The 131,198-nt window shown below is 41.8% G+C and overlaps 1 protein-coding gene across 1 annotated transcript; it reads left to right on the top strand.

Annotated features, from left to right (window-relative positions):
• The first annotated feature begins 50,032 nt into the window (after positions 1-50,032).
• On the top strand, positions 50,033-112,617 carry hs6st1 (heparan sulfate 6-O-sulfotransferase 1). The gene is given in 2 exon segments (NM_001017317.1): positions 50,033-50,762; positions 110,138-112,617. Coding segments are annotated over 2 exon segments (1,200 nt in total). The 5' UTR covers positions 50,033-50,271; the 3' UTR covers positions 110,847-112,617.
• The last annotated feature ends 18,581 nt before the right edge of the window (positions 112,618-131,198 follow it).

Below are 131,198 nucleotides of genomic sequence, written 5' to 3'. Positions count from 1 at the left end.
GAGCCCCCTCCAATAACGATCAACATGCTATATCTTTGGCGGGCACTTTGGAAAAAGTACACCTAGCTTCTTTCCCTTCTCTCCTGAGCCCACTGACAAATAACCAAGATTTTCTACCGGGACTTCCTAAATGGTCATTCTCTTGAAGGACGAGCAATGGGGTCACCACTCTGAATTCACTAACATGATACAGCAAACCATTAACCCCTCCACAACTGGTGGAAAAATTAAACGCCTTAAGAACTATCCAGAGCCACACAACTCCAACATTATGCAAGGAGAGAGGCAAAACACTGTGACCATAACACCCTCATACCGTCAAGCTTTGAATGAGCATGCCAACAAGCCCCACTGGCCCCTGGAACTCTAAGCTTAACCTATAAAATGCTCAGTAAAGAGCTTTCCAATAATACCAAGCACAATTACATGCTTAAGAGGCAAAGGAATCTCAAAACAACATATCAACCAGCGATGGTCACAGTGCAGCCTGATGGCTAATCAGGGGAGAAATATCAATCATACGTCTTCTGAACCTACTTGGTTCCAGCAAAACTACACAAAATGTACCCCACCTGTGACCCACACTGCTTTAGGGGCTGCACGGGATTATGTCACATATATGGTGGGAATGTAATGTTGTATCCACCCTCGGGTTGCCTCCCAGCCAGTATTTTACTGACCTAGCCAGTAAAATAACAGGCAAGGCCGGTGCCCGTATTACAAATTTACTGCCAATGTAATGTAACAGAAAACATTTTCTATTCAATTTATCACACATGCTTTTTATCTTAGCATGGGGCTCCATAAAATGCACTATATTTTGAGATTTTGATTGAGACAGACCATGTGCACAGGGATATGTAATATACAGCAGGAGGCACTAGGTGGCAGCAATGAGTTGTACTGTGAGATATAGCTGATACTGTAGATGAGGCTCTGTGGCAGGGAGATGAGTACAATATGTTACTGAAGTTATAATACTGATATAGAAGTAGAGTTGTAGCCCAAGCAAAATGAAACAGTGAGAACAGAATTTGTTCATAGTAGTGTTAGAACCTGGTAGGCTTGCCAACATTTCTGGAAAGAAATATGAGCCTTGGTATGCTTAATAGCCTCTTCTATCTGGGCTGCATTCAACAGACACACACTTCAGCACATCCTTGTAAGTGCAACCTTCAGCACAGCTGCTCCCTGCCTTGCCTTAAACAGTACCACCCCCTAGAAGCATGACAGACACGTCAACTTTACCTCTCCATAATTTCTGTTCCCCTCACCTGGTCCCCTGCAGTTACAGGTCCATCATCCATCAGAAATTTGCACCCTTACCTGCTCTACTGAAATACATAGAATTGCCACCTGAATTCATCTGATATTCTTCTAAAGCAGTGGAGCAGGGAGCATATCAGGGGGCAGGGATGGGGTGGAACAGGGCAGGTGGGGCCAATGTGCACCTGAACTGGACTGGCATACTTAGTAGCGATTAAAGGGGCACATTCTTAGCGCTGGGAGTGCACTAAGTGTTAAAGGTACCCTGGGTAGCTGGTTGGCTTATGGCAGAAACACACTGGCAATAAAGGATATTCAGTAACATATATGGCACATATGTATCCATTGCACCCTACCAAAAATGCCCCACCTAGAAGATTGTGCCCCTCATTTGCAGAATATGTGCATTCTATCCCCTCCTGTGGGGGCATTAAAACAAAAAGTTGCCCCGTGTGCCACTACTCTAACACTTTATTATTATTATTGTTATATACAGTATTGTTATTCTGATAGACACTGTGATCTGATAGACATTGTGCTAATTTCAGGGGAACAATAGTTGTAGCTGAGAGTTTGTGCATTGCTGGGATCATTCCCCTGTCATCGGGTGCCATTGTTTCCCCTGGCTGAGCGGCCTGTGTGCAGGTGAGGGCTCTGCTGCTTTCCTTCCTTTTCATGGGATTCCACATTGTTGGTTTTGTGATGTTTCTGACTGAATTCACTTTGTCTTTCAGCATCTCCGAGTCTTGTTTTTCTCTGGTCTTTGTGTCAGTTTAGACCTTCTGACTCTAAAGGGAGCAGTTACACAATTACCCCACAGCTCTTTGTGTGTGAGCAGCCCATGTAACAGGGAACAGCAATAATAAACATATAGCAGCCATTTCTTCCTATACGCCAGACCCTAAGCTAAGCCAACTTGCTTTACAGAGGATAAATCACATATGACTTCCAGTTGAACATGCTGTGATCCCCTCATGGAACTGGGACTTGATCTAATTTGAGCCCCTCAGAAGCCATGAAGGCTACTCTATTGCCTCCATATTTGATCATGTGATGGCATGCCCAGTTGGCAACCATACATACAAGCACCGTCTCTCTTAGCAGCTAAATGTATATGAGAATCCAAACAGGGAAGGGGAAGAATTCCAAGAATATTTAGTCAAAGGTCCCACCAGCCAGGGCATTTAACACTCCCAGATAAACGGCCCAACAGGTCAGCTCCACTCAATATGGGCTGCAGACCTAAGAAGGGTAGGAGAAATGAAAAATTGTCTGAAATTGGTATCTTGAGAAGAAACTACTGTTGTGTTGGGTATAGCAATATGCACTGATAAATTGGTATGATCTGAAGTGGAAGTAAAGATGAAAGGCTCCCAGTCTTGTATTTATTGTATTATCCATTATTACCTGCTGTACCTTTACCTTACCTTAGTAGCCATCAGGATAGATATAGTAAGCAAACTTGAGTACACTGCTAACTGTTAGAAGGTGTAGAGCAGATTTATTGCCATAGACCAGTGATCCCCAACCAGTGGCACAGGGGCAACATGTTGCTCTCCAACCCCTTGGATGTTATTTCCAGTGGCGTCAAAGCAGGTGCTTATTTTTGAATTGCTGGCTTGGGGCAAGTTTTGGTTGCATAAAAACTGCCAAACAGAACCTTCTGTAGCCTGCCAGTCCATATAGGGGCTACCAAATAGCTAATTACAGCCCTTATTAGAAAAACCCCAGGAACTATTTTAATGCTTGTGCTGCTCCCAAACACTTTTTCCATTTTGAATGTGGCTCACATGTATAAAAGGTTGGGGCCCCTGCCATAGAGGCTTAAGTGACCTAAGTCTATGACATATGGCCCAAGACTTTAATGGGGGGGAATGAAGGGACATGACATTCACTAATTGGCTGGCCCTAAATTCTATGTTTGCCCTTTAAATTAAAACCCCAGTCTTCCTGCAAGCCTTATACCATAGCAACATGACAGCCAATGGTGAAGAATAAAAAAACATTTCCAGCATATATACCTCGCAGAAATTTGTCAACCCTATTTTACATATAATGGACATATAACATAGCAGCAGGGCTACTCTAGCACCCACAGTGATATCTGAATGGTTCATTAGCCCTAAAGGGAGGCACCACTGTACTGACCCATTAGTAATGCTCAATTGCACCAGTTTATTGCCCAAGGGGAAATGACAACATGCCTTGGTTTTGCCAATTCTCAGTATACCATGTTGCATTTCCTACATTTCCTGTATTTGGGATTTATGTACTAAATGTGGGCAAAGTGCTTGATGATGCTGCTCTCCATGAGGGAAGGTTCTGATTGATTAATGACCCAGGGGGACAATATGCACCAAATTAATGTATTTGTCTTTGGAAATACATGTTAGTTACTTGTGTATGCTGCTACTAGAAGTAGCCCTGAACCTTCGAGCTGGTACAGCAAGTTCAGTATCAGCTCAATCCGATATCGCCCACTTCAACCCATGTGCGGCCATCCTAGATTTGCTCGCAGGTGGCTGTGAAGATGGGCCAAATGGAACTTTCCCAGATTCTGGAAGGAGCCAGCAGAACTACATCAGTCACTGTACTTGCTGGGATCTTTTATTCATTGTCTTTTTTAGGGATGAACTGAATCTGTCGTTTTTGGATACAGCTGAATTTAACTGAAGCCTCACTCATGTCTTGGGAGTCACATTTGAAATGTGGTGTTTTGATGTGTGATAATGTAGCTTCATCTGTATCCTGTATGTACAGAATAAGGAAAGTCCATTAGAACTCAGCTGTCCTTATAAAGACAGTAATGCTGCTGGCTGGGTGTGGGGGAGCAAACCATATGCACATGTAGATGAATGTACTGAATGTTTTAAAATAAAATAAAAATTCCATTCTTGTCATTTAATTGAATTAAATGCTAGATGTCAAGTAGTGATAGTTCCCTAAACTATAAACATGCTGGGAGAGGACTCAAATCTATAAATAGGCTTGAAAGTTCTTCTGGAATTTGAAATACTAAATAGCAGAATAAAAAGGAGTCAGCTGCACTGATGGCGTAATCTAGGGGTGAAACAAGTTAATGATGGGATCATACAACCCAAAGCAGAAATATTCAGCTCAGCACTGATTAAAGATGATGCCCGAGGTGGAAGCCAGTTTATTATGGTGCCTGTGGGATGAAGGGGTCGTAGAATGATGATGAAGGGGGTGAATGAAAATGCAGCTGTTAGATACATACAGTAGTGATGTCTCAGAGGGCACAGTAGCCAGAAGGTTAAAGGACAGAGACTGCACCATTCTGCTAAAGCCTAAAGTTGGCCATACACAGGCAGATTTAGGCTGCCAATTTGGCATTCACACAACACCAGAGTCAGCAGCTTATTGGCCCATGTATAGGTCCCTTTAATGGTCCTGTCCGACACATGTCTGGCTGAAAATCGGGCAGGTTTAAAAATCTGTCAGAATGAGGACAGCATGTGGTCCTTACCATGATGGTCTGCATAAGATTGCTTCCAGCCAATCAGATCAGCCCAATCCCAAGGTGAGTATATTGCGGAATAATCCACTCATTTGGCTACCTCTCTAAATCATCTTTACATTTCTGCCCAGCCTTACACTATTAATACTACAGACCCACCACACACCTTGCACAGCCTTTCAGGTGACATTTGTTTCACACAGACCAACCCTCCTGTACTCAAAAATCGTCCTTAAAGAGTGAAATATCACTCATAAACTCAGCGCTTGTTGGTAATAGTCAACTATAAATAAAGTCTCCAATGCGGTGAAAAAATGTGTACTTGTGCTGCTTCCTCTTGATAAAAAGCTCCCCTTCAGATGAGCCTCAAAATATGTGTGCAGAATGTTGATAGAAGCGCATGTAAAATAAAAAACAATATATAGTGCAAAAAAGTAAAACAAAAAATACCAATAAATCAGGTGAGAGTTTTAGTTGAACACCACCTTAAATGTGACCCAGGCTCTATATATGTACAAACTGCTCACCAGAATAACGTATCAGAATGCATATAAACAACACCCCACTGGGCTTTTGATTGAAGTGAGATCCAGTTCAGCGGTGTATATAGAATAGAAAATGAGGCAAATATAGTGTAAAACTATTTAATAAATATAAAAGGCCCTGCGCTCTGCAGGCTACTTACAGTACAGCAGTAGTATATAAGTAAAAACAATCGGAGTGTCCTCCAAAGCTCGACGCGTTTCACGTGCTCTACTGCACGCTTCCTCAGGAGCAATAAATCAAATGTGTTCAACTAAAACTCTCACCTGATTTATTGGTATTTTTTGTTTTACTTTTTTGCACTATATATTGTTTTTTATTTTACATGCGCTTCTATCAACATTCTGCAACCCTCCTGTACTGCTGCAGTTCCTTTGGGGTTTGGGCTAATCTGTGCATCACATATTGCCCGTCAAATTTTGTAGGGGTGCTCAGGATTGTAGTTTGCCAACCTCTGAAGGGCTGCAGGTTATGGTTGGCAGTTCAAGTGTTTGCCGTGCTCTCTCTCCTACCAATTACTATTAAGCTGGCCGTACATGTTAAACTGATGATCTTTCAACCGACCATTGGTCGCAAAAAAGATCGTTTGTACCCTCCACTAATGTTCAACGCTAAATCATCAGATATGGAGGTAGAAACAATAGAAATTCTACCCAATCTGACGATTCAGCCTAAACGCTTGCCTTTGCTCAAAATTTTCTGTCCCGCCCGACTGACGAGACGACCAAGATCTAAGGCTTTTGTGATACTGATCACCGTACTAATCCTCATTTCATACAATAAAATCACTGCGTGTATGGGCACCTTTATCTTGCTCATCCCAACTGGCCATAAGAAACTTTACTCCCCAAGGCACTTGTTCCTCCTTATCATCTCCATGTCCTGACAACTTGTACTAACTGGCTTTCCCCTCTGCAGATCTGATAGTGCTCTGATTCTCAGTGCTGTACTGGCCTCATTAGCCTTATCTGTCATTCCACATCTGCCGACTTGTCATGGCAGTCCCCACACTGGCTCCGCATAGCAGCCATAGACAGATTGACATTACAGCCAGCTGCTAAAAAGCCTGCTTCTCTGTATAACACTGCATAAGCAGAAGTCACTGGGACCCATAGCAATGTATATCCCCCATCGGAAGCAAAATATTGGGGATACATGGTATCAAATAATTCAGGACCCCACTGGGACCATTATAATCCGATGCTGGGAGGGTGACCTTGCAAATCTGACCTGCACCTTAAAGGAACAGTAACACCAAAAAATGAAAGTGTATAAAAATAATTAATATATTATATACTATTGCTCTGCACTGGTAAAAGTTGTGTGTTTTCTTCATAAACACTACTGCAGTTTATATAAATACCCTGCTGTGTAGCCATGGGGGCAGCCATTTAAATTGAAGATTGCAGATTCCCATTGTATTCTACACAGTTTATCTGGTATCTTCTTATGTAACCTGTGCCTTTTCTCCTTTTTTCAATTTAAATGGCTGCCCCCATGGCAACACAGCAGCTATTTCTATTAACTATAGTAGTCTTTCTCAAGCAAACATGCAACTTTTACCAGTGCAGGGCAACAGTACATTATATTTTAATTATTTTAAAACATTTTTATTTTTTAGTGTTACTGTTCCTTTAATCTAAAGGACTATACCAAATCGACACCACCCTGTTCTGTACTGCCTTTGTATGCTGTAATTACAGCACAGTGGTGTTGCACTAACCCCATAATAGATATTAATGTGGTACTGACACATTCCTATAAAGCTTAAAATAATAATAAAGTTAGCTATCCCCCCAACACAGTATGATAATCAGAATTCCAGGCCAGCATAGCATTGCTATCCCCCCCCAACACAATATGGCTAAGGGACATAGCTTTGGCCATTTATAGTCCAGGGGCCCAAAAGTATCATTGGGCCTAAATGGAAGTGAGGGTGTTTAAAAAAGAGAAAACTCTGCCCAGCTTATTCATTTTACTAATATGAGCACAAGTGCCAGTGTTACATTTCCACCAATGTGGTATAATCATTTGTTTAACCAGAAATTCCTCATCATTTATTGCCTTAAACTGACCACAGATAAGCAATTTGGCCAAGCTCAGACTTCAATACAGAGCTATCAGGCAACCACATCAATGCACCAAGGCAGACTTCACCTAACAGATATTCAAACCTGTGAGATATTGACTGGGTAGGCCATAAAACTCGCAATTCGGACTGAATGCAGCTAAGATTGGCCAGCGAATGGCCAGATTTAGCTTTACCTGGAGCACTGCCAGTTCACTGCAGATTGTATAATGGGAGGTGCTATGGTCCTGCAATCCTGAATTGACAATTTTGGATGGGTTAGGGCCCCATTTGGCACCCAACCCTTGGAACAAATTTGTGGGACAATTATTTCACACCAGCCAGGCAATCTTAGAATTCAATAGAAAAACATATCCAGTCCTCCTGGGACCCTTTAGGAGATCCCCTTGCACTCCCTAACCCTATATATATTCAATTAGTGTTCCCTAGGCTGATGGATCTCCTATGACATATTAACCCACCCCAGGACTGATTTATATGCATGCAAAGAAACAGCGACATGTGCCATTAGCTTTAGGGACGGCAGTTTGTGCACAATAATGCTCCTATGCCCTAAGCAAGGTCTGCACAGAATTAGCCTGCAGAGATGGAAGCATAAATGGCCTGCAAAAAGCCAGATTTTGGACAAGTAGGTGCCAGATACTTTTGGATTGTGGGTCTGACCTGAGACCCAAAGTAGGCCCTGACATTCAAACAGCCCCCCACTAGCCCAATAAATAGTGACTGTCTATGGCAGCCCCTCTGCCCACAGATGTAATGTAATGTAATGTAGTGTAATTTAATGTATTTGAGATATGCCTTTGTTTTATGGATAACTAGGAAGCAGTAAGGCTACATGTATGGAAATGTTGTACATTGTCTGACATATTCTAGCAAATACGGATTCTTTATGGATCTGCTGCACTCGTGACTGTCACAGCATTTTTATCACAGTGTATTTACATAATGTTATACTGGCTGGTTATAAAGCTTGAGAAAGCAAAACCATGGCTTCAAAATGCAGTGCTTCACTTTAAGGCTCACAAAGCATTGTAACATTGTCGTTACATTATGGCCTCTCGGGGTTCCATTTACATATGATAATTTGTTTTACCATGGCACAGCAAGCAGTATGGCAGGTTCCAGTCTTGGAACTGGGAAAGGGAATTAGATCCTTCTCCAGTTGTATAGTGGGATCTGCACTACAACATCCTTAAAGCAACAGTGGGTTTTACTTTCCGTCGCCTGATGGGAATGCCATGTATAGAGCAGCACCAAGCACTTTCCCTTGGTGTGTTTTGTGCCCACACTCCTTGCAGAGCAGGTTACACGCAGAATGAGGATGTGGGTGCCCAGCAGGCTGGTATGCATGATGGCTTTGTGCCAGCAGGCAAGACAGACCCATATTTTGTTCTCCCCGAGTCTTATGCCATGCCACAAACAATGAATAGTGGCACGTCTGCCAGTTTTCCAGAAGGCACATACTGTAAAGAGGCAATTAATTTTTATATTTTCAGATAAAAATTTATGGTGGTAAATTGTAAAAGCACAATTTGTTAGGGAGCCTTGAGGGATTACTAACCTGCTACCCTGGGCCGTGGCTCCTCTTCTTTAAACAATGCACGGGCCCAGAGTACTTTCTTCAGGGGACCACGTCACCACCTTCTTCACTTTTCCTAGGCATTTTCCACTCTGGGTGTAAAGAATGCCTTTGCTGATTTCTCTATTGCACTTTTGCCCAGTGTTAGTGTTTGGAATAACTGGTGGGGGGGTGACTAACAAATTGGCATCCTCCAGTGTTTTTATCTTTATTTAACCTTTAAATTATAGATGCACAAAGTCCAGGATTCAGCTGAACTGGGTCGGAACTCTTACAAGGTGTAGTCTCCACCAGAGTTTTTAATATGTATGAAGTGTATAATTAGATCAGTATTCTAGTTGAACACAAGAACCTGAAATAGTCATTGGCTCATCTGGAAAGCCCTAGGAGCCCAGCCTGAGCATCACTCAAGCTGGCCATACACACACTGATGATATCGTACGAAACCTCGTTTTGTAAATATTCGGTGCATGTATGGCGACTCAGCGAGGCGACTGATATTGCAAAAGGCTGCGGATAACGGTCGGTTGGGTTAAAAGATTTTGATTGGGCACCACTGAAGGAAATCCTATTGTTTCTACCTCCATATCTGACGATTCAGCCCTGAACATCTGTGGAGGGTGGGACCGATGGTCACACGAAAGATCAAAAATCGCCACGTGTGTGGCCACCTTTAGGCTGAGATTACATTACATTACATTAACATTTATTTATAAAGCACCAACATATTCCGCAGCGCTGTACAATAAGTGGGTTACATACATTGGACATACAGAGTAACATATAAAGCAATCAATAACCAATACAAGAGGTGAAGAGGGCCCTGCCCAAAAGAGCTTACAATCTACAAGGAGAAAGGGTATTGGTGGTGAAAGCTATTTACATAGTTACATAGGGTTGAAAAAAGACCAGAGTCCATCAAGTTCAACCCTTCCAAGTAAACCTAGCACGCTGCTTTATATGAAAGTTCCATTCCGCTAATATAAAGGGGGGGCCTCTGGTGTGCTGGTCATTTTTATGGGAAAAGAAAACACCCCCTATCTGCCTATAATCCCCTCTGTACTTGTACAGAGTAATCTGTTCCTCGCTAGCGACAGGGTCGGACTTGAGGGTGCAGGGCCCACTCCACTGCAACCCCCTTGGTACCCCCGCCGTGTCCTCTTCCTCCCTCCGCAGGGGCCCCCGCCACCCACCCAACATCCTCCCCTGAGCGCGCGTAACAGCAACGCATCAGAGGATTGACATCGTTGCCTCATAGTTTGGATCTTCCATCCCCTTTACCAGTCTCCAGTCCCTTAATATCCTTCTTAAGGACTGGAGCCCAAAACTGCACTGCATACTCAAGGTGAGGCCTTACCAGGGACCTATAAAGGGGCAAAATTGTGTTTTCATCCCTTGAGTCAATGCCCTTTTTTATACAAGACAGCACTTTATTTGCTTTAATAGCCACAGAATGACACTGCCTGGAATTAGACAACTTGTTACCTACAAAAAACCCCAAATCCTTCTCCATTAAGGATACCTTCAAAACACTACTATTTAGTATGTAATTGCATTTCTATTATTTCTACCAAAATGCATAACTTTGCACTTGTCAAAATTGAACCTCATTTTCCAGTTTGCTGCCCAGTTTTCCAGTGTTATCTAATCGCTCTGCAAAGCGGCAGCATCCTGCATGGAACTTATAGTTTTGCACAATTTAGTGTCATCAGCAAAAATAGAAACAGTACTCTCTATGCCCACCTCCAGGTCATTAATAAACAAGTTAAAAAAACAAAGGACCAAGGACTGACCCCCCCACTAACAACCCTGGCCCAATTAGAAAATGTTCCATTTACCCCCACTCTCTGTAATCTATCCTATCATCAATATTCTTGGAACTGTGCTATATTAGTCCTAAACCACAAAAGCCCTCAAACCTCTGTTGTAAATACATAATGGAAATCAGCATTAGCCCCAATGTTAGAGCAAACAGAAATAAAAATAGCATTGTTTCCATGCAGTGCGTTTGTGACTGCGAGGTGGCGGGCATTTTGTGTCATGTTTGTGTGTATTTGCATGCACAGGAGCTCATGTACTAACATTGTGTGTGACCTCCCCCTGCCCGCTCTATGATTTACACACACTTTGCTTGATTAAATTCTGCACCTGGTGAATATAGTGGGATTTAATAGGAAATGTACAGCTTGTGGGAGTGATTTACTGTGCCCCCTTCTCTTGTACTTAATACATTCATGACGGATGGGTATGCCCTTAGTCTTCTTATTGAAACAGGCTTGGGGGGTGCGACTATTAATAATGGAGCAGGCCCTATAGAGACTGGGGATATCTTCCAATTTTTCATATGTTTGCTCCTATATTTACCTCATTGGGATAAAATAGATGCTACCAGCAAAAAAACATAAACCCCTGTGTTCTGCCATTTTTAGCATTCAATGGAAGCAAAAACTATTTTGGGGCTTTTCAAAACATTTGCTTAACCTTTAAATAAATTAGGATGATCATGGCAGTTAATACACACTTGTCTCCCTCCATCCACTGTCCATTCATTTGAATAGGAAGCTCACTGCCTGGGACTCAGTAACACTTACGCTCCTTTCCAAATAACCCCGGAGCGGGTATTATTCCCTTGAAAAAGTGGTTGTGCACAGGCCATAAGAATATATAATGCAGGATTATACAGATCTTCAGAAGGATTATACAGATCTATGAAGCAGACTTATAATGAAAGCTTCCCTTGGCTGGCAAGGGATGATGGGAATGGTAGTTGAGTAGATACTCAAGTGGAGGGGTACATGATAGCCAGCCCTATATTCTTCTCATTTACAGACATCAGGTAATTGGCCAACAATCAGCATTGACATGGTGATGGGTAAACAGATTATCCATAGAGACAATGAACATATAGACTGTAGTCATCACAATTTGTATGTTTGTAATTAGCAGCTGAAAGTGTTACAATACATTTGTATAGGGGCAATGGCCCTCCCTGCTGTGTGCTGCTTACATGCCTATTTTAGTGCAAATGGACACCTTGACATAGCATGGCGGTGAGGCCTCCACTTTCCATGCCCCGGGGGAAGAGTTCTGATAGCAAAGAACAAAGCTCAGCTTGTTGGAGGAGAATACATTTTAAAGAGCTCAGGATAATGGGGAAGATCTGTAAATCAGTTGCATGTTGTGGGACTGGATGGCTTTCCGCAATGTGCTAAGCTGGCCATACACGCACCGATACTATTGTACGAAACCTCGTTTCGTACAATATTCGGTGCGTGTATGGCATGTCGGCGAGTCGACCGATATCGGCCGGGTTAGAAAATTTTGATCGGGCGCCATAGAAGGCTTTAATCAGTCCCTAGTTGGTCTTTTGGGGCAGTGGGTGGAGAGAGAGCTAGAGATATCCATCCTGACATGTGTATCTGTGCAAGGCCCAATGGCGGGTTATCTGCATTGGCCCAGATTCCTTTTGCTATTGCACAGGTGATTTGGGGCTATTTTAAATAGCTGCAATTTCAGGCTCTGGCACATAAGGAGATTTGTCGCCAGCGATTTTTAAAAGAGCGATTTGGCGACAAGATGGACGACAAGACGCCAATGCTAAACCAATGGAAATTGCCAGCGTCAAAACATAAGAGGCTACTTCAAGTCGCCTGCTGTTTCAAATCGCACACAGACCCTTTTCTGAACGACTTGAGTAAACATGTGGGAGGGGTAACTGTTGAGTGTACCATGGGTAGCAGATCGCCTGGAGCTCAACTCGCATGAAATCTCTTCGTGTGTATTGTCGTGCTGACTTGTCGCCAAAGCGCCTGGGGGAAAAAACGCAGGCGACAAATCTCCTCGTGTGCTAGAGCCCTTAAGGGTGTTTTTAGATGCAATAGTGAATTGTACAAACCTTGTCTGGTTGTCCCTTGTCCTGATCCAGGGAAATGCCCCCCTAATGTACATGGCCTAGCACATGCAGACAGTCCCTTCATTGCAAACAATCACATGGGCCATAAAAGAAACATACGCACTCCAGTTCGGCCGGTTTTATCCTCTGGTACGCATGACAATAAAGGCCATGGCCACCAAATAAGACTATCTCAGCCCTTCAGGCCATGTTATCATCAGTTCCCACTTACAGGTATGGGATCTTTTATCCAGAAACCCATTATCCAGAAAGTTCCAAATTACCCCCTTTTTATCAAATAATTCACATTTTTATTTTAGAAATGATTTCCATTTCTATGTAATAATAAAACAGTACCTTGTACATGATTCCAACTAAGATATAATTAATTGATACTGGAGGCAAAGAAATCATATTGGGTTTAATTACTGTTTAAATAATATTTTAGCAGACCCCTTATCCAGAAAACCCCAGGTCCTGAGCATTTTGGATAACAGGTCCCATGTCTGTACTTTCTCTTTAGAAGAACCTGAAGCAGAGTGCAGATACCAACATTGCTGAATGGGCAGATTAAAGTTACAAGATTTCCTTACTGAAATCCATGGACAAGAAGAGGCCCACATGCACAGTAACCGTGCAAAATGTTATATTTTAAACTTAAGATATTTTCCTAGAAAAATAATTTTATACATATTCTTTCCTTCAGCAACAGAAAAGGTGGCAGAGGAAGTTTTGAGGATGCGTAAAGAGGGAATGGGGTCAGCTGACAAAAGGTTGCTCCTTCCTCCTGTCTTGGAATAGCAATGATTGGCTGTAGTGTGGCTCTGTTGCCCTGGGGATCAGAGATGGTGATGCTTGCTGGGGTCAGTTTTCCACAGGGAAAGCGAATCTGAAACAGGGACTAATGGTAACCTTAGGGTAGATAGTACATCCCTCACCGTCAGCAGCTTAACCCAAGTATAGGACCCACTGATGACTCTGGCCATATATCAGTCGGGCAGGTTTGATTGTGCCGTCTGGTTAGAAACACATCATCTGGGTGACACAGTCCTCATCTGTTAGGTATGTAGACCCCTCTATATGAATCGATCATTGGCCCCTGGGCCCAGTATATGGATCCATATCTGCTCATTTGGTGATGTCTATGGGCAGCTACATGCAGGTTACAGTTGTTAAAGCAACAGTAACACCAAACAGTGTATCAAAGTAATAAATATATTATGTACTATTGGAAAAAGTTGTGAGTTTGCTATAGTAGTGTTTCTGAAGCAAACTCACAACTTTTACCAGTGCAGGGCAATAATACAAGATATATTTATTATCATATATGTTTTACTGGTGCAGGACAGTAGTAAATTGCAGTATAATTTAATTACTCCCTTTTCACTCTCTTTAGACTGGTTGGTGCTGTTCAATTGCAACTAGTGGGCCTACAAGGATTGGGCCCTATTATTTCTCTTTCCACAGGGCTGGATTGTGTTAAGATATTGATGAGATAATGCCATGTGTTTTTACCAATAAAGCAGCATTTTCACCCCAGAATGGCCCCATTTTCTGGCCAATGGGGCTAATGTAGATTTGCCACCAGTCCTGTTTTCACCTGGACAGCCCGGTTTTGGGAAGAGCTCTCTATGTGAAAACTAACTATCTGGATTTCCGAATAAAACAGGTGCAGCAAGCAGCCAATCGTTGATCTCCATGTCTTAACCCTGCCCCTGACATCATACTCACACCCTAGAAGCATCACCCATCCCACCCATGATGTAATCAGCTTCGCCCCTGAGGACACTCCCGAGTCACAAAAGGTGGCAACCCTAGGCCAGTGGGAGCCCAGACATGTCCCACTCAGTGTCTCTTTAAAGAACTCCACTCTAGCCTACCTCCCAAAAACACAATTTAATTGGTTCCCAAGTGTGGATTCATCTCTTGCCGATGCATGTCCAGGCTGTTATCTTACACATGCTGTAACCAAGTCTTTGCCCCAGCGTTAAGGTGAAGCAAGAAGCACCCTGACATTGAGCAAAGCCCTTGACTGGAGCCAGATTTTCTGAAGAGAAACAAAGCCTAAAGCTCCCATACATCCATGAACTACAATCATACGGCTGGAAGCGCAGAGCGGCCTCCTGACAAGACTTGAGTCAGAGAGGGATCTTCAGGCACAATGCTAAATTAGCAACAAGCAGCCAATGTGGGAGGAAACTAATGATCTCCGCTGGTACAAACATTTCGGATCAGATCTGCTGGTATGTCCTTCAGCCTGCGTATATCAAACAAACAGAGCAAGCCTCCCAGTGCCTCCGCACATCCCAGCGGAACGAGCCTTTTGTATTCCACAAGAACAAACCAGCTTTATATATTATTTACGTGGCTGCTGCTTGGAACATTGCTTGTTGTGGCGTTCACATGGAGCCACAAATATTCTGCCCTGGGAAACAACACTATCAAAGAACTTCAGTACAATACACTTAATTCTCCCGTTTTGACTTTTATTTGACTGTTCGGGGCAGATTTACTAACGATCAGAAAAAAACAATGACCTCTTTCTGCATTCCAGCCGGAGAAAATGTTTTTCTGCGTGCCATTCACTAATATTGCCAACAATTTGTTTCACGCACGAAAAGGAATAAAAATGTTCTTCTGCCTAGGGGGGCGCTTTTGCATGAATAGACATTATGAGAGACGTCCTTCTGATACTAAATCATTTCAAAACAATGTTGTCAGGGGATTTGGGCACATTTGCAACCAGTTTGCCCATAGGTTATACCTGTTTGTGCCCCCTTGGAGCAAGTTATAGTTTTTGTTGAGTAATCCAGAGTGAAATTTGCATTACAGACACAAAAATAAATAGTAGCATGTGTGGGGATACAGGGGTACTGAGGTAAGGGGTCCCATGGCGAAGGTGGTCTCAGAGATGGAAAATGGTAATTTGCAGGTTACATGGCAGGAGCTGATGGGAAGTGATGGGGTGTGGGTGCATTGTGGGCAGAATCTTGGAATACCAGGGCAAATCAGGAGCATGAATGCAAGAGACTTTTTTTCTATTGCAGCCCTATTTTACTCACCCATGGGGAACCATGTAACCAGTAGGCTACAAATTTGGGGTTGTATTTACTTGGTATAATTTTTCACCAATTTAATTTGATTTTGAGCATGGATTGCTGTTAATCTGCACCTTGTGTACATATATAGGAAAATAAGATCTTTGGCAGTTATTGCCATTATTCTTATTAAAACATATTTAGAAAGCGCAACATATTCTTTAGCATTGGCAGTTGTGTAGTAGCCACACATGGGCTGACAAAGCTGGGCCCCTCCAGACCAAGACTGACCCATGTGTGATGTCCTCAGGAGGGCCTGCCTTACCTATATCTGGAGAAACATTGGGCAAATATCTATTGGGCAGGATTGGAAATCCCATTACATCAGCTTGGTGATACAACCATTGCCCCCAGGCCACCCTAATTAAGCCCAGTGTGTGGGTGGCCAAATCAGGCAGAACTCTACTTGCCAAACAAGCGGATCTCAAAGTGTATGGTCAGGTTGCTAGTGACCCTGGCAACCATGTAGCAGAAACTTTGAAGTGAGCCTAGCAACAAGACTGGAAAGCTTTGAAATGACTTTTGGGTGATGTTGTGGTTTAACGGAATTTTCTAAGAGAATAGATTGCATGTTCTTGTTCTCCCTGTGTTTGTGCAATTCTTTTGGTGCTCTGGTTTTCTACCCAACACCCAAATTGTTACATGCAAGTTAACTACCTCCTGGTAAAACTGCCCCTAATGTGAATGTTTTCTGCCTATTTAATACTCCAGCTTTAAATGCTATTGCATTGCCTTAGTGTGTGCTGTATACAGCCCCAGGCAGATTTCCTTGGAGCTTCTGAGATGATCCTCCTGTTGCAGCATCCAGATGTGATTTCCTAGCACGGCATTACACATAGCCCAGTGAGGCTGATGTGCTGATTAATTACATTTCTACAAAACGATCTTATGGGAGAGGAGTAATTGGCATTTCACATGTGAATATCTGTGGCCCAGCTCTAAGCAGAGCAGCGCAAGCAGCACATTTATACTGAGCGGCTCTCCTGGGAAAGGTTCTGTTTAACACAGCCTCACATCAAAGTCGTGAATCAAATCCCTTTAATCAAGTGGCTCATAATTATCCCATTGCAAAAGATCACACATTTTCTCATTTTCTTCTTCATTATCCTCCAGCTAAGTACATGCCGGAGATAATATAGTGCTTAGGTTGTACAGGAAAGCATGTGTTAGGGGTCAGCAGTATGAATGGCAGGCAGGAGATTCCAAATTGCTTGTGAATATACCCTTGTGTCATTGGTGTTATTATCCGTGCCCTCGAGTCTCAGCAGTCAATAGGCATATTACAACTTACCTGGACAACAACCTTCCCTTAAAGGGACAATATACCTTTATTCTTAAATGATTTCCTTTTCTATTTTATAGGTGAAGATATTATTATTTTTCTTTGGGTAATTTATTTACCCCAGCTCCTTTGAAAAGTCCACTAGCTCCTCTTGCATAAGCAAGCATGATTATCTCTCAGGCTGGCCAGAAGCTGACTTATCACCGCCTATAGTCCTCCTGTTGTGTTTAATACCATAGACAGAAACCATAAGGGAGCAAAGTGTTGCAGCCAGGGTATAGTCTGATATAACTGTAGGAGTAACCAAAGTATAGGATAGTAGGATGGTGTGTTGAAACCAACCATGGCATACATACCAAAATAGTCAGGGTTGGAATGAAGTGTGCGGAGCCCACTGAAGTTGCCACCACAGGCCCCCACACACACCCCTAGGGGCCTCCACCCCTCCCCTAGTGTGCACATATCTTATACTTAACTAGGCGCATTCTCCTTACTGCCTGCATACCTCCTTCAGCATTTGCAGTGTAGTGGTGGCCTACTGGTCCCTGGTGCATTTGCACACCCTAACCCAACTGGAAATAGTCAAAACCTCCTGAGCAAACATGGGCCACTTCGAAAGTTTCCACAGCAGCCTGCATCAATTGCAGACAATGGTTTATTATTTACTACCTGGCTGTTTGGGGTTTCTAGACTGGAGAAAAAGTTGCAAATGTTATCACAATCCCACCTTTGCTCTATGATAGCCATAAACAATTGCTTAGAAGTTGCTAAGATCTTTTCGTTATCGTAGGACTAAGCTTAACTTGAAACAATGATTTAAAAGTAATATTTGCCTATCAACGAAAATGACCATTTCAAGCGACATTGTCTAGTTAAAAGCTAGGGAAACTGCTCGGTCCTGCAAACAATTGGACTATGGGCCAATTTCTTTGTTAATGAAGAAAATTTTCAAACCTGCTTAAACGATTTTCTGACTGATGTCGAATGACAAATCGCTAGGTGTACAATCGTTCAGTGACATTATAATAATTTCACAGATTTGTTGGATAGCACTGAAATTGGTCGCTAGGGAGAGAAAAATCTTAACATGTATGGCCAGCTCTACTAAAGGAGGTAAGTGGGGGAGTGTCGGCAGGGATTGGGTCTGTGTTTCCAGGTGTCCCGCTGACCCTATCCAACCCTGCAAATGAATGGCAGTATGATCAAAATAGTCATGTAATTAGTCCCTTAAATGCCCTGGTGCAAAATTTTGCCCTATTCTCCTTACTGCCTGCATACCTCCTTCAGCATTTGCAGTGCAATGGTGGCCTACTGATTCCTGGTGCATTCGCAGACCCTAACCCAACTGGAAATAGTCAAAACCTCCTGGCCAAACATGGGCCACTTCAAAAGTGGCAGTAGCTCCAGAGTTCCCACATCAGTCTGCAAAAATTGACACAATAAATTGCCCTGAAGAATCAGGGGCAGATGTCATAGTGACATCCGAACGATTTTCAGCACAAATCAACTATTACACTGAAATTCTGGGAGAAAATGCACATTGGGGGTTAAAAGACATGCCAGCTTGTGCCCCAAAATTGCACTTTGGACACTGTGGCCTAAAGGTATATTGTTTTCTGAAAAGCTCTGGCACCCCAGACTGGCAGTGGCTCTAGAAGCATCTGTTTGCCCATAAGATTGAGATGAGATAATCAGTTATATTCTCTTTATTTTATATAAGGTTTTCCTAATCTGAGGCCCCTGTGTGCTGAGGGTGAGGTATACTATAAGCAACACATGGAAGTCACATTTCCTATATTATCATGCAGTTGGTATTTAAATGTATCCTGTGCATTCTTACTGGGCTGGCAAGAACACCTAGTCCACATTAGGTTGGAAGTAGCTATAACATTTTCACTCCAAATAAAGGAGGGGGGCAATCCGGCAGTACAATAGAGGTTATTGTGCTAATTTGGGCACAGGCAGTAGGCCACCGCTGAAGAGGTTATTGTGCTGAATTCCTTATTTTAAAAAGTCCACAAAGGTTCTGTTTTTATTGAGCTAGGATCATACAGCTGAAGATTTTGGCGTGCAATTAGAAGTGTAGGAAATCAATTACAAATTTTAGAGGAAAACAATATTGACTTTGGTTCTTAGCTGGAATGCTTATTAGTGTTGTTTGCTTTATATCTTTTGTACTAAGCTGAAAATGTGTGGACAATATTTGTCCTGTTCAGAAGAATCTGTGATACATACCTCCCAACATTGGGATTTGAATAAGAGTGACAATTTAAAGCTTGCCCAACATGGTCATGACCATTAATGCCCCCAACTCCTGAAACCTTGTCTATGTTCTGGCGCAATAAATCTGTGGGGTCAAATGGGGTCCGTGATTCTGAACTTTTGGAAATTAAGTAGAAGATGCTGTTATGTGACCCACTGAATGCACCATAAATGGAATGACGCCCTACATAGGAGGTCATTGTTTATAGAGGGGGTTGCTTAAGGCCCATTTACAAAGGATATGCCCCAAGGCATAAAACCAAGGGAGGTCAGTCTTCTGTACTTGCAGAAATTACCACGTAAAGGTCCCCTTACACCTTCAGATCCGCTCGCTTGGCGATGTCGCCAAGCGAGCAGATCTTCTCCCGATATTCCCCGCCTACGGGTGGGCGATATTGGGAGAATCCAGGCTAATTCGATTGTTTGGCCCTGGGCAAAGGCATCAACGAGCCAATGCGGTCCCTGATCCGACAAGATTTTTTAACCTGCCCAATCAATATCTGGCCAATTTCAGGCCAGACATCGGTAGGGCAGGCCTGTCGGTAGTGCCCATACACAGGCCAATTAGCTGCCGAATCGGTCTAAGGGACCCGCTAGAATCAGCCCCTGTAAAAAAATACTAAAGCTCTGGGATCTGCGTCTTAAATAGCAGAATGTGGTCCCTGCAGTGCTCAGGTCCTTTTGCTCTGCCCAAGGAGGGACTGATGTAGATTTGCAAGTGATGTAGCCTACTCCCACATTCCTCTGCTTTGACCCCTATGGTTATACACCTAGCAATGGCTTCAGCCTTTCTTAATAACAATTTGGTAATATAGGCTTGCCCAGTGTTTTATGGTAAGTTGACCCAAGCCAATAGTTACTTCCAACTGGTAAGAAACTTTTAGCATGAACCACATCACAGGATCATCACTACTGTGCTGCCACATCAAGGCTTGAGTGGTAAAGACAAGTAGGTACCTGTTACATTAATGGCCCACACATAATAGTAACCACCTATAATAGTTGTTTAGTGAATAAGCATAAGGGCTCTGGTACACGGGGAGATTAGTCGCCCGCGGCAAAACTCCCTGCTCACGGGCGACTAATCTCCCCGAGTTGCCTTCCCTCTGCCATCCCACCGGCGAACATGTAAGTCGCCGGCGGGATGGCAGACGCGGCGGGGCGATTTCGGGAAATCGCCGAAAAAGCCTCGCGAGTCGCCCTAAACCACCTTGGCACAGCTACTTATCTATACATTGTGATTTCCTTTAAATGGGACCCTGGAAGAGCAGTATCTTACAGCAACCAATCAGATGTCTGATTGATCCATTGATGATCCATTGTCTGCTTTCAGACAATGGATTGTTATATGTTACCTGGCTGTTAGGGGTTTCTAAACTGCAGAAAATGTAGCAAATTTTTTTACATTCCCATTTTTGCTCTGCAATGTCCATACACCTTTTCATTATTGTGGGACGAAGCTTATCTTGAAATGATTGTTTAAAAGTACTATTTGACCATCAACGAACCATTCAAGCGATACCGTCTACTTGAAGCTAAAAAACTACGTGCTTGGTCCTGCAAACAATTGGACAATGGGCAAATTTTATTGCTAATGACGAAAATGTCCAAACCTGCCTGATCGATTTTCTGACCCATGATCGGATGAAAAATTGCTAGGTGCCTGCTAACCTTACAATAATTTGACGGATTTGTAGGATCGCACTGAAATTGGTCGTTAGGGAGAGAACAATCTTAACAGGTATGGCCAGCTCTTCTAAGAGTATAGACTTAAATGAGTCTGGATGTAAATTATATTGAGGAAGACAGTGAGGTCAAAGAAAATTAGATGGGGCAAGTGGCTTTAGGATTAGCCAAGACCAAGTCATTTATCATTGTCTGTGTTGGCACTTTAAATTGCACCTAAACAGGAAGAAACCTGAAGAAGAGAGGCTACATTTATTCAAAAGTCCTTTTAGATTTTTCCCATCTACATTTAATTTCTTTCATGTTATTGATGGGTGACCATTCACTCTCCAGTTGCTGTTAAACAACAACTTTCACTGCCTCCCCAACAGCCTCTGGCTAGGAGTTTTAGCCTAACAGATCTTAAGGGGCTGAAAAAGAGGTTAAGATGCTCTGAAAACTGCAGCAATTGGTGACTGTCTGTGCTTTATTCTAGTAATGTACATGCCTTTATTAAGCCATATAAGTTCTCTGCAGTAACAAATGTGGCTGCGCAAAAATGGATGCAACTATTGCACGTATTTACACCATTCACTTGTGTCCAAATACACTCCTTGCACTTTACTAAAATTGCTATTGGCACCAGTTCATTCACCCCTCCCTACACTTTTGAATGGCGCACAAATGCATGGGAACCCTAGAGCTTCCGCCACCTTCAGCCTGGCAGTAATTCAAGGGTTCCCTCCATGGGTTACATCAGTAGGCACAGCAGACTTATGCCCGGTGAATTATGTGGAAACATCATGAACTCTGAGCACTAGACATGCTCCAATCCTCACTCAACTTTGGACACAACTGCGTTTGTCTTGAGTCATGTGACACAACTGCAGTAGGCGCAGGTAGGTAAAACAACATGGTGCATTACATCCAACATTGCACTTTGCACACAATACTTGTGTTCGTAAGTGTGCATTAAAGACTTCAAATATTCTTCCAATTTTCCTTATGTTGTTTCCTTGTTTATGTTACCAACTGGCTAACTATGTATAATACTGAAGCCATTATTAAGTCATGATTACTCTTCAATGAAGGAAATTAGGGAGACATTACGTACAAAAACTCTAAATAAAAATCCTTGGGGGGAAAGGGAAAAGTATTAACAATTATACCGTACATCCGAAATGAAAATTGCCCACTGGAATCAAATTGGGCAATTCATTAATAGTGGCTTTGAAGATGGCCACCAAGAACAAGAGCGGGGCTTTGAACTGAATCAGAAGCAGTGAGAGATCAATGATGCTTATTTATATGCTACTGAGGAATTCACTCTTTCCATACACAGCACAAAGGCACATGGCACATAATTGTGGGGTAGGGTCCAGATTTAGCTCTTCCACAGCGACTAAATTCCATCATCAGAAAGAAAAAGGGGGGTGGGGTAGATCAAAAGATATTTTATTATTGTGAGGCAATAATGGCATTTAAACATCTGCTGTGTGTGTTCCTTGTGTTGGTGCAGAGCTGCCTTATTTCTTGGGCTGGAAGCAATTAGAGAATGCCAGGATCCGGGCTGATTAAAGCTGTCAAGAACAAGGCCTATGTGTTTAACGCAAGTTGCATTGGCAGCCCACTAATAAAGGGGAATTTGTGGTTTCAGGCATTTATGCAATGAAGATTTACACGCGTTACATTTTAATGTAAAGTTTTAGCGTTACCAGGACATTGGTCAGAAGGAAATGCAAGTCCCGGGCAGATTTATAGCTTCGGCCTATCGCTGGAGCACATAGTCCTGGCGCCAACAAGTTTGCCCTTGACCCCTGTTTAGACATTGCTGATGGATTTCCAGGCAACGAGACTGATGAGAGTGTTGCCTTTTTCTTTAAATTATTATGATGTTGATTTGTGGGCATGAGGTTTGAAGTGCCTTGTATAGAAAAGAGCAACCCACCTACAAATATCCCGGTGGGATGGCAGGGGTAGGCAACTCGGGGAGATTAGTCGCCCCGCGAACAGGGAGTTAAATCGCGGGCGACTAATCTCCCCCGTGTGCCAGAGCCCTTAAGGTGGCCATACACCCAAGGGACCGATATGGGCAGCTACAATCAGCCCGTGTAGGGGCAGCAATGACTGGCCTGCCCGACCGATATCTGGCCTGAAATCGGCCAGATATCGATCTGGTAGGTTAAAAAATTCAGTTGGATCAGGGACCGCATCGGCTCGTTGATGTGGTCCCCCAGGGCCAAACGACAGAATTACCCTAAACTCCCCCGATATCGCCCACCCGTAGGTGGGGATATCGCGAGAAGATCCGCTCGCTTGGCGACCTAGCCAGGTGAGCAGATCTTTACGTGTATGGCCACCTTTAGCATATTAATGATAGATAAATATGGGCAGATCACCGGAACAGGCAGACCACTGGCCAGTATGGCTTTACACACTGGTAGCTAAACCAGTCAGTAAAGGTCCTGATCCCACCCTAGCCAGTTGCCCTCAGGTTGCCACTAGACTGTTATGACTGATGAACATTTGCTTTTGGGGGACACTGTTTTTGGGCGCTCTTTGACATTTTGGGGACATGGTATGGGTTCTGCATTTTTAGTAAGCAGAATGGCTCATTTGGACCAAAACACCCTTACAGCTGCCAGAAAGTTTAGCAGAGAGTTGGGCAAGTTGTTATACTATCAGCCAGTTTGTAGCCACTTTTAAAATGTATTAAATATAAGGTCTGACTGTTTTCTAGGGGTTACTTCATTGGAGACTCCTTCCTTTTTCCCTGGTGCCCTTGTTTCTGGCATAACTGTAGGTTATAGAGTTTGACTGGGTAGACTGGGCAGTAGGCGGAAGGGCCAGTCCAGGACATGCAGCAGTGGGCCACAGTGAGAAATATATTGCTTTGAGATGATAAAAGACTCCAAGTCCATGCATTTAAGTACACTGCAGACTGAGTTGGCAAGGAATTATGATGGGGATATGGCAATAGAGGTGCATGGCCATTAGCTGATTACAATCTGCTTTGCTTCACCCATAAATTAGGATTTGTGCATTACTGAGCTATAATTTTTCATGTATACAAACTGATATTTTTCATTCTTGATTGATCTAGTCTAGATTTAGATTCCTATAAAACAAAACAAACTATATTTATTATACTGCAAAAAAAAACTTGACTTTAATCCACATCCAGTATTTGTATTTAACATGAGTGAGAGCTCCCATGCAGCTTGCTCTGGCAAGGAGAATGAATATTGATCCACAGCCTATAATAAAAACCATATTTCCACCCCCTCCCATCAAATTATCATAGAAATAGTGAAAAGTTTGATTGCATTTTGGAATATATTGTGTGCCCTCGTTTTAACGTTCAAGAAAGACCAACTACTGTAAGTCATGTATTACTTGACAAATGTTTTCAATCCTACAGACTACAGTTCACTAAGATCTGTCCTGCTGGGTCCACTAGCAAGTTACACAGCCAATAGACAGTCCTTGGGCCCTCTGAGGGTTTGGCACTTTAGGAGACCCTTTGGTATTCTGGCATGCCAGTGCAATGCTGGCTTTATCTGGACACAAAGGAAGCACCACATATAAACAGACGTTTTTATATCAAGTATTGGTATCAATCACATTCATGAGATAAATGGATTCTGTATCTTTAATGAGATAAAGGAATTCGTTGAGAGATTAAATGTGGTTTATCAAGAACAACATCTGAGTTGTGCAATATTTATCAGTAATAGATATTACCATGAAATATTCTAATTCCTGATTAGAGTTGTTCTGTTAAATTTCTGTCCATTTTATACATACTGTATTAGTGTGTATATGTATTTACATGTGGCTTTTGGGCAGTACAGTGGCTCAGTGAGTCGCACTTCTACATTGCAGCTCTGGGGTCCTGAGTCCAATCCCAGTTAGGGCTCTGGCACACGGGGAGATTAGTCGCCCGCGACAAATCTCCCTTGTTACGGGCGACTCATTTCCCCGAACTACCATCCAACCGGGATGGCACATGCTGCGCAGGCGATTTCGGCAAATCGCCGAAGTTGCCTCGCGAGGCATATTTGGGATGGTGGGATGGTAGTTCGGGGAGATTAAGCGCCCGTGACAAGGGAGATTTGTCGCGGGCAACTAGTCTCCCCGTGTGCCAAAGCCCTTAGGGCACTATCTGCAAGGCGTTTGTATGTTCTCCCTGTGTTTGTATGGGTAACCAGGGATTCTGCTTCCCTCTTACACCCCAACAACATACAGGCAGGCTGATTGGCTTTTGACTAAATTGACCATAATGTGTGTGAATGCGATAGGGACCTGTGGAGCAGGGACTGATGTGAATAAATAATCTTTGTAAAGTGCTGCAGAAATGTTTCAGCCCTATATAAATAACAGGAAATATTTAAAAAACAAAAAAATGAGTGTGAGTGGCCATATGGGTTGTCTACTTCAAAGGAAGAGCTACCCAGCACGCGTAATAAGATGGTGCTATCACTATTGTTGTCTATGAGTACATATCAGGCTTTTTTGACTCCTTGGGGTACGAGCCGAACATTTTGTTATGTATCTCTTGTCGCAGGCTGAGTTGCTTACAGTATGTACATAGTGATAAAATACACAATTCTACATAAGGATTTGAAATTCTGATTTGCTTTTCCCATCCCAGAGGTATTCCTGCCTGTGGCCTGGTTTTCTGTTGCCTGCAGAAGCATGTGATTCCTCTGACACTTCTGGGTGACACATATAAACTGTGCAGAACATCCTCAGTAGCTAAGGGGGTTGATGGGATTTGTAGTTGAAATGGCACAGTTTGGCCATAATCTAAATGCTAATCTCCCAATTAATGCACAGTACAATAATATGGAATTTGTACTTTATCCAAGGATACTGAATTTCTTTGGCCTCTCTCTAAGCCATGGGACCCAAGCAACAGCTACACCTAAATAGTCTCTGCAGCTTCTGGTCTCATTTTATGGTTTTCTGATTCACTGTCCCATTACATTATCTTGCAGAACTGTGCTTACTACAGGGAGAATACCTATGCCAGCATAATTGTTTCTTATAATGGAATGGTCAGCCAGGGAGCTGTTTAGAGTGACAATTTCTGTTGGTCAGCCCAAAGGAAGTAAAGAGGAGCCAGAATTCTGCAACTAGTCTTCACTTAGCACTTGATCAGGGAACTAGCACTTATATTGCAGTAGAATCAGTTAACATGTGCTTACACAGTGAAAATAGCTTCTTGCAGCACCAGGTGCACGCTGTACCCACTGCCCGGGCAAATAAATACAAAAATGATGAAAACAGCAGCACTCCGGTTGTTTTGAAAAATGTGAATCAAGCCTGAAGCCTTGATAAAGGGTTGGATTGAAGCCCGAAACGTTGCCTTTGGCACTTGAGTAAAGATTCACATTTTTCAAAACAACTGGAGTGCTGCTGTTTTCATCATTTTAGCACTTATATTGCAGTGTCACCCACTGTAACCTACAACACTTATATTTGCCTATTTGTGTTACCCTCCCATCTAGAGTGTAAGCTCTACAGGGCAGGGACCTCCATCCTCTTGTCTTTTTGATTTTAAACTTATTGCAACTGTACCATGTATTTATTGTTATACAATGTCTATTATTTTAATAACCCCCTGTTTGTATTAATCTATTATACTGTACAGCGCTGCGTACATAACTAGCACTTTATAAATAAAGATATATATACATCCATACTTATTTCTGCTGTTCTGATTGTTCTGCAAAATGGACCGAAAAAAATCACAGAACAATACAAAGATGACCATTCACATGTATGGTCCCTCCTACTGTATCAGTCCGTTTGGTCCACAGGAAAATCAGGAAGAGGCAAGAACAAGTAAAAAAACAAAAAAAACAAATTACATCTAGTTTAGATTACAAGAAATTAAGACAATCTACTAAAAGTTATTTTTTAGAAAAATTTATAGAAATACATTCAGTGAGGTGCTGATAACATTTCAATGATATTCTTTTGTGTAAGTCATCGGATGTAGATGGCAAAATCACACAATACCAGCCATTCATAAACTCTAAGGCAATGTGCAAAGTGCAAAAAAATGAGACAATATCTTGTGGCTCATTGGCTGATCTGTAGGATAGCGGGATGTCGCCTGGTACATGGCCACCTTCATACTGCAAGTCTGGACAGTAATGTCTTAGAATAGTGGAAGATAAGCACAAATAAAATATATGCACCAAGGTCTAGACAAATGCAAAATAAAAAAAAAAATGATGGCATGGTGCCCATCTGGCCATTTACTGGAATCATTTAGTGGGACACCTTAGCACTGCACAATGCAGTCATCAGTAAATTGCTGTCCCTGTTTAATACATATGCCTTAGGGACATTGTACCTATGAAAGTGAAGAGAGAGGAAAAAAAAAGTCCTCCCTTAATAAATCTACATGGTTAGATTCTACCTTGAATATAAAGATTAGCTTTGCGTGCCGCTACATAAAAAGCCATGAAGCTGATAAGAACTCTGAGACAAGCCAAAATATGAATAAAGTGAAGCTATTAGTTATGCCGACTAGCATTGCAAACTGCAGCTGTTTCCATTAGAAGTGTGGCACCAAACAGATTATAGCCAGTAATGTCACTAGCAAGGACTCACTGGGAACTTTCCCTTTGTGCTTTCAGATAACACAAGGTCACCTCGACAAATTAAAGAAAAGGAGGTTTGGCCTTTAGCAAGGGGGAAGCAGGAAATAAGTTTGTAGCCCAATAATGTAGTAGTTTAATAATGTAGGCACTGTCTGGTCCCTGTTGGTCAAAATAAAACCCACACAAAATAATAACCTTGTACAATGTAGCTTGGGTAACAAAACTATGACTACTCGTTGACCATCTGTTTGGCCAATTTGGAATCTGTTTAGAGTAATGATTTTGCCAGCTTGGTGGATAAAAAATTACCATTCCTAATGGAAAATTGACATGGGTTGGCCAAAAGAAAGGACTTACAACCTGTGGATCTGTGGCTATTTATTGCACTGGAGAGAAGAGTATGACTAAAGCCTTCTCCCATGTTCATCCCCTAAGAAGAACTGACACATCAATAAACATTTACTCTTTCTATTTACTCTTTCTGGCCATAAAAAAATGATGCTTGATGCCAATGTTATTAATAGGCAAAAAATATAACAATATATGAAGGCCAGTATTTTTTTCCAGAAAAGGTGGCAACCCTATAGCAAAGCAAAGGGCAGCCAATGTAAGGGTGAAAAGGAATAACCATGAAACCCACTGGGGTGAAGGAGGTGGAATGTACTGTACATTTCCCTCATCATTCCCTGGTTGGCATCTGGGTCTCCAATAAAGTTCTGCCTGAAAAATGGCCCAACTGTTGCTCACTAAGATTGGAACTAGTGTGTAACCCACCCTGCCTCTCTCCAACATTAAATACTTAGTGCTACCTATCCATCTTACAGGTTGGTATAAGAAGGAAGCAGCACCAGGGCAATACATTGAAGGGAAGGACATGGTCTCTTCTGAGGTCACATGGTGGTCACCCAGTTCTGTAGTTTTCTAACTGGAATTTTTCTAAATAAACAGCAGAATGAAAGTGTCTCCAGATACAGAAATCACTATTGTGAATATTTGGGTTATGTTTCACTGTTCCTTATAACAGGCCCAGAGCAAAGATACTGTATCTCAAGGACCTGTTTTTTGAGCATGGTGATAACCAGACTACAAGATAGCCCTGCAGAAATGCAGATAAACGTGCAATTATTTGTCCAAATATTATAATAGATATAACTGGAGAACTGTATCAGTCGTCACTGGGCTGGCCAAAGTACATATAAATGGGTATTCTGTAAATTGTATATCTGATACAGAGTTAGAGCTACTGCAACTCTGAGGATCAGAGATTACTTTAAAGTGATACTGACACTAAAAAACGACTCTTCAAAATATGAATGTAAATAAAAAGTTGCCTATAGGTAATGCTTTTTGTTACTTGACGTTCCTAACCCTGACTGTCCCTTCTCAACCTGTCAGTATAGCTTCTAAAGCTAACGGACTCCTGCTGCACAAATATGGCAGCCCCCTCATAGAGGAACATGGAGGATCTGATAGGTAATGTAAGAGCATCAGGCAGATACTTTTATGGCACGATTATTAAGGTTATGCAAAGACAATGTAATGATAGATGTAAAAGAAGGTTTAATTTCTGGTGTCACTATCTCTTTAAATGAATACTGTCATAGGAAAACATTTAACTTTTCATTTGCATCAGTTAATAGTGCTGCTTCAGCAGAAACACATTTTTAATATTTAATTTTGAAATTTGACATGGAGCTAGCCATTTTCTTACTTTCCCAGGTGCTCTCAGTCATGTGCTCTGATAAACTTCAGTCACTCTTTATTGCAGCACTGCTGTTGATCAGCAGAACAATGGGCATGTAACCAGATAGCAGCTACCCAACACATCTGCTTAAGGTGCCCATACACTATAAGATCCGCTCGCTTGGCGATATCGCCAAGCGAGCGGATCTTCACCTGATATCCCCACCTACGAGTGGGCGATATCGGGTAGCAAGCTGCTTTAAAAAAAAATAATCCGATCGTTTGGCCCTGGGGCCAAACGATCGGATTACATTTGAGCTTATGGGGCAGTCGGTTCGGGGACTGCATCAACGAGCCGATGCGGTCCCCGATCCGACCGGATTTTCTAACCTGGCCGATCGAGATCTGGCCAATTTCAGGCCAGATATCGGTCGGCCAGGCAGCTCTGTTCTGCCCATACACGGGACGATTAGCTGCCGAATCGGTCCAAGGGACCGATATCGGCAGCTATAGTCGGCCCGTGTATAGGCACCTTTAGGCTAATGCTCCGACTAATCTCCCTGAAATGCCATCTCACCGGCGATTTACATTCTAGCCAGTGGGATGGCATTTCGGGGAGATTAGCTGCCCGCGACAAGGGAGATTTGTCGCGCAGCGTGACAACTAATCTCTCTGTCTGTCACAGCCCTAAAAGATTCAGCTGCCTGAATTGATGCTGAATTGCGGCTGAATTGAGGCTGAATTAGATGGGCTAATAGCACTGCTGGTACTGCCCAAAAAAGCAGTAATTTAAGTGGTAAACAGACAAAACTGCCTATACTGCCTCCCAACAATTCAGGGTGACTTCAAGCATTTCTCTGCCAGCAAAAATACACTATACCATAACTGCCCCATGTGCAATTAGTCTCAATTAGCTTGTACAGTAAAGGAGATATAGATATGTACACACAGTTTGCACTTGTAAGTAATGGTACATTGATTCTATAACAATAACTCCGGATCCTAAGTACCTCATACAGTGAGAGACAGAGGTAGTGGTACCCAAACTGCATTTAATAAAGTGAGGGACAGAGGGTAGTGGCACCCAAAATACATTAAATACAGTGAGAAGCAGTGGGAACTTTAGCCCCAAATACATTAAATGCAGTGAGAGTCAATAATTTCTCACACCCCAGACCCTCTTTCCCTTCTAAAAAGCAGATTACCTGAAGGCTTGAAAAGATTTCAGCATTATAAAGATTACCTCTTGGTAGACAAAATAATAGCACCCAGGCAGGAGAAACCCCTGTATTATGCGACTTGGATCATATTGATTGTAAATGGATTAGGTTATCTGAAAGCAGTTCTAATGTGTAGCGCTGGCTCTTTCTGAAAGCTCAGACTCAGGCACAATGCACTGAGATGGCGCCTACACACCAGTAATACAGTTAAAAAAATGCATTTGTAGATTCAAAAATAAAAAACATTAAATTGGATGTTAGGTATATCTCTGCTCTACTATTGGGCATTCAAAGTGAATTCTCATTGGGCATTTTATTTGTAATATCATTGTTTCTTTCAGTTGGATGTTCAATATGTTCCTGTCCTCTTACTGGGTGGCCATCTAACAAATTTTCTTGCTTTTGGATCCACAGGGACAAATAATAACTTATTTATTATACATGCCCTTATTATACAGTACAGGTATAGGACCCATTATCCAGAATGCTCGGGACCAAGGGTATTCCGGATAAGGGGTCTTTCTGTAATTTGGATCTCCATACCTTAAGTCTGCTAAAAAATCAATAAAACATTAATTAAACCCAATAGGATTGTTTTGCATCCAATAAGGATTATTTATATCTTAGTTGGAATCAATTACAAGGTTCTGTTTTATTTCTACATAGAAAAAGGAAATCAATTTTAAAATTCTGAATTATTTGATTAAAATGGAGTCTATGGGAGACGGGCATTCCGTAATTCGGAGCTTTCTGGATAACGGGTTTCCGAATAAGGGGTCCGATACCTGTATAAGTTTCATTATACATACCCTATGCTCCTATTTTATCACATTATAAACCTAAAACTAATACTGCTAGCAGAATATCGGGAAAGGGTTATCTTTTACATGTTTATTAATTCTACCCTAACTTGCTACGAAAATTAACCCTGGTGCTGATATCTTTTGTGTCATTTTATCAAAATCATAGTACTTGCATTTATTTACATTGTATTGTATGATTCAAATCCGCAGCTATATCGGTTTATGAAATTCTTGTACAAAAAGTGTCATTTAGTCAATAAATACAGACATCTGCAATTCTTTACTCGGCTTAAAAGGTTTTAAGGTTTTCCTAAGGAGAAAATAAGCCGATTTTTCTCCTGCAATAATTTATGATCCAAGTTTCCTCCTCATGTTCCCAGATGGACATGCATTAGGCCAAAAGCCCTTTCTGGCATGTATTGAAATGCCTAGCCACTGAAGTTGGTTTCTTGTTTTGATTCAGTGTGATTTGATAAATTGATTTTACATGCTCCCTGATTCGAGTCTTGAGGGGGCGGACGGTTTTACCAACATATCTCATCCTACAGGGGCATGCCAGTCAATATAGTACCCCATGTGATTTGGCAACTGATAAAAGTGCTAATCTTCTTTACTTTTTCAAAACAATCTATTTAAAGTCTTCTTTTCTCCATATTGAGACAAGCAAAACAATGTCCACTTATACTGTAATGTCACCCACTGTGACCTATACCACTTACATTTGCCCATTTGTGTCTGTTAGTTACCTCTCCCATATAGATTGTAAGCTCTACGGGGCAGGGACCTCCTTCATCTTGTGTTTCTGACTCTTATTGCAACTGCACCTTGTATTTATTGTATTTATTGTTGTACTTTGTATTTATCCATTATCTTTTGTATTTATCCATTATCTTTAACCCCCTGTCTGTATTAATGAATTCTACTGTACAGCGCTGCGTACATAAGTAGTGCTTTATAAATAAAGATATACATACATACATACACAGGGATATGAGCCAGTTAGTTTGGATCACTTGTGTACTAACTTTTTCCCAAAAAAAAGCTCTTATGTATGTCACCCTTGTTTTATGCCCTAAGTAGTTAATTTAATTCTATTCACCTTTCAGACGATACATATGTTTATTCAAAATAAGGTTAGTAGTTTCGAAACACAATGATAAGTGCCTTTAAAGTTGCTGTTCAGTCTTTTTGTCCATTCAGGAACTATAGATCAAATTCTCAAGGTTAGACCTCTCTGATAACCCCTGCTAACACTGCTCTTGGTGTAACCTCTTTGAAGAAACCTGGTTCTCATCTCATCTGCCCTTTCCTTATATACCTCAATAACACTATAATTTCTCCTCAGGCGTAAAAATTCTCCAACTGGTACTGTATATTCCTTTCCATAAATTCTGGATGGTAGCGGTATGTGCAGGAGGTATCCTTCCTAAAGATGTCAGTATTAATAGTATCATCATTATTATGATACATGTTCAAGTCTAGAAACTCCACCTTTTTCCTATCATAATGCAGGGTAAGCTTCAAATAGTATGTATTATTATTGAGATGACTTATAAATGTTTGTAACTGATACTGGTCTCCTTGCCAAATAATTAACAGGTCATCTATGTAGCATTAAGACAATAACACAGTAAGTATTTCACGGAACAGCTCTTTAGCAGGGAAGGTCTGTGCCCCCAAAGATGCCCCAGTAGCCCCATCTTCTTTTCTGCTGATTCCCTTCACATTTGTGCTGCTGTCACTTACCTGAGCTTAGGGACCCACTCACAATACACTGTATATACAAAATGTAAATGCTAGTAAGGCTAGTAAATAATACATAAATATTAGTGCATGACAGCTCTGAAACAGTGCAGTTAATCTCAGAAATTAATAATCAGACCTGTAGCATCATCCTCTATGACAGACAAACCTCATTTTCTGCTTGGTAATTTGCAACAACCCCTAAGCTTAGTTTCTCAACAGCTGCTCAGAGCTGACACTTCTAACAGATTCCAGTATGATGAGCCCCTGTGACAACCTTGGAAGCCTGGATCATTGCTACTGTAGAGATGCTGAACCTTTGGGCAGATTCATTAAATTCAGTATATAAAATATAGCATTTTTAGCTATATTAATTTTTATCATTTAAATTAATTCCAGACAATAATTGGCCCACTACATGGATTAGGTTGGACAGAATACACCCTGTTATTGTCACTCTCCTCAATGTGCTTTAGGGCAGTGTTTTTCAACCTTTTTTGGGCAAAGGCACACTTGTTTCATGAAAAAAATCACGAGGCACACCACCATTAGAAAATGTTAAAAAATTTAACTCTGTGCCTATATTGACTATATATAAAGTAATTCTCTTGAATAGGAATCAAATAAACACAAAGAAAGTATTTTATAATTACTTTATTATGAAATATTAAGTAAACAAAATAGTGAAAAATTTTCTCCACAAACCCACCCCCCCACTGATTTTTTTTTTTATACACACAAAAATTTTATATTATATATATATATTATTATTAATTGTTTTCTTACATGTCAGGCTGTCTTGGGGTGCGGCATCCAGGGGTGTCCCGGGATTGTCCTCCAGTGGGGAGTAGGGCGGCTGTGCATGGGCCTGGCCCCTGGTGGATCTGGTCTGTCGGGGCAGGGCCTGGGCAGTTGCTCCCCCCGGTCGGGTTGTGCCAGGGCAGGATAGTGCTGCCTCTCCTCTCTGGTTGCTCCGCCCTCCTGGATCCGATGGCGGATGACGTCACAGGCAGTGACGATTTCCGGGCATCAGGGAGCCAGGAAGTGAAAGGTGTCCCAGAGGGGACCGCACCTACGGCACACCAGGCAACATCTCAGGCGGAACAGCGGTTGAAAAATGCTGCTTTAGGGCACTGACACACCAGGAGATTACCGTATATACTCGAGTATAAGCCAATCCGAATATAAGCCGAGGTACCTAATTTTACCTAAGAAAACTGGAAAAATGTATTGACTCGAGTATAAGCCTAGGAAATGCAGCCGCTACTGCTAAGTTTTTTTTTAACTGTCTATACTGTCTAATAACTTCTTTTTGTGAGAGTGCATCAGGGTAGACTTACAGTTTGTGCAGGTTCACAGGAGTCTTATGCAGCCATGGAGAAGCCATCAATCGCATTTGTGCAGTGTGCACTCACTGCCAATTGCAGTTACAGTGCCATGTAGTTTCTAAATACCAGTATTTTTATTTATTTGGTTATTAAGCTGCATCATATATTAGGCTAAAGTACAGATTTATATGAGGCTGTGCATATGGTCCTTTAGAGAGCCTCAACATTCCCCAACTATTGTGAATATAAAAATGAAAGAATCAGATGATAAAACAGCAGAACACAATATTCATTATAAATTGCCTAATAAAATGAGCCTTTGTACTGCCTTATAGTACACAGAATACACAGCAGAACACAATATTCATTATAAATTGCCTAATAAAATGAGCCTTTGTACTGCCTTATAGTACACAAAATACACAATACCTGCAGGACTGAGAACCATCACAGTAAGAGTGTGCGCTCTTTGACTCGAGAGTGTATGGGACTTGGATAGCAATTGTCATTCATTGCACCCCCCCACGTACATTCGATCGCTCGCATCCCCCAACCCCCGTGGACGGATGATAGAACAGCAGAACATATTTAAAAATTAGCCTGTGTACTGCCTTACAGTAATCAAAATACACAATTTTGCAGGAGTGTGAGAGTAAGAGTGTGCGCTCCCGCACGCGTACACGATCACCCCCCCGGACCCGGACACGATCACCCCCCAGGACTACCCCCCCACGGTAGTCCTCTTCAAATGCTTTTACATTGGCAATATGCATTTTAGTTGGTGGGAAAGCATTTGAAGAACATTAGTCACCCCCAGTAGTGGCGATGGCCCATATACATGGCATGGCTACTTTGTAAAGTAGCCCAAAATTGCCTCTTGAGAAAACTTCACACTACTTGACAAAGTAGCCATCCCACTTATGTTTCCCCATTGGCGATTTGCATTTTAGCAGGTTGAAAGGAAACAAGGGATGATTTGTTGCCCACAGTAGTCACAAAACATCCCCTGTGTCATTGCCCCATGCAGGGGAAAGACATTAAGAAGCCTCCAGATTATATCTTCAACACAAAGGGCAAGAATAACAAAATAGTGTGGATGCACCAAAGAACATTGGATATATTTAAAAAGTAGTCCTCACAAAGAAGACCTACAGTAATGCCCCAAAGAGCTATTACAGAAAAAAAGGCTGCAAGGAAACCCCAAAGAAAGACAAGGAAGCAGGACCATGGACACAGAAGAGTAGGGAATTCAGACCTGCATTTTAGGTGATAATTGCCTGAAAGCAGTTGTGCTAGCATTTAAGGGGATTTTCATAGGAGGCAGGGAAGCCAGTTTTGATATAGATTGATTGTTGGATATATTATTATAAGACAATAGGTAATATTATACAGATCCATACTGAACTTCACAAGCAAAAAGCTTCACAAAGACACTGACGGATTCTGACATGTATCTCTCACTTTCATGAATTTTAAACAACAAATAGCATATTTATTCATATTCTTCTGAAGGTGGATCAATGGGCAGTAGAGGTGTCATCTTTCATTCATAGCCTACAGGGGGTTCTAAGCATCGCTAATGTCTACTTTGCAACATGAGGAGGTAAAGTCCAAGGCAGTTATGTCACCCACCCTAAGGCCTACCAAGGCCTTAATTTGACTCGAGATCTGTCCAGAGGTAGATTATGTTTCTCGATACAGTTACAAGGTGCACACATGAGAAGCACTCTTTGTGAATACATCAAACAAAGACACCTATCCCAATACACACACACATACAAAGCATGGTTATGGATGATGTACTATAATTAGACTGTGTCCTTCTGTTAACAGTTGCCTCATGCGTGCTCCTTTCATGTACTAATCCCATAGCCGAGCACTTCTGTTATCAGAGGAGAACAAGGAAGACATTTCCCTGTGTACAGCGAGACCTCACTCTGTCACGTTGATAAATTATTGATGATTCCAGTGACAAAGCATTACAGCCTGCTGACATTTCCAGCTCCTCTTGTCATTTCTGCCGGAGATCATAGGTAATTCCACAATATATCACGACCTTTACTTTGACAGAACAGGTCAGGACAATAGACTTCTTTGACTGTACTTACCAAAGGCCATGGAAAATTTGACAGGCATTAAAAATTAAATTATTTCACCTGCCAATATTAGGTACTGTGATCTAAAAGGTAAGGCATGTCCTGTATATCCGTTTGGGTTACTTTTCTGTATATGCTCAAAGACAGTATTTTCTGTCATCAATTTTTCAGATACCTATTAGCAATGTTCTCATTTTCATTGACCAAACCAGTTAGCTATTTTTCTACCGGGTCCAAAATTTCCCTGCTGTTGGGGAAAACCCAAAGTCTCCTAATCCTGAAACTTCAGCACAAAATGGTACAACCTGACTATGCTGTGAAGACACACAGAGTTACTTAGTAGCAGCTACTTGCCACAGCTAGTAAACTCCAGAAAATACCCTGCCATAGACAATACTGCAAATTGACAAGAGACAATTATCAGTAAAAGACACGTAGCTGCTACTACCAACTTAGTGTGTCTTCTACCTAAGGGCTCTGGCACACGGGGAGATTAGTCGCCTGCGACAAAACTCCCTGTTCACGGGCGACTAATCTCCCCGAGTTGCCATCACCTGCCATCCCACCGGCGAAAATGTAAGTCGCCGGTGGGATGGCACACGCGGCGGCGCGATTTCGGGAAATGAATGTGGCACTGAAACCATTATTTAGGTTACTGTCACACAACAGCACTGAAACCAATATTTAGGTTACTGTCACCCAATGGCACTGAAACCAATATTTAGGCTACTGTCACACAATGTGTTGCATGTTGATAGCTGCAACTTTTGTATCCACTGACTGGTACAGCATCCACCGGTCAGTGCACCCACAAGGTTGGTTTTAGTGCGTAAATGCATACTTTGTGTAGTCGAGATAAATTCTTCCTAGTGTGTAAAAGTGCATGCTAAAGTTGGGATGGAAGGCAATGCCAGAACATGGCCAGAGGCACTGATTAATATCATTTTGTATATTTGCATCAATTTTTAAAGATATGCAGCACTTCAAATATACGTTAATTAGCCCTGAAGCGGTCTTATAACTCCTTTGTACTTTTAGATGGTTTAACAGAATGTAAATAAGTTCTCTGGGCTTGTCTAGGATTGAAAAGGAAAGGAAAAGCTAGTGGCTTGATTATATAAACAGTGGATTAAGGTAGAATCTGTGGGAAAACTATAGGGGCAAAAGATCCTGAAGAGAAAGGGGGCCCTGTGGAACCCACCCTCACAGTGGTGTGGGTGGTGGAGGCCTATGTGGGTAGTGCCATGGTATCTATAGTCATGCTACTAGGTAGAATGTGGGTAAGTTGAATGAGGAAGGAAAACAGGGCTGGTTAAATGGTATACGTATGTCCCTGTCCCTCTTATTTCCCAAGATTTCCATTTTATAAGCTTTAGACATACTAGAAAATATAATGTATTACACAAAGAATCCAATAACAACACAGAAATCTCAAAAAGCAATCAGGATTCTGGGTATGGCTTATACATCTGTACTGTATAAGAATGGTAAGTGATTCAGTCAGGACCTCATATTCCCTAGCACAGACATATGCAGATTAATGTTCTGTTTTGAGAGATGTGTAAAATATTGCAGAATTAAGCCCCCCATAGTGTAACTTTAAAAAGAGTTTCTACTCTCAGGCTGCATAAAGGGTATAGCTAAAGCCCCTGGGCATTATGAAAAATGTTGGGTCCCTTCTTATCTCCTTATATGCTTATATGACCACCAAAATCCAGTAATTTTACTTAGCCCTCTTCATACAGAAGTGTCAGTTGTTCCCTTAACTCTGCAGAGCTTTTTGTGAAGTTATTATTCCTTTAGGGCCCCTTATGTCCCATGCCCCATTTACTGCCACAGCCTCTAAAGCTATCCCTGTTTTTTGTGAAATATGAAAGTTATAGCCATTGTCTGAATATAGTCACCAGCACCCATAAATAAAATGTTGCTCTAGGGGGTTAGCAATAACAGGAGAGTGGCATGTTGCACATCCCCGAATATAGAAAATAATATGGTAATTTTGGAAAGCTAATGCCTAATGCAGTAAGTAATAAAAAAGGATGTTATCACCATTAGCACTGAGGAAGACTGGCTGCCTTTGATAACCAGCACACGGATAATCATCTTATTGCAACGTGTCACACTGAAACCAATTTAGATTGGGATGATTATGTGCCCCCACTGCTTGCACGGTCATTAAGATAAAACTTCGGTTTCTGTTACTTATCATTAAGTACAGAAACCGTTGGTTCTGGAAGAACAAAAAAAAATTGTGACATATATTCACAGAATAGGAATGTAAGTGACCCTTCTGGCATTAGCCTTAAAGGAACAGTAACACCAAAAAATGAAAGTGTATAAAAGTAACTAAAATATAATGTGCCGCTGCCCTGCACTGGTAAAAGTTGTGTGTTTACTTCAGAAAGTCTACTATAATTTATATAAATAAGCTGCTATGTAGCCATGGAGGCAGCCATTCAAAGGAGAAAAGGCACAGGCACATAGCAGATAACAGATAAAACACTATTGTATTCTACAGAGCTTATATGTTATCTGCTATGTAACCTGTGCCTTTTCTCCTTTTTTCCAGCTTGAATGGCTGCCCCCGTGGCTACACAGCAGCTTATTATATAAATTATAGTAGTGTTACTGTAGCAAACACACCAGTTTTACCAGTGCAGGGCAACAGTGCATTGTATTTATTACTTTAAAGCTCTTTCATTTTTTAGTGTTACTGTTCCTTTAAGCCCGGATTTGACTGTCCAGTTTAGTGACCTTCTACCATACCAGCAAACTGGCATGTATGGCCTTTTGGGGCTGCAGTTTCCACAGTCGAACTATAAAATTACAGTTGCCTTGGTCAAACTGAATATTCCATCCATGGGCCAAGAAGGGCCATCATCAGATGCAGCAGGGGACCTACGTATTCGCCTCACTTCTACTTATATCCACTAAACCAGTGTTCCCCATCAGGAGCAACATGTTGCCCACCAACTCCTCTGATGTTGCTCCCACTGGCCTCAAAGCAGGTTTTCATTTTTTAATTTCTGACTTCAAGACAAGATTTGGAGGAATAAAGACCATGGGGCCCATTTATCAAAGTATGATCAATTCCGAATACAAAAAAATCGTATGTTTTCTAAGTTTTCGTACTGTGTGTATTTTTTGCGACTTTTTCATTAATTTGCGGAACTGTTTTGTACTTTGCAACAATAAGCGCAACAATTTGTGCGACAAAATCGCATTTGTCATGCCGAGTACGAAAGTTTCAGATTCATTCAAGCTTCGGTATCTTGACTTTCCTTTGGCCAGGTTGGAGCTGCAGAGTGCCATCGACTCCTATGGGACATTTCCGATCATCGGAAATTATCGTATCTAATCCGAACTTTACCCATTTCGGGATTCGAACTCATACTTTGATGAATCAGCCCCTAAGTGTACTGCCAAGCAGAGACACCTGTAGTCTGCCAGTCATCATTGGGCTATCAAATAACCAATCACAGCCTTTAGTGGTCATCCCCTAGGAAATTTTTTCATGCATGCGTTGCTCCCCAACATTTTTTACATTTAAATGTTGCTCAAGGATAAAAAAGGTTGGGGACCCCCTGCACTAAACAATGTTATTTGGCCTTCCATGCGGATAACTAAGTGGCACAGTATCCAGCAGTTTGACCCATGGTCTGATTGGTGGCAGTTAACATTGTATATCAGGCAAAGGTCTATCGTGTTAGTCAGTGAAAAAGTTACAGTGTTTAACTTTGAATATAAAACATAGCAAATGTGTTAAAATGTTAAAAGATAGCAAGCTTTCAGAAGGCTCAGTTTCCTTTTGAAAGCTTATTACTCTGTTACCTTTCCCCTTCAATTTTTTTTATAAGTGTATGAAACTCTGGTTACAGGAAATATAACTGATACACAGGTATATTCTTTTAACATGACAGCCAAATAAACTAGCTATATGTACAATAACTGTCCTGATTATTAGTCAACACAGGTTATTTACAGGATGAAGAATAACTCTGGCTGGATGACCGTTCTACAGATCAGCAGATTGGGTCTCTGTTCTTCCCACTACTCTTCCGCCAGTGCTTACACCCAAGATTACTGGTTCCTAAATTGTGAAAGCCAGCTACAGTGGCATTTGGAGTTAGTGCACATTTGCTGTCCTACATATTCCCCAAGGTGAATTTAGAAAGAGATTTAAGGAAGAACTTGATGTTTTTAGAAGGAATTATAGCAGGATGACTAAAATGACAATGTCTGACTTACTGAGGCCCGAAAGGTAAAGCTAATCTGCTCTGCCATGCTGTATACTTTTCCATCCACAGTTTCCCCTAGTGAATGATGGCTTCCCCTCAGATTCCATATACATGCCATATTACAACATATGCTCAGATGCTCCTCTATTGGAAACATTGGTCAGTTCAATAGACATCATCCTAAAATCAGCTCTCCTACACTGTAACAGAGTTCCCCTTGATATCTAAAAGTCATGTTTTGCATGCATATAATAAAGTCTTTATCTGAGTGCAAACAATATGTAACTTTTTAAAATGTAAAAAAATTACACTTTGAAAAGTTTTAATCATTTGTTGCTTTCACGGGGGAAGTATAAACAAACACACTTCATTCCTTTCTCTCACGAAACAGCCATTCAGCCATGCTTTATGGCTTAGATTCTATCCCTCTTCATAACAGTAGTATAAAAATGTATCCTTAACATAACTGCAAGATTTTAAGACCTTAACAGGATTAATTAGCAGAGTGCCTGAGATATGAAAGCTTAAGGAAACCATTCTCTGATGTTTTAAAATATGTAATTTTAAGAAGATGATATAATTAGCAAGAGAACACTTGGTGCTAATTAGGAGGGCATAAAATAAAAATATCCAGAACATACCGTTCCTGCTGGCATTTGGGTGTGCAGCTGGCTGCTGGTTTGTGCACACGAGTCAGAATTGCACCTGCACTTTAGAATACACAGGTACTGTTGTTTGGGTATTAATGTGCCTTGAATGTCGTCGTGCAAGCATGTGTGCCCAAGTATGTGCACCCACACAAGGGCAATAGCTCTTTGTTTTGCCACTATTCATTACTGCCCCTGCTTGATTTTGACCTTGATCTGTCTCTCATTCTCTTGGTATCTTGATTGGCTTCTGTTGACCACCAGGTTCTTGTTTCAGCTTTATACTGACACTTTGTTCTGTTCAAAAATAGCATTGATGCACTCAAAAAACAATAACCTTGCTTTTATTTACAGAACTTATAGGGAGGTGAACCAAAAAAGAAAACAATTAAAATCAATTAAGAAGTGGACTGGTCCTGTATGAAGTAAAGGTCACCAAGCACATGAGGTTCTTCTTCCACCTGCTTGCCAACAAGAGTGACAAAACATATTTAAAGACAAAAAAATTGGGGGATTCGTCTTTTAAAAGCCAAGCAAATATTTGGACCTTTTTTCGATAAATTGCCCAACAGTTTTCCTTTTGAGTGTATATATTTTAATGTTAAATTTGGAATTGTTAATCTGAATTGTTTTATATTACTGCTCCTAGTGTTCACATGTAACTGCCAAGTGATCTGTAATTTTATTTGGGAGACTCAATAAATAATTTCGTTTTTTTTTCTCAACCGTTCAGTTTAATTTCCCTTTGCATTTTACCACTAGGTGGAATTGTGCTCTATAATATTCCTAGAGAAATGTCAGCACAACATTTGTTTTTAAACAGTTAACAAATTATAACACCATGGAGCTCTAGAAGCACATATGATTGAGGGCTTCTGTCCCAAATCTCAACTACAGTAGATTTATGACAATAAAAATACCACTACTTCTAACTGTCTGTTGCTTTGTAAATCTGTGCATTGCCTCTGAAGTTCCTAGGAATTGTATGTCTTCTATCCACTGTACCATCAAAATTTTATGTCTTTAGTTGCCCTTTAAATGGGCGGTATCTAGCCTGTGGCTCTCCAGTTGTTCATAAAACATTGCTCAGTTCATGGATCAAACAGGTTTGAAAATTTTACCTACTGGTGCACCATTGTAGTCAGTGCATGAAGCATTGGTCCATAAGGAAGTGAATAAGAGCCGCAGCTTGTTATGGCAGCCTATGCCCCCCGCTCGAAGATGGTATCAGATAGGCTTGCTTAAAACACAACTTTAAATGCTGGAAACTACTGTCAGGCAATGAAAGGATATGCGTGGCTTTTCAGCAGCCAGAGCAGAGATAAATGTATAAATCTGCCAATATCATTAAGCAAGGATTGGAGTGGAGCTAGACAGCTGAGCTGAGTTCCAGTAAGAAGGAGCTGGCAGGTTGGGTTGGAAATGATGGTGCATTATTTATATCTTTCCTGCAATAACTAGAAGCCTGGAAGCTTTGCAGCGCAGCTATACAGTAGGGCTGTATGATGGCACGTAATTATTATAAAAATATATATATTACATAGTTACATAGTTACATGGGGTTGAAAAAAGACCAGAGTCCATCAAGCTCAATCCTTCCAAGTAAACCCAGCACACACAACCTATACTTACCAATCTATACACTCACATACATAAACTATATATACAAACATTAATACTAACTGTAGATATTAGTATCACAATAGCCTTGGATACTATGATACTATATTGCATGTTACACACATGCAGTTCTAACTGCATCAGTAGGGGACAGAAAGCAAAGGTATGTCCCCTTGTACATACTAATTAGTGGTGGATTATTAGTGGTGGATTATTTAACCAAGACTTTAAGATGGAGCCAGACAGGGCTTTCACCGGGTAGAAGTGCCCTGCAGTGTTTCCCTATGGGTGCAGCTGTCAACTGAGACATTTGCCAGGGAACAGTACAAGTGGCATTGATGTTAACACTGCCATTGCTAACATGACAACGGGCTCATCTCCCTGGCCAGCCCCAACAATTTGAGCCTGGTGATGAAGTAACTAGCCCCTGTTAGAGTTAGCTACATCAGATAGGGCCACTTGCCTGTGTCCCCTAACATAAAGACAACAAATGGGGGGCTGGAATTAGTTTATGCTTTATTTTGTCTTATTTTGGCCCCCCTTCACCCTGATGCTATCTAAATAACCCAGAGTCATGACATAATCAGACCACCAATAGTCAGCGTGAAACTCATCTTGGATTCTGGTCCCAAAAGTATGTGGGACTCAAAGAATCACCCCTACGGTGCAAGGGTTTTCTATGAAACCAATATCAATTGTAGGTGTGAGAGGATGGGTGGTCTCAAAAGTCAAAATCTCTCTCTGACTGGGACTCTCATTCATAAAATATGTGACCACTATTTGGCCACCATCTGCCAGATATCTATAAGGCAGGTCTTATCCCCCAGGAAGAACCACATTAACCTATTGATGCAGTTCCCTTTGAAAGGATATGCATGGGCCCCTATTATGATCTGACTGGGGGCCAAATGATTGAATCAGCATGATTTTGCTAACTGCTGATACATGAGCTGAAACAGTTAAAGGCATGTTACATATATCTGTTCATTTGTTTATATATTCTTCCTGCTTTATTTGTAGCTACATTATCCACTACAACCTTCACATTTCATCTTTTGCAGAACTACAACTTCAACCACAGTGATTCCCAACTAGTGGCTTGGGGGCAACATGTTGCTCACCACCCCCTTGGATGTTGCTCTCAGGTAGTTATTTTTGAATTCCTGACTTGGTGCCAAGTTTAGGTTTACTACCAAATAAAGCCTCCTGTAAGCTGATAGAGGCTGCCTAATAGCCAATCTTAGCTCTTATTTGCCACCTCCATGAACTTTTATGATGTTATTGTTGCTCTTCAAGTCTTTTTATATTTGACTGTGGCTCACGAGTATTACCGTTCTACCATGTTTGAAGCAGGCAAGCACAGTCACTGCAATTCTGGGAAGTACAGTTCGGCACCAGTTAAAGAGCCTCAGGGTGCAGTCCGCTGCTAAAGAGGACACCATTTGGCGCAATTTGGTTTCAGACATATGCATTTAAATTGTTTATTAGTATGTAAAGGACTGGGCTCCAACATTTCCCATAAAATTACCCCGTGCCCAGCCTTGGAATTTACTGCAGCACATCTAAACAGCCAGGCATAATTTCATAAGATCAAACCTTCTATGAGCCAATCTTTAGAACTACCAGGGTTGCCCAGCCTGCCTCCACTATTACTATGAATAAAGACTAGATTCTCTGTCGCTGTGTCTGCAATTAGAGTTAGTCATTTATTAGAGTGTATAATGATGTCTTCCTAATTGGAAGGACAGACGTGATTCAAAATGTTTAATCCACATAATGCTAAATTTGCTTTTGTAATTCATAGGTGCATTGTTCAAACAGGGTGACTGTCACGTTGCAGCCAGCTGCATGAGCCTGATCCCTAAATGGATGTGGTTAAGATAAAAAATGGTTACTTTTGCTTTAAAACAATGTATACTGTTGTCTAAAAAATTTTTAGGGCATTTTATTTCTTAAGGTGGCCATACACAACTTCTTTAGTGAGCTGATCTTTCCCCTGATGTGCCCACCTAACATGATTGTTTGGCCCTAGGAACAAACAATTACATTACAGTGAAGGCGACATGAGCCATAGGAGCCTTTACCTCTCTTAGGAAACGGTCTGTGTTTTACTTCCATGTAGGAATCTATTTTCCTGATACCAATGTAATTATTTTCTTTCTGGCAGACGACAGCAGTCATATCTTGCTTTACGGCAGGGATTCTAGATATACTGTCAGCACAGAGTCTGTGTCCTGCAAACAAAAAAAAACTTGATGGATTCACTTCATGATTATATATATGGCTTACCAACTGTCAATTAGTGGATTTCATATGCAGGACACTTATTTCACAATTATATCTGGATCGTTAGCTAGACATTTATGCGTGCATGCCCATCTTTAAAATCCTCTTGCTAGATTGCATTGAAGCAAAAATAAATAGATTATCACAAGGCTTTACAATTACACCTAATGAGCATAGGTTCATCTTCACCTTTACAGATTTTATTAATCAGATCCTTTTGGCCAATATACAATTTCTCCTCATCTATGAGCATAATAGCAAATGTTCAGCAGCATCACCTTTAAAGAATTTTACTTCTTATCCCAGCAGCCAACCACTTTGATAATGATCTGATTTATACTGCCATGGGGGCTTGTCTGCATGCATGTCCACAGCGCAACCCCCCTTCAGCGTTGACCGTCTGTACCATCACCCTTTACCCAAAGGTGATAAAACACCAGCCTCAGGCTCCAACCATTTCAGATAACAAGGTCCCTTTCTCCGTCTGATAAAAACAGGAGCTAAAAAAGGGCTCTTTTATCCTATCAGACACAGTGCAATTACAGAGACAGAGAAAAAGATAACTCATGAATAGAATGGCCAATGGGATTAGTACATTTGCATTCCCAATTTACAACTGTATGATAATCCTGCTAGTCAGTCTATTGAACTGAATCTATTTCCTTAATCTCTATAATTATACTGTGTCTGGGTGGATAGAAATGAGACATAGTAGACACTTTTTGGTCATATACACGAAGAGACCTAATCGTATTGAAATCACAGATGGCTCAGTTAGTCAATAAACAAATCTGCCCTGCAGTTTTCTTTACAGGTGGCAATCAATGAATCTGCTCCAGACCTGGTAATAAGCCTATAGTGGAACTTTCTCTCTACAGGAAAAATGAATCCTTTATGTACTTGTGCCCAACTGTGCAGCCAGAATCACTGGTATAATAGCAGGGGAACATTAGAAACAATGACAAGCCTTTGTAAAACAGAAGATATATTTATGGCTAACACTGCACATATACTGTTTCCAGAAAACACCTAATCTCTCGGGCATTTCATCTACATATGCACAAAATCTATACACTTTGAGATTTGGCTGAATATTGAATACTCTAGAAAAATCTATAGCTAAAAACAGGACTGTATCTGAACCCTAATTTGCACATTAACATTTGAGAATCATCATGATTTGCTAAAAATAATCGTCTTGTTTGTCTAGCGCTTTGAAGTCATATGACTTTAAGGGCAAGGGCACAAGTAGGCTTTCCTCCGCCCATGTTTTAAACACAGGTAGAGGAAAGCAGATTCACTTTCATGCACCCACCCCTATAGTTCCATTGACAGGCCCAGTGTCAACCTGTGTGGAGCTACACTGTGAAAACAGGGTGCTTTGTCTCCTCTGCAAAATCATGTGACCCGCAGCCTGCTAAACTTCTAAAAATACCTTGTATTGGTGTAAATCTGAATCACCCCTGGTAGAAGGCTTAATTTGAATCCTGAAAAAAGTGTTGAGATCCAGCCTAATCCTAAAATGAATACTGGAATCAGTATATCCTATTATTAACCTCTAATTATATAGGGACAACATGCTTAGACATAGGTTTACAGAGATTATTCATCATTCGCATTTCTTATATTACGTTTTAGAATTAGATCTCCCGGCACCCTCTTGTAGAAAATACGGGAAGTAATGCACTAGGATTTTCCTCCACCGGCACAAAATGCATGGGAAAAAATAACCCAATCTGCTGTCTTTAGCTCCATGTTCTGTATCAACTGACAGGTTCAGCAATGGCCTGTCAGTGCAGACACAGGGTGGATTTCAGCATGAAAATCCATACTTTCACATTTCTGTGTGAAAATTTGCCCCATGTGCAGTGACAAGCCAATGCTGTGCATATAGAATATGTAGTAGAACATAGCGGATCGGCCTTTCGCCACCTACATTTCCAAGAAGGAAGAGAAAATGTCTATTGTGTCAAGAGTAGTCCATCAGCAGCTGAATGGGTGCAGATCACCAATCCCTGATGTAGTAGCCTTTATTTATATATTGCACATACACAGCCCTTAATTGAGATTGCTCATCATTGATCCCCTGCACCAGTGGAGCTTACAATCTACATTCACACATTCAATTTCATCAGCATCCAATTTACCTGCCTGTATGTGTTTGGAGTGCTATGTACCTGTTACCTTCAAATGAGCCTCTAGTGTGCGTGTGGATGGATGCAACCTAAGATAGTAATTTTCCATAAAGCAGGGACTGTGGTGAATCATGAATAATCTGTTTAAATGATGTATAATACGTCAGCACTGTATAAAAGATAATGATCTCTTGGAACAGGGACTCTCCAGCCTGAAGAAATTTCTGAGTAGTGTTGGGAAACAATAGTATTGCTTTATGATAATACACATTGTTTTATTGCTGTCCAGTTGTTTGGCATATTGTGTAATATGTGTATAAAGGTGGCCATACACGGCAGATTAAAACTCCCGAAACTTCGAGTCCTTTGCCAGCTCAGTGCCAACGTGTATGGCCATGAGGTTGAAGGTTATCGGGCCCAGAAAGGACCCAAGTCCCTCCCATACTAACCAATTCATGCACTTGTGTGTGGGGGGGATGTTTTTCACATTAACTTGACATTAAAGTTATGCTACTGAGGGCAAGTATACACTGTCCACAACACTAAGTTGCATACGCTAGGGGTGTGTTAATTAACATTAGAGACAAACATTACCAGTGATGTTGCTCATAGCAACCAATGAGATCTTTGCTTTTGTTTTATAACTTGCAGCTGACTGCTCTAATCTAATCACTAATTTGTAGGAATGCACCGAATCCACTTTTTTGGATTCTGCCAAACCCCCCAATCCTTAAAGTCCCCATACACGGTAAGATCTGCTCACTTGGCGAGATCGCCAAGCGAGCGGATCTTCCCGATATCCCCACCTACGGAAATAATCCGAATCTGAACCCTAAGTAGCATATGCTAAACTTCCGTGTTAACGTGACACTTGGCGAGATCGCCAAGCGAGCGGATCTTCCCGATATCCCCACCTACGGAAATAATCCGAATCTGAACCCTAAGTAGCATATGCTAAACTTCCGTGTTAACGTGACAAAAAGTCACATGATTTCTGGATTTGGCCCTGCAAAAGGCTGAATCTTGGCCAAATACCGAACCGAATCCTGGATTTGGTGCATCCCTACTAATTTGTTGCTATGCCCAACATCACCATTGATGTTTGTCTCCAATTTTAATGCTGTATATTTATGTGTATCTTCATTAAAGAATACTGATTATGTTGCCTTGTGAGTTTTAGTTCTATTGTATGTTTTATACATCAAATTGCATTTGTGCATTAATTAATAAGAGACAAAGGTGTAATTTACACACAGCTCCCATGGTAAGGTCACCCTGGGCCGATGATCAGATCCTAATAAGATAGCAACGGCATTCAGGAGCTAAGTATGGGACTCAGCCCTTCAAAAGTTTTATTGCGGAAAATGCAACGTTTGCCTGGAAACGTTGCATTTTCCGCAATAAAACTTTTGAAGGGCTGAGTCCCGTACTTAGCTCTTGAGTGCCGTTGCTATCTATTTGGAAGTTGTGGGGAGGGTGCCGATCCCTCTAAGCACTGTGCACCGAGTGGTGAGTGGATTTTGGAGAGCAGAGGGAGTGCGGGTGAAGGTTCATTTTTGCATGCTCAGATCCTAATGGGAGCCTTGGGAAACCTGTAGGGCTTATGGCGGCCATACTCGGGTCCTTCAGACTGATTTGGCAGTTTATCTGCAATTATGTGTGTACAGGGCCCTCCAATGGCGCACCCCAAGCTAAAACAAACCAAACCAAAGCATAAACTATGCTCATGTACACAGTTTTGAAACCACCATGTATTCTCCATGTTGCATTGCATCAATGTGCCAGGTTTGGTTTGTCTTGTACTAAGCTAGAAAGGGATTGCCCTTCCCCTCCTAATGCTGCTCATCTTTACTATTTATCAATTAACTTACTGCAGGTGGAATGATCTTTAACTGGTTGCTATGGGTTACTGCACTGGTGCAGTTTTTAGGCTTGTAAATAAATGCCACTAAGGACAAGCTGTAGCCAAATTACCACAAACTACAGTTCCACAAAAGCCTGGAAGCCCCGCCTCTAGCCAGTCACTTTCCAGGCAAAGTAGTACTAAGGTTATACGCGGCGCTATATCACTACGCCTAGTTGCCTGCATCCAATCAGAGCTCAAGTAGGAGGCTGTGACGGGATTAGTTACAGGTTAAAGGATTTCATTGGAACGCAACAACTAAGAATTGCGCAACAGCGGTTTCAGGAATCCTGTGCGGGCGGCTTCCTCCAACCTGAAAATAAAGGAATGAGGGAGCGTATGTAAGTGAGCCGAGAGTGGGCGGGGCCGGGCGCGGAGCATGCTGGGTTGTGATCATGGTGGTGCATGGACAGGAAGGAGGCAGGGAGGCAGCCGGGAGCTTCACATACAGTCCGCAGATCTGAGGAGACCACATGGGATGGGTGGGGGGCGGTGAGCGAAAGTGGGGATCTTATATAAAGAAGAAAGCCTGCTTGATCCCCCCTCTAGCGTCTCATCTTCCGCTGTCCCACTCACACCCTCTTGTCTATTGGATACATGGTAACTCCCGTAGCAGCTGCATTATATACGCTACAGCGGCTGTGACCAGCTGGCAGTGAGGTGCAGCGGGGATCGGCCGAGTCTGGGGGAGAATCCTTTGGATACTGCATCTTTTGGGGTGTTCCCAGCAAGCCAAGCAAGGACTGTTCCCCTGCAAACCCTGGGAGATGGTGACATATGAAGTGTGTTGGAAGGACCATGGTTGAGAGGACCAGCAAGTTTCTGCTGATCTTGGTGGGGTCAGTGTTCTTCATGCTGATCTTGTACCAGTATGTGGGGCCAGGGATGAACCTAGGATCCCCTAGCAGGTATTACCAGGAGGACATAGACCTCTTCCCCACCCCTGACCCACACTATGTCAAGAAGTACTTCTTCCCAGTCAGGGATCTGGACCGCTCCCTCACCTTTGATATGAAAGGGGACGATGTCATTGTATTTTTGCACATCCAGAAGACCGGGGGCACGACTTTTGGGAGACACTTGGTGCAGAACGTCAGGCTGGAGGTGCCTTGTGACTGTAGACCTGGCCAGAAGAAGTGTACCTGCTACAGACCCAACAGAAAGGAGACTTGGTTGTTTTCCAGATTCTCCACTGGTTGGAGCTGTGGGCTCCACGCAGACTGGACAGAGCTCACAAGCTGTGTGCCAGGGGTACTGGACAAGAAGGAGACCTCCATGAAAATCAAAAGGTGGGTTATCATAGTACCATGTACCAATGCTGATGTCCTCTGCTTGCACTTCCATCACTTCTTCTTAACAGTGGTGTTAAAGGGCAACAGGAAAAGTCTGTCAGAAGCTATTCCTTACAGTATACAAGCCTTCCCATGTGCATAATTTACAATAATAAACCTCATTGCTTTTGAACAGACATGGCTGGATGCAGAAGGTATTATTATCAGAATATAATTGCTTAGAAAACAATTTCATAATGGAATTTAAAAGTTATCTTGGTGTGACTGTGCCCTATTCCCCTCTATACTTGGGGCACAGGTGCTCAGGGCAAGCTTGAAGTGGTAGAGGGCAAGGGTTCTGAACTCATGTTTGTTGAATACCTGTGTGGCATAGCGCTATGTATCATTTTAAAGCTAAACAGATGTATCCATGATCAATAGCCATACCCTGTGTTTGTGCTTGCCCGATTGGGAAACCAAGTATCCCAATGCAGGCAACTATAGTGTGGCTATAGAATAAAAGTGACCTGTTTTAGACGTGGTTTTATGTGGATAATTGGCATTCTGTTGTGTAGAATCTGAGTAGCCCTCTTAGGTGTGTGAAGGACAGGTAGGGCTAGCAATAAAGCCATCATTATTATATAATCCGCAATTGCCTTTCTTTGCCTTAATAACCCTTGCCCTAGCTCTTTCACAGCCGAGGAGACTTTACTGTTTACAAGTGACTTGGTTAATCCAATCCCTGGTGTTAGTATTATTGAGATTTGAGCAAGCTCGGCATGGGGGGTTGCACAGTTTTCCTCCCTTGTGGGTGGGTGATGGAATTTGTAGTGATAAGGCAAAAATGTTTTCTTATACAAATAAGAGTGAATCTGAGTTCAGGATTCATGGGTAATCTAATCCTTTGTAACTGGAATGGATCTGCTAAACTGTTCTAACCTTACTATGTCTTTTAATCAGGCTTTATTGTTAACTTGACCTTTATTGTTAAAGGGGGTCTTCAGGGGGTGCAGATTGTGGCAACTGCCACAGACAGGAGTCTGCAGGTGTAACAGGGCAAGATAAATTAACACCTTGTGATTTTAATTTTTCCCTCATTTTATAATGTTTTTTGTGGTTCCACTAACATATAATGCGTAATACATTTCCCCAGTTTTACTTTTTCCCAGATTTATACACCTTGTTTTTCTGGTACCCTGAAAAATGTAAAATGGGGGTTTCTACGAATCAGAATTTTCAAGTCCATGGTCTTTAAGCTGTTACTGAAGTATAACTTCTGTTGGTGCATGCTGGGGGTTGTAGTTCTGTTGCAGCTGAGGGGCCACTACTTGGTCAATTCTACCAGGCCTGGCTTTCGACATACGACTAAACACAGCCGCTGTGTACAGTCCTGCTGCACAGTAAGATTCGGTTATAGAAATGAATGGTGATAATGAAGGAGGCTCAAGAATAACCCCTTTCCCTTGTGCCTCTTTGCTGTCTGACTTTATGCTGAACTTGTCACGTCTGGCACCAGAGTGTGACAAGCAGGCAGCGCTGACAGCTGGAAACTGTCGCTTCTTCAGTTGTCTGGAAGCTTGCATAAATCCAGTAGTCTGGAACGGGCGAGCAGAAATGAAAAATTTGCTTATGTAAATGTGGAACAATGCAAATCTGGCCTCGGAATTTGCCTGCGATGTATTGCTGATCCCAGCCGTGCAAAACGGAAACTATAAATATGAGATTTTATGAGATATCTGCTTGAGAAATAGCACTCCTGAGTAAGGAGAGTCTAGGGCAGGTTAGAATATATAGCTGCAGTATGTTAAATGTTATATATGTATAATATATAGGGCAGACTGCCACCCACTGTTCTACCATTATGTACAAATGAGCAGAATGCGGGGTTGAACCACTACTTTAGGGCTACGCAGTCTTCCACGGCTTGACAGCCTTCAGCTGGGACTCATAGCTGTACAGATGCTGGTAGCCACAGGCTGGAGACAGATTTTGCGTAAGGCCATTGTGTCTGACTGGCTACAGTCTGGCTTACAATTCCCAGCATGCCAGGTTTCACTATAGATTTACCAACTGAATAAGGCAGAGGCAGGTGGGAGTTTCTCTAACCAACAAGGTAGTGCTATAGAAGGAAAGCAACCTTATATTACCTTGTATGTTATCCTAGGGGTCCCCAGTTGATACTGAACTTTAACTCCCAGCATGCAGTAACTTCTGATGAATTACGGAATGCTGAGAGTTGAAATGCAGCAACATCTAGGGCCCCAATGTATAGAAACGTGGTTTAATGATACCAGTACTATGCAAAGCGGGTTATTGTAGAATCGCCATAGGTTTGGGGGGTGCTTTGGCCCAAACCTCTGTTAGATAGAAATATCAAAGGAGTTTTCTTGTAATGTTAATGGGCCCAAATATATTTTTGCATTGGGAGTCTGTCCTGCTTTTTTTTTTTTTTTTCCTGCCTCAGTGCAGCACAGTAGTACAGCAAGTTACCTGCCCTGAACTGTGAGAGGGTCCAACAGTGACATTACACAATGCTACCTACTTTCCCTATACATTCCTTATTAGAATCTCTGTTTTATATTGCTGCAGCGTCTCCCATTTTTCTTTTTTATTTTGCTCATATTCTCATGATGTCGGGGTATATCGAGTTTTCTGTAAAATAATGTTTTGTTTTCGTCTCCCAACAAAGTAAATATCCGTTCGCAGTCTGCCGCTGTCACGCTTTCATAGCGGGAGGTAAAGCAACATGTTTGTAATGCGAACGCATTTGTTTTGCTTTGTAACTGCTATAACCTGTTTACACTGACAGGGTCTGTCTGCTGTCTGCTAAATAAATTAGCATTACACAACTCAAACTGTGCCAAATGTTCTACTTCTGTGGGGGGAAAAACCCTTATTTCTGTTGATTTACTGTTCTGCTGACTTATATTCAGTAGTCGTCTGTGTCAGAATAAAGATGTCTATAGCTAAAAAGTGATTTGCTGTTGGCAAACAAGCTGGCATGTGTTATAGAGAAATGAGCCCGCTGTCTGTATTGTACACGTTCCGTGTGCTTATTTCCCATCTATAGTAAAGCCGGATTTTTATTTTCCTTAATTCCACTTAGTTTTTAACTGATAATTGCTCTTGTAAATTTAATTAGATTTTGTCTGCTGGGAGATCTGTGATTTTACACTCTAGAGTTTATATTAAAGAGAAAATTTCTCTCTCCTTTTTTTTTCCTCTGCCGTCACAGATCTTAAGCTTAGGTTTATATGGCTTTCTAAAATGCTATAATTAAGCCCCATAAAAAGGGCTTGTACTGACACTGTCTCCTTGTAGTTAGGTTATTAAGTATTAGCACAGGCGAGGTGATGCTTTATACCAAGGCCTCTCTATAACAAATACAGACAGAGAACCAGTAGAAAGTTCTTGCACAGAACACTTTATGCCTCTTTGCACTGGGAGAGGGAGCATGACAAATTCGCCCTTCTTGGACCCACATGTATATAACCCCCACCCCTGCTATTCTCTTGATGGCAAAAAAAATGGATTTTGGGTGTGGCTTAGTGAAATAAATGCATTTCCAGCTAACCGAAAGCTTCCCATACTATCATGTATTTAATAGGTCTATTGTGTAAAACATAAAGGTTGGTTTGTGATCTCCAAGACCAAGGTACTTTTTGCTTGTGTTCATTATTTGCTTGCATTCATTATTTGTGCAGAAAGACTGCCTCCAAGCTCAGAATGCTTCTAACTGCTCTGAATTCCCCATTATACCCTCTATAAAGGGGCAGTTACAAAACTTCTCTACAACTAATATATATATATATATATATTTTTTTTTTTTTTTTTTTTTTTTTCTATTGCTTTCTGGAAGTCCAAACTGTGGCCCCTGGCCCTTCAGCTGTTGATTGGATGCTGCGAGTGCCATGGAACTGTAGATATGTTAATTCTCAAACCCTGGTGCACTAGCAGATCCAGCTCATGTTTTATTTACTCAGATTTATTATTATTATGTAACATAGTCGGTGACTTTCCCTGCTTGTTATGTAGTTAGGTGAAAGAGTGAAAACCATAAATATGGACGTATAAGTTAAAACAAACAAATGCTTCAGCTAATAACTGGCCCTAACAGTTATTAAACCATGGTTCATGGAAGCAGCTTATGCCCTGGATTAATATGTAACCAAGGCAGGCAAGCATGCAGTAATTGGGTTTGCAGAATGTATGTATGCCGTATATCTCCCAGCAGATTAGGTGTGTGCGAGTTCTGTCCCCACCCATGCATTGTTAGTGTCTTTAATGCGATTTATTCCCCTTTAACGAAGGTGGGAGTGTGATACATTTATTAGCAGAATGTTCACACTTAAATAATGAAATTCATCATCCTGTATTATATAAAAGTACTGGTTAGTAAGAGTTATACGTTCACACTCTTGCCAATTCATTTCTTATGCACAACTTAGCTTTGTGTACTGCAAGAGGAGCTATGAATGAATTATAAGAGATATGGGGTTGGTTGTGTTATTTGTAGTACAGGTATCTGGCCTCGTGTCCGTAAAGGCTATCTCCCATAGACTCCATTTTAATCAAATAATTAACATTTTTAAAAATGGTTTCCTTTTGCTCTGTAATAATAAAACAGTACCTTGTACTTGATCCCAACTAAGATATAATTACCCCTTATTGGGGGCAGAACAGCCCTATTGGGTTTATTTAATGGTTAAATGATTCCCTTTTCTCTGTAATAATAAAACAGTACCTGTACTAGATCCCAACTAAGATATAATTAATCCATTTTGGGGCCAAAGCAATTCGATTGGGTTTCATTTCTGTTTAAATAAATATATATATATATTTTTTAGCAGGCTTAAAGTAGGAGATCTGAATTATAGAAAGACCCCTTATCCGGAAAAACTCCCATTCCCAAGCATTCTGGATTACGGGTCCCATACCTGTATTATTAGTTAAAGTAGTCACACACGGCCAACCAAGCAGCGCACTGGCCAAAGGGGCACATACAGAGCAAGGCATATGGCCACTTTTCTACTGTTCTTTTTGGGTTGAATGTTCGGAAACGTTTGTGGAAATTTTCCCTCAGGATTTATAATCCTCAATCGACCAGATCAAGGATTATTGTTGTTAAGGCAGTATGTGCCCAGATGGTCAAACAGTATGGTGGGGATTAGCCAAGCTGCCTGACCAAATCTGGCCATGTATAGCCAGCTTTAGGGTATTGCAGCTTTGAGACAGTTTTTTGGTTTGCTTTGCTACTTGCAGTACGGCTGATATTCACAGCAGCATTTGAACAGGACCTGGCATACCCCTGTTAGAGGGTAGATAATTACCTTATGGGCAAGATTAGATACTCCTCCATGTGTTCGTGGGTACTGGATTACATTATGAGCAAAAGGGATTCACCTCCCTGTTACCCTGGAATCCATCCCAGTAGACTGATTGACTACATTAGTGCAATTTAGCAATCTAGGTGTGCCACCAAATTGCATGTGATTCAGTGAGTGCAGTGGGTAGAGCAAATCATCTCATGGGAATTGGCACGTCATTACAGATTATGCCATGCTTTGCTGACTTAAATTTGCATGATGAATTGTAAACCTCAGTGGGCAGTAACCCTCTTCCCTGTGTGTCTCAACATTTGCAATGTTTTCTTACTTCTTGGAATGTTTGTTCACCATTTTACCAGCTGGGGTGAATGTCTCTTTGCTCTTCTGCTTACTCAACGAAGCCTAATTTAATGGTTTGCTGTTGTAAGATTTGGGATGAACATTTAGGAGCAGGTCTATCAAAAGAGATTAGAACTTCAAAAATTCATCCACTTTCTATTCATTCCTATTGGATTTTTAGAAGTGTATTTATCAGTGGGTGAAAGTTAAGAGTTTATTGCTCATTTTGATAAATCTGACCCTTATTGTTTGCCCTATGTATTAATGCAACAATAGCTGAAATAAATGTTTTTATATTAGTCACCTTGTTATGAGCCAAGAAAGGGGGGCTTTGAAGAAATATTGAACCTCAAAGGGTTGATAGATCTGGCCCACTGTGTTAATAAAAATGTGAAATGTGCAATGCTGTGTATTTGTGTAAAGTGGCTTCTTGGTCTCTGCAGGCCAATTTGGCCGCTTATTGAACTGTGTATGGGGCCTCTTTAATGGCCTGTCAGACTTATATATCTGGACAGTTAGAAATGATGATGGATCAAGCACCAGACTATCAGATTATCCTAATTTTTCCAGCCATGCTGGTGGCCAAATCGGTTTAAAATTTGCTCATTTGATGACCTCCCCAGACAAGCGGATCACGCCTCAGTCTTGCTTTACCTTGACCCTGTTTTTAAGGTGGCCATACATGGGCCGATTCTAGCAGCTGATATGAACCTTAGACCGATTCAGCAGCTTATCAACCTGTGTAGGGGCACTAACAACTGGCCTGCACGACCGACATCTGGCCAGAAATTGGCCAGATATCGATCGGGCAGGTTAAAAAATTTAGTCGGATCAGGGACCGCATTGGCTCGTTGATTCAGTCCCCGAACCCACTGGACCTATACCCATTGTTCTAATTCGATCCTTTGGCCCTGAAGGTAGGGATATGGTGAGAAGATTGTCAAGCGAGGGGATCTTAGTGTGTATGGCCACCTTTAGAATCTGAAGTCTGGGTCTAACAGAGCTCTGACCTTTTCCATATGAGACCCAGCAGTGCTGATAATGTTTCATTTGCCTGTTTTAAAGGGCACCTGTCGCTGTAATACTACTTCCTACACCTGAGGTGCCAGTTAATAGAGCCCGCGTATTCTGGTTTGGGGAAACAATTTGTTTTTCTGAATAAAAAAGCCCCCTACAGTATTAGGCTGCTCGTACTGGGAAGGAGCTTCTGGTGCGCACAGCGATTTTGTGGCACTTTCATGTGAATAAGGAGTGAGTGCCACAACTTGTTGATTATGCGTATATGTGTAATGTAGACGAGCCTACCGCTCCTACCTCACATGCATGCACATAATGAGCAAGAGGGGAGTGTCGCTAATGTGCGCCCATGTGTGCTAAATAACATGGCTTTCCTAGCACCGGTGTTTCCCCCAACCGGAGCGTGGGTGTTATTAGCCTGCACCTCTGGCGGAGGAAGTTAATTTAGGGTGATAGGTGCCCTTTAATGACTGCAGAATACAGTTTCTATTTTTGCTCACCGGACATACAATGAAAGGGATTCTTTTTTCTACTTTTTATATCCCTTATTAAAAAATAGATCTACTTGAAAAATTTTATTATTTCCTTCGTAAATTAAAATATTTTCTCTCCTGGCAGCAGTTTCTACAACAGTTTGCCTGTACTGCCAAGGCGCACTACCTCAGGCGCTGGGAAAATAGGAAGTGAACATGATGAGACTGTTAAATCCCATTAAAAAAAAAAATTTGCAAGTATAAATTACAACCCCCCCCCCCCATAGGAAATATGTTCTGTGCAGAGTGTACTCGAGTGTGCTGCCATTCTCTGTGCCGTCGCTGCTTCAGTCTGGGATGAGCTTTTAGACCTGATTGATGTCATGGCGCTCCCTGGACGTACAGCGTTGGCAGAGCTCGGTGCCACAGTACTGCATATGTTCATTGTAGTAAGGCGCTTCCATTGCCCCCATAAATAAATACAGTGTGCTTCGAAAAAAGGCCGAGCATGTAGAGAGAGGCCAGCTTTGGAAAAGACAGGGCCAAGATGGTGGCCAAGAAGAACACTGTCCGTCTTTCCATTCTTTGGCTCTAATAGAGGCCCAAGTGACATCACATGACAAAAAATGTTTGATTGAAAATTCAATTCCTTCCTATTTCGGTGTATTAGTGCAGGGCTAACAAATTGAGGGTACCATGGACATCTGTTGTAGGACGTAGACTGTACAGCAGAGTCTGCACTCAAGCTGTACTGATAAAACTGTATGAAACAAACCATTTTCAATATGTGTTCACTGGCTGGATGATCCAAACCAAAATCTACCATGAATATCGGTTCATTGGCTGTCTGACCGGTTTGGACATTTTATCTGCTGATGATGTGTTGGCCAGCACATGGTGCATCCACAGGTGAGGAAGCTCCTCTGCACTTCTGGCTGTTAGCTATACTGTATTTGGCCCCTTATATGCTAACTTTCCTATTGGCTAGTAGGCCGAATGATGGATACCAAACAGGATCAGCCTGTGTATGGCTTTTAAAGGAGTAGTTTCCCTTTAGGTAAACTTCTAGTATGATATAGAATGGCTCATCTTGGCAACGTTTCAAATGGTCTTTATTTTTTATTGTTTTTGAATTATTTGCTTTCTTCTTCTGACTCTACCCAGCTCTCAAATGGGGAGTCACTGACCCCGGTAGCCAAAAAAACTCTTGCTTTTTGATGCTGCAGTTTCATCAGAATCAAGCTCTGTAACAGTGTATGTGTTCCAGAATCTTAATAATTAACAAGCTGCCAAGTGTTCTCTTTAAAGTAACATGCCTGTTGAAATACAAGTTATTAGTGGAATGTGACATCTGATTTCCGAAGTTGGGGAGGCTATTGTTTTCTGGTGCTATTCTTGAAAGGAAAGCCCCTGCCCGTATCATGTTCACAAAGAGCACGGGTATATATAGATTGTCCTTAATCTCCCTCTTTATATTGAGATGGGGACAACTGAAACTTCATCCTACAATAAACATCTTATCAATGGTAGAAGTCCTGTCTGTCTCTGTTTGGGATTGAAATGATGGCCTCATGCGTGACATGGCGAGACGATCGACTTAGTCTGCAGTATATTTTTAAATCCATTTACCATTTAAGTTCTTATTTATACATTTCAATGGGGTATTAGAGAAAACTAATGTGAAATATATTTGTAGTTTGTTGTAGTTTTTTTTTAGATTCTTTTTGAGGGGGGGGAATGAATATTTCCTTGGGATCAGTATCAGAATAATTCTCTCTAGTTGGCAAATGATTAGAGATCAGAGCGAGAGATGTCCCTAACAGGAAACAGTTTGTGCTTGAAGCTGGGGGTGCCAGGGAGAGAACAGCATTGGGCACTTGGTATGCACTGGTACAGGCTGGAGATTAGAACACTGGCCATTAATTATGTATCAAACACACATATGGTACCCACTAACCACTGGTACTGAGTGCGGATCATGGTGAGAACAAACGCTACTCTGTGTTCCATGCGCGGTCTCAGGCTGGCTCCTGTAAATCATCAACAACTGCTGCTGTCCTGACGTTCAAGGGCTTTTTCAGTGGTGAATAATGCACCCATTTAAATTAATGTTGGTGTTTACATGTTTGTAAATGCAAATGTGCAACCCCATCTACGTTTGTACTAATATTTTTGTTATTTTGTACCACGTCCTTGTTTGTTTGGGGCGGGGGGGGGGGATGTAAGACACTTTACTGCTTTAGATCCATTCTCGTGAATTCCTTTTAACATGCATATCTATTGATAGGTACAGAATTCTCGATTGTAGCGCAGTGTGTGCATAGGCAGCATTATACAGGTATGGGACCTGTAATCCAAAATGCTCCGGACCTGGGGTTTCCGGATAAGGGAACTTTCTGTAATTTTGGATCTCCATACTTTGTCTACTAAAAAATCATTTATAATTATATCTTAGCTTGGATCAAGCGCATGATTCCGTTTTATTATTACAGAGAAAAAGGAAATCATTAAAAAACAATGTGAATTATTGTATTAAAATCCAGTCTGTGGAAAAGTCCATCCTGTAATTCAAAGCTTTCTATACTCCTCTAAATATAGAAGGAACCTGCTGAGAAAAGTAGTGTTTTGGGTTGATTTATTTAACTATTTCGGCAAAAACCCCATCTGTTCTACTTTCTGTTGCCTCCTTTCCCAGGCTGTGCAGAGGGGCCGGTGGCACTCTGTAGGATACGAAACTAGCCTGACCTGATAGGAAACTTAAGCCTGTCTTTGCTTGTGTGACTGCAGGTCTGTGATTGGCTATCCCTCCTACTGTGCTTCTGGCAGGGCCCTTAAGGACCAGGCCACCCATCATTTGAAACCGGGTCCAGGGAGGATCTATAGGGAGCTCCAATAAAGTTGACTTTTTTTTTTTAATAATAATATAAATTTTTGGCACAGAGTAAAACACCACCATATATTATTGCCTACAAGGTTGGAGGGAGTAATACTATATGTGCTAAGGGAAATTGCCCAGAGTGTGAAATACTGGCCACTGTGGAGTGTGGCACAACAAACAGGGTGAGTTGGCTGGCTTCCTTCCGACAGTTTCCCAGCAGTTCATACCTGATACAGAGAATATTTTAGCCCCTGCGAGTGCCTGTTTAACCCCTCCGCTTGCAATGTGTTAAAACTTGTATATCACTTGTCACATTTGATAGAAAACAAATCTTGCTACCTGCCTGATCTCCAGACGGAATATAATGGCAGAACGGACAAAGGGGTGTGCGGAATGTGGATTGCAACAGTATGGCTTATGGTGGGAACAGCAGGACTCTACAGATGCTCTTGCCTAATTACCTTGACTTATAATTGAATTTCCCACATAGTCAGGGCAGTGACATCACCAGATTGGGCCGGCCGCTTCATCTGTTTCTGCCATGTTGTATAACCAAGCAGCAGGGGATTTTCTTTTATTTAGCGCTTCCAGGAGGAGTCTGCAGCCCTCCAATTGTCTGGTGCCAAGCGGGGGTTGAATTTGTGACAGATAACCAGCTAGGCAGCTAATTCTATCTACTGCAGGATATTTTCTTTCTTCTCTCCTTTCCCTCCGCACTCTCGGGTTTGGGCAGATGTAGCCTTACCAGCTGTGCAGAGAAACATCAATTAAGATCATCTTGTTAAGGGGCATCCTGCGTCTGTGTGCCATGGAAACTGCTTTATCGGAGTCGTTACCAGATGGTTCCCGGTCCGCAGGGACGGCTCAGTACGAGCTGCTAAGATTTCAACTCCCTCTGCGTTACAATTCACCTTCCTTAAGGGGAATTTAATCTACAGGCCCCAACATGTCATGAGGTAAACAGCCTTATTCATTTCCCATGCAATGGATTGAGAACATTGGGCCCTGTGATTACCGTAACGCAAGACTAATCCTACAGGGGAAAGCGTTGGCACTGCAAACCATTCAGATTTAATTCCCAGAACCACAGAAGCAGAAATAGGACTTCAGAACGGGTTTTGTCGCATTTGCTTGCGCAGAATAGGTCACCAGAAAGCCACGAATTGCCAGCCCGGACACACTTCACACATTTCTTGCCTCCATGTTGGTGATGCTGCTTTGACCTGATACATACTCTCCCAATGGAGAAGCCCTAAAAGTGCCCTACACTTACACATATTGTGTACAGGTAGAGGACCCATTATCCAGAATGCTTGGGACCAAGGCTATTCTGGATAAGGGATCTTTCCGTAATTTGGATCTCCATACCTTAAGTCTACTAAAAATTCAATAATTCGCTCAAATAAAAATACTTGAATACCTTGAATTTGCAAACTCAAAAGCAACTTCAAAAGCTTGAATAAAAAATATAACTTGACTCTGCCTATGACAATTCCCATACATAAATTCGCAAGATTTTAGATGAAGTTTTACATTCCAGTTTTTGGGTTTTTTGTACTTAATAAATATCTGACATCAAGTTTTTGAACCATACTTTGAATTTTGGGAGTTTTAGCACAAAAAAACTTACATCGTGGAAGAGATCTAATGTTGATAAATCACCTTTCAAACGTTAACTTGAAGGCTGCAAATAGGAAAATTTGGAGAGCAGATCATTCATCATATGGGCCAGTCTTCTGCTCAACAACCTTGTATGGAATGACAATATCTGTTTGTGTAAGACTTAATACCTGGAACTTCATTATACTGCTTAGTGGGGTTTTGCTTTCAAAGGAATGCCGGGAAATGCAGTTCAAAAGATTTCCAAGAGCTGCCGATTACCTATCTGTGCTCTGGCTTGGCGCTGACCTACTGTGTGTGTGTGTGTGCATATGTGTATTTTTTATGTTTAACGCAAATACATTTTACTTTGCATGGAGCCTTTTTTTTTTTTTTTTAAATGTAAAAATACCTTCTTGCCAAATTCTTACCCCTTGGAGCCAAACAACCTATGACTTTATTAACCCAACAAGACTAAACTTGTTACAGTATGAGGGCAAACTTTATCACATTTCCTCTCTGATGCATGGGCCAGCCAGTAAAGGGACTTATATATATATATATATATATTGATAAAGGCTGTGGAAGCAGCCGAAACGTTGGCTCTATGCTTCAATAAATTTTCTTTTTTGCTTTACACTAAGTCCTGTGAGTGCGGCTCATATGTTTGCATGTGTACACTTTTTTGACACTGCACCCAGGCATACTTTACCCTATGTAAACGTGAGTGCCAGTTGCCATATATCTTCTATATAAAATATAAAATATCTCTATCCTGAAATAGCTGGTGCCAACAAATCCAGTTGTCCTTTCCTTTGATTCTGTGCTGACTGATAAAGCAAGGGTATATAAAAAGTAAAAGAGAGACTGATAGCCAAAGCCACCTAAAGATATAAAATATATAATGAGCCAAAAAACACAGTATTTCCTTTCACAGAGCAGAGTTTGCTTGAGATATCCAATCAGTCTGTGCAAGCAGAGCTTTATTATGGCATTCCCAATCTTATGCTAAACTAAGGGCAAAGGCCTTCAGTGCACACATGTATTTTTGTCTCCTTTTTGTACCAGCTGATAACAAACAGGATGCATTCTTTACTTTTGTGGGAAAACCTTACAATTCTCTCCAGTCTGACTGCAGGAATCTAATCAGCCCATTCACCTTATCTTTGTGGGTCTCCCCTGCATGGACTTTATGAGTAGAAGCAAACAGACAATCTTTGAGCACATTCTAAGTAAAGCTGGAGCACAGGGCCTGAAAATAAAGCCTAGAAAGTCTTCTTGTCTGGCAATATAATGTATTTTCAGGGGCTTTGTCATCCAGAGAGCATTTTTTTCATGGACAGCCAATCTTAATTTCTTTAGATCAGCAGTTCCCAAACTGTGGAGGGTACAGCGTTGGTGAAAAATTCCTTTTCACCCATATATATGTTGCTTTAGATCAGTGATCCCAAAACAATGGCTCCTGAACAACATATCGTTGACCACTCCTTGGATGTTGCTCCCAGTGGCCTTAAAGCAGGTGCTTATTTTTCAATTCCTGGCTTGGAGGCAAGTTTTGGTTGCATAAAAACAAGGTTTACTAAAAAGGGCCTCGTGCAGGCTGCCAATCCATAGGGGCTACCAAATAGCCAGTTACAGCTCTTATTTGAGACCCCTAGGGGTCATTTCATAGTGGCTCACAAGTAAAAAGAAGGTTGTGGACCCCTGCTTTAGATGCTGTCAAACAGCAGTTTTCAAACAATCCCATTTGCAATGGAAGTCTGAGTGGTGGGATTCTGGGAGTTCTGTCTGGTTCTGGTTATAAGTTTGTGAAGGAAGACTAATAAAGGTAAGGATACAGCTTATACTGCTCTAAATGATTAATGTTGGCTGGACCAGTTCCTTGATATAATTAAAAGATCCCAAAGGCTGCTCAGGTCAGATATCTCTCCCAGATATGACCACACAGTTGGAATGCTGAGCAAAGGGTTTGGCCCATGCAGTTCTGTGGTGGCCAGTAACCCCACACAGTTTCTTTTTGATGGCGGCTCAGATGCTTTAAGCTAGTGTTTAGCAAGTTCTTCACTCGAAAAATATTATAAGAAATATATATTAGGGATGCAGTTGTCACGTAGGCAGTTGAATACATCTAGGTGGTGCCAGAGTGGAGGAACTTGGCAGCCTTAACGTGCATAAACTATATTTTATTTTAGAAATTATTTTATTAAGGATGAGCCATTTTAAGATTTGAAAGAACTGAATATGTCCACTAACAAGTCTGCAAATGATTAAGAAAACATTTTAAGGTAGCAGTCATCGATCTATGTTTTTATTACCCAGGAAGCAGTCTACCTATTTTCCTCATGAAACAGTCTGAAGTATAAAATAAACCTGTCCCATGCCAAGCCGTGTCCGACGTTGTTCTTAAATGAATCCCACCGACGTATTTCTGATTTTCAAAATGGCACCCGTGTAGCTAAAGAGAAACCAAAAGCTGCATTTGCTTCACCAGAACTGCTTTATGGTTCCTCTGTGAATGTTTTGTACAAACAGTTTTCCATATCTTGATAGCGGCTAGGATATGTGAAAGTGTGCGTGTGGTTTCTCAGCAGGGAAAGCAATTTAACAAGGCCTTATTACTTTCTCCTATATCCTGTCATAGCAAATTAGATCTCCTGGCCAAGGGAAGTGAGGGATGGAAAGGAAACGTGCGTCTCCCTCTCATCCTGCTGGGAGAAGCTGCTGACGCACCACAATATAACTGTTATCAACAGGAAAGGCAGTGTATGTATAGCACATGCTATTGTACTGTATGTGTTGCCTTAAACAACCAATCACATTTTTACCTTTTATTGTTCTACCTGCAGATGGAAAACAAAATAAAAAGCTAGTCCTTATTCACAGACCCTACCATTTTACTAAGGTCATGGCACATCATGGCACAGGGTTTTCCAGCCTTGGTGAACACAGCGCCTATTTGTTCTCCACATTTTCTCTGCACATTCTGTGAGATATATACCTATATATTATTCACTATTTATATTAACTCTCACACTTCTAAAGTTAAATTAAATATAAAGCAATAATTCTACATCAGATGGCTTTGCCCAAATGAAGCGTTGCTGTACTAGATGGAGTTTTGGTAGATGGGTGGCATGACCAGAGGATCTCAGGTCAGAAATGCTTTATAAAATCTCACTTTGTATTAGGGGGCTAGTGGATATTTAAGGCAAAACCTGAGTGGTACACAGTGGGGTCCTTTTTTGTTTAGTCTCTAATATATTTTATTTTATTTTTTTGTAGTATAGCGAATAATTGCTGCAGATTGGTCGGTACTACTGTGGTAATAATGTGTGAGTTAACAATTGTCCCTACCCTGCCCTCTGCCAACCCTACATGCCATCCTCACTTATAAGCCCACACTGGACCCCCCCCCCATTGCTGACATAGGCAGTGGGGGCGGAGCAGGGCAAGTGAGCGTATGTAAGTGAGAGATGGCGCGTGACCTTTAAGGAATGCTGGAGGACTTTGGAACAATGGTGTTGTGGGCAGGAAAGGCCTTAAGCAGAGTTGGACTTGCAAGATAACTGTTGCGCCAGCTTGAACTATGCAACATTATACTTCAGCCTTGCAGCACATAGTGCCCTGGAACTGAACTTGGAACCCATGTGCAAGGAGCTTACCCTCAGTGCTACCTGGTCCCTGAGCCCCTCTTTCTCCTGATGAAGCATCCAGGGATGTAAAACGCATTAGATGGAGCATCTCAGAAACCATGAGCTATTGAGGAACCTCTTCTTTTAGTATGGTTAAATTTTTTTGAATTTTAGATGTATGATTGTATCTTTGTGCACCAAACGCATATTTCATGTGTGATACCGTCTACCGTTTGGCTACAAGTTGGTTTAGTACTATGTACGTCACTGCGCTTTCCATGGATCTATCCACACACACCTCAGGGTTGACTAGTCCCAGAAACAATAACCTATATATCAAAGTGCAAAGTCTCAGCTCTGCACAGTTTGTTCCAGTTCCCCCGGGGAAACACTCTTTTCACTTATAATGGGATTTTTATTGTTCTACCCTCGTGCACTGCCCTTTCACCCTGCATGAACCACATCTTTGCTTGTTTTAATGAACAAAAACTTCCATGCAAATATACCCTTATACACAATACTGTGTGTACTGCCAAATATTTGTTTTCATAATCAATAACTACTGAATGAAGTTCCATGTGAACAAGGAATTAACGAATAAGGTAGGTAGGGGGGTGTACTTTGTTACCCTCACTAGTATATCATGGTATCTGCATGTATTTAGAAACCTGCAGCACTAGTGCCATGTTGGATATAGACCCCCACAAGCTATTGCCATTTTTCATTGTATAAACAGAGCAAATATGTTGGTAAATGAGCAGTTTAAGCTGCCCGTACACGTACCAATATTAATATGAGACAAGGATTTGTACGATATTTGGTGAATGTATGACTGATTGACAAGGCGATCAATATCGCAAATGTTTTAGATATCGGTAATCACAATGGGCAAGCGCGACAAAAGATTTTGATTGGGCACCATTGAAGGCGCCCAAGAAAAATTTGTGTTTAGAGCTGAATTGTCTGGTAGAGGTGGAATCCCTATTGTTTCTACCTCCATATCTCATTACTCAGCCCTGAATGTCAGTGGAGGGTGGGAATGATTATAATTGTAAGGTGTATGGCCACCCTTAACCAGCACAACTTTTCAAGCAGGAGGAGAATAAGGAGCCATCTCTAAGCTCCCAAAGTGCAGTCCCTAACAAGTGTCCGTTCCTGGCGCTGTGTGCAGGCAGTTGTGTAGGCATGAATAATTGATAGAGATGCTCTTTGTACGAGGCACACTTTCAGCTGGGGTTCTTAAATGGAAAGAAAAGCTCTCTGAATATTGAGTATTGATGTGGGGCATAATGAGGAATCACTGAGCTCTTTAGTAATGGAGGTGACTAGGTCAATGATAATTCAAGGATGAGATATGGAGAGTTGGATCGTTTTGAATCACGGCTCTTGTTGCTAATTCCCATGTGAAGTCTCTATTGGGGAAAAAACATATTTCTGTTTTTTTTTTCCCACCCTCATATCAAAGAACCTGAGAAATGTATTGATGCTCCCTCTTTATAGACATGAAATGGCTTGTTCATAGAGTTCTGACTACAGCTGCCATATAGCAGTTCTTTTAGATCTTTTCATTTATTCAGCTTTGAAGAGGATGAAGGAACTGCATTGCCTGTCATGTTGCGATTGGCCACGGGCCTCCCTGTGTTACTGGCTGTGTGTCTGAGTTACCAGTCTTATTAACAGAAACGGTCCCAAAGCAGCCATGTAATAGCCCCTATGCGCCATTTTGGGTTTCTAAGCAGTAACCACATGCAGGTCTTATTTGATTGACACTTATCTGTGATGATCAGGAATTACTTAGACTAGGGTGGCCCTCTCACCCACTTAAATGGCTAAAGCTAATTAGCAACTTTTAATTAATTGCATATGCTGCTTTGTTGCTTAGAAATCACTGAAGAGTGCAGTAGGCTTTGGAATTAAGTGCTAATGAACTTTGCAGGTTGGAGATTCAATTTGTGTCCAAATGGGGTGAGGTGTGTTTGAAAGGGCTGAGGTGGCCACCCTAGCCTGGGGCCTGCTGGTTCACCTTTAAGTTAACTCTTAAAGGAACAGTAACACCAAAAAATGAAAGTGTATAAAAGTAACTAAAATATAATGTGCTGCTGCCCTGCACTGGTAAAAGTTGTGTGTTTACTTCAGAAAGTCTACAATAATTTATATAAATAAGCTGCTATGTAGCCATGGGGGCAGCCATTCAAAGGAGAAAAGGCACAGGCACATAGCAGATAACAGATAAAACACTATTGTATTCCACAGAACTTATCTGTTATCTGCTATGTAACCTGTGCCTTTTCTCCTTTTTTCCAGCTTGAATGGCTGCCCCCGGGGCTACACAGTAGCTTATTATATAAATTATAGTAGTGTTACTGTAGCAAACACACCGGTTTTACCAGTGCAGGGCAACAGTACATTATATTTTTATTACTTTAAAGCTCTTTCATTTTTTGGTGTTACTGTTCCTTTAAGGCCCCCCCATACACGGGCTGATAGAAGCTGCCGATATCTGTCCCTTGGACCGATTCGGCAGCCAATCGGGCCGTGTATGGGCAGAAACCAGCGGCCTGGCCGACCGATATCTGGCCTGAAATTGGCCAGATATCGATCGGCCAGGTTAGAAAATCCAGTCGGATCGGGGATGCGGTCCCCGAACCGACTGCCCATGGCCGCAAATGTAATCGGGCCAAACGATCGGATTATTTTTTTTTTAAAGCAACTCGCTACTCGCCCACCCGTAGCTGGGGATATCGGGTAAAGATCCGCTCGCTTGGCGACATTGCCAAGCGAGCAGATCTTATAGTGTATGGGCACCTTTAGAATGTTATAGAATTGCCACTTCTTAGCAGCTTTTTAGTTGGTCATCATCATCATCATTATTATTATTATTATTATTATTATTATGTTATTTGCCTCTTTCCAGCTTTCAAATGGGGATCACTGACCCGACAGCCAAAAAAGCTATTACTCTTTGTGGCTACAGTCTAATTGTTATTGTTACTTTTTTTTATTACTTATCTTTCTTTTTCAGGTCATGTCCTATTGATATTCCAGTTTTTCATTCAAACCACTGCCTGGTTGCTAGGGTAATTTGGATCATAGCAACCATGTAGCCTCTAAAATTCCAAGCTGGAGAGTTGCTAAATAAAAAGCTAAATTATTCAAAAATATATAAATAAAAAATAAAGAACAATTGCAAATTGGCTCAGAATCCCACTCTCTACAACATACTAAGTTATTTTAAAGGTGAACAACTCCTTTAAGGCCTGAAGCTGTCCATTTGTTTGAAACGTATCAGCTGGCATTTAGCTGCTGACTAATCTTATTGCTGTAACACTGACCCTGGGAAGGAATGCATGTCTAAGGTGAGTGTTAGAGATGAGGGATTGAAATGCAGTGCTCTTCCAGGGGCTCTATACTACTATGCACTGACAAAGAAATATCTCGTTCCTAATTGCCCCAAGCATTTTGGCACAATGACCTTGTGTATTTCAGTCACTTTTAATTATGGGCTGTAAATAAGTTGTGTGCCTGGAAGCCATGTTGCTTTCGCTTTGGTAATCCTTTCAGGTACTTTGATAGACTAGTGGATCAAGCCTATAAGTTCTGTCCAAGCAAGGGAGTAAAACATTACGGTATAATTTAGTTAAGAGAATTAAAGCGGGCCAATAGAGACCCTGCATTGGTCATATTCTTTCAAATTAGCTGCCTGTTGTTTAGTGTATGGGCCCCAACAAGATGATTAGCAAATCAAAATCTGGTTGATCTACTTTGATATTGGTATCACCCAGAAAATGTTCTTTATATAATGTTCCTCTCGGGAGTTTGTAGTCGGGTTTAAAGCAGATTAACCTATAGGACAGGGATCCCAAACCTTTTATACCCGTGAGCAACATTTAAATGGAAAAAGTGTTGGGGAGCAACACAAGCAAAACGGTTTCTAGGAGTAGCAATAAGCTATAATTGGCTACTTAATAGCCCCTATGTGGACTGGCAGCCTACAGGAGGCTCTGTTTGGCATTATATTATTATTATAATGAACATTTATTTACAAAGCGCCAACATATTCCGCAGCGCTGTACAATAAGTGGGTTACATACATTGGACATACAGAGTAACATATAAATCAATCAATAACCGATACAAGAGGTGAAGAGAGCCCTGCCCAAAAGAGCTTACAATCTACAAATTACCAGATATTCAAAAATAAGCAGCTGCTTTGAGGCCACTGGGAGAACCATTCAAGGGGTTGGGGAGCAACATGTCGCTCACGAGCCACTGGTTGATATAGGATATCAGGGTGTTTTGTAATAACTTCCTGGATATTACAAGGGAGTCTTTAGAAGCACAAAGAAGAGGATCCTGCTATTGACTTTTAAATATTGGCTAAGGGCTGTGGCACACGGGGAGATTAGTTGCCCGCGACAATTGGCGGCGCCACATATGCCATCCCACTGGCGATTTCCATTCTCGCCAGTGGGATGTTATATCGGGGAGATTTGTCGCGGGTGACTAATCTCCCCTTCTGCCACAGCCCTTAATGATCATTTAGATCAGCGCTTCTCAACCTGTGGGTCGGGACCCCTTTGGGGGTCGAACAACCCTTTCACAGGGGTCGCATAAGACCATCAGAAAACACATATTTCCGATGGTCTTAGGAATAATTTTATGGTTGGGGGTCACCACAACATGAGAAACTGTATTAAAGGGTCGCGGCATTAGGAAGGGTGAGAACCACTGATTTAGATGGAAGTTGCAGACTACATTGGGTTTTTTTGCATGTATACACCATGCCTGAAACAGGGTTCCAGACGTGTGAATTTCACAGACCGCTCCATAACAACTGTATGGGCACAGTTTTCTGACCCCCAGAAGCTGCTTCTCCTAATGAGGCCAGTTAGCAATGTGGGACCAATGGAATCCGTTGTCCCAGCTGTTACTGAGTGTATGGAAAATGTTTTTGGTTTGACACCTTGGTAACAAATTGATGCAGCTGTCAGTGGGGTTATGATGGCGCAGTCTGTTATAAATCAGATGCCACGTGGGAATAGCAATATGCCAACGCACGGAGAGGGATTGTCAGCATGAACGATGGACATTTTGAAGCAGATTTTGCATGTTAAGTGGAACCGGAACACCATTTCCCTCCTTCGTTCCTATCTAATAGCAGCGGCGCCACCATATTATATGAACCGATGCCACAGACAATACTGAGCTGTGTTCTTAGCTGTAAAGGTGGCCATACACACACACAGATGTTTCGTATAATAATCTGTGTGCATGGTGGCCAATCAGTCCCAGCCAATAGCAGCTCTTCTTTTCATGTTGTTACTTTATTTATGTGCTTTTAGAAACGATAGAAAGGCATCCATACTTCATGTAACCCAGGGGTCCCCAACCTTTCTTACTACAGTCAAATGTAAAAAGACTTGGAGAGCAACACAAGCACCATAAAAGTTCATGAAGGTGCCAAATAAGGGCTAAGATTGGCTATTAGGGGCCTCTGTGCACACTATCAGCTTACAGGGGCCTTTATTTGGTAGTAAATCTTGTTTTTATTCAGTCAAAACTTGCCCCCAAGTCAGGAATTCAAAAATAACTACCTGGTTTGGGGGCACTGAGAGCAACATCCAAGGGGTTGGTGAGCAACATGTTGCCCCGAGCCACTGGTTGGCGATCCCAGATAAAACCCATCACCCAGTCTCTATCTGTTTGGCCTGTGGACAGATTGGCCCATGTGTATCTGTCTTAACCTGGATATTGTCTCCTTTCCTCACAGATGTAGGGATTTCATGTTTTAGACCAGGTATAGGCATTGCATCACTAACCCTAACATATTGAGGTCCACCACCTGTACAGGCCTTTTTTTAGGTAGAGCTTAACACACTATCCATACTGCTTACTTTAGGGTGTCCATATTCCAACTGGTGTTCTGGCTTATGTGGAATTAGAACTCCCAGCATGTCCCTAAGAAACACTGCATATGTGAAATGTCTTCAGTTCTAAACTGTTGGAGAAGGTACAAAAATTACACAGCCATTAAAAAAAAATGGAAGCAGAAAGGGCCCTTGCCTGAAAGTTCTATATACGAATATTTCCAACTTCACACTTCTGTTGTACAACATTGTATGAATGAAAAATTAAAAAAAAAAGTGGGGAAAAAAATAAAGTGAAAAATATCCACACACATGTCCATTCTTAGGTTTCTTGCCCAAGGCACAGGTAGATAACATGCCTTGCTCAAGGACACACGGAGGAGTCCGCGAAATGAAATCAGACTTCAAAGGTTCCACCCAGGGTGTGAACCCATAACCCAATTATTCTCTGGAGTGGAGAGTGTGGAGGCAACATGCTCACCCTGGGCTCTGTAGATAAATAGAAATTCTGTTACTTGATCCGTTTACGTACGGATGAAAGTTTCCATTCACTAATTCTTAGATATGGAGCATCTGATGTGTTGAGTTAGTAAAAGGCATTTATGCTGGGCTTTCCAGCAGGTGTGGAAGGAATGCGAATGCATATGGTGATTGTCAGCAATCTGTGCTTTTTCATGTGAGCAACAGATGATTCCTGATTGGGAATTGAGGCTCGCCAGGAAATATAGATCATATCTATCATTTAAAGTTGGCATTACCATATGTTTTCCTGCAGATCTTCAAATGGAAAGAAATCATATGAGTTGTTTATGTCTAACATGAATATATATTGGGGAAAAAAGTGAACGTTTATTTTCCGTTGTTTTATTCCTTGCTGTCATGATCTACTCCCCTGTAGCGTGATAATGAAGTTACTAGGTACCAGCCAAGGATGTAGCTTTGTGGCCCATGGGACAAGACCTGGTATGGGCACACTGGAATGTGGTTGCAGATGGAAGGCAGAAACAAAAAGACATTTCATGACCCATCGTTTAACCATTAAACTGCCATAGAAGCCAGAGATCAGTAATAGCTGCTTTATCTTTCAGGTCTTGGGACTCTGGACTCAATCAGAATAGGTAAAAGATCTGCTGAAAATAGTCTAGATGTCAGTGGTAGGTTTAAAAATCCCATTGGGGTGAGGAACACGTCATCAACTTAATGCAATCCTTGCCCCAACAGGATTTTTAAAACTGCCCAATCAGTATCTGGGTGATGTTTGGCCAAATATTGGTCAGGTAGGCCCATATGAGGGTGTGATCTGTTTGCAGCTTTTATTGGCCCGTGTAAGGCCACTTTAAGATGAAGAATCAGGAAGACTGCTGTGTATAAATAAAGGATGATAATTAATATTATGAGCAACCTGAAAACAATGGCAGCCTAAGCAAAGCTGAAACTGTCTGCCTCTTCTCTGGAAAGAGAAAAATTATAATGCAGTTCCCATTATTTCCATTAGACAGGGAGAGGCGGAAAATGAAACCATAGCACCTCTTATATTAATCCGTGGCTGTGGAAAATCGGTCTGGTGTCATAAATAACTTATAATTATATGATGAAAACCTTGATTTTTCTCTCTCCTTCCTGGCTAAGGATTATTGATATGTGGAACTTGAATACATTACGGTAGGAAGTGGGTGGAAAAATCTTGCTAATGCAATTTATTCTGCTCTCTGGGCGCACACGTCTTTCGTAATTCCGTAAGTCGGCGTTTAATGGGCACTTCCATTTGTCTATCCACTTAGCAGTTGGCAAGCTACCTTTGCTCGAGGGTTGTGTACTTTGTTTAACCCTTTTCTGCCAGTTGGCCAAGGCATCTGAGGATAAATGGCATTTAACTAAAAGAAGGGCTCCCACACTTGTGTGGGGAATGCAGGGGCCCCGGACCCTGCATGTATAAACTGTTGAATAGAATTGCCTGTGCCCCACTTTTCCAGGGATGGGGCTGCACCTGTAACATCTTATAAGGGTTCATCCATCATGTCTCCAGATGTTGTTCTGCTTGATCATGTTTTGAGCATTGCTGTAACGGGAAAAGCAGATTCTGTGTTCAAGGGAAATCTTTCTGCTGTTTATTTTCCCTTTTAAAAAAAAAATCTAAAAGCTCCTCTGATACTTAAACTGTCAAAGTAGTAGCATTGTGCCTTTGCTACAACAACATGGCAGCTCCCACTTGGCAAATATAAGGTTAATTCTTCTTACCCCTGCTTTGTCTTTCTGTCCAGATGTTGCAGTCCTGCTGAAGCACTGACAGACATGAGGCCAGTATTACAGCCATAACTTTCTGTTATAGGGAAACCCATTCCAGTTGGATAGCTGAATGCGTTTGTGTTTTACTTACTTTTTTCTATTTATTCTTCTGCTCAATTCCATATTTTGAGAGCATTTTGTACAACAAAGGTTTGAACAGCTGCCGGGCAAGTCATTATTGCTTCCATGCGCGCCCTTCCATCAGCTGTTTGTTCTCTTATCTTGGCTCTTAGCATTCAGTCACTTTTATAGGAATTGTTCATTATACAGGGATGGGATCTGTTATCCAGAATGCTTGGGACCTAAGGTTTTGTGGCTATGGGTATTTTTGCCTACTAGTAACAAAACAGCAGGTCTCTTTGAGAAATGGAGATGCCATATTTCAGAGCTTTCTGGATAACTGGTTTCAGGATGTCACATCTTCAAGGTGTCTCACTTTCCTTGAAGTGTCCATTGGTTACAGTACAGCGACAGATCTGTCAGTCCTACTGTATTATATGGAGTCACCTGAATTTCTACCTTGCCAAGGGCTGAGTAGGTGCATGCTCTGGGCAGAATGGAGGCACAACCAGAAATCTCCACAGATGTTGATTACTGTCTCATTGTGACATCAGTAGTACCAGTTGTACCAAAGTTTACTGTAAATTGTCTCATAAAATTTAATAATCGCTATTAAATATATATTTTAATAGAATACTGGCAATAATGAATAATATATGGTGCTGGTTTCACTCTGGGCTAAAAATTATCATGATCTAGAAATGGCCCCTTTATCGGAGCTCCCCATAAACCTTTAATGGTCCCTACCATAAGCACAGTAGGAGGGGATAGCCAATCACAAGCTTGCAGTTACACAAGCAGACAGACTTCAGTTCCCTGTCAGGTCCACCTAACTGCTGATTGGTTCCTACAAGTGATGGGCGAAAAGTTTCGCCAGGCATGGATTCGCGGCGAATTTCCGCGTTTCGCCATTGGCGGATTGTTTCGCGAAACGGATGAAAAATTTCGCCGCCGAAAAATTCGCCGCACGTCCAAAAATTGTCGCCGGCGTCAAAAAAGAATAGCCGCGGGCGACGAAACAAGAGCCGCGCGACGGATCTTTTCAAAGATTCGCGAATTTTTCAGCGAAGCGAAACGGAACAGATTCGCTCATCACTAGTTCCTACCCTACACTGCAGTGTGCCGAGTGCATCCGGTCCCCTTGCGCAGCCTGGGAAAAGAGGGAAAAGGAAGTGCTGGAACTAGAAGGATTTTCAATAAATCAACCCAAAACATAACTTGTATATTTAGAGCAGCATAATGCACAGGCACATTCTTTGTTATGTTTTGCAATATGTCTCCTTTAATCACTCTAACAAGCAGGTGGTAGTTCGGAAGTCATAGTGGCAGATGCACAGTAGGTGGCCTGAATAGAAATATAACTCATACAAAGAAAAATGACTATTAATAAAGCTGGGGTCAGTGACCTTGACATCAGACAAATAGGAAGGATAATCATCTTTAACCTTATAAGTTCATAGAAATTTGAACTTGCCCTTAAAAAATTGATTTATATAGTTATTGTGTGTGTGATAATTGACAAGGTCCCAGGACGGTCCATCAGCTGGATTATCATTAGAAATAGATTGCAGTGCAAGATTCTGCATGTATAAGAACTGGTGCAAGCACAGGCTATTGTGGTAGCGAAGCTAGATACAGGTGTGACATAAATGCAAGCAGCTGTAAATACGGTGCAAAGTCTGGAGTTGAATACCTTGTTTATCATGGCTGGTACAAAGTACTGTATATATGTGACTGATGGATTCAGGTAATAGGTTGTCTGCCATTAGCAGGAAAATTCCCCAGCTCAAGGAAATGGAGGCAATTATATGACACTAACAGACGTAGCTTCCCCCAAGGGGAATTGAGCAGGTGTCTGGTAGAAAGAAGGATAACAGGAGATGAGCTCATAGGAGGGCACTTATGATGTCATAGATGGGGGCTCAGTCAGATGATTGGCAGCTTGCAAGACATGATGCCATTTGTTTTTACTTTTAGTGCTGTTTTCTACTAAATATGAAGCAGGACTAGCGAATATGCAGTAATAATGTAAGCATGCTTGTAAGAGAGACCGGTATTCGGTTAGTAACTAGTAAGTAAGGAAAACTGGGGATTTCTATATTGTACAGTGACACTTATGACAAGGATTAGGTGGGGTAGTTTATGTGGGCCAAGCCTGTGCTTCTCTGCCTTTAACTTCTATATTTTAAGTGGCAGTGACAAAGTACTTGAGTAAAACCGACTGAAATATCATCCAATTAATTTAAGCCCGGGAATAAATCCTGTTTACTCTGCATTATTCTCATACAAAAGGCCCAGCCTCATTCCTCCTGAATGGCAGGAAGATCAATGGACCCGTTAAGAGAGAGAATTAATTAGTCATTTGGATTTTTTGCTCCCCCTCCTATTCCTTGTTGCCCTAAATTGAATTTTCAGTCTGTGTAATACTGACTGCTGCACGGTGTATCGGAAAGGGATTTTAGTCCGCCTTCTGCGCTCGTCACTTGCTAATAGGCCGCGAAGCCTTGAACCGACTAAGTAATTGCTTCAGACACAAATGTTTCAATATCTTGGTGTGTGTGTGCAGTACGATTGTTCATAATGTGGGCGAAACACAACCTGCCTGCGCCCTACCCTGATTTGTCAAGGGCTGCCGAGCATTCCTTTTACTTAAGCATATAAAAACCTATAGTGGGAACATACTGTTCTCATCATCGCACTGATTTAAGTATATTTACAAATGTGAAACCCATTTAAAATGCATGTTTTTACTGTCTGTCAAACATAGTTACGTATTGGCCCTTTCATGTGGTTTTATTGCTGTTCCTATTGGGGCGGGCAGGAGGCTTTGCTAACATTTGCATTTAGAAAAAATGTCATTGGCTGCTTATCCTTGATCTGTTCAGGCTGTAACATTCTTATTGGCTGCAGGTTTGTTCTAGACTTCAGCAGCAGGAACATTCTTCTGTATTTATATATAATAAACCCATCAAATCATTTCCATCATCATTTCTTTCTTTTTATATAAACAGAGAATTAAGCTGGGCATTCACTTCAATATTGGCTTTTGGAGAGAACAACATCATTGTGCTGAGCAACTCTCACGTATTGGGGTTTTAAATCTCTCTTGATTTTCAAATGGAATTTATAAGGTGGCTATACAACTTAGCATCTGCTTTTTTAGCGTCTGCAAGGATGCCAAATGATCGGATCTAATTGTTTTTATGGGAGGATTTTGAATTACATTGATATTTAAACAGGTGAGGGTAACTCAGCTTCTGAGGAAGTGGCTAAGGGCCACGAAACGCGTCGAGCCGAGCAGGGTGTGTTGTTGAGTTCAGTATAATAATAAAGACCTTTGTATTTTTAAATTGACTGGCTGTTGCTCCATGCTTGGGACTAGTATTGTAAATGATCGGATCTTTGCCCAATATGGCCACCTAGTGCTGACTGATGCCTTTGGCCCTCGGGAGTGAATCTCGCCAATAGTGCAGTCCTCATCCCAACGGGATATTGAAAACATATCCGATAGATGTTGCAACAACGAGGAACCAATAAGCAGGTTTTTATCAGCCTGAGCAATACCAGCTTTACACAAGCAGTGGGCAGCTGATCCCGCTGATAGCAGCTATGGGGCATTATAATTTATATGCAGCACTGTGGGGATTCTGGGTAAAATGAGGTTCATTACAATATTAAACTACTCTCAATTAGATTGGCAACCAAATGTATCCATCCAAGGTCAGATCTAGTAAAGGCCAAATTGGCAGGAGGGTTGTTGTGAATCAGTGCCTTAGGGACATTTTCATGCAAGAGTGTATGTAATTGTTATTATAATGTAATTATGTTGAAAAAAAAAAACCCTCTAGAGTTTATTATCACAACTGTGACCACGTGACAGATTGGCAGAGTATATGTTATTTTTAAGCAAATCTGCTTTACATAATATATAAATGAACAATCTATACTTTGCAGAGGTTTTGATTAAAATCCCACAGCGACTAATGCAGTTTTATAAAGCCTTTAAAATAAAGGCCTGAATTAAGGGGGGCACAAGCAGGGCATGTTAAACAGACCTTTTGCTGCTATACTTTTGTTTCCCCGAGCACAAATCTTGGAGATGAAATCCCCCGGGTCTTTGCATGGTAATCCAAGCCCATGAATCGTGCAGCTCATATACATAATTAGGGCCCTTGGGAGGGAAGTGTGTTTTCAGGGTGTATTCAAAAACAAGTTGACACCTGTTAGGCCCCAAATATGCCCCACGGGCAATTATGTCATGTTGGACGCACCATTATCGTCAGTATGAATTCAGTACCCATATGGCACTGGTTCTTTTAAAGAATAATTTATCTCTTATCCATAAGAAAAAGCAGTTAAAAAATAAAATAGTTTAAATAATAAAATTTGTGTGTGTGTGTGTGTGGGGGGGGGGGGGGGTTAATATTGTAAGAGTTGTAGTTAAAAATACAGGTGAGTTGAGATGAATAAACAATTAATGTAATACATTAATATTTTCTTTTGTTATTTTTATCACCATTCCCCCCCGGCACCCAGTGAAGCTGAAGAAGGTGCCCCATAAGGACCACAAAGTCACTTGCACAAGCTATAAGTCTTAAGTCAAAAGCTGAAGCCTCTCGGCATTTTGGTTGCCATCTTTTTTTTTTTTTTTTTCCCCGTTCTTCCGTTCCCAAGAAGAAAATATAACTTTTTCCAAGGCACTTGAAGTGAATAAAATCAGGAATGCCATTGAGATGAATGCAGATAAGCTACCTTGCATTGTGCCGCTATATAACTTCATTGTGCTTTGAGAGCACAGAGTGCAGGGCCCTTTTGTTGGAGACAAAGGCCCTTGTCAGATGTTATTTAGAACCGTGGCCCCTCACAAGTTACAGGCTGCTTGTCTTTTTTAGCAGACCTAGTATAATCCCCTAACAGCCCACTTTTTAAGGGCAAAGACAGACGGGGTGATTAGTTGCCGCAATTTTAGAAAACTATTTGTGGACTGCCAAAGTAGTGGTGACTTGTACATTTTTTAAATCGCAGCGACTAATTGCCCCATCTGTCTTCGCCCGAATGGACAATGACCCAACTTCAATAAATTGATAGTTTGGGCTGCAAAAATTCTGTATGTTTCGTATCTACTTAAGCACCCGCTGCAGTGTGTAAGTAAAAGAAGGCATAGTTACAGATCAGGATTGCAATTGTGAGGGTATACATGAGGTAGCTTCTCTAGCAGGCACTGCCATAAACCAGAGCTCTTATCGAGAGAAATTTGTTTCCACTTAAGTACCGGGGACAGAGCTGAGTGGTTTAGTCCTCCGCACAGAGTAATCTCTCAAGTGCTCTCGCGCCGATAAGAGGATGAGCAGAGAGAGTGTGATATGGTAACTCGCTAGGAAAAGAAAAAAAACTTGAGTGTTTTTATTTTGTTTTGTTTTTTTTTCTATTGCATGAAGCAGGTTTATATTAACTGGACGTAAGGGAGGGTAGCAATAGATGGGACACCAACTGATGGGGGTTGGTCTTCCACTTTCATATCTTTTAAGTTTTATTAGGGCTCTGGCACACGGGGAAATTAGTCGCCCGCGACAAAACTCCATATTCGTGGGCGACTAATCTCCCCGAGTTGCCATGACCCGCCATCCCACCGGCGATTTCGGGAAATCGCGCCGCCGCGTGTGTCATCCCGCCGGCGACTTACATGTTCGCCGGTGGGATGGCAGGTCATGGCAACTCGGGGAGATTAGTCGCCCGCGAACAGGGAGTTTTGTCGCGGGCGACTAATCTCCCCGTGTGCCAGAGCCCTTAAGCAGTAATGAGGGACTGGTGCCTATAGTAGCAGTGGGGGGATAATAGCCTCTGGGAAGGGACTGTGGCTGTGGGATAGCAGGTATAGTAGGGAGAGATGGTGCCTATAGTAGCAGTGGGGGGATAATAGCCTCTGGGAAGGGACTGTGGCTGTGGGATAGCAGGTATAGTAGGGAGAGATGGTGCCTATAGTAGCAGTGGGGGGATAATAGCCTCTGGGAAGGGACTGTGGCTGTGGGATAGCAGGTATAGTAGGGAGAGATGGTGCCTATAGTAGCAGTGGGGGGATAATAGCCTCTGGGAAGGGACTGTGGCTGTGGGATAGCAGGTATAGTAGGGAGAGATGGTGCCTATAGTAGCAGTGGGGGGATAATAGCCTCTGGGAAGGGACTGTGGCTGTGGGATAGCAGGTATAGTAGGGAGAGATGGTGCCTATAGTAGCAGTGGGGGGATAATAGCCTCTGGGAAGGGACTGTGGCTGTGGGATAGCAGGTATAGTAGGGAGATATGGTGCCTATAGTAGCAGTGGGGGGATAATAGCCTCTGGGAAGGGACTGTGGCTGTGGCATAGCAGGTATAGTAGGGAGAGATGGTGCCTATAGTAGCAGTGGGGGGGTAATAGCCTCTGGGAAGGGACTGGGGCTGTGGGATAGCAGGTATAGTAGGGAGAGATGGTGCCTATAGTAGCAGTGGGGGGGGATAATAGCCTCTGGGAAGGGACTGTGGCTGTGGGATAGCAGGTATAGTAGGGAGAGATGGTGCCTATAGTAGCAGTGGGGGGATAATAGCCTCTGGGAAGGGACTGTAGCTGTGGGATAGCAGGTATAGTACAAAGAGACGGAGGAGATACAAAGGATGAATATATGTGCAAAAATGCATACTTTGGAGTTTAGCTCCAAATTCTGCTCCATGCGTCACACAGACCTGTGCTCATCCGCTTCTCTCCACCTATGGTAGGAAGCCAAGGCACAGCTCTGTGTGCCCTTAGACTTAGGTTAAAATGGTGCATATAGTTGCATAAAGGTTAATGCACTCTACCATAGGTGATACTATTTTTAAGCCTGGTTTGCCTTGTACAGTGGCACCATTGGGAATAGCTCTGGTTCTTATCATACCATAAAGGGATTTCTAAAAGCTGCATAATATCCTGCTAAGCACAGGGCTGCTGTATCAATTCCCAGGTACTAAGCCTCTCGCAGATTAGTTACAGTTCTATCCCATTTGGTAAATGGAATATAATTCAGTGTTTAACACATGTACTATCCTTAAATGGCATTGTAACTGTTCTCAATTTGCAGTACCAGGGTTGCCTTTCATCTATCTTTATGTTCCAGGTTTGATTCTATGCATGATCTCGGAAGGAGAGAGGGTATCCCCCTGGTAGCACTGCATTTCCTTGGTTTGATGAGCTCATTTTTCATGTCTCCCGAAATGTCATGCAGAAGAAATCTGATTGCTGTCTTGAAATGTAAATCCATCTTCATAGCTTTAGATTGCACATTAAGATACAATACAATGTATGATTCAGCTACTGTATGTAACAAAAAATAAATCCTCTGCGCGTAATCGATGCCATTATGCAAGCTCTTGGGGCTGTCTCTGCAGGGCAGTATTAAAGCACTGGGGTTCCTACGTAAGAAATGGAAGGGGTAGGAGGCTACCAATACAAAACTACATTTATTGTCAGATAATATTATACTGACATGTCTTTTGTGCGTCCCATGCAGAGGGATTGCCTGGCAACAGACAGTTCAGCCCAGCAGAGCCGCAGTTGCAGACGGTTAAAGGAAAACTATACCACAGAACATTGAACAGCTTGAGTGTAAAACCCTGCTTTATCTATATGGATATAAGATTTTTTTTATCATATGACATAAAATGACATGATTTTAATGGTTCAGATACGGTTTGGCCAAATCCCAAACCAATTACGGGGTTCTGTGCATCCCTAGTTACAGGCCCATTTGTTAAAGGGGATGTCCACCCAAATAATGACTGTTTTTTGCATGATGAGATTATGTTAAGCATCTTTACAATAGTTTTTTCATTTTCACTGTAGAAATTTCCTCCGTTAACCGATTAAAGAAACAGTGTGGCAGACGTTAGTTCAACTTTAGCGAAGACTCCAATTCCCACAATGCCTTGCATGCTTCTGTTGTTCTCCCTCTTTTCAGTTGTGTAGTGGCAGGCAAGAAGATTTGTAGCCCACTGTTCTACTGGGGGCAATAAACCTCCTGAAAAATGCCTTCCCTGTGCCTAATCTTTGGATCGCTGCAAGTAAAACATATTGCTATCAGCAAAACAACTTAATTGCCAGAAATTGCCTTCACTTTTCCAACAGCATTAAGCCAGGGGCATAACATTGTCAGTCTCTATACACATAGGGGTATCAGGTGTCTTGCCCGCCACGTCTTAGCCACGCTTGGAATATGTAGGCAAAAGATCCCATTCTCACTTCCTGACTCTGGGTCTTGTATAAAACCTGGCTGATGTTGGAAAATGCTCTATTTTCTAACTGCCCATGGTTTTGGCATGAGAATAGAATTCCAGGGTAAGAATAACAATATAGCCCCCTCATGCCCATATTAATATAGCAGCTTTTAATGCCTTTTGCTCCGTGACATTACCAGACTTCAAAGAAAGTTTTTCAGAGAAGTTGAGAATAAGCGGCTGCGCTCTTATGTGGGAGAGGATCCCCTACTAAATTTCAGGATTATTCCTCTTGGCTTGCTGTTCAATGAACCGTAAATCTATTCCTTTCTCCCTCCAGAATTCACAGCCTGGGGGTTAAGTGATATAATGAATCATTGGCCCCAGTTCGGAGCCTCCAGGGCTTGTAAATGCAGATTAGCGGCCTCTGTAGGGGAATGGCCGAGCTGAAAAAGCAACTGGAAACAGAAAAGCGGTGTCTCCTTTTATTCAGCAGCCGGCGGACTGCGCTTCTTTAGCATTCAGATAAGCTTGCCCTGAATAATTCCGTTTTCTACACATGTCAACTCCCATGATGGTCACATTCCATAATTGTCACCTCACACCTTGCTTATGGATTCAGTCCTCGTAGTACTGTCCCTTTTGTTACACACTGCTATCTGCCTTTTAAAGCACTGGGTATAAAATGAGAGCTTGGGATATTTTCCCTCTATTGAGGGAATATCATGTTTGTGCTCAGAGCTGGCTTTGGAGGGGTGAAAGCAGTGGTAACGCTGGAACTTTCTGGGGCACAGAGCTGCATAAGCTGTTTAAAAAGTGCTATTTCAAGCACAATCGCCAGCAGCAGTGCCAAGTATAACTATAAGGAAGTACAAAGAGAGTTTTTGACGTTTGATTACAGTGGTTTAAGGAGAGACTGAGACTGAAGTTGCCCACTGATGTTGTGGACATAAACAAGCTCTAAAGAATGTTGGGTGGGAAGGGAATGTAAAAATTTGAAGCTTATTAACAGGGGAGCAGTAATTGTGTATGTCCTTCTGGTCCATACCCTGCTTGTATCAGAGGTTTGGCCATCATTTACTTTGGGGCCCCAGAAAGCAGGTTCTTTATCTACTGATGTGCCATGCCTTGGCCAACATATTGGTTGTGCCTTTGGCCTTCGCTACCCAGGATGAATTTGTTGTCGAGTGAAGCTGGGCGTATGCTGAAAGATCTGCTTATTTGGCAATTGCAGAGACGGGGCAAGGAATGCATCTGAGCAGCTTTTCCTCTCTTCTCCTAGTTAGGCTCTACATGATGTAATCTCTGCCTGTTTGCTCCATCCTGACACGACCATGGTACATCATGTCTGTAGGATGTTTGACCATCTGGCTTGTTCATATTCCGTTATACAGCAGCACTGAATAGAACTATTAATTTATAGAACATAGTGCTGCGAGGGTTAGGTCCTACAAGCCATCCATTCTGTGCACCCTCGGGAAAACTTGCATTCAACTTGAGTCTGTCATGTGGGACTGTCCACAATAGCTTATCTTTGGGATCTGCGCCCTTGACCTCTCTAATAAGCCCTAAAGCAAAGGCAAACAAAGCCATTGTTACTTTAGAGACTTATGAGCTGCCTGGTCAATAGGCCTGAGTAAGAGCAAGTTGTGGGGAGTGAGATGAGAACTATGATATATTTGTTATCCCACTAATAAAGAGGCCTGTGTGCTGCCATAGTGCTATTTTCTTTGCAGCACTTCATGGTGATAATTAAAAGGAAAATATACCCTTTTATTAGCTACCCTATAATGGGCCATAATCACTATGGGTATATTGCTTACTATCCACACAATTTAGTCATTTTCTGTGATTAGCGCTGCCATATTGCTTGAATCATAACCATTCTAAAGGTGGCCATACATGTTAAGATGCACTCGTTTGGTGACCTCCTGATGTTGCCCAACTTAGGTGGCCAGTATCGGGCTAATTGGGCCCTAGGGCCAAACAAACGAATTATGACAACAGGTATAGGAGCCGTTGAACCAAGGGTTGAATCAGTGAGCCATTGTGGTTCCTGATCTGATGGGAAAACCAACACCTAGTCGATTTTCAGCCAGATTTCGATCAGGGAGGCCCCCACACAGGGACAGATGAGCTGCTGATTCGGTCTAAAGGACTCTAATCGGCAGCTTAAATCTGCCTGTGTAGGGCCACCATTAGTCTAGCCGCAATATGGCAACTCCCATATGCATTTTTAAAAATATGTTTAGTGTTAATGGTTTTGTACCCAATAGGGACCTACATTTTCCTTCTCTTTCTGATGATGATGGGATTTGTAGGCCAGGGACGCAGTTAGCCACCCCTTTTGCAACGCTACTTTAACACGCTGTGATGAACAGAACACTAATAATGCATGAACAAGAGAAACAATCTGAATTATAAATGTACTTTGTGGCAGCGAGCATGCTGGGATCTTTGCTACATCCCCATACCACACAAGTCAGGGTTGTTATCCTGTAAAGTGGTCGGAAATGAAACCAGATGGGTTCACTTGTTGGTCATGACCCACTTAGCTTGAAGGCGAGGTAGTATCCTGGGAGCAATTAATGGAGAGAACCGCAGGCCGGCGGCAGCAACTTGCACTGTCTTACACCGCAGATGAGCCCTGTGTCATCTCTCCATTTAGGGGAAAACACACATTTGTATTTATAGGAGTTTTGTGGTTTGTAAAACACCTTCTTAAATTCGAATGTCGCTTTGTCAAGTTTAATGGCACTATCTGGCTTTTCTATGTATTGGCCTGTGAATAGAACATTAAGCCCTGTCTGTTTCCCCTGTCTCCAGGCTGTACTGGCAGCCAAGTTACCATGGGCTAGGCTTGTCCTTCCCTTCTCCTGTAAATCCCACGCCCGTATCATAATACAGTTATAAGTTAAGGGTTCCATATATGTATAAAAGAGAATGTAATTCCAAGCAGCTTTACAATATACATGGGTAGTAAAGTTATTTGTATATGTAGCTGCAATTAAATGCTGTATTTGTCTTGCCCTTTCTGCATTCCTGACTGTAAATGAAGCAGAAATCAGCCTTGCAAAGGCCACAACCAGCAGTGCAGAGAATAAAAAAGGAACAGAGACTCTGCTTTCAATAGAAATGGATGTATATTGCATTTTCTTTCATTACAGTTTTATTTTTGGGTTTACATCCTCTTCAGTATTTATGGTGCAGGCCCGTGCTTGTGTGTTTTTCCCCAGCGTAAGGAAAATTATTTATAGACTTGTGAGAGATAAGTAACTTTTTTCTTTCTTGTTCCAATCCTCATGGGAAAGCCACAAGAACTATGACTAATGACTGTTTGACTAATGACTTTTTGTCTGTCTCACAAATGGCACTCAAATGGACTGGCAGCTGCAGTAACATTTTAAAGAGACGCACCAATTGGCAAATTCAGTGGCACGGTCTATGTAGTGTAGTGGAGTAATGCATGTAGGTTTATTTAGTAACCCACTGCAGCCAGTCAGTATAACCTTTGGCAGTTTGGTGACCCTAGAGTAGTTAGCTTAGTAGCTTTGCTGGTGGTGGGTGGGTGGTTCCTTGCGATTCAGTCTGCAAGCAGCCAATCACCCCCACAAGAGCTATGCAGGTATCGGACCCCTTATCCGGAAACCTGTTATCCAGAAAGCTCCGAATTACGGAAAGGCCGTCTCCCATAGACTCCATTTTAATCAAATAATTCAGAATTTTAAAACGGATTTCCTTTTTCTCTGTAATAATAAAACAGTACCTGTACTTGATCCCAACTAAGATATAATTACCCCCTATTGGGGGCAGAACAGCCCTATTGGGTTTATTTCATGGTTAAATGATTCCCTTTTCTCCGTAGTAATAAAACAGTACCTGTACTTGATCCCAACTAAGATATAATTACCCCTTATTGGGGCAGAACAGCCCTATTGGGTTTATTTAATGGTTAAATGATTCCCTTTTCTCTGTAATAATAAAACAGTACCTGTACTTGATCCCAACTAAGATATAATTACCCCTTATTGGGGGCAGAACAGTCCTATTGGATTTATTTCATGGTTAAATGATTCCCTTTTCTCTGTAATAATAAAACAGTACCTGTACTTGATCCCAACTAAGATATAATTACCCCTTATTGGGGGCAGAACAGTCCTATTGGATTTATTTCATGGTTAAATGATTCCCTTTTCTCTGTAATAATAAAACAGTACCTGTACTTGATCCCAACTAAGATATAATTACCCCTTATTGGGGGCAGAACAGTCCTATTGGATTTATTTCATGGTTAAATGATTCCCTTTTCTCTGTAATAATAAAACAGTACCTGTACTTGATCCCAACTAAGATATAATTACCCCTTATTGGGGGCAGAACAGCCCTATTGGGTTTATTTCATGGTTAAATGATTCCCTTTTCTCTGTAATAATAAAACAGTACCTGTACTTGATCCCAACTAAGATATAATTAATCCTTATTGGGGGCAGAACAGCCCTATTGGATTTATTTCATGGTTAAATGATTCCCTTTTCTCTGTAATAATAAAACAGTACCTGTACTTGATCCCAACTAAGATATAATTAATCCTTATTGGATGCGAAACAATCCTATTGGGTTTAATTAATGTTTTTTATTGATTTTTTAGTAGACTTAAGGTATGGAGATCCAAATTACGGAAAGACCCCTTATCCGGAATACCCTTGGTCACGAGTTTTCTGGATAACGGGTCCTATACCTGTACTAAGCTGATACATTTCTGGAGGATGCTTCTTTCCATGGGGCTTCCGCAGAACGGTACGAATTTGCGGTCTGTAGTGGAGATGGAACTTGTAAATGATCTCTTAAAAAGGAATTGGCTGGAAAAGCTCTGCAATATTTTGGGGCAGATTTATCAAAATGTGAGTTTAGAGCTTAATAAATAAAAACTCACCCATGTTCTATGCATTCCTATGGGATTTTTAGAAGCGTGTTGATCAAATGGTGAGTTCTAACTTTCACCCATTGATAAATAAGCTTCTAAAAATCTCATAGGAATAAATAGAACATGGGTGAGTTTTTATTAAGCTCTAAACTCACATTTTGATAAATCTGCCCCTTTGGGTTGCGCTTATTTCCTGGTCAGGAGGATAAAGTTCAACATTTAATTTGTTATCCCCATCAGATCTGCATGCACAAAGGAGCCCTTGCACTTTTTAATGGGACAATAACTCCACAAATATAAAAATGATTCATTTGACCTGACACGCTGTTACGCTCTCTCCTGTGGATGTTTATAGATACTGTTATTTTACTGCACAAATATTTAAAGGGCATGTCAAACCAAAAATACAATGTTGCCTAATGAAAGAGCAAGTAATTCTAAGCAGTGTTCCAATATACATTAATTACGCACAGTCAGTGGTTTTAAAGTTATTTGTAAAATGTAATTGTAACTAAGGCAGCGGTTTTCTGGCCGCTCATGTTCTCTGCCATGGTGGCTCTGACTTTCCAAACAATGTAGCAGAAGCCACCTTTCCCTGTAGGAGGGGAGCTGACTCTTGCAACATTGTTTAAACATCAGGGCCAGTAATAGAGAAAAGGGTAAGCTGTTTCTAATAGCAATTGCATCTGCATATAACTTTAAAGGGGTAGTTCACTTATATGTATATATGTATGTATGTATAACTTTATTTGTAGATTGTAAGCTCTTTTGGGCAGGGCCCTCTTCACCTCTTGTATCAGTTATTGGTTGCTTTATATGTTACTCTGTATGTCCAATGTATGTAACCCACTTATTGTACAGCGCTGCGGAATATGTTGGCGCTTTATAAATAAATGTTAATGTAATGTAATTTATAAAGCGCCACAAGGGTACGCAGCGCTGTACAATCTTACAAACTACAAAATTACACACAGGGAGTTAAATAAATACTATAAATATATAAATGCACAGGGAATAAGTGCCATGTGGTATGAGACACAGTAGGAAGCAGGTCCCTGCCCTGTAGAGCTTACAATCTGGGTAACAAACAGGCACAAATTAAGTTAAATTTTAGTATTTTATAAAAGAGCCAGTTCTTAGCATTTTTTCAGTTGGTCTTTATTTTATAGTTTAATTTTTTGCTTTCCTTTAATGACTTTTTGGAGCTTTCAAATGGAGGCCACCGACCCCAGCTATATTTTTATTGCTATTATAAAGCTGGTCATACACTATAAGATCCTTTGAAATGCTCACCAAAGGTGGGCGATATGAGGCTAATGTGATCATTTCGCCCTAGGGCCAAACAATCAGGATGTAACAACAGGAATACGAGCCATCAGAGTGAGCACCGCATCAACGAGCCAATGTGTTCCTCAATCCGACTGGAAAATTAAACCTGCCCTTACCCACATAACTGTCTTTTCGCCAGATGTTGGTGTTTGGCCACTTTTACTTTTTTTTTTTTTTTACTTTTCTTTTCTTTCTGTTCAGGCTCTCCCCTATTCATCTCTCTCATTCAGACCACTACCTGGTTGCTAGGGTCATTTGTACAATAGCAACCAGGTAGCTGCTGAAATCCCAAACTTAAGAGCTGTGCACAAAGAGTTAATAATTCATAGACCACAAATACAAAATTAAGACCAATTGCAAATTGCCTTTGAGTGGTATTTTTTCCATCACGCTAAAAGTTAATTGTAAGATGAATGACCCCTTTAAACTCACAAAAACTGTTTAATACATGTATATTGGGTAGATGCTCAGAATGACATTTTCTTTTATTAGGCAACATTTTATTGTGTTTACAGCCCTTTAAAGGCCAGTGATGCTTTTTATATTGTAGTCATTGATCGCATTGCAATGAAGGGGATAGGTAAAGTCTGAGCAAGGACCAATGAGCCGATACTGTCCCCGATCCAACACAAAATGAAGCCAATTTTTGGCCAGATATCTGTCAGTAAAGCCTATTGGAGGGCCCCTTACACGGGCAGATAAGCTTAAGGACTCTGAAATCTGCCCGTGTATGGCCACCTTAAATTAGAGAGCTGAGCTGTGTGTGGGGGGGACTTCATGTAACTCAGTGCTCTGACGTTTATGATCTTTTGCTGTGACCCCCGAGTCAGTATCAAGGTCAGATAAGTGCTGATGCTTCTAATGATGCCGTCCCATGACTCTCCCATACAGACACTCTGACTCTCCTTTAATTACGTTCCTCTCCTGCTCTTGTCTTTGTCACTCCATTTTCCGCTGGAAGTAATTGATCCCAAGGCAGTTAATTTTTTTTTAATACTTCCTTTACTCAACGCTAGAAGTGGCGTGTCAGGCTGCCGTGCCTGTAAATGTGATATATCTTTTTGGTTTATACTAAGGAAATGGAAGACTGCTGCAGTTTATTTTTTAATGAGGCTGAGTATTTCATTATGTAGAATACCCGGGCGTTGGTAAAATGTTATATTAATACATTTATACATATTAAAATTCACAGCATTTTACAATATGTTGCTGTTTTATAAATCAATAAATACTAATTTTTTTTCTCTTCTTTTTCCCCCCCTCTTTCCTGTCGCTTGGTCCTTCGTGGATATTTTTCTTAATGACTTTCTACAACTAAAGGTAAGTGATTGTGCCATCAATTTATATGTGTAAGTTAAATCCATTATCAATCAGGTACATTCTGTGGTTCTGTGTTTAATTGGGCTGTTGACCTGAAAGCTCACTGGTTAAGGTGGCCTTCCCAAAATATTTTTATATCCCCCAGACTGCTCAATTAACAGATGGGGGGGCTGTGTGGGCCTCTGTACTTGAAATACCAGGGCCTATTTTGAATCCCAGTCCAGGCCTGAGGGCTGTTACAGTTGGATAGCCCTGCTTATCGGCCCATGTATGGCCACCATCACTAAACATATTTTGCTATGTTAATAGGCATTATAGCTGGCATAGTCAAGTCCCTTTAACAGGGTTAGGCTAATGTCCCATAAAATTAGTGGCCCCCAATCATCTCTGCTGCTGCAGGCGACTAATCTCCTGCTGAAAAGCCTAAGCATCACTTCATTTTTCCAAAGTCGCACAAAGTTGTCAGCAGGAGGAAATTTTGAGCAACTTGGAAAAACCAAGCGGTAGCAGAAATTTAATATTCTTAATGTGCATCTGCCAGGGACTTTTTTAAGGGTTGGGCAAAGAGGGAATTTGTATTGCCCCAGCCCCCTCAGCATCCAATGCTACCCCTTTGGGAAAAGCCATGATGCTTAAATAGCCACTGACTTTTTTTTTTTTTTATAGAGTAAAAGGTTTTATAGAATTACTGAATACACTGGCACAGTCCTGCCAAATAGCAGAGATTAGGGAGTTCCCATCTATTGACGCACTCTCCTCTTTGAGTGATCATTGTTTCAGGTTTTTAATCCTAGTTTTACTGGGAATCCCCAGGAACAGGTGCTGTAGTTGGAAGCAATAGGATGCTCCATAAACATCAGTTATTTCAAGAAGGGACTGTCCTGGGTGCTGGGACCAAAGCAAAATAGCCTTTGTGTTGCCAGCAACTCCAAGCTGTTAGCTTCTGTTGAACTATAACGCCCACTATATTGGACAGTTTTTGGTTATTAGAGGATGCTGGGAGCTGTAGTTAACAGCTGGAGTCAGTAGGTTGCAAGGCCCTGACAAAAAGTGTGACACCATCTTGCTTTAATATTCACATTAACCCACAGTTGCAGACCTTCCCCATGACACCACTTTGGCTTGCTATACATACTACTCCACTGTTTGTTTCCTCCCAGGAGAGTAATAAATCTTTAAGGCGCAACAGAATTTAATTTCTCCCTCCCCGCTCAGCTCTGGCAGTGACCTCCAGCACTGCCGCTGTGTTATTATGGAACATTAGTGTGATCTGAATGAGGCCCGATTAGGAAGTATGGGGCACAGAACCTGAATTGCTGGTTTATATACGGGTGGTCCTCCTCCTAAGCGAGCAGAACTTGGTGAAAGCATCCCCTGCTCTTTCTCATGATCAGAGCTGAATGGAGTCTAGGATGCTTGGAGTAACACACAAAGGCTCCGCACAGAATCAACCCACAATACCCAGCAGGTGTCCCAGTGCTGCTCTGACAAGTTTAATGGCCTCAGGACTGGATCCAAACTCTAGAGGCTCTGAAATAGGGGCAACGTTTCATAAATTCACTGGGTGTTATGCACCTTCAGTTCTGAGAACACAGATGAACTTTGACCATAACCCTTATGTATATTTGTATATGTTTAATTGTTGGTCTCCTTTTGGTAAAGTTTGGATAGAGACCATAGGTTCTAGATAGTGTAAACTTGTACTTGCTGTTGGGCCCTGGGGGGGACAGCCAGCTTGTTTGAATCTTGGCAAAACAAATGCAATGCAATTTTCCAAGTAACCAGGACTTGTACACTTTGGTAATATTCCCAGTGGGCATTACAATGCTCTTCATTTCCTATTGATATCACAATAGGTGTAACCACTTTCATGCTCCTTTCATAATGTGAGGTTGTGAGGTGCATGTGAAATTGGTGTCTGGCACGGATGCCTCACAAGTTCCAGCAGGGAGAAAGTGGAGATTGTGTTACAGCGAGAATCTGTGGCACCATAACCCCAGCTGTGTCTTTCTAGGAAACTCAGGCTCATGGCTACAAACTGCACCCTAATGACACGTCTATCTAGGTAATAGGTATTGGGGCCACAGCTACATCCCAGGCAGTCTCATAATGAATCAGTGCTGTGATGCAAAGAGCAGAGACTCCTCAGCTGTTCTGCTGGCACTGTAGCAAATGGGGCTACTCCTATATCTGAGATGATGGGTATAAACGTGCTGTCTGTCCAGGTCAGTGGATATAGCCTTCTAGCCTGACATGGCTTGTTCATGGCCTTATCCTAACAAATACTCTGGCCACTTTACGAACTGTCCCTTTTTGTTGATGACCAGGGGCTGTAGAATATGGCTGTCACCGCAGAATAACAAAGAAGTGGTGCCCAATAATGGCAGATATTGATGCTGGAACATGCATTTAAGTGTTGTGACTTCACCTCACTTATGTGGCAGCAGCTTTTACTATGGGTAGTTATACCAATGGGGTGGCAGTGCCACATACAACGGGGAAAGGTCCCTCTGTTTTACAGTTACAAGCATTCTTGCTGAGCATATATTATGAGCAACCCTGAAAAGTAAATACCAAACGTACATGACCATCTGGGCAGTGAGAGGGTTAATCAGGGAGCTTCTCTCTAATACAGACCTCTGATGAACTCTATGCACTTTATTGCCTTTAAGTAATAGTGCTGACATTCCGTTACTATAGGAGTTAATGGCAGATATTCCAAAGACCAAAGCGTAACTGTGCACTGATGAGAACTTGGGTTCTGTCTGCTCTGACCAGAAATACCCCCCTCATTCTGTCTGAGAGCCTCTGAACTCGACTTTAAGTGACAGCTGTGTAGAAAGCATGGAATTTCTGTCAGAAGACCCCCGGCCGTGTCATTCTTTTATTGAAATGTCTGCACTTTGTTCCCGCCGCTCCTTAAGCCCCTTTATTTTTAGGAGGGGTGCGTCTTGGAATTTGCTACTAATGAAAAGTGACACTCTTGGTGTGCACTCGGGTGACATCTCCCATAATCCCGGGCTGCGGCCGAGCCACATGGGCCAGACATAGCAGGTGTGGCAGAACCTTAGGCAGATGTGTATTGCTGACTTGTTCTCATATGCGGGGACGTTGTACAAAATGGTTTGGCGTCATTGTTTTCTCCTGAGCATTATTTCTGTCACAAGTGCTCTCAAAAGCGCAACACAGCGTAAAGGGAAACTATATCCCTGAACACAGCAGGTCTGTATAGAAATAGATCCTATAAAACAGCCCATCCAATAACCACAGCCATCTCTTTATTGTTTTGCATTCGTGACTTTTCTGTGAGAAAAACACCACAAAAATACCCACTTTTGTCATTATTTTTATGTCTCGCATCCCCCCTGACTGGACATGGACCGACTAAGACAGATGCTACGGTTTTCATGTGGTTGGTTCTCGTTCTTGCGCCTCCTGTTAAGGCACGTTGCTACGGATGCAAATGGGTGTTTTATCAGGGAGAAAAGAAGCAGAACCGTAAAATCAGCAGCAGGTTAATTACCACGGTTGTGTTTAGAGGAAACCATCTGTTTGGTCATTAGTCGTGATCAGCAGTCATTAATTGAGTCATGTCTCATTAAGGATTCTGTATTATTTTGTCAGAGATGGAAGTGCAGATTACTGCACGGCCACTCTTGTTCCAATCTCCGGCACGCTTCTGCTGGCATTTGCTTCATCACCGCAGGCACAGACCACTGCTTCCAACAAATTATTTTTGCTTTGCTTTACAGCAGAGAGGAGGGGGATATATGCCTTCTTGGCACAGCTCTGGGAGACATGGCTGTCTTCAATGATGTGGGTCCCCATTATTTAGATTAACAGTATACAAACCATGGCCTCAGCTGATGGTAAACTTCAACAGGCAACAGGCTATTATCCCCCCACTGCTACTATAGGCACCATCTCTCCCTACTATACCTGCTATCCCACAACCACAGTCCCTTCCCAGAGGCTATTATCCCCCCACTGCTACTATAGGCACCATCTCTCCCTACTATACCTGCTATCCCACAACCACATTCCCTTCCCAGAGGCTATTATCCCACTGCTACTATAGGCACCATCTCTCCCTACTATACCTGCTATCCCACAGCCACAGTCTCTTCCCAGAGGCTATTAACCCCCCACTGCTACTATAGGCACCATCTCTCCCTACTATACCTGCTATCCCACAGCCACAGTCCCTTCCCAGAGGCTATTATCCCACTGCTACTATAGGCACCATCTCTCCCTACTATACCTGCTATCCCACAACCACAGTCCCTTCCCAGAGGCTATTAACCCCCCACTGCTGCTGTAGGCACAATCGTTATCAATATGCTTAAGAACTAGTATCCTTATTTCTACCATAAGAAACAGATTAGTAAAATATAGTAAACTTTTACAAAGACTTCCTACCTACCTGTTCTGCTTTACACAGCCCCATTCTTCCAGTATATTTGCTTTTTATGCAATTGTGGGAGCAGCCCTAAGTGTGGATAAATAGATCCTATTTGTGATGCACATCTCTGTTTAGATCTTAAACTAACATTCAGATGGAAATTGTAGAATACAGTAAAGCCTTAAATATAACTAATCTGGGGTTGTTCAGAAAATAAAATAATTGGTGGACAAGAATCTTACAAAAGTGACGTCCTGGAAATTAATTCTACATCACCTATTTTATAGTTATCCGACCAAATGATCACCATGGTACAAAAATTTACGATAATTCGGAGCCGGAAATTGCACAAAACTGTTTCGTACGATTATAGCGATGCATGTATGGCCATCTTAAGTCTTCTTTATTATTCTTTTTGGAGGAATCCTAATCTTATGGAAAAAAATCCTTTGGTTCAACTGAATCCTGGATTTGGTGTTCCTCTTTTAATTTTAGCTGCAACACATGGAAAAAACAGGGATTTCTACTGAATTCCTCAGCTGTTGTATACTGGGGTGAGTGCATTCCACCAAGGCGTGATGCCTCTCCTGTGAGTGCCTCATTCATGTTATGGGAATGTACGCTGGCTGGCAGTAGTGGCATTTCTGACACGGCATGGAAGCACAAATGGTATTGATTAAGAATTTTGTAAAGGGTTTCAATATATGCTTTTTAATGAAAGCATTACGACCTGTGTACATTGAGACTGAATACTATACTTCCTTTGGTGCTCCAGCACTAGCTTTTGCGCTGGGATGTGACGTTACTCATATACACCGGTACCCCTGAGGAGTAGCCTTTCCCATTGTGCATAACTGGAGGGAGCAGAAGTTTACCTGATGGCACAATTCCCATTGCCCATCTACTGCCTGATAGGATGCTAGAGAAAGAGACATCAGATCTGTGTTAGGGCGAAGACACATATGGCGATTAGTTGCTGCAACTTTTTAAAAAGTTGAGCCTACTAATAGGGCCGCCGAACATCAGCGCATGATTAGTAACTGCGACTATTAATCTATGGTGGAAATGGTGTTCAGAGGTATGCCCCAGTCCTAAGGGACAAAGTCCTTATCCTCATGGTACATAAAGGAATATATTTAATAAGTTTAGATACCTTGCGCTACTACCTTTTGTAGAATAAAATACTGGAATTCCCACCTTTGTTAGCTTTGTGCCCCAGTAATATAAAATATTGGCAACCTGTAACCATACACAAGAAATGGGCATGCTCGCTGCTTTGCCTTTTGTTTAAAAGGACATTTTTTAAGTAGAGTTTTCCAGGGGTTAAACACTGCTAAATATTGGAATGTGTGTGCAAGTCCTGAAATGTATAAGTAGACACCAAATGTGTATGTGTTGCTATTGTCAGTAGTGACTGCCTAAACATGCAAATGCTGAAAAAACATTGGTATGGGGCATATTAGAAAGAGTTATGGGATAAGGGGGGCATTGTGTGATGGAATGTAGTGAGTGAGGAATAAGGAGAAGGGAAAAGATCTCCGGTGAGATTGTTGACCTGTTCTGTCCTTCAGGTCATGATTTGTAGGCCCCTGGTTAGAAGATTCAGCTTCCTTTGCAATTACGCAAATCCTAATTAAATGCAGACTGCGGGTTAGGCCTTGTTAAAATTTTGATAATTGCCAAATCTGAACTGGTGACCTTGTGGAGAACTGATCCATTCATAGAACTGATCCATTCATTAAGGTCAACTGGGAGTTCAGATGGAAAATATGTACATTCCTCTGCCCTTCCCTTTGCATGATGGGTAATGTCCCTTGCTCTGGTAGATGGATCCTTCCAGCTTTGTGTCTGCTTGTCAGGTACATTAAAGCTGGTCACAGAGCGTAGTCCTGTTTGTTAGGTCCTGATTGGATCACAAGGGAAGCACATGCAGACCCATCAGATGAGGATATCATCTGTGGCCTTATGAGGCCTTCACCAACACTAATCTCTTTGTGGCTTGCCCACCTTATGTATGCTGTAAATGTGTTACTATTTGTGCTTTTTATCTGACTAGCGATAATGTGGAGATGCAAGCGAGTATAAAATGCAAATGGTGGTGCAGATTTATCCGACTCTAAGCAAAGGTTTCTCACAGAAAGTAGTTGCACTGTGACCTCAAATTCCTGGTCACGGTTCCTGCACTGATCAACTATTTGCTTTTATTCTCTATGTAAAGCAGAGGATGTTCTGAAAAGATTGCAGTCCATTAAACATTATTGGGGCCTGTCACACCTCGGACATATGGAGAATGCACAATGGAGTGATCTGCATTCACTGGCAATAGGCATTATCCGCTCTGCGGGATCCCACAGACTGAACACTGCAGGCAGACATAAACTATGGCTAATCCGGGAATAAAATGCCATACATTCAACAGTATCAAGAGAAAATATGCTCATTTGCATGGGTGTGCCATAAACTGGAGACTTGGCCACAACCAAATAGTTCAGTGCATGTTGATAGAATCTGAAGTCGCAGCAGCTGACTCTATGGGCCATGTTTGGAGATTCAGAAAATATTGTGTGGGATGTGCCCCTCCGGAAATGCAGTTGTTTAAAATGTGACCTGCTGCATTTTTTTGTCTGACAACCCAGCTCTAAATCTTCTCCCTCCTTTTGTCAAACCAATTTTTTTTTTGTCCTTTTTGTTTTTCCCCCTCTTTCCCTGGGTTTCTGATTTCCACGCTACCTCCCTTGAGTCTTTTTGTTGCCTTTTTCTCTTTTTTTTCCGTGTCCTGTTCAACCTCATGTGTGTCCATTGTAGCCTTTCTCATCTCAGTGTTCTTCATTATTTCCGCCTCCTATAGGCCAAATTCTTGTCACTTTCTAGCCTGTTTCCTCCTTTAATTTCTCATGCATGTGTTTCCCTGCTCTTGGCCAGCAGCTTCTTTATCTCCATTGCATTTATTGAGCTGTAGTGGGACCTGTAAATTATTCTCCTTTATCTCTGGTTTTGTGCTTTGTTTGGTACTTACTTATTAGTGGGTCAAGCTGCCCATAATAACATATCTACTTGTTTCGCCAAGGTCTTAATGATCTTTGTCTGATTTCGCCCCCAAGTGAGAGGTCAAATTTGGTTGAACCGAACCTTTAAGGTGGCTATACAAGCTAAGACCCGCTCGCTTGGCGAGGTCACCAAATGAATGGATCTTCTCCCGATATACCCACCTACGGGTGGGCGAAATCGGGCTAATTCGGTTGTTTGGCCCTGGTCCGATGTGGTCCCCGATATGACTAAAAATCAACCCTGCCTGACCAAGATCTGGCTGATTTCAGGCCAGATATCGGTCGGGCAGGCCCGTCATTAGTGCCCATAAACAGGCCAATAAGCTGCCGAATCGGTCTAAGGGACAGATATCGGCAGCTAGAATCAGCCCGTGTATGGCCACTTCTAGCCCTTGCACCAATGCAAGATATGAGATTACAAGATAGGTCCAAGCAATGGCAAATGCAATTGACAAAATCAGTGGGCTGATAGAAGTCCTTGGCCTGCATGGATTGTTGCATGGCCTACCCACTAGCCAAAAAGCTACTGAATTGCTTGAGTGGAGCAGCCAAGACCTAACTATCATGGAAGAATACACAGATAGTTGAAAAGAAAATACTGGTAAAGTGTGGGATGGGCTCTTCTATGGAGGGGGTTTGCTGATTTTCAGATATTTGTGAGAGCTAGGAGAGCTATAGACGCATGGACCAGAAAATGACTGTTTTAAAATAATCTGCTGTTTGTTTACTTTTTTAGCTTTTAGTATCTTGCTATGTAGATTTTTGTCCACAGGAGCATTACTATAGGTGGTGAAGGGAATGCAACTGCATGGGTCCTCTATGGGTTACTCTTTCCTCCTTATATAACAAAAGGCACTACATTTTTCCCAGTAGCAGTAACCCATAGCAACCAATAAGATCAGTAAATTCTACCTGGTTGCTCTGGGTAAGTGCTCCTGGGCAAACTTAGTGCCTTTTACTACATAGCCCCATTATTCTTTAAAGGTAAAGTTAAGGAGGAACCAGTGGCATAAGTATTAGGGTGGGTTGATGTGATATTTTTCCTTTTTTGGGACAGGATTATATTGAAACCATGATGTCATATGAAGATGTCTATGGATTCCTTTGGCAGGCCGTGGGTCTTCATATGGTACCCATGTAGGAGCCACACACCATCGGAGACCGGCAGACCATGGCCACCTGTACCAGTGTGTTAGCGGTAGCACAGCTAGCATAGCCCACCTAATCTTATTTATTAGATCAGATGAGAAGGGCAGATGATAATGATAAAAAAAGGAAAACCAAAGGCAAACGAGACTGAAACCAAGGGCATCTGTGAACTAAGCAGGGAAAACAACTCATGGCGTGCGAGAATTGCTTGTTTGATTTGCATCTTGTAAATATTCACCAGAGTCCTGCGGGTGTGCTGACTCACTACTAATTCCCCAGTTTCATGACAAAAATGCTAAATAAAGACAAAAGTAAACAGAGCCATCAACAGGTTTCTTGGAAGATAACGCAGCCAGAACAATATATTCTTTTTTCCACCCCTTTCTCCATGAAACATTATGCAAGCGGCCCCCAAAGGGGGTTATTCTGGTGCTGCTCGCGCAGCTGGATGCCTGATTGCATAACGCTATGAAACCTCATTTCCATCTCGGGAAATTGAACAGGTTTTATCACTCGCACTTCAGTCGAGTCTTCTTCTGCCAGCTTATACGGAAGTCTGAAATTAAAACTTGTTAAAATGCTGCACATTTATAATCACAGCCCAAAATATCATAATTACCCCCACCAGCCAGACTCCTGTAATTGTCACTTTCCTGGTGCCCGACTGTGAGACGGCAATGACAGGTGACTTCACTCTACAGCTGTGTGTGGGTTGAAGTGGTGCCGTAGGTGCAAGGGTATCGCAAATGCCTACGTTCATTGCATATTAACTGACAAACATGGTGAATTCGACTAGGAGGAATAATGCATTTTGATGGCTGTCCGTCTGTGGAGAACTGCAATTCCCACCATCCCCAAAGGGCTAGGGGCATCCCTAGTAGATTTATTTTGTAGGTTGCACATTAATTGCCTTTCCTAATGTAGCATCATTTGTTCATCAGCTTCAGGTTCCATGTTGCCAGTTTGCCTTACTAAATGTGCCGTCCTCCATTCTTACAAACAACTACTGCTCTCTAAGGACCAGGCGGTTTCTTCTCCTCTACAGCAGCTTTGCATATTGGTTAGGGGATGGCACAATGGGCATTTTGTATAACAAAAGACCCCTCTTCACTTGTCATCAATACTCGGCGATGGAAAGTACCCTGACTCATGTACAGAGCTCTCTCTAATGACCGTAATTTATTTTTCTAATATATAGAACATGACAGTTGGAAAGGGGTGTTTTGTCCACCACTGGCATCTGGCATAAAACAACCGCAGACAAAAACACCCAGTATGCCATAGTTCATATTCGATGTAGCAGATAATTACATGGGCACCTGTAAACTCTCGGGTGTCAACTGGATCTCCTTGTCCTGATTACAGTCTGGGACTGTGCAGGAATGGGATTGATTATCTTGAAAGACTGGGTGCTGGGGTTTTCCATAGAAAAGGTTTTTTAATGTGTAGCCTTAGGGCAAAGGCGCACAGAGCATAGATCTGCTTCTCTCAGCCCTTCACCTTTACGTCAGGCTGAGAGGAGTGAATACCCTATGCTGCTCCTTGTGCCTGCACTGAAAACTATAGTATCCGCCTTAGGGCAGGCACAGCAGAGCGGATCAGTGGTTGGCCTGAAAAATGCAAATCCGCTTCTCTCAGCCTAACGGGGAAAATGTAGGTCTGAGAGAAGTGGATCTACACTCTGTGACCTTGCCCTTAAAGTGATACTGACACTAAAAAAAAAAACTATTCTTCAAAATATTAATGTACATCAAAAGTTACCAATTGGTCATGTTGATCATTTTTTGCTGCTTTTGTAATGGTTACTTGAAGTTACTAAACCTGACTGTCCCTTCTCAACCTGTCAGTTATAGCTTCTAATGCCCTCATACAGGGACATGGGGGGGGGGGATCTGATAGGTAATGTAAAAGCATTGGGAAAATAATTTTAAGACAAAACTAGTATGCAATGACAATGTTATGATAGATGTAAAAAAAAGTTCAATTTCTGGTGGCAGTATCTCTTTAAAGAGAGAGCACCTGGCTGCTTTTTTGTCTTATTGTCCAGTAAAATACCTACAGATATTATGGATTATACTCCCTGTGACCCTGTGTTCATATTTTAGTCTAAGACTTGGCTATATTGAACACTGAAGGGGAAAGGTAAGGAGCCATGTTTTATGAGATGCTTCATGATATCGATCCTATGGCTCTGAGAAGGGGGGAGGTTTATCTTGGCGCGCATACAGCCGGTGGGACTGAGGGACCACAAGTTAATGAGAAGTGCTGTTTTACTCTCCCTTGCTCAGGGATTTCAACTGGAAATAAAATTATATATTCATTAAAATGTCCTTTTACCACTACAGACCAGGGACAATTTTACACCCCGTGGGTGGGTAGTGCACCTTATTTTTTTATGAAATTAGATATTTCTATGGCTAAAACAGCTGAAATGTGTTTGGCTTTGCTCTTTATTAGAGAGCCCATCAATCACCAACTGTACTTCTCCTAGGCTGATGGGCTCTCCCACTTGGAAAGGTCAGTGGCAAGAGATGTGCATCAGGAAAAAAAAATAAACGCAATTAAGGCATTCTTGTTATGGGTCTTCAGAGATGCAAGGCCTACGGGGCAGGTCTGTCTTCATTATGGCCCTTAAGCTGTTGTCTGAATGGAAACTTAGTTCCTAGCAGAAGTCAATAAAGGAGCATTTCCACAAGAAGTTTAGGGACACTATCTAATGAGACAGTGCTGTCCAACTTCTACGGTGCCGAGGGCCGGAATTTCTCTAGCATACATGGTGGAGGGCCGCTAATGGAAGCCAGTTTTGACCACTCCCCTTTTTGAAACCACACCCACTTCAAACCACACCTATTTTATCACAATGGTGGTAGCACAGCAAAATCCCAAATGCTTGGTCCTTACTGTGGGGATATCAACCATCATTCATATGTGAAAGAATTATGTCATATTAAGATATACCCTTAAATTCCATATGCCTCCTCCTCCCCTGTGGATAGCAGAGCAACCCCCAGTACATAATTACACACCTTAGGGACCATTTAATGGCTATTTCCAACTGCTAACAAACTCCCACAACAAACCCCTGCCAGGTTCACCTCCCACAAGCAGCATAGGGCAAGCAGAGTATGGCACACACAGGCAGCACTCTGCCAGTCCTATGCTCTCTGTGTGTGCCATACTCTGCCTGTCCTACCCTGCCTGTGTGTGCCATACTCTGCCTTCTCTATGCTGCCTCTGTGTGCCATACTCTGCCTGCCCTACCCTGCCTGTGTGTGCCATACTCTGCCTGCCCTACCCTGCCTGTGTGTGCCATACTCTGCCTGCCCTATGCTGGCTGTATGTGCCATACTCTGCCTACAGTACCTATGTCTGAGGTGTGAAGAAGTGAACAATGGGAGTGATTACAGTCTGAGCCTGAGGTGTGAACACTGCAGGGGGTGAACAATGCAGGTATTAAAAGGTTTGAAAAACACAGGGGATTACATTTTTAAACAATACAGGGGGGTTTACAGCCTGAATCTGAGGTGAGAACCATGCAGGGGGCCAGTTAATCTCAGTACTGATACCATTTAATGCTTACTCAAAGGTAAGCCATCAAAGCATCCAGACAGGTGGGGGGCCACACAGAGGGGGGTCGAGGGCCGCATGCGGCCCGCGGGCCGCCAGTTGGACAGCACTGTAATGAGATATTGGTGCAACGTAGCCCTATATGGTAGCCCACAAAGCCCTAAGACTATAAAGCCTACTGCTTCTTTTGCTGTGTTATTTAACCCTTCCCACTTTCATCATGGCTTTAAGTGCTAAACAAGGGGTGCCCAGACTTTTTCCCCACGGGGATCGACTTCTGACTCCTCCCCGTGTACGTACACATACCCAATAGACGCGCGGAACGGCCGCACTTCGGCATTTCCCCGCTTCGACTATGGCCACCAGAAATCCACGGGAGATCCACTGGTGGGCAGCGATCGACGTTTTGGCCACCCCTGTTTAAAGTACTATGGGTTCCTCCGTTTTAAAGTGGGGTATGCAACTGAGCTCTGTCTAGGGGAATAACCAGGTGTGGTCAGGTGTATTGGGATATGGCCAAAAACCAGTTGAACTATTGGGTAGTATGCTTGGTTCATTGTTGGGCTTTCCTCTATAGATTCTGCATCTAATACAGGTATAGGACTTGTTCAGTTAGAATCCAGAGTATCCAGAATACTCTGGGTCAGGGGTTTTCTGGATAACAGGTCTGCTATTAAGTTTACTAAAAAATTAACTAAACGTTAAATAAACCTAATAGGATTTTTGACACTCCTTAAGGATTAATTATATCTTAGCTGGGTTAAAGTACAAGGTTCTGTTATATTATTACAGAAAAATCTTTTTTTTTAAAATTTTGAGTTATTTGATGGGGATGGCCTTCCCGTAATTCAGATCTCTCTGGATAATTGATTTCGCGATAACAGATCCCATACCTGTACAACTGTATCAGCAGCAATTTCCGTCAGGCTGCCTATGTACCTTTCTATAGAAATCTGATCGGGTCCTATCTTTGTTCATCATCATATATTATTAATTCCTATTCCACCTTGTTGCTCGCGGGCTGGAATTGCATCCTGATGGATACGCGCAAACCCTCATTTAGCATGTATTCTATTTCCCTTCTTTATTTCAGCCTGGGCGTTAGTAATTAGCCAGAATATCTCATTTTAATTATGGCCAAATCATGTCACAACAACTTTAATCTTTGTGCTGCCAGAGAGAGCAGTTAGTCTCGTATTTCCTATAAACACAGCTGCACGGTAAGGTAACTGCATGGGATGCGATGATGCTAATTGCTGCTTTTCCTTTTAACCCTTGCAGCTCTTAAAGGGACAGTAGTGCTTTATAATGCCGAATGTTTGCTTATGCACACAGAAGATCAAACAGTCTGGCCAGAGATTGACTGTATTATTTAAAATATGAGTGTGTGGTCAGGTTTGCTGGATAGTGGCAAACTCTGCACATGTTACTGCATGTCCCACTTGTATCCTTTCAAGTACAGAAGCTCATTAGCCTTTCTTGTTTGTGTTTATAGCTCTGATATGATCTCGGCGGAGCATCATGTTATAACAAAGATACAAATAATAGCTCTTTCTAACGGCCTTAATTAGCTTTCATGCGTTATTAAAGCGTTCTTGCATACAGGATTCCAATTTGCCTATCCTGCAGAATTGCAGCGGTTTTGCTCACGTTTGCATTGCAGCGTGGGTGCCAAAATGGGGTCTTGCACAAAGGTGATGAAGAAACTGATGGCATTAATATAATCTCATTAGAGGGCCCAGGCTTTTCCCAGGAAGATGGATGGGATGCTCATAGTTAGAATTCCTGGGGATGCTAATTAATGACCTGCGTGCTGAAACATATTTAGACATATTCCTGCTTCCCTAATTGTGCCGGGGATTCATCTGCTCCCGTCACATTGCTTTCATTAGGCATTGTTGCCTTAAACAAATACCGGCTAAAGGAGCTGCTTGGTTTAGTCTAGGGATGCTCCAGGTTCAGCTGATATTTTTAAAAAAACTTCTATGTTTAAACAAGTGTAGACAATGGTAGATTTTGCTTATGTGGTCCATATGCTGGTCCTGCTTTGCTACATAGCCGAGTCAGTTATTGGATGCCAGGTGGCTAATTTACTGGATATGGTGCCACCTGTCTGTACTGCAGTTTTTTCATGATGCCTGTTTGGGCCGATGTGCTAAGGTGCCACCTGTCTGAGCCGCAGTTCTTGGGTGTTGCACGTCAGGAGGCTGTACTTGGGTGCCGATCTTGGGTGACGATTGTGTGAGCCTTTGTTCTTGAATGGAGATATTTACAATAAATATTCATAGTAGTTTGCAATAAAAGGCACCAAGTTTGCCCAAGTGCAGTAAACCATGGCAACAAATAAAATGTTTTCTTTTAAACAGGTAACCAGCAAATGTTACTTGCTGTTTTGTTGCTATGGGTTACTGCATCTGGGCAAACGGCAGGCCTCCCGTTGCCCAATGCCAAACTAGTTTCCAACTATCCAACATCTCAGCTTTCCTGAGCTTGACTTCCATATCTTTGACCCATGTTTTTCTCTAGTAAAATCCACAGTTTCATTTTTTAGGATGATTCTACATATAAGAAAAAATAGTAAAAAAAGGAATCAAATAAGTACCTTGTATCTACTGAGCTCTGTCTGACCAGAAAAAAAAAAGTCATCTCTGGCAAGCTTAATTTTCAACTGTGAGTTCTACCTTGGTTTAGAACTGAATTAGAACTTTGACTTGGCAGTAGCTGATGTGCTATGCATAGATTCAGATGTATATACATGTGTACATAGTAAAGAGGGAGTAAAGAGAGCTACTGGTTGGATGTTCTTGATCTGGATGTTTTGCAGCTGTTGTGGTGCTCAATGTTATGCCGTTGGCCACGTGACTCCTACCATAATCCATGGTTAGTAAATGCTTGCCCTCTTCAGCGACCTTCAGTGTTTATCTTGTTTCCATGCCTGACACATTATTTTATCCCAAATTATCTGGCCAACTGGCTCGGTGTCCTCCTGTTTATTCAGACACGCTTGTTTCTGAAGCAATAATCTAATCTCAGAACTATGTTTGACATCTGGCTGTGGCTAAATCCGAAATTAGGGCTGGGTGTGAACATTTCTTTGGGATCTGCCCTAAGATTACTTTAGATATTTTGCACTGCTCAGTTATTTGTATCGATGAACGAAAATCTCCATTGTCTATTACTGAAATCAACCATAAGTCTTGAAGTTTGAGAAGTATATTGTGTATATAATATGAGCATGATGAATTTCTGTGTGTACAACTGAGCACCCAGACTTCCAAATAATATAGCCCTGAAGTTATTAGCCCTGTAGAAGGAAGGGAACAACGATGCAAGAAGCAATTGCATTGTATATCAGTATTAGAGGCTTCCTCTATAGACAATAGTAATAACTGATAAAGTACTATTTTTTTACTGTCCAAGGTAAATATTGACAGAGGACCCTTAGAGTATCTCATTGTTTCTCAGTTTCCAACCCTTTCTAAACCAACTGCTAGGGACAGGTACTAAAGGTGTGTGAAAATGCCTTATATGAAATCAAGCTCACACATCTAACTTTCTGTTTCCAGGTAATGACAAGTCTTCACTTAATGTCAAAAATCAGCCTTGTATTATGCTTTATGGTGGAGCCAATTATCGCAGAAATGTTAATTACAGTGGTAGAGCACCCAGTTATTTTTGAGAAGCAGACTTAAGAGCAAAGCTACCCATGTAGGAACTAGTAGACTAGAAGAGCAGACACCAACATCTGTTTTTTTTCCTGGTTGTCTAGTTTGTAGGGGATTGTGAGTGAAGAATAATAAGCACCTACTACTTTCACATTACAAAATGTCATAAGTGCCAGAAGGTAGTCTTTGAAGCCCTCCAAGCTACCAGCATATATATAACAGCCATTTAAATGATATTCAAGACATATAAACCCAATACAGGTAAGTATGAAGTGACCATCCCAGATCCTGGCATTGTGTAAAGATAGTAAGCTGGTCAATGATTAGATCACTGTCCCATCAAGACCTTCATGAAGTAAATCGCACCTTAAGGTGGCCATACACGCACCAAAAGAAGTTGATATCGGTAAAAACCGTGGATAACGGTCGATCGGGCATGAATGAAAATTTTGTATACATATACGTTAATGCTGAATTATCAGATAGGAGTAAGAATTCTTTTGTTTTTACTGCATATCTGACGATTCAGCTCTTAACGCTAGTAGAGTGGACAAGCGATCTTTCCTACGACCAATTGTTGTGGGAAAGATCGTAGTAGCGTGTATGGCCACCATTACTGGTTGCAACCTCTCATTGCTGGTCCCCTTGCACTACTCGGATCTGCTAGCAGTTGGCTAGCAACACATTATTTTAAGTTGAAACACTGCTTAAATGTCAATTTTACTTCAAAGCCAAATTTAAAGACCATTTAAAAAAAAAAAAAAAAAAAAAAAAAAGAAAGTCATTTTGGCATTTTACTGCCAATAGATTCCCCACATTAGTGCCACCTAGAATGCTATATTTATTCAGCAGAAAGCTTTACTATACCTGAGTAAACAGCCCTAGAATCTCCCTATGATAGCAGCTACAATTTTAGCTTGGTCTTGGTAGGTCTTATGGTAGTGGGGGGGGGGCAGCAGAAGGGAGAGAACTGAGCAGACTAGGGCCCCAAACCTGAAGGAGCCCTAAAAGAGAGGAAGTCTGATACTGAAGAACATGTTCACAAAAAAGGAGACAAGACATCCTGTTTCTTTTGATAGAGGACTCTTTCTGTGAGTGCTTATGGCTGTATTTACATAGACCTTTCTGATGAAGCTTACTTAGTTTTTACCTTTCCTTCTCCTTTAAATGAAATAAAGTCAATAATGTAATACTATGGGAATACAATGTTCCACTTGCCTCAGAAGAACTCCTAGGAAAATCAGGAGTCAGCCATTTCCCTAATTATCCCCTTTTCTTTGCCACCTTTGCTAAATAATAAGGAGCTCATTATAAATGGGGGAGTGCATGACAGAAATATACCAGCGGAGATACCGACAGCTGTAACATTAGCTTCAGGCCTACTTTGCCTTCTACTAGTCATAGGCATAAATGGCCCCTTTAAAAGAGAAATCGTTTTTTTTTTCCCATTATTTCTTTTTTAAAAAAAATACTTTGAGATTATTTGCCTTTGGTATTGACCCCTTCTTTCTGTTTGCACCCATACTCAAGGAGCTTGAAGGTGCTTGTGCACAGGGAGCACCCTGTATTCATCATGGCACCAAGGTGGTTCACCCATAGGCAGATTTTGAGACTTTAAACGCAGTGTGGGGGTAAATAAAAAAGAAAGGTAGGGGGCTATGTATTGCAAAGTTGACTTTTTTTCAACATTGGGCCAACGTGAAATTGCTTCCATCGGGTTGCGGTTGTCTGTGGAATTCACTGAAGATTTTGACCTCGGATGTCTCCAAAGTCACCTTGCAGCTGTTCTGTTGCGTGAATAATAGTTGGCTGTTTTTTATTCAGTTGCTGTGGGCAGGTGTTCACTAGGATCAATGCCAAATGGCATTAGAGCCCTGGGAATTTTATAAGGGGCCATTTATTAACCATTTTACTGTATCCTTTGCTGTAGTTGTTTTATAAAGAAGATATTATCTTTTTTTGTCTGATAAGCTCCTTTAAAAATTAGAAATTATTAGGTGCCAAAACCTACTGGGGGTGGGAGGAAATGGAGGCAAAAATGCAGTAAAGTGTCACTCAGTTGTACAGATATATACAATATTTCCAGACTGGGGAACTTCTATGAGAATAAGTATATTTAAAGGAACACTAAAATAGTTTCTTGCAGGATAATGTTCAATACAGAGTAGATAAAGTTTAATTGTAACCTTTAGAACAGGGCTTTCTGTGTCCTTTGTCTTTCTGATGCTAAAGCCCCCGCCCTTGGTGTACAGGCCAGCGTCTCCCCACTGCCTACTTGTATAGAGATTATCACTTTAGCAGAGGAGGAAGTAGAGTAGAGATTGTAGTTGTAGAACAATGGTATCTTACGCAAAGCAGAGTTAAGCTGGTTATACATTAAAAGATCTCCCTGGTCGCCAAATGAGCAGATCTTTTCCTCGTATGCCGGCCTTGAAATGGGTGATATTGGGCCCTCTGGCCTCTGATCAGATCACATTGTTAGTAAATGTAGGCCATTGGGGCGAGGACCCAGAGCAGACAAGTTAATGCAGTCCTCTCCCCGATGGGATTGTAAAACCTGTCCCAATTTAACATCTGCCTGGCAAGATATTGGTCGGGCAGGCCTGTTGGAGGGCCCCCAAGTAAGCTGCTGACTCGGCCTGTGTATGGCCAACTTTAGAAAGCAACTTATGAGCTAGGGAAAGAAATGAGTGCCACTATAATGGGCAGAAAGAAGGGGGGGGGGGGTGCCTGACACATTTTTGCATTAAACCTTCAATCATATTTGCTACTGCTCCCCTTTTTCTAAAGGATCCAGTTACCACAGACTATCCAGTTATGTTTCAGACTCATGCTTCATACAACCTTCTTTCTCCTGAGGTCTCTCAATTAACATACAGCAAAACAAAACATGGAAACATTCACAGTGCTATACCGGTCATACCAATCATTAAGTGAGAACATTCCTAAATGGAAATTGTAGACATGTTTTTGGTTATGCCCAATTTCATTCAGGCAATTTTCTTCCCAACTCAACCCAACCTTAACCTTCTCTTCTGTGTTAAGGCCCATGCTATGCACCTATGGGCCATCGACACTGCAAACTCTGTATATACACCTTACTGTTTGTTATTCACTGCATTCTACTTGCCCCAGTGGAGCTTACAATCTAAGGTCCCTTAGAAATCTAAGGCCCCTATCATATTCTTTGTACAAGGGCTTTTTTGTATCCGGAGCCTATTAACCTGTCTATATATATATATATATATATATATATATATATATATATATATATATATATATATATATATATATATATATATATATATATATATATATATATATATATATAAATATTTAGAGTGTGGAAGGAAACTGCAGTACCCATAGGAAACAAACTCCTTTACGTGAAAACAGGGAGACCATACATATTCCTTGCAGAATACATTTGTAATAAAACACAGCAGCAATAAAGGTATAACTGCACGTCACTGCCACACACATTCCCTCCCCAGTAACAAGATGCCTGAAATATACTTTCTTCACCAATCTGAGGCCTTTTTATACCCCTCTATATAATGTTCTGCCTTCCATTAGGACAGAGACATAAACATTTCCGCTGCATGTTTGTATTTCCAGGCTCCACTGTCTGAAAGCCAGTTCTGCTTTATCAGTACCATTATATCACAAATCAGAATTTTGCCAAGAGGTTTTTTTTGTATTTTTAAACTCCAAAGATGCTTCATACAGAAATACAGCACCACGGTGCCTGCTGGTATTAAGATGTCTCTGGCACTCCTCTGAGTGATCCATCTTGCATTTGTTTTGCTGCAGAAGGTATTTATTATCCTATACCCGTGTGTGTGTGTGTGATCTAAATAAGGATTTCTGTGCACACTGCTGGGGTTTAGGCACTTGCTGAAATACTGGAAATATGAAAGAGCTTATGCTGTATTATCTTATGTATGTATGTATGTGGACACTTATTTTCTGGTGCCCTTGGGCCATTCATATGTTTTTCCTTGTCACTTTGGGTCTATTTTTCAGTCTACTGGCGAAATAATCTGGTTAATGTTGCTTGCAAATTTCCCCTCTTGTATCCTCTCTGCTGGAAGCTTAAATGTTCTGCTTTAGCTGCTGGTATCATGAGCAACCAGTGCCTGAAGCGGGTCTGGAGTCTAACACAATAAACCACTCGTCACTGCTTAAAAAGTTCTATTAGATCTGCAGTATCCACGTAACTTAATAAAATGCTCTTTTCATCTGGAACCCAGTTCCATGACTGACCTTAAGTATATTTTCTTCTGTTTCAGGAAATTTTATTACATCACGTTACTGAGAGATCCAGTTTCCAGATACCTCAGTGAATGGAGACATGTGCAGAGAGGAGCCACTTGGAAGACTTCGCTCCATATGTGCGACGGGCGGACACCTACTCCTGAAGAGCTGCCATCTTGCTATGAAGGCACAGACTGGTCAGGGTGCACCTTACAGGAGTTTATGGAGTGTCCCTATAATTTGGCCAATAATCGTCAAGTCAGGATGCTGGCAGACCTCAGCCTTGTAGGGTGCTACAATATGTCTTTTTATCCGGATAACAAGCGAGCTCAGGTTCTTTTGGAAAGTGCCAAAAAGAACTTAAAAGACATGGCATTTTTTGGGCTCACAGAGTTCCAGAGAAAGACTCAGTATCTTTTTGAGAGGACTTTCAACCTTAAGTTCATCAGGCCGTTCATGCAGTACAACAATACACGGGCTGGTGGAGTTGATTTGGACAATGACACAATCCAAAGGATTGAGGAACTCAATGACTTAGACATGCAACTCTATGACTATGCAAAGGATCTCTTCCAGCAGCGCTACCAGTTCAAAAGACAAATGGAAAGGATGGAGCAACGGAAGAAGAACAGGGAGGAGCGCCTTCTCCACCGCTCCAATGAGGCATTTTCCAAGGAAGAAGCAGAAGACCAAGTACGCTGGCCCACAGAAGATTACATGAGCCATATTATAGAGAAGTGGTAGATCAGAATGGACTTTTATACTACTAGGGTAAACTTGGGTTCACATTTGTTAATTCTGTATTGTGTAAAATCATGACAGTTAAAATGAGAACACTTTTTATTTAATATCTGTAGCACACAGTTTAATATGTCCCCGATGGTTCCTACTCTTATGGAACTGAAATCACCTATTTAGTGTAGCAAAAAAAGAAGGGATTGTGCAGAGTTGCCAATGCAATAACGTAGACACATAGAGCATTGCTAACTGTGTATCTCTATCACTATCCCTCCCTGAAAGTCGATGGTCAACAAATAACAGTGATATGTTTAATGGATTCCGGTGGGAGCATCTCCAAGTTTGTTCTTTTATATCGGGGATTTTTCATTGTTCTTTTTAATACAATTCTTTTTGTTTAGTTCTGAATGTATGACTTGCCCCTTGTCTTTTTTTTTTAATCATACGTCATTACATTTTCTTTTGAGTGGACCAAAATTCCATTTGTGTGCACGCTAAGATGGGGTATTTCATACAAGTTACCCAGATAAGTCATCCTAGCATAGCTATACCCCTCGAGACCCAATATTAAGCCAGGGACCCCATTAGCTCATAACAAGATTACAGACATGGCAATGTCACTGTGTCTCCATTCTGTCATAGTCTAGGACTATGCAGGACAAGTGTTTTCCCCAAGCGTAACACTAACTTTCAAGGTTGGCTTCCAGGAGTATTTCAGGGAGAATAGAGGAATTTTCCTCAAAACTAGTTTTTAGTCTGAGCTCCCTCCCTTTTAAGGTTGTGGACCATACCATACCAACTAATGCTTTAGGGCCGTGACACACGGGAGATTAGTCACGCCACGACAAATTTCAGTTGTTGCGGGCGACTGATCTCCTCGCAATGCCATCCCACCGGCTAGTGAACTTTGGGAGACCACCATTGGCCTGAGGTGGTTAACTCTTGAGAATTACTGCCGTAAAATATCATCACATGATCAGCCATCCCAATTCTCTTAAGTTATCCTGGAGAGGATACCAGGTATTGTTTGCCTTACATGGGGAAGTGCTCAGACAAGCATGTCCTTTGCCTTCATTCAGCTGGTGATGGGATCACTACATTGATTCTTCTGTTGTGTATTTGGACATTCGTTATGAGATATTTAAAAAAATATATATATATTTTTTTTACCTCCTCCTGCTTATGCCCCAAATATTATTAGTTAACACATTCATCTTTTTTTCTTTTTTTTTCTAAATACATATCCTTGGCCTTGGACAAAAAGCCCCACAAAGCGAAAGTAAAGACATATTTTCTATCTAGAAATGGAGAGGGTTCCAGATTATGTATACAGAATAGATCTTTATGAACCATGCATACTTGTGTTTCCTTTCCCCAGCAGCCAATTAAACATATCACTGTTGTCTGCATTGCTACGACAGGACTGTGAGCGGAACATAAGGCGCACTTCCAAGACTGGTACTTTACAGGGCGCACTGCTGTTTTTGTGGCATATATGGGAATAACAAGAAAAGCACTTAACTTCTCTGGGATTTGTAACAATGTGTTGGCATTATATTGCATTTTCAAACCCCAATTTGGATGGACTGTACTAAGTCAGCAAGACTGTGACCCCCACCCACCCCCCTACCCCAGGTCTGTGAGATATTCTGATAACCAAGGTTCTATTTAAAGAGACAACAAGCTATTTGATTCTATTTGTGATTTTTTTTTTCACTGTATTCAACAAGCAATGTGAAATGTTTGCTCATTACAATAAATCAAGATATTTTAAGTTATTTATATGGGAATCTTTTTATTTTACATGTTTTTAGCCGGATTTTTTTTTTTCTTTTACTAGAGAATATTGATGTTGACAGTATATCTATGTATAGAATGATGGCAAACTTAAGTGGCTGTTTCTTTCACTGCAATTATATATATATATATATATATATATATATATATATATATATATATATATATATATATATATATATAATATAATGTTTTTTTCTTCTTCTGCCTACTAGTAAAGAATATATGTTATTGTGATAGTATCAGGGGCATTGCTTCTATTTTAATATCACAATAACATATTATTTACTGGTAGACAATGAGCAATGGGGGTTTTGCACATATATCTTTATAAATAACAGGGACATTGCTTCTATTTCGTCAGTGTGCAAAATCTCCATTGCTCATGCCAGGTAGGTAAATCATATACTGAAACATAATGGGGCTCCCACACAGTGTCTGCCCTATTTATTTTGCTGATGCCAGTATGTGTTCTTCTTATTGATTGGACATGCCACACTAGTCTAATGTTACAGTCAATGATGCAGACCCAGTACATTATGTGATGTATACTTTATGTGTGTGTGTGTGTTTCTCTTAGTTTCCTTTCTTCTACTCACCACTCATTGCCTTAGTCTCTAATCTATCAAAGAATATTTATATTTTCACAAACTGAATCTTATTTGTTATTCATAGTGTCCTAGTGAGTTTTATTCCCTATTTGCTTTCATTAATCATTATCCAGAGAAGGTGGGGGTCATTTATAAAGTTTGTGTGGTTTTTTTAACATTATGTGCGCTAATTTTTTTCAAATCGCAGTGAAATGTGAACTGCGCACAAAAATTAGCAAATGAGATTGCGGTCTGCGTGAGCGTGCCCTCTGCATGTTTATTGTGCGAATATTGCGCCAATTTCACTTTTGGAATATAAAATCACAATTTGCAAAATCCGTTTAGTGAATTTTTTTTCCTGCCACCAAAGTTGGCGGTGCTGCTCATACGCAGAGCGGGCACATAAATATTTGCCATTTGTAAATATGCCATATTTAAAAAGCTTTTGAAGACCTTTGCACTGCGAATAAAATTTTACAATTATTTTTTGCACATTAAAGGTACCGGTCTTGGCCAACTTTATAAACACAGGCAAATATGTTCCCAGTTCAAATAATTCTGTGCAGTGTGAATTTTATAAATGACCCCTGGTATCTTTGTATGAGAAAAGACTTTCTAGGTGGCCTAACTATTTAGCCTCAAACAATGGCCAAATTACAGTTTTGATAAATATGCCCATAAATACCTTTTAGGGCTCTGGTACACGGGGAGATTAGTCGCCCGCGACAAATCTCCCCGGATTGCCATCCCACCGGCAAAAATGTAAATCAGCAGGTGGGATGGCATACGCGGCGGCGCAATTTCAGTGAAATTGCGGAAGTTGCCTTGAGAGGAAACTTCCGCGATTTCACTGAAATCGTGCCGCCGCGTATGCCATCCCACCGGCGATTTACATTTTCACCGGTGGAATGGCAATCCGGGGAGATTAGTCGTCCGTAGTGATGAGCGAATCTGTCCCATTTTGCTTTGCTGAAAAATCCGAAATGTCGCACATCAAAAAAAAAAATTGTCGCCCGCAGCTACAATTATTTTTTTGACGTGCAACATTTTCAGTTTCGCAAATTTTTGGACTCTCTGCAAATTTTTCCGCTGCAAATGTTTTCATCCATTTCGCGAAACAATCCGCCAATGGCGAAACGTGGAAATTCGCCACGAATCCATGCCTGGCGAAACATTTCGCCCATCACTAGTCGCCCGCGAACAGGAAGATTTGTCGCGGGTGACTAATCTCCTCGTGTGCCAGAGCCCTTACGGGTTAATATCGAGTGCTGGGAAGCCCTTCATTTGATGAACTATTTTATAACTACATATGCCCCACAGAATCTGATCAACACCTACCTTGTTGAAGAGCGCATTCAGTGTAGCATTAAAGGAACAGTAACACTAAAAAAATAAAAGTGTATCAGAGTAATTAAAATATCATGTACTCTTGCCCTGCACTGGTAAAAGTTGTTTATGTTGTAAAGGTTTTATTTTTTCCTCAGGAACAAAGCTGCTGTGTAGGCATGGGGGTAGCTATTCAAATAATAATAGGGCTAAATGGAACAGGTTACATAGCCGATAACAGATGAGCTCTGTTGAACATTATTGTATTCTATAGAGCTTCATTGTTACCTGTGCCTTTTCTTCTTTTTCCCACTTTTGAAAGGCTGCCCCCATGGCTACACGGCAGTCTGTTAATATAAACTATAGTAGTGTTCTGAAGGAAACACACCGGTTGTACCAGTTCAGGACAACTTACATTTATATTTTAATTACCTTTTAAAACACTTCCTTATTTATGTTACTATTCCTTTAATGAGGTTAAAAAGCTTTAGCTTGGCCCACTGAGCTTAAATCCCAGTGTTTTCCCAGTGTCTGAAACACTGGGACCTTTCAAAGCCTTCGTCAGTCAAGTCAAGTCAAATTCCTGACTTGGATGCAGGTTTTGGCTGAATAAAAACTTTATATATATATATATATATATATATACACACACATACAAGCCCAGCTTGAAGCACAATGAGATAGATATGGGGTGAAAACATGTTTACTGTTCCAGATATTCTTGGAACTATGACTCAATGGCTGATAGTTATGTTTACAGATCCCTGTAACCTTGTTATGAGTTAAGAGGGGGCTATGGCCGAATGTCCCAAAGGGGTGCCTGACCCAAAAATGTCTGAGAACGACTGCCACAAACTCATCTCCTCCTCCTTGCTGAGTAGCATGATTTTTACTGCGCTGCCTCGGAATGAGAACATTAGTAGATAACAGTGGGCGTGACACAAAGAAGTAACGAGGATCCTCCAAACGAGAACTAATTAGGGCCTCTCTGGAAGCTGTCTCGCAGCAGCAGCACATCCACAAAATAATGCAAATGCATCACCGCTCTGAAGTGCATTTATTATTCCAATTATCAGCAAGCACTTCACTCATTAAATCTTACAGAGCAAACCTGTCACTCCTTGGCATCTGTACGCCGAGCAGGACTATATATAGTGCGAGTCTCACTAAATGCCCAATCCGATATACGGGAAATACATTTTCAGTAAAGTAACTGAGCTTAATCAGATGTGGAGTTATTTGTTTGCAAGAAAAAGTGGAAGATATGAGTTTATTCTTTCCTTACTAGGACAGGGTGTAGAATATATTCCCTTGTATGAATAGGAGCTGCCATATTAGTTGCACCATTCTGTACAGAAAAGCAACTGACATGGAGCCATGTATTTATACATAGTGTTTTAAATGCTCACACTGGTTCTATTCCAAGTCCAATACAACCCCTGTGTGAAGGTGCCATACTACAGCTAATTCTTAACCATTCTTATACATATTTGCTTCTATTTGGTCATGTGTTATACACAGCTGAAATAATCCATATTAGGCCAATGCAGTATGTGCCATTTATACATGGTACCCTATACATAGTAACATAGTAAGTTAGGTCGAAAAAAGAGATATGTCCATCAAGTTCAACCATAATGCCTACATATATCCTGCCTAACTGCTAGAAAAACCCAGTAAGGGTGAAGACACACACAGCTACTTAGTAGCAGATACTTGTCACGGCTACTAAACACCAGAAAATACTCTGCCATAGACAATACTGAGAATTGACTCTGCTAAAAGACAAGTAGAGACAGTTATCAGTAAATGACCAGCAATGTGTATTTTTGTAGCTGCTACTAGTAGCTCTGTGTATCTACAACCTAAATCAGCATGGTGCAGGACTGATTCATAATTGGTTCATGTGCTGCATGACTGCATAGAAACCACTGCAAGGCCGCAGAATGTATAAGGCCAAAGTTAGTCGCCAGCAATAGATCTTTGCGAACCATTCTGAAATGCCTTTCCACCGGCAGCAATAGGAATCGCTAGTGGAAAGGCCTTCACATCGCTTCAGTTTTCCGAAGTCATACAAAGTTGCCTGCAGGAAGAAACCAAAGCGATGCAAAGGCCTTTCCACTAGTGATTCCCATTGTTGCCGGTGGAAAGGCATTTTGGAGCAGTTAGAGTGACTAACCAGCCCTGGGACATCAGCCTAAGAGGTGATCAATAACAAGCTCTTAAGAATGGGTATCTTAGGTATTTTGTCATGGGAAAACGTGTTTTTATGAAATGCATCAGTTGGTAGAGCTCCTCCAGCAGAATTCTGCATTGAAGTCCATTTTCCAAAAGGGCAAACAGATTTTTTTTTTTTACACTTAATTTTGAAATTTGACCTGGGACTAGCCATTTTCTTTATTTTTCCAGGTGCCCTCAGCCATGGGACACGGTAACAAGATAACAGCTCCCTGACAGCATTGCTAAAAATGCTCCCATGCCCCATCTAGAGGTAGATATGAGAATAGCACTGAATAGTAAAACATCCAACTCCGGCTCACCCAAGACTCCTCCAGTTACATGGGAGTAGGAGAAACAATAGGTTAGCTGAAAGCAGTTCTAATGTGTAGCGCTGGCTCCTTCTGAAAGCTCAGACTCAGGCACAATGCACTGAGATGGCGCCTACACACCAATATTACAGCTAAAAAATACATTTGTTGGTTCAAGAATAACATTTTAAACAGTAGAATGAAATATTTGCTATGTAATCAGTGTAATTTAGTAATAAAAACTACATCATTGAAAACATGACAGTATCCCTTTAAAGGGATATTCTTCAGGGGAAACAGCAGGTTTCTACTGTTTGATCTAGACTGTAAGGATTGTTAGTAGTTAAAGCACTAGAGTGCTTTAACTTTCTGCTTTACGTTATTATATTTATCTAGGGCACATTTGGCCACCAAGGTAATGTCCTTTGTTCCAAGAGAGTTACCTCAAGCAGAAACCCAGAATTACTGGGCATGTGCAGGGCTACTGGGAATGGGGAAAAGGGTTGGAACTTTGGGAGCATGAAACTTTGCTGTTATCGGCACAGGTACAGTACATGCCCAAGGCTCATCATCTCTTGCCCAACGCTTTGTACGCACTGAGCATGGGCAAGTGGGCATGGGAAAAGGGCTTACTAAGAAGAGAAAGTTATGCAGCTTTTTTTTCCATAAGGCCACGGCCACAAGGCATACACAGGGCACGCTTTGGCACCAAAATCACCTCTGTGTGCCTGCACCCAGCCTGACTCAGTCGCCCCTGTGCCTTTGCATGTGCCTGCCCCTAGGGCCATTACTTTGGGCTAGTTCTAGGCAAACTGAGCAGATTTCGGCAGCGAAATGCATACTGGCATGTTTCTGTGCCGAAATCCACTCTTGAGTGCCTGCATCTGGCCCAAGGCATTGACTCTGGGTGCAGGTACATCCAAAACCTGATCCCCAAGGTGCATTATCCCTTTGCTGAGAGATGGTTCCCCCTTTTAAACTTAAGAATCAATATTTTTATTTTTTTAATATGAATTGCTTGGAATGTGGTAAACTTTATCAGATGCAACCATTATTCCTGTGAAAAGAACTTCAATGCTTTATAAAGATGTTTTTATATTGAGTTGCATTTCATTTCATTACCACCCACTCACACACAGTAAATGAGGCATATGTGCAAGATTTAGAAAGCAATTATACCATCCAGCATTTGCCTGCAGCCTTGTGCTTAGTACAGAGGAATATGTATACTGCCATAGCTTTCTCATATCTCTCTGTACAGGCTATAGGAAGATCTAAGGAGATTGTCCATTTATGGCCCTTTGGGCCGAGCACACCCCATTGATGCTAAAGCCTGTCTCCTGTGCCTGATTGATGGGGGTTATAACACAAAAGGAGCGTTATCTTCATCGCCCCTACGAGACAGTCATACTATATGCAAGGCGAAGGGCTATGTAACACCTGTTTTGGGGGTGCAAACATGATTCAGTTTTTAACAAATTGACACAATGAAAAGGGTATTTGGAGCTGCAAAGAAGCAGAGAGACGGACAAAAACGGCCCCCAAAACACTAGTTTGTCATGCTTGTCTTAGACCAGTGATCCCCAACCAGTGGCTCGGGGGCAACATGTTGCTCTCCAACCCCTTGGATGTTGCTCCCAGTGGCCTCAAAGCAGGGGCTTATTTTTGAATTCCTGGCTTGGAGGCAAGTTTTGGCTGCATGAAACCAGATGCACCACCAAATCAAACCTCCTGCAGGGTGCCAGTCCATATGGGGGCTACCAAATAGCCAATAACAACCCTGATTTGGTACCTCCCAGAAGTATTTTTATGCTTATGTTGTTCCTAAACTCTTTTTACATTTCCCTGACTTGGGGGGATCCATACAGAAAGATTAACCACTACACTTGTGGCAAAGAGACATGACAGTGGTTCTCGGTGTGACTCAGCTGCATAAATCAGTGAAAACCTTATCTGGAATAAAAAGCAGACTCCTTGCAGGAGAAGATACTGCTATTTTAATAATGTGCATTGCTGGCTTTTCCCTAAATAGCAGAAACAAAGGAAAAAAAGGCATTTGGGGTGAGAGATTTAAGAGACGTAAATAAACTGAAGGGGCTGGAAGAAACAATTTGCAAACAGGATAGTGCCAAGTGCAGTTTCCCTTCAGTCAGAGACCCAATGTGATTATTCAGTACAGAGGGTCCCTATGGCGAGTACAAGGAATGCTCTGGGGAGCTGTCAGTCCCAGGAATTGTGTAGGTGAGACAAGGCCACAGCATGCACTAACCAGATGGGATTTGTAGGGAAACAAGCACATGAAGTTAAAAGATGGCACAGGTGTATTTATAGCTTGTGTTACCCTAGGCCATTACATAGAATGACAGCCCCCCCTATCCTTTGGGAAATATTCCATCCAAATGAGTTTCCCCACCGACAGATGCCTTCTATTCTAGAAATATAATGAATAATGAACTTTACACAATAAACACTTGTGTTATAACTATTACTAATGCATATTTAATTTACTTTTCCTGCTGTCCCCTTTAAAGCTTTTGCCCTAGGCCTCTGACTTTGGTCTCTTTCATAAATACAACCATAGGTACCACAGGTACATGGAGTAAACATTTCTTTATGCTTCTGCCTCCAAGCCAGTAATGTTGAAATTAGCCCCTGTCTGGCTGCCACTAGGTGGGAAGCACATTTGCTTGTGAGCCGCTGGTTTGGCTTAATTCTTTATGATAAATATGTTGTACTTGGGATGCCACAAATCCATTATTTTTAGATTCAGCCATTTTCCAAGCCAATCTGAACCCTTATTTGCATCTTCAAATTTCAACATAGCTGAAACATTCACGCTGCACTTCTGCATTCCCTGGTGATTGGTCGATCACGGATGAAAAAAGTCTGGCCACCCCTGGCTTAGAAGCTGCCACTTACTGAGAATTCTGGGGAAAAAACTTAGCCACAGTCAAATGTAAAAAGACTTGGGAAGCAACACAAGCACCATAAAAGTTCATGGAAGAGCCAAATAAGGGCTAAGATTGGCTATTAGGCAGCCTCACTATCAGCTTACAGGGGGCTTTATTTGGAAGCAAATCTTGTTTTTATTCAACCAAAACTTGCCCCCAAGTCAGGAATTCAAAAATAACTCTCTGGTTTGGGGGCACTGAGAGCAACATCCAAGGGGTTGGGGAGCAACATGTTGCCCCTGAGCCACTTGTTGGGGATCACTGCCATAGACAGTCACTATTTGTGAGGTTGGTAGGGGGCTGTTTGGGCCTCTCTGTACTTGAAATCCCAGGGCCTATTTTAACTCTAAAGGTGGCCATACACGCACCGATATTATCGTACGAAACCTCGTTTCGTACGATAATCGGTGCGTGTATGGCATGTCAGCGAGCCGACCGATATCGCAGGAAGCTGCTGAAATCGGTCGGCTCGCTGATCGGCCAAGTTAGAAAATTTTGATCGGGCGCCATAGAAGGCGCCTGACCAAAATTCTCCCTTCAGAGCTGAATCGGCAGAAGGAGGTAGAAATCCTATTGTTTCTACCTCCTTACCTGCCGATTCAGCCCTGAATGGTGTGTGGCGGATCTGACGATGTTTCGTGCGACCGATGGTCGTACGAAACATCGTCGGATCGCCACGTGTATGGCCAGCTTTAGTCCCCCAGTTCGGATCTGCATAGTGTAGGCAAAAGGATGCAACACTAGTGCAGGGTTAGAATGGATGAGCTCATAGCAAATTGTCAGGCTAACTGCAAAGATTTTGGGTTGATGTACCTGGAGTTATAGAATGCTTATCCCAGCTCTACTGAAGGCTTTAAAAGCAATACAACATAAGTGGGGCCCTGGCTACAAGATAACAGTTTTATAGCAAGGGTGGGTAAATGCTACCCAGAAATGCAATGTTAAGGTGGCCGTACACCTTAGATTTTAGTCTGCTTCCAATGAACTTTTGGATATCGGTCATACATTTAAATACAACGATCTGAAACTAATATTCAGACTGAAATTGTAGGATAAAGCCCTTAAAATACAAATGGGAGGATGTTCTGAACATGAAATAGTTGGCAGACACCAATCACAAAAAAGTGTCTGTAGGTCCCCCAAGGATATTACACAATACATGCGCAGATTTCTTCATTAGCCAGTCGACTAAACCAGTGTTTTTCAACCTTTTTTGGGCAAAGGCACACTTGTTTCATGAAAAAAATCACGAGGCACACTACCATTAGAAAATGTTAAAAAATTTAACTCTGTGCCCAGCAGCAGTGCCCCCCTAGTACATTGGTGCCAAGAGCAGTGCCCCCCTAGTACATTGGTGCCCAGCAGCAGTGCCCCCCTAGTACATTGGTGCCAAGAGCAGTGCCCCCCTAGTACATTGGTGCCAAGAGCAGTGCCCCCCTAGTACATTGGTGCCCAGCAGCAGTGCCCCCCTAGTACATTGGTGCCCTGCCTACGGCACACCAGGCAACATCTTGCGGCACACTAGTGTGCCGCGAACAGTGGTTGAAAAACGCTGGACTAAACGACCGATCACTATGGTACAAGATAATTGGGAGCCCACACACAGTCCACATGGAAACTAGGTTTTGTATGATTTTATCGGTACAGGTATGGCCAGTTTAATGCTAATAATTCAAGTTGTAGTGGACTTGTCTTTTGCCAGAAAATTTCAGTTTATTGAGGTCACCTCTAAACGGATTATAATGCATTTTTATAGCATGAAAGCTAACACATCAGAAACAGTTGAAATCTTATCTAATCTTTCAGTAGGCACCAAGCGCGCTGGTATTTAATCTCATAATCTCTTTGTGTGCAGCCAGCAAGGTTGTATTTGCAAATGCATAACAAAAGCACAATACTTCATTTACAGTTCCCTTAAGATTCTCGTATCAGAATTAACACCTAGTTTGTCTTCTCCAAAAGTTTTACATCAGTATATTCATATTTTGGATGAAAGCACCGGCATAATCCACCGATTATGGTGGCCTTCACCTGGGGCCAGCAGATTTTATTGGCTCGTGCTTTATGTTTTGACAAATTTTAACTTCTTCATAAAAGTCTTGTCCCAAAACTTGAAGGAATCCTGTCATGGGAAAACATGTTTTTTTTTTCAAAACCCGTCAGTAAATAGAGCTTCTCCAGCAGAATCCTGCATTGTAATCTGTTTTTCAAAAACACAAACAGATTTTTTTATATTTAATTCTGAAATTTCACATGGGGGCTAGCCATATTCTTCATTTTCCAGGGTGCCACAACCATGTGACCTGTGCTCTGATAAACTTCAGTCACACTTTACTGCTGCGCTGCAAGTTGGGGTGATATCCCCCCCCCCCCCCCCCCAGCAGCCGATCAGCAGAACAATAGGAAAGGAGCAAGATAGCAGCTCCCAGTAGGTATCAGAATAGCACTCAATAGTAAGAAATCCAAGTCTGGCTGGGGACTCCTCCAATTACATGAGTATAGGAGAAACTATAGGTTACCTGAAAGCAGTTCAGCTACTCTCGCTGGCTCCTTCTGAAAGCTCAGACTCAGGCACAATGCACTGAGGTGGCGCCTACACACCAATATTACAACTAAAAAATATACATATGTTGGTTCAGGAATAACATTTTAAATTAAATGACTGAATTATTGCTATGTAAACAATGTAATTAGAAATCAAAAATAGACCATAAAAATCATGACAGCATCCCTTTAACCTATTCATATAGGGCGGCAGCCTTGGCTCTTGGGTGACTATGTAATCTCTATTTGTTTTTTAAGGAAAAAATGAAAAGATCTCCCCACTCAGAACCAGACACTCTTGCATACACTCTTGTGTAAATCCAGCAGTGACGCATGGTCACATCAACAAACTGAGGGGGCACTTACTTTGTATACTCACATTTGAGCAAAATAAAATAAATGCATCATGTGGAAACAAACTGTTGCATTCAGCTGCCCAGTTCAGTGTGTAACTATAGAGAGGGCAGACCCCGTGGGTGCAGGGGATTCCAGGGGAAAAGGGGGCTCGTCTGAGACAAAAGTTGCAGGTAACCCGCTATTTCATCCAGGGGTGCCCTTGGGCCCAGGCCTCCAAAATTACACCACTGGCTCTAATCCCAAAGAGCTCCAAAAAGAAAATCCCATTTACATGGGTTTAACATAATGACTAAAGTTCACTGACTGGTCTTTAAAGCAAAAGCCAGTATAATAGCTGATCAGATTCCCAACTACATACTGGTTTCGCCCTTCTTGGGGCTCATCATTGTAGTGCAGGGTTTGGCAAATCAAAATCCTGCAAAAAAAAAAAAAAAAGGGGGGGGGGGCTTTTATATGGGCCAATCCTGGATTCACGGCATCCTCAGTAGCAGTATGGATAACATTTTCAGTAGACACATCAGACACATGGCACTGACGTATAGAACCTAATCTGATTAGAATTGGACTGGTGAGTGCAAGTGCCATGTTTATGCTCCATGGTTCAATATAAGACTCTAAGGGGCAGATTTATCAAAATGTGAGTTTAGAGCTTAATACATAAAAACTCACCTATGTTCTATTCATTCCTATGGGATTTTTAGAAGCTTATTTATCAAATTGTGAGTTCTAAATTTCAACGATTGATAAATACCCTTCTAAAAATCCCATAGGAATGAATAGAATGGGGGTGAGTTTTTATGCATTAAGCTCTAAACTCACATTTTGATAAATCTGCCCCTAAGGGTCCTTTTCCATTCTAACTCTATGGGTGCTTGCAGTCTGATACCACGCTGTTTGGGGCACATATGGCTTCCATAAGGCCATTTGTAGCCATGAGCCCAAATAGGTTTGCAATACATATGTCTAAATAGGCAACCTGCTGCCCTACAGAGATTACAAATGTGCAACTCCTAACATTGCTCTGCCAGTTCAATGGCTGCATCAGGCACAGAAGGCATTAGGAGCGGCTGTAAAACACCTGCCACAAACATTCCTGCAGTCCCAAAACGCACCATAACAGGGGACGTAGGTAAAAAGCCTACAATTAGGTTAGCAGAGCTAAACATATGGTATTTCCATATTCACTTATATAGCATATGGACATTATTGACATTACTGGCAAAAGCTCTCCTAATAGATTTATCCATTAGTCAGTAATAGCTTATTAATGGCAGACTTTTTCCACTGACTTTAATGGAAGGTGATTTACCCACTGATGGAGAGTGCATTCCCCACTCCATTATTCACTCCTATTATAGAGCCATTACAATGTGTTTACACCATAGAATACAAGGGCTACAGAGAGCCCTGCCCTAACATAATTCCAGCGTCACAAGGGGTTATTCCATTGTCACTGATTTCCCGAGAAATCACAGCAAACCAAAAGCAGGTAACTGTATTTGTATAGGAAGAATCAAATGCAGTAGTTATAAAGGTGCATATTTTCATATATCGATCGACATTTGGGACATAATTTCACACCTCCTCAGATATGGTGTAACCCATTAAATTACAGGTAAATGAAGGTTTTATAGCTGGTGCTGAAACACCACATTGTGATCCAACAGCCAGGAATAAATGAGAAAAGAAACATTCACTTTGAATACAGGTAGAACAGGAACCTAGTGCTGCACATGCAGAGAGGTTCTCAAAGGGGCTCCATGGAGGGACAAGGTGTCCTGCTATGAAAAACCTCCCCAACTACTAAATCCATTACAGTAAAAATGCCTGCAATCACTCCTGCCTCATCTTAAGGTGGCCATACACAGGCAATAACAGCTGCCCACAGACCAAATCAGCAGTTAATTGGCCTGTGTATGGGGCCCTCTGACGGGCCTACCCATTTTCTTTATCGGGTCGATGTGATTTTCCTGTTGGATCAAGGTCTGGATCTGCAGATTGATGTGCCCCTCATTCCGATGACATGCATAGCACCAATTATGATCCGATGCCTCAAGATGGGTATGACGGGGAAAGATCCACTTGTTTGGTGACCTTGCTAAATGAGCAGATCTTTCAATGTATGGCCACCTTTAGCTTGGCTCTTAACTGGGCCCCAGAGGTGGCGGCTCTTTGGCATATTTCCCCAATATGCCCACCTTGAGTTGGACAATATCAGACTTATCCAATCATTTGTCAAAGGGCCAAATGATCTAATTACATTGATGGTATGTTGGCCTTTGGTATGTATGTGCTCCTTGTCCCGATGGGTTTTTAAACCTACGCGATCAACACCTGGCCAATTTTTAGCCAGATATGGGTGGGTTGAGCCTGTCTGAGGGTTCCATACTGAGGGTCCCATACACTAGCTGATAAGATGTCAACTCTCTGCATTGCCAGCTTGTATTGGCCTGGCCCACTTAAGCCCCAATGGCAACTCCAAATGAGTCAGACACAACACGTGACTAGTAAAGGTCCTGTTCATCTGGATTATAAGGGTAAGTGAATTGTGTGTAGGAGTATCTGCAAGAGAATTTTGATAAATAGGGTCCTAAAATACCTTGATTTGGTGTATGTTGACTTGTGTGTGGAGTGGACTTTGGAGGCAGGCAGAACTGTAGTTTAGTAGTGATTGAATTGCTCTGTGGGCTGATTGATCATCAATTTCTTACAATTTAGCCTTCCACATGTGCAGCCAAAGTGCACAGAATCCAATCAGTCTGCCTCATGGCTGATTGATCATAAAGCTCTTTAATGGCGAGCGCGTAGGAATCAATAACAAACCCCATGGAAACTTATCACAAAATGATTATCTTTGATTCCAGTTTCCTTTGTGCTCTTTATATTTTTCTTTTACATGATTTCTCATATGCCCTTCTACGAAATGCCCTATTTCATCCCAGCTGAGCAAAATGGCACAGAACAATGTTACATTTAGTTCCACAGAAGCCAAGCATAACCCCATGCCACATTTATCTGCCCTTCGCACCGCCGCAAATGCAGAAAGCTTTCATTCTGTGCCATAGCACAGCATAGACTGCACTTCCTTGCCCCGAGTTATGGATCTTAACATTTCCCGGTTCATATGCAAGGGTAGTATGTTTTACATGTGCATTGACTGGGCATGAAATACTGCTTTATAGAGGAGCAGTGAGATTGGCGAATGTAGATTTGGCCTGGTTTAGGCATAGGGGGGGGGCTAGGGCAATGTTCTCACATTATTTTTAATGCAGAGAAATAGAAAATGACTCAATTTCCCCCCAATGCCCACCCCATATATTCCAGTGAGAGTTAGCTAGGGAATTTACAGGGAAGTAGGCTTGGACTGGCAATCTGTGGTTTCTGCCAAATGCCATAGGGGCTGCTGTAAGATGCCATAGACAGTCACTATTTATTGGGATGGTTTGGGCGTTGTTTGGGCCTCTGTGTACTTTAATTGCCAGGGGCTATTTTGAATCCTAGTCTGGAGCTGCTGGGAAGCACATTATTACAACATAAAATAGAGAGATACAGTATCTACTGGATATTTATAACTTTTACATCACCATAAAAGTATGATTGCTATGGCGTCATGGCCAGTTCAGCCCTGGAGTACTTAACAAATGAGGCCCATTTAAAGCTAATTACTGCATCTAATTTCTAAACATATAAAACACTGCTGTTCCCATGACATGAATCTTACTTGAAGATTTAGTTGCTGTCAGCGAGGGGGGAGCGGGCGGCTAGGGATCCCTTCGCAATATTAATGATTGCAAAACCTCTACTAATTGGCCTCTCACTCCACAGACTGTCTCCTCGCCAGAAGACTTTTTGGGTGATCATTATTGTCTGAGCCCCTACTAACGCGCTGCTTTATATGTAATGAATATTACATCATTATTCTTCCTACCGTCGGGGTTTAATCAATGCTCTTTATGATTGGCATATTAGATGCTCTCCTTTCTAATAATGTTACTGTGTGCCACAGGGCTCATAAAGTGCTCTGCCTGCTCTAATATTTTATGGGTTACAATAATATATATGTCAGTGCCTCCAATATTCACCCATTGGTCTGGTTACCTTGTCACTATATACAGTGCTAAATGGTGAGTGTGTCTAGCCTTCATTTATTTAACTGAATTCTGATGCTAGGCTCATACAGCTGACCCTTTCACAATCTCTGCCTCCACCTTACAAATCTGCTATATCTTTACATGTTCCATAACTGTATGGTAATTCTAATTACAGATTATAGGGAAACCTTGGCTGTCACTCATGCACCTCCAGTTCAGTGTTGGGCAAAGCCACATGAGCCCCTAGGCACCTATTTGCACTTATAAGCGATGTCACAAGAGCCCAGACTGAGTGTAGGTGACAAAAGAGGTATGTGCATAGCACCCCTGGCATTTTGCGCATTAGACATGTGCCTCTCCTGCCTACCCTAAGTCTGGCCCTGCCCCAGTTAGCCTGCCCTAAGCCCAGAATGGAGTGCATAGACGAATGACAATGCATGACAATGAAGACATTTTGCTTAGTAGAGCTGTGGACTTGAGGAGGCATGTAGTCCTTCCTACTCCTGAATTCGGAGCCAGGGCCAGATATAAAATGTTTGTGCCCCTAGGCCAGGCCCCCCCTTGCCACCCACCTGATACTACCCGCCACTGCCACCGCCTATCTGGTCAGAAGCAGTGTCTCCACTTCATTAAGAACCCCAAACCATCTCTACTTCATTCCGAACTCCAAAGTATTGCACTAACTGCAGAAAAAAGAAGCCATACAAGGATATTTGATAGGTAGTGCAGTCTTGAGTGCGGCCCCCTAGCAATATGCCAATTAGATTACATGCTGCCCCTAAAAATGCTTCCCTAGTTCCGGGCCTTTGTGGCCTTCCCATAAACCCTGGCCTGTCGGAAGCTTAAGTTAAGGAGAACTGGTGGACGCTTTCACCAGATTTTAAACAGGGTGTGAGGTGAAGATGCATTAATGCCTCATGCGTAAATAAGCTGCGTAAATAAGCTCCTAGGGGAATGATTTTGCACTCCTGAGTGCTATAGCAACTTGCATCTGGAGCTTTTGTAGAATATGTTTAGGCAAGTCTAGCAGTTGGGTGTTCAGATCAATAATCTTGCAGTCCTGGTGGATGGTCCTGATGGTAATTTCCCATCATTTGGCTGAAAGTGAAATGGAGTCTTATGTGCCTTGTATGGTATCTGTTCATTTGGCCTGAGGGCCTATCTTCCCCAGGACTGTAATGGTCGGCCAGTGCATAACCAACTTTAGTGGTCCTTGACAAGTACACTAATCTTCCCTATTGAAGACACACATCGGAGCATAGCATATGAATAGGAATGGCATCATGGCCAGGTCTGCAGGCATTTCCTAGAGCCTTGTTTCTTTCCTTAAATTCTGGCAATAAAGTACAGTAAGAGAGCCAGTGAATGCAGCACTTTATCATTCAGACCCATTACTGGAAGATTCTGCACATTCCAGCCCATGGAATCAGCACATCTGCAGCAAGGAGATAACCTACATACTGCCAGGTAGGCAAGCGCAAGCCGTTCTTTGTCTCATAATGAAGATGTGAGCTGGAGGCACGCCGGCTCCCTGTAGAAATCCCATGGGCAGCAGTTTAGATAATTCCGCCATGTCTCCCACTGACCCTGTTTTTCTGCTCATATCCTTTCAGTTCCAGCTCAATGCATTTTCACCTCTGCATTCTGCATCCTGGGAATTCAGCTGCTCGATGCTTTTTAAAAAGCCAGAAACCGAGAAGTGATTGTGGCCTCGTACTGACACCCAGGAGGGGGCAAGAAATGGAATTTGGAAGAACTGCTCCGGTTTCTAGGTTGTAAAGCTCCAACAAAGTATTTCACAAACATCATTTATAACTGCCTTTATGTTTATCTCTGTTTAAAAGGTGTTTTTTGCACACTATTTTACAATGGCATCCAGCAGGAAGGTCATGGGGAGAAAACACTGATATGGAAACCACCTGTATTTATCAAAAAGTGAAAATACCATTCACCGTAGTTTAAAGGGAAACTTGTCAGCTCTGTTTACTTGTACAGGATGTTTAGAGTCATGTTTATCAGTCTATTATATTTTTGAATCAGCAGAATACTGAAGCCACTGAGAAGGATTTGGCCGAATACTGAACCAAACCCTGATTTGCTCATTCAAATTTAAGAAAAATCTAAAACTTGCATGGTGTTTTCACTTTCTGTTGTCCAGAAGTTTAAAGGGGTGGTTGACTTTTAATTTAAAGGGATACTGTTATGATTTTTATGGTATACTTTTTAATTCTAAATTACACTGTAACCACTCTACCATTTAAAATGATATTCTTAAACCAACAAATGTATTTTTTTGTGCCTGAGTCTGAGCTTTCAGAAGGAGCCAGTGCTACACCATAGAACTGACTATGAAGATTTTCATTCATCCAGGTCATGGTATATCTAGTATAAATAAATCTAAAGCAAATGGACTTGTTAAGTAGTAATTCTCAAAGTAACTCCACAGCATTCACACCTCTGTAAGTTTCAGATGACACCTCTCTGAAGAGTTACAAAGTGCCATTGTGATTGGATTAGTGGAAGAGTATATATGCTGAGGACTTCCCATACCAGTCAGTTGAACTGAAGAAGCTGCTCGGACCAGTAGTGAAACATCTTCAATGATTACTTAACAAGTCCAGTTGCTTTAGATTTGTTTACACTGGATACACCATAGAACTGCTTTCAGGTAACCTATTGTTTCTCCCACTCCCATGTTACTGGAGGAGTCCCAAGCCGGACTTGGATTTCTTACTATCGAGTGCTATTCTGATACCTACTGGGAGCTGCTATCCTGCTCCCTTTCCCATTGTTCTGCAGCTCAGCAGTAAAGTGTGACTGAAGTTTATCAGAGCACATGGCTATGGCATCCTGGGAAATGAAGAATATGGCTAGCACCATGTGAAGTTTCAAAATTAAATATAAAAAAATCTGTTTTTGTTTCAATGCAGGATGAAGCTGGAGAAGCTCTATTAACTGATGTGTTTTGAAAAAAACAAGTTTTCCCATGACAGTATTCCTTTAACTTTTAATATGTTATAGAACGCCTTTTTCCTAGCAACTTTGAAGTTGGTATTCATTATTTATAGTTTTTGAATTATTTGCCTTCCTTTTCTGATTTTTTCCAGCTTTCAAATGTGAGGTACTGACCCCAACATCCAAAATCTATTGCTCTGTGAGGCTACAATTTTATTGTATCTGTTACTTTTTATTCTTTATCTTTTTATTCTGGCCCTATCGGGGCCTCCAATGGGCACACACTTACAATGATTAAAGTTTGCCTAACATATATTATACAACACCAAGGAGAAAAAAGGGGGATGATTTATCCTGCAACATTATTTTTTACCATGCAGAAATACTGAGTTTTTCTTTTACAGGTATGAGACCTGTTATCCAGGATGCTTGGGACCTGGGGTTTTCAGGATAAGGGGTCTTTCTGTAATTTGGATCTCCATAATACATTTTTAAAAATTTGAATTATTGGATTCTAATGGAATCTATGAGAGATGGCCTTCCGCTAATTCGCAGCTTTCTGGATAACGGGTTTCCAGACAATGGGTCCCACACTTGTATAACATTTTTTTTCTGTGCTGGAATGTTTTGTTTCAGTGTGTCAGGGATAGTCTGGGTTCCCTGTATGTGCTATGGGCATGGGAGAATGAAGGTTTGGATGGGTGGCAATAGCGCTTATCACTACCAGCCCACTGAATAGAAGGGGTCCTGAAGCAAAACAGTTGAACACATTCTGATGACCTGGCACAGGGATCTTGTTTGATACATGTGTCAATTGTTAAAAATTAAAAAAAAATAAAAATTTTCCCAAGTCAATAAAATATAGATGAGAATTATGACTGCCCCCTCTTGCTTTCTGTACCCCAACTCCTCTGTTCTAAAATAAAAAACTACAGGCAACCCTTCATGATTCCACAGTCCGATGCTTGATAAAGTAGCCAAATGCACTTGGGCAACTAAAGTTAGGGAAACCTTTTGCCAAGCGATGCTCCCCACAATATAGATCTTTCCTACCCTATTTCCAGTTTGATATTTATGTGCTGTGCCAGTATGTACTTTTATTGTAGCACAGAGATCTGAATCCCCTCTACATTTCTTTATGCTTATATTGCTTTCAGTACAATAGATAACTGCATATATATATATACACACACAGGTATAGGACCCATTATCCATAATG

The sequence above is a fragment of the Xenopus tropicalis genome, chromosome 5 (genome assembly GCF_000004195.4).
Source record: "Xenopus tropicalis strain Nigerian chromosome 5, UCB_Xtro_10.0, whole genome shotgun sequence".
NCBI lineage: Eukaryota > Metazoa > Chordata > Amphibia > Anura > Pipidae > Xenopus > Xenopus tropicalis.
Note: the sequence above shows the minus strand (reverse complement) of the source record. Positions and strands in the feature narration are given on the sequence as shown.